The 113,780-nt window shown below is 56.6% G+C and overlaps 9 protein-coding genes across 10 annotated transcripts; 5 read left to right on the top strand and 4 right to left on the bottom strand.

Annotated features, from left to right (window-relative positions):
- Positions 1–18,287: 18,287 nt before the first annotated feature.
- MAU2 (MAU2 sister chromatid cohesion factor) lies at positions 18,288–34,330 on the bottom strand. The gene is made up of 19 exons (XM_086627642.1): positions 33,902–34,330; positions 33,672–33,689; positions 33,381–33,446; positions 32,548–32,643; positions 30,836–30,930; positions 30,259–30,286; positions 29,637–29,792; positions 28,977–29,123; positions 28,415–28,505; positions 27,634–27,737; positions 26,555–26,632; positions 25,939–26,004; positions 25,591–25,674; positions 24,593–24,642; positions 24,272–24,349; positions 23,692–23,803; positions 22,990–23,080; positions 21,819–21,946; positions 18,288–20,372 (listed from the first exon to the last, which is right to left on the bottom strand). Exons 1-19 carry the CDS (start codon positions 34,328–34,330, stop codon positions 20,298–20,300), a joined length of 1,992 nt encoding a protein of 663 aa, XP_086483768.1. The 3' UTR covers positions 18,288–20,297.
- Positions 34,331–34,744: 414 nt separating this feature from the next.
- On the top strand, positions 34,745–53,687 carry SUGP1 (SURP and G-patch domain containing 1). Of its 2 annotated transcripts, XM_086627723.1 has the most exons (15): positions 34,745–34,775; positions 34,985–35,156; positions 36,094–36,197; positions 36,619–36,846; positions 38,616–38,739; positions 39,327–39,430; positions 41,087–41,210; positions 42,934–43,147; positions 43,337–43,490; positions 48,229–48,335; positions 48,956–49,133; positions 49,381–49,487; positions 50,298–50,443; positions 51,876–52,005; positions 52,549–53,687. In XM_086627723.1, exons 1-15 carry the CDS (start codon positions 34,751–34,753, stop codon positions 52,573–52,575), a joined length of 1,944 nt encoding a protein of 647 aa, XP_086483849.1. In that variant the 5' UTR covers positions 34,745–34,750; the 3' UTR covers positions 52,576–53,687. The 2 variants fall into 2 exon arrangements, with proteins under 2 accessions (XP_086483849.1, XP_086483848.1); XM_086627722.1 differs by having other exon boundaries at positions 42,934–43,490.
- Positions 53,688–55,443: 1,756 nt separating this feature from the next.
- Positions 55,444–60,677, top strand: TM6SF2 (transmembrane 6 superfamily member 2). The gene is made up of 10 exons (XM_086627937.1): positions 55,444–55,535; positions 58,269–58,375; positions 58,489–58,586; positions 58,777–58,880; positions 59,002–59,084; positions 59,320–59,444; positions 59,581–59,682; positions 59,787–59,879; positions 59,962–60,081; positions 60,471–60,677. Exons 1-10 carry the CDS (start codon positions 55,444–55,446, stop codon positions 60,675–60,677), a joined length of 1,131 nt encoding a protein of 376 aa, XP_086484063.1.
- Positions 60,678–62,906: 2,229 nt separating this feature from the next.
- Positions 62,907–65,842, top strand: HAPLN4 (hyaluronan and proteoglycan link protein 4). The gene is made up of 4 exons (XM_086627938.1): positions 62,907–63,024; positions 63,366–63,728; positions 64,483–64,785; positions 65,505–65,842. The coding sequence occupies exons 1-4, from the start codon at positions 62,907–62,909 to the stop codon at positions 65,840–65,842; spliced, it is 1,122 nt and encodes a 373-aa protein (XP_086484064.1).
- Positions 65,843–68,136: 2,294 nt separating this feature from the next.
- On the bottom strand, positions 68,137–76,090 carry NCAN (neurocan). The gene is made up of 14 exons (XM_086627936.1): positions 76,018–76,090; positions 74,551–74,952; positions 74,164–74,338; positions 73,949–74,076; positions 73,349–73,642; positions 72,139–73,014; positions 70,843–72,054; positions 70,243–70,359; positions 69,905–70,018; positions 69,543–69,701; positions 69,360–69,442; positions 69,140–69,284; positions 68,409–68,591; positions 68,137–68,285 (listed from the first exon to the last, which is right to left on the bottom strand). The coding sequence occupies exons 1-14, from the start codon at positions 76,088–76,090 to the stop codon at positions 68,137–68,139; spliced, it is 4,110 nt and encodes a 1,369-aa protein (XP_086484062.1).
- A 12,474-nt stretch (positions 76,091–88,564) lies between these two features.
- On the top strand, positions 88,565–90,404 carry NR2C2AP (nuclear receptor 2C2 associated protein). Its single transcript, XM_086627798.1, has 6 exons — positions 88,565–88,596; positions 89,141–89,187; positions 89,326–89,416; positions 89,536–89,641; positions 89,954–90,033; positions 90,139–90,404. Exons 2-6 carry the CDS (start codon positions 89,147–89,149, stop codon positions 90,244–90,246), a joined length of 426 nt encoding a protein of 141 aa, XP_086483924.1. The 5' UTR covers positions 88,565–88,596; positions 89,141–89,146; the 3' UTR covers positions 90,247–90,404.
- Positions 90,405–91,113: 709 nt separating this feature from the next.
- RFXANK (regulatory factor X associated ankyrin containing protein) lies at positions 91,114–95,881 on the bottom strand. The gene is made up of 9 exons (XM_086627745.1): positions 95,671–95,881; positions 95,361–95,438; positions 94,582–94,662; positions 94,162–94,227; positions 93,883–93,983; positions 92,621–92,746; positions 92,056–92,122; positions 91,760–91,840; positions 91,114–91,388 (listed from the first exon to the last, which is right to left on the bottom strand). The coding sequence occupies exons 1-9, from the start codon at positions 95,876–95,878 to the stop codon at positions 91,330–91,332; spliced, it is 867 nt and encodes a 288-aa protein (XP_086483871.1). The 5' UTR covers positions 95,879–95,881; the 3' UTR covers positions 91,114–91,329.
- A 954-nt stretch (positions 95,882–96,835) lies between these two features.
- BORCS8 (BLOC-1 related complex subunit 8) lies at positions 96,836–105,121 on the top strand. The gene is made up of 5 exons (XM_086627768.1): positions 96,836–96,903; positions 98,487–98,599; positions 102,928–102,992; positions 103,537–103,644; positions 104,578–105,121. Exons 1-5 carry the CDS (start codon positions 96,867–96,869, stop codon positions 104,618–104,620), a joined length of 366 nt encoding a protein of 121 aa, XP_086483894.1. The 5' UTR covers positions 96,836–96,866; the 3' UTR covers positions 104,621–105,121.
- A 1,506-nt stretch (positions 105,122–106,627) lies between these two features.
- TMEM221 (transmembrane protein 221) lies at positions 106,628–111,242 on the bottom strand. The gene is made up of 3 exons (XM_086627940.1): positions 110,947–111,242; positions 107,427–107,512; positions 106,628–107,145 (listed from the first exon to the last, which is right to left on the bottom strand). The coding sequence occupies exons 1-3, from the start codon at positions 111,240–111,242 to the stop codon at positions 106,628–106,630; spliced, it is 900 nt and encodes a 299-aa protein (XP_086484066.1).
- Between the last annotated feature and the right edge of the window lie 2,538 nt (positions 111,243–113,780).

Here is a 113,780-nt window from a genome sequence, read left to right as displayed (position 1 = left end):
TCTGTGACCCGGGGCGCCATTGGCCGGAGGGGTCGCGGCACATGGCAGGCGGGCGGCGATTGGCTGCGGCGCGGGCGGGGGGCGCCGCCGCCGCGGGGGGCGCGGGCCCAGCGGCGGCGCCCGGGGCCACGTGGAGCGGCGGCGGCGGCGGCAGAAGCGGGAGCGGCGGCAGCGCCGCGGCCTCCGTGCCCCGGGCCGGGCGGGCATTGTTCTCGTGGCGCTGCCGCCTCGCGGAGGGGAGCGGGCGGAGGCGCTGCGGTCCGGTCCGACGGCGGGACCTCCGCGGACACGGCTTGCTCCCGGGGCCGCTTGTCTTTTTCCTTCCCGAGCGTCTGCAGGCGCTAGTGAAGGAAACGGAGGGCGGCGGGCAGCTCCCGCGCTGCCCGGGCTCGGCCGCTCCAGCCTGTTGAGGGGCACCGGGCGCAGAGCAGTAGCACCGCGGCTGCGGGAGCGAGCCCGGGGCGGATCGCGTGTGCCGGGAGGGGCGAGCGATGCTCGGAGGCCTCGGTACCGAGCGCGGGCGGGCGGCGGGGAGCGCGGACACGGCTCGATTCTGAAGTCTGTCTCGAAAGTAAAGTCTGATGGAGACGCTGTGAGCTCCGAGATCCGGGGGAGAGGCACCACATCGCTGCCACACCAGAAATAGCTGGTTCCTTACACCCGAGAGCTCCGGGTGTAAGAGCAGCACACGCTGTCTCCCGGCGGGTCCGCGAGCAGCGGAAAGCGGCCTGGAAATCTTTGGGAAACGCTCAGCTCTTGTCGTGCACGAGGAGCGCGGCTCCCGGGACGCGACCCAACGGCGAGGCCCCGGTACCTCCCGGCACCGGAGGCAGAGCCGCGGCTCCGGCTGCGCGACGGGACGGAAAAGCAGCGTTTGTGGGAGCAGCCCTGCTCTCCTCCTGCCCATCTGCTGGGAAACTCCGTGGAAGGGCTAAAAAGGGCTAAAAACTCCGTAAAAGGGCTTTCTAAGCCGGGTTTACCAGATCCTAAGCCAGCAGATAAATTATTTCAGACCAAACTAATAGCAGAAGAAATTCTGAACTGTTTTTTTTTTTTTTTAAATTACTGATCCCTTTAGCACATTCGCAGGTCTCTGGTGTGCGTTCCCAACTACGCACGGTTATTCTCCTGTCCTTCAGCAGCGGCAGCTCACTGCACGCCGTTTTCCCCGATATTCCTTTGGCCCGTCAGGTGTTCCCACCCGGCTGTCACCTCCGGGCACACCTGCCTAAGGCAGGGGGCAGAACAGGAATAACGTTTGCAAGACACCGAAAGATCCAAATTCTTCCAGCTTTTCAACAAACACTCTTTCCTGCAGCAGACTAATGCCAACGAGCCTTACAATGACCAGTTTTCCAAATTTCTGGAGACAGGTTATTTTTTGGACGTGGTCTGTTGGCTCCTCTGTCCCCAGCAGCCCCCTACACCTCAGAATCAGGTTAATAACTCTCAGGTATTCACCAGTAAGACAGAATGGCTAAAACACGACCAAAGCAGGGCTCTCTCTCATTTAAACCAGCCCTGAAATCTCCACCACCTTTAATCTGAACACGCTCCTTTGTGCAACTCTGCACCTTCTCGCCAAATACTCGAGCACTGTGCACCACCGCGTTCCGCTTTTATGAAAACAGGCAACATAATATTATTGGATTTTAATCTAAAGAATACATTTAAATTAAAATCCAATCGTTGGAAACCAGAGAAGCCGTTTGTGTAGGTAACCAGCCACACTTTTGCACACCAGTTGTGAACTGGCTGACGCGCAACACCAGAGCGGCGTTACCTCGCCGGTTCTCACCTGGGCCGCAATTAAAGCTGCTCAATTAAGCGCAGAGCGCCGCACGCTGCGGTCGGATGGGAGAAGGAAGGCTGGCACAACCCACGCTGGCATGTCTTGGGTGTGTCGCTGAGGTGGCACGGTGCAGAGGAGGGCATCAGCTGCGCAGCGCTGATGGCACTCCCCGGTGCCCGGGCGTGGGCGGCTCCGGTGGCTCCCGAGGGACACCGGTCCGTCAGCCCTTCCAGCCAGGCCAGAGGCGTCATGCACTTAGTTCCTTTCTATCGGTCCTTTCGATTTTTAAAAAGATGCACTACAAAGATCCAACCCAGCGAATCGCTTTGGACGCTTCCTTGCACATGATTTTCGTTTGATAAACGATAATAAAGGTTTCTGGATAAACCCAGAAAACTGCACAAACGCCCGTTCTGGTAACCAAAACTGGTAACCAAAACTGGTATTCCATAGCCTAGAAAAGCTGAATTTAAAGCTGAGTATCTCATCAGAGAAACAAAATTTTGCTGGAGCCACAAAGCCCAACTATCAAGTTGTTCTTCCAAGGGTATTTCCTGCATTCCAAATGCAAAGTCCATAGATAATATGGATCAAATACTTCATCCTTCCTGTGTTATTTTAATACTGCACTATCTACACTCTTCATGAAATGCCACCCAATATAGCACACACTGGGAAGATAATTTTATTGCAACGACAGCAGAATTTGGTATTGGGATGTGAAGAAAAAAAACCAAACCAACAATTCTGGCAAAATTCACTGGTGTCCCTAAAGGAAGATGAGCCTTTCTCAACGCGCATCAGAACGTGGGTCAAAGAAGAACAAGAAGTAAAGCTCAAGCCAGATCTGGTAGACTCGGTCATCTCCCTGCAACCACCAGTAAGAGGCATGGGAAGATGCCAACATTGGCACACTGAACAGGCTGAACGAGTTTTACGCTCAGTAGCCGATGCGTGTTCCAGTGAAGGCAGAGAACACGGCTCTGACGTCGTTCCATGGTGTAGGGGACCAAGATATCAGGAGCATGGATACTTCTGAAAGCTGCTTCAGATCAGCAGCTGTGTCCACCTCAGCTCCACTGTTCGGAAGATAAACTGGGAGCTACTGACAAGTGTTGGCCAGGAGTCTGACAGTGGGACAAGACAGGCTGCAATCCTTGATTTTTAAAAAGAAAACAAACCCAGCACCTTGTAAAACATGGGATTTTTTTCCTCTTTCACATTGCTGGCTAGAAGTTTGAAATTAACAGACTACATCCTTAAATAGTTACAGGAAAAAAAAAGGATAAAACCGTAAGCATGCTGCAGCAGTGCTAGAAATCCCAGGAATACAATTTTAAGATGGCATTCTTATGCTAAGAATGAAAAGAATTCCATAGACTCAAGACCAAGAGATGGTCCTTCACTTATTTTCTGGTGAAACTATTTTCAAGCAAGTGCAAGTTGCAGCTCCCACCAGCTGCTGGAGACGGAATTTCTGGTGAGTTGTTCAGGAACAGGACGAGGCAGTAAATGTGCTTTTTGACAAGGAGAATCTGAGAGGCTCCAGGGTGACTGTCTAATCCGTACGGCCGGGTCTGTCTGCCTGGCTCCCACCCACCGGGAGCAACACTGCAACGTGAAAGGTTTTCTGCAGCAAAGCAGGACTGGAGACTGGGAACGGCCAAAATTCCACCATCTAGGCAGTGAGGTCAATGACCCTGAATAGAAATAAAAATTGATCTTTCTGGAACTGAAAGAAACTAAGTATCAGTAAGTTCTTGAGGAGGTGGGGACAGCAGTGACTTATGCAAATACTGTCCCACCATGGTGCCTTCAGTGGGATATTATCCGACGCTGTCTCCGATCCACTTTTATGGTCGGAGGAGGATGCACGAGGAGCTTTGCTCCAATTTGACCAGCGCTTCATGGACTATCGATTTTGCTCAGAAGTGGGGGAGAACAAAGTTCACCCGGCGTTGCTTTCATTGAAAGATCTGCCAGAGAACATCTCAGCCTGCTGAAGGCTGGCGCACCGCGGGCTCTTAGAGCCCTTCAGTTCGCCTTGTCATCTGCAGCCTCGGACACCCATGTTTTGCTGGCAAACAGTGAGTCAGCCCCACAGAGCCATTACTGAGGGAACGGCTGGAAACCAGCACCTCTGCATGTTTACTGATTGCTGTCACGTGCCTCATCAGTGCTTGACCCTGATTAAAAGAAGAATTGACTAGTTGAGAAGAGTTCCTGTGTAATTGGGACTTTCTGCAAGCCTTAACCGCCACAAACAGGCCGGTGAGAAGCAGGAGCTCCAATCGGTGGGTGCACATCTACAAAGCGATCTCGGCCTCTCTTCCTCCTGACTGTATCAATCACTGAATATTCCCGAGAATCTTTTGCATCGGGACCTGCCCGCCTATTTCTGACTGTCTCATCTGCAGCCTGTAAGCGTGACACACCAAAACCAAACCAGGAGCCCCCACGAGCCTCAGTTTTTATCATTTTGTGCAAGAGAGAAGGCTCTGTCCGTGGGTCTCTTCTCTACCATGGAATCCTTTTCCACAACAGACTACGGGATGCTCGGCACTGGGGGAATCTGCTCACAAGAAGCCTGCCAACCAGCAGCACCTTGGTGTGCATCGGCTGGACTGCCGCTCGCTTAGCACGGTCCTTTTTACATGAGAACTCAGGGTCGTGCCACAGCCCGCACGTGCAATCAGATGATTTTATTATTATCTGCTGATTTCCTCTCCTCTTAAACACACACACTGCATCTCGCCTCCGCTGGCTGGCGCGGGGTGGGGGCACTCGCAGTGCTCCAGGACCGCTGCGCTGTTAAACCCCGCAATTTTAAAAACAAATGGTTTCCAGAGTGCAAAAATGAACACTTCCAGTTGTGTGTCGTTTTTTTTGTTGACTCCTGATTAAAAAATATTTAAATTACTGATTCCCACTAGTATCCGTGTCCATACACTCTGCAACCCTAAGCAGTGAAGGCAGGAGAAAAGAGAGTTGTTGCACTGCTGTTATTAGGAAGTGCTCGTAGAATTAAAACGTAGAATTAAAAACTCCTCCAGTGTGGAGAGCGTTTTGGTCTTTACTGCCCTCCGAATTAGAGGTAATGGGGGAAACAGAAATCTGACCTCAGTAACTGATAGTTTTTACCAAATGTGGAAAGGAACGGACCAAAAGCACTACGTGTAGTTACCCCATTTTCTAGAAAACCGGATTTTATCCTTGAGGGGACCAGTTTGGCTGCCTGGCGTACTTGGTGCTGAAATGGTTAATTTGCCAAGATTAAGCAGGAGATCTGGGAGTCACACAGTAACACAGATGCCAGGATCGGAACTTCGCTCTCTGCCTCGCAGGAGGTGGCCCTGCGCGGGCCGGGTGCTGCTTTTGGGAGCCCTCCCAAGGATTTTGGTTTTGAATGCCGATCGCGCTGCTCAGCCGAGCTGTGAATTTTCGGGGTACCAGAACTGAAAAGGTTCAAAAGTATTTGCAAGTAGGATTTGTGTTTGTCCCCCAAAGTGTTCTGGAAACCACAGGAGGTGGTTGTTCCTGACGCCAGGTTATCATTGCTAATAACACATCGTTATTGGATTTGAACAAACCCTCCAGTCAGTGTTTACCACTGGGCAAACTGGGCACAGAAAAGCCTGACTCAGGAAGGATTTGTCTTTGCAGTTCAGACCCTGCAAACGGAGGGTTTCAGAGCGTGCAGGGAATATCTGTTACAAGGTAAATGGGTTTAAAGTCACAGCCTGAAGAACTCCACCTAAATTCCACAGAGGTATTTGAGCAATTCCCAGTCGTTTGTTCTCTCCATCCAGCATCAGACTAGATTCCTAATGGAGATTAACGCGCGCACAATCAGATATCTGTCTGTATGGATGCCACGACACCGACAGTCCTGTGGTTTAACAGACCAGTACTGGCTTAAGGATGGGGTAACTGAGAAATAAAGAGTGGCTGGAACATAATCTGTATTAATTATTCATTCTGCCTAGGCAAGACCTTCTTTTTCCAGTGATACGGTTTTTATGAAAATAGATGCAAGATCTTCCCAAACGTTGTCAGGTTACTCTTCCTTTAGATTGCTTTAAATATGCAGACAGGCAAATGATTCATGCTCTCCCCATTGCTAAAACCCATACTGGGTATGCACACTGAGGCTGGTTGTGTGGCAAACCATCCTTCAACTGAATTAGCTTTAGTCTTGACTTCTTTGGGTTTACTGAAAGTAAAGCCATTCTGGCCCCAGAGTGGCACTACTGGTCGGCTACAGACACAAGCATCGAGCGAGACAGTCACCACGAGAGGGGAAATTCAGCCTGTGATCAACCTCAGCACGCTGATAACCTCCAGGACCAACAACAAGGCAGCCTTGGAGGGAGCCAGGCAGAGAACCGAAATCAAACCTAGAAATCTTGCAACAGAGATGAAATGAACTTAGCACCATCCTGGTTGAAAAGTGACTGCGATAAAAGGCAGATAAAGAGCAAAAAGTAGGAACTTTGAGCAAAACGTGCAGAATACTGTCCCGTCAATAAAATCAAGCGTTTTCCTTAGAGTTGTGAAAGGCAATGCCAAGTTGTTCCTGGTTTCTCAAGGCATCCACCCAGGGATCAGCACTGCACTGAAACTCGCGCTGCATCCAGAGACAACTGTGCCATTTCCTTACAAAATCATCTCCTTGATTATAACTCAATTTATTAAAATTTCTATCACGCCGAGGCCAAGCAAGGAAGTTATCTGTACCTCTCAAACAACTCTTAAACTTTCATTGGCGAATAAAAGTTTGACAGTTCCCTCGGTTTGCTGTAACTCATGTTATTTTTAAAACATGAATACCCCGAGTCCTTTGTCACCTGTAACGCTCAAGGACTTGGCTGTGAGATGCCAACAGAGCCTTCCCATAAAGTTATGTTACAGGCAATCATGGGCACATTGGTGTAAAGGCAAAGGTCTGAGAACGCACTGCCAGCTTTTACTGGTGTAAATAAAGTTGACTGGACAGATTGTTACTGGAGCATGCCGCATGCTGAAAACCTCTGTATTTTCCCGAGGATTATGAGCCTCATACCATGTTTACTGTAAGCATTTATTAACATTGTTCCTCCTGGTAGTAAGGCGTTTATTGTCAGCACATAAAACCCGCCAGTCTTCTCCCCTAACCACCCCGCTGCCGATTCTGACTCCAGCTCGACGAAGTCTCCTCTCTTTCCCCAGCAGCACCACACCAGGTCAGCTCCGTAACCTGCTTTCTTGCTGGAAAGCAAGGCTTATGAATTAGATCCATTTCTACATTTAGGATTGATGGGATCGGTCATTACCGCTCTTATTTTTTCAGGCAGATTTCAAGGGAAAGGTATTCATAAAGCAACTACGGCTCCTTGCTTGGAGTTTATGGAAGTCCGAAACGGTAAATCTCAGCGCGCTCATTAGCGTGTGCTGCCGAGACCACCCTCACAGAATTAACAGAGAGCTTTCAGTGGAAGACCAAAATTAGGGGTTTTCTTCTCCCCAGATAATCTTGTATTTTAACAGTTCTTCACAAATTGTGTACGGAGTTTCCCCCAGTCTTTAAGTTAGAAAATATACACTGTTCAATAGGAGCAAGAATCAGCTGAAGAAGAAGAGAAGAGCACGTAGTTGTGCCAACAGGCAGACTTCAGTAAGCTCTTTTCCAGCCTGAAATCCATCCCAGGCAACGAATCCAAACACTTGACTGCAAAAAGGCAGCAGGGGAGATCCCTCGCAGCCACCAGATCCTGCTCCTGGTTACGTGCTGCTCCCAGTGCCCGGCCAAGAGATGGCTCTTGGGAAAAAAACTCCCATCTATGTCACCAAGAGCTGAAGCACCCTTTGTTTTCCCGTGGAGAGGAGGCTGGTCCACCATCACAGCTTCCCGAGCCCTGCTCTGGGTCTGCCAGGCACAGGGGCACCAGCGAGCGAGAGGGAGGAGAGTGCCACAGAGCCGCCTGCCAGGGTTCCGCTGCTCGAAGGAATAATCAGAGATTTGTTTAATAACAGCAAAAAAGGACAGCCCAATTCTTATCATCAGGCTCTCTGGAGATTTGACATCCTTGGCATTGTATCCTAGGAGGAAGGAAATTTCTCACTTCCCTAGCTATTTCAGTTCTAGAAATCAATTGTTGCAGAGGGATAGTTTAACTGGTCTGCACACAGGAACCAAGGCAGCGGTGTTTGGGCTCAGATGCTCTTTGGAGATATTTATCTATAAATTAAAACCATGCTTTGTAATCTATCAGCAATTACGTGCATGTACGTTGGAAAAAATGGAGAATCTAATCGCCAGGAAAAAAACCTACTTGATTGTATAGAGGCAGTCACGGTGCCAAGTCTGCTCATTCCTGAATTCCTGACTGTGACGCTGTTTGATCCTTCGGACCCAAAGCCCACATGTTGTCACCATCCTCCTCTCATTTTCTCCAGCCTCCTTGGAACTTCCGAATCTTACCAGCTGGGCAAGGGGGTGCAGTGGCATTAACTTAAAGAACTTGTGAGAGACTACTAGCACGGGCGGTGGAGTAGAAGGTGGAGTTTTCTGGCAAAGAGAAAGCTGCTATGGGCTGCAAAAACGACAATGAAGGTGGAAAAATCCTGAAAATACCTCTGGTAGCTCCGTAAGCGTAAAGCCAGTGGTTTACTACGCCAGGCGACCACAAAGCAAACACTGCTGGTACCGTTCCAGTGTTCAGCCTGTCACTAACACCCTGACTACTCACTTGCAGCAAGGAACAGATTTGTCTGAAGCCACGGAAGCTACAGGGTGCATTGATGTCATGGCTGACATCATGAACCTGTTGTAAAATGGAACTATGATAAAGACACGATAACCCATACATGTCCATGTCCCTGTTTCTAGGGAAATTGTGTTTTCCACAGAGTATCGCTCACAAATACTGTTAATTTGCTTATTTTGCAAATCTAGAAACCAGTCTGATGAAAAGTAACGACTCAAGTGAGCAGGCAGGGAGGACTCAGCCCCACAATAGTAATTCCTGCCCTCCTCTCCTTGCTGACTTTCCAGCTTTTTCCTCTACCTCTGCTGACGACCCAAAGCGTAGTATTTTCTCCTGTGATTGAGATGGGTCAATGGATTTGGTTGATGCAATTTATTTCGCTTGGGTAAAAATATTTATTACCGTATTCTAAAAGTAATTTACGGCATCTCTATCCATAACTAAGCCAACAGGTGAGACCTCTGGAGACACTCTCAGATGCTCCTCAACAGCCAGCCTGCCTCTATGTACACCGCACGGCAGCTCAGATGCCTTCAGTTCACCGTCCTGGGCTGGTAACCGTGCTGGTCAGGACTCCAAAAAGGCACACACGGCCCTGCTCCAAAGACAAGGGAGTCAGTCAGCAAAGGGGTACTTTTACAGTGTGTCTTCTCTCATTGTTCTTTGGCTCCGACATCCATTAGTATTTTTGGTTGCAAACCAAAATTGTGAAACTAGATACTCTGAGTCAGCCCAGAAATGCAGATGAGATGGAACCCCGGCGTTCCGCAAGGAACGAGCGACACGACCAGCAAGGCAGAATACACGAATGCCGTTCACACATCTTCCTGAAGAGGTTTTTTCCTGAGCAAGAGTGCCATAGAGGTATTTCAGAGTATGGCAGCAGCCCGCTGATAATGCTCAGTTCCTCCAGGGGAAACGTGTAGGGATGCAAGTGGTTCCAAAGTTTTAAAAACTGTAATTTGTAATTCACTGTTCCAGTTCATTCTGGCCTTAGCAGTAAAAAAAGCTCCGAGTCCTCATTCCACAGCATCACACTACTACTAGGAGACATTTTAGGGTTGTCTCTCCTGTTCCCTGGGGAGTGCTGCTAAAAATGTAGCTGTGACCCACTGAATACGTCTCCACTATTACTTTTAAATTCCCTACCTGCCTTTGGGAAACTGTGGCAACATGCAAGGCAGCTTCTCCAGAGGCTCAGTGGACTCCCTAAATTCAGGCTGAAGATACCGGGGTGGAAAGCAGTCGATCTCCCTTTGGCCCAAACAGCTGAACCCTTATCGAGGTAAAAGACATTCTGTTAAATCTAGCAATGGCCTTTTATTTCTTGCTGCAGTAAGGAGGTTCACGTCCCATGGTTCTGCCTCTTACATACAATCCTTGAAGCACTCAAGTCTGTCGTGACGGAAACTGGATAATTAACTTTCGATGAAGCTAACTCGCATTCTTCAAGCAGCTTTCAAAAGCAAAGCTAGTGCGTTTGTGTACTTTTTTAAACAAAATTTTGGTATTTGTAATCCCCAACTCGTCGCTTATGGACCAGTTTCTGCCTGCAAGACCCTCTGAAACTGCTCATGGCAACAGGAAATTAAGATGTTTAAAACAAAGCCGACTGGGAGACATGAAATAGCCTGTAGCATTTTGCTTGCTTCAGACAGCAGCCCACCGGACAGCGGGATTCAGGGACCACTGGTTCACAGTGGTAATTTCAGCTGTATTTGTGCGATAACATCATCTGGTTTACTCTCTGGAAGATTTAGTCACTGTTTCAACAGTGTGTGTACTCAGGTTCATGTAAGACGTGTCATTAAACTCTTGAGAAAGTCCGAAAAAAAGTCATCTGTACCATTGAGACTGAGATTAGAAGACCAATCTACAGCTTAAAAGAAGACTGCCCACTAAAAACACGTTTTCTTTCTGAAAACTTTGTGCTTGGTACAGTCATGAAAAATACCAAAGTATTTCACACAATTTTCTTTGCATTTAATAGAGCTTTGTATTCAGCTGGTTCAAATAAATATCTGTACCACTGATTTCTGAGTTGTTTAGGAGTTATATTTAAGGGTCCTTCTCGAGTTAATAGCAAAAAGAAAAGCTTTTTCTTCCACGCACTTATTTGCTGTTCGGAATTTGCTCCTAAAATGCTGCGAAGAGTCAAAATTTGTAAAGTTTTTTACTTCTAAATGCAGAAACCTGACAATACTTTTGCCCATAGCAAGTGCCACCGCGTACACAGCTCGTACACATACTCCCTTATACTCTCTCTAGTTTTTCACCGAACTTATCGCAAAGACGGGAAAAAAGTGGGAGATAGATAGAAAATTAGTAACGAATTAGGTTTTTAAGAAGCCCTCTAGATCCGTTCTGTGAAACATGGCAGATAGCTGGGGGTGAGGAGAAGGTGGTAGACCACAGACAGGATATAACTTTATTTTGAATAGAGCTTGTCTCGCGTACAAACTAAATCCCCCCCCTCGAAGCAGTACAGAGATAAAACACCGCCAGAAAAAAAAAAAAAAAAAAGGCAAGCCATCGAGGCGAACGCAACAGTGGCGTTTTCAAAGTGGTGAAAATGAGCCTGGTTCTCAAATCCTTGCACGCATAACCTCCGCGCATCTACACGTGGGGGGTACGCGGGCTCCTCTTTGGCACCAGCCCCACAAAACACCTCCATCTTAAGTCCTGTCGTGAATTCAACCCATCTGGCACTCTCCAGCAAGCAACCAGTTTTTTTGTTCCTGCTTAGCAGGTCCCCTCCGTGCGTGGCCTCACCCTGCCGCCGCTCACCCTCTCCTCCCGGGGACGCCCCATCCGCGGCAGACCCTCGGGGTGCTTTTTGGTGCCCCGCCACACAACTTGGGCCGTTTCTGGAGTGCCACTTTCCCTCGCAGTGGGCACCGGCTCCCCCCGCGGCGCGCACCCCCGAGGCTTCTCCCGGTACCTCCGCTCCCCAGCAAGCCGCCCCCCGTTCCAGCCGCCCCCTCCCCTCCCCGGCCGTGCCCCCTTCCCCGCCCGCTCCGGAGCTGCCACCCCCCGCCCGGCCCGCTGGCCCCAACTTCTTTCCCGGATGCCCCATCTTTAGCATCGGTAGCTCCCTCCCCTCCCCACTTCCCCTCCCCCGCCTTCCCAAGTCTCCGGGACTAATAATCTGGCTCTGCTGACATGCTCTGGTAGCTGTGCCTATCGGGCAACTCCCAGGATGCACTCTTCGCTCCTCCCTGGCACCCCCTCGGCCGTGCCCACCCTCCGCTGGTACTTCCCCAGCCCTTCCCCCCTTCACCACCCTTCCCTCCCCCTTCGCCCCCCCCCCCCCACCCCCCCGTTTTGTGAGCGCCCCTCCCAGGCCCGCTCTTCCTCAGGCCAATTCCCCGGCGGCCCTCCGGGCCTTCCCCTCCCCCGCCGTGCCCGGGGCCCTACCGCCCCGTCCCCGCCGCCCGCGGGGCGCCCACACCCGTTCCCCCCGGGGGGCGGCAGTGCCTCACGGCCACCCCCCCGTCCCCGCCGGTCTGCGACCCCCCCCCCCCCCCCCACCGCGCAGCGACCCCCGTCCTCCTCCTCCTCCCCCCTCGCCCTCCCCGGCTTCTCCCCTCCCCCCGACCTCCTTCCTCGCCTCCTCACTCGCCCCTTCCCCTCAGCGCCGCTGCCCCCTTCCCCTCGCCCCCTCGGGGTGTGTTCCCCCCCCGTCCCCGAGCGCCCCCCACCCCGGTCCCCAGGGGCTGCGGGGGGTGGCGATGTCACTCACTCTCCTCAGCCCCCTCGGAGCCGCCTCCTCCTCCTCAGCGGGGCCCGGGCCGGACTGGGGCCGTGGGGGGAGGGGAGGCGGCTCCCTCAGGTGGCCACTGACAGGAGGAGGGAGGGCGGGAGGGAGGGCGGGAGGAGGGGGCTGCGCGCGCAGGGAGACCCGCCTCGCGCCGGGCTCCCTCCCTCCCTCCCCGCCCCCCTCCCCCCCCCCCCCCCCCCCCCCCCCGCTCCCGGCTCGCCCGTGCCGCCCCGCGCGCCGCCGGCGGCGCGGGACTCCCGGGGTGGCGCGCGCGCCACCAACCGTCCCCTCCTCGGGACGCCTTTCCCGCCCACCCCGGTTGCTAGGCAGATTTGGGCAAACTCGCGCCTCCGCGCGCCTCGCCCCGCCTCCTGCGCGGGCCTTTGGGGGTGTGTGGGGCGGGGTCCTTCGGTTTGGTGGTTTGTTTTTTGTTTTTTTGTTTTTTTTTTTTCCTCGAACGAAGTACGGACGGCTGCGACGCCCAATAAAAAGCTGGGGTTGCCCGCTCCGCTAGCCAATCGCAACCAGAGCCCGCCTTCGGCCCGCCCACATACTAAGCGGTGAGGAAAAGAGGCGGGGCGGCCTCTTGATTGACGGGCGGCGTGGCCAGTAAGCTCCGCGCGGCGCTCGGTGGGTGGGGGAACGGAAGCCAATGCGCGGCGCACGGGGAGGGGGCGTGGCCCGCGGCCGGGCCGGGCTGTGAGGCGCGGTGCTCGGCCGCCCCCCCGCGACCCGGGCACCGCGGCCCGGCACCGCGCCGAGGCCGGCTGAGGTGATGCGCTGCCCGCGGGGAGGGGCCGGAGCCGCCGGCCGCCCTTATCCGCCCGCGCAGGCCGGCCTGGGGCCTGCGATAGGGGCCGGCGGCGGGGTCGCTCGCTCCGTGAGGCGGGGGGGGAGGCGGGCCGCGCCGGGGGCTCCGAGGCCTCCGCCGGGGAAGGGCCTTGGCGGGCCGTAGCGTCGCGGAGCCGTCCCGGTGGGGCGGGAAGGGGTTGAGCCGGCGGCCCGCGGAGCGGAGCGGCGCGTCCCGGCACGCCGGCCGGGGGCCGGGCAGCCCGCGGCGCCCCGCGGTGGCGGTGACTCACTCCCGCTTCCTCCGCGGATCTGGGTCAGGGGTGCGCAGACGTTTTCGTGCCGCCGGCCGCACCTCTGACGGGGCCGCGATACGATCTTTTCCCCGGGGGGGCCGGCGCGCAGGGCTGTTAACCCTTCAGCTGCCGCCCTCGGCCGGGCCCCGGGGCTCGGATCCTTCGCCGTGTTGCGGCTCTACGCGGGGCTCGGCAGCAGCGCGGGGGGGGATTATCCAAATCCACCTGGTCGAGCCGATGCACGGAAACGGGAACAAAGGAATTAATAAATGAACTTTCCCCAGGAGATGCCCTGAACAGCTGTATTCATACAAAAAATGCCTTCTCAGCGTGCAGCCCACCTCCGCTGTCTCCGAGAAGCCCCAGGACTTCTCATTCTGTGTTTTTAGACCCCTGCAAGTGAGGTGGTTGTTAGAAGGAAAAAACAAATAATCTTGGGTGAGGCAAGTTTATAACAGGGAGTGAAAAAGTGACAGGAACTGCGCTTTATTTATAATGTCAGCACCAATCTTTCATTAATGATTTTCCACATGTAGCTTATTACAGTATTAGATGCAGCTTCCTATCAGGTTATTTAGGTGCTTGTTTCAAAAGAGTGAAAGATAATGGTTATTATTTTAATTTGTAATCTTTAATAAGCATAACTCGGTGTGCTTCCCGTTTTACTAGGCGAGGGAAGGCAGAAGGCACATCATCAAGGCTTTTGCAAGAAAAGAGCAGTGGAACCAGAGCTAGAATCCAGGCCTCATCCCTCCCTCCAGCACGCCTGCTCCTGGAACGTGTTCTATGCTCAGGAAAGTTCCAACATGCTCAACTTTCATAGCTGTTTTCCACCCTAGATTAAAGATTGATCGTTTCTGTTAACAACTTTGTGGTCCGATATCCTTTATGTAAGACTGAACACAATTTTCCTTACACAGTACCTTCCTCCACCATTTGTACAAGACAATTTTGGCTTCAGGCAACTAAGGGTTAACAGGGCAGCTCTCAACCAGTTGTTCTCTGGTTAATGACTTCTCCCAAAGCACTAAAAGCCACTGGCTTTGCCTCAGGCCATTCAAAACTTTATGGTTAACTACCCAGGGCTCGATGCTTTAATCCACACAGGAACACACAAGGATGGTGCATCTTAGAATCCTGGAATGGTTTGGGTTGGAAGGGACCTCAAAGATCACACAGTTCCACCCCCCCTGCCATGGGCAGGGACACCCTCCACTACACCAGGTTGCCCAAAGCCTCATCCAACCTGGCCTTGAACACTGCCAGGGATGGGACAGCCACAGCTTCTCTGGGCAACCAGTTCCATCTTGATTTACTTCACTTGCTGTGTCACCAGGAGAGTTTCAAAACAGGTCGCACCTAGAAGCTAAAGTTATTTCCAGAAACCTCCTCAGTAACATTTTTCTTGTCCTGTTTGGCCAGAATTTTACCGAGGTGATGGCAAGCGTTGCCATCTGCAAAGGCAGTATCCACCAGTCCTAGCAAACGCTGGAAGATCTGTTTTCTCTTTGGTTTCAAACTAAGGGTTTACATGGAATAAGCCAATAACTTGGCAAAAGAAAACTGATGGTGGCTTGTTGTGCAGCAGGCTGGCATCTTAATTTTGCTTTGCCAGCTCACGACAAGCTTCTACGCAGTAAAATACAAAGATCATCTGCTCTGGATGCGTCTCCGGATCTGTTGGGCAAGTACAAAACTTTTTGTACCTCCTGCTCGTGTATTTTAGACGTGTTTCACGTGGAGTTTTGCCACTAGGTACATCCTCTGCGAGGAGCTGCTTCAGAGGAGATGCCAGAGTCAGCCCCACCAAGACACGAACCAGGCAGAGCGGAGAGAAGGTGGCCATAGCTCAGTTTGTGCCAGATGGATCTTTTTTTCTGAGGAAGGGACTGCAGATAACCAGGATAAAGAGACTGGAGTGTCAGCATAACTAAGTCTTGTTTTTGACAGAAAGGAAGCTGCCATTTGGGTTAAAATTTTCATATAGTGAGTAACTTGTTGGAACAGAACCTGTGATGAAATTCAAGGGACTGGCTTAGCAGCTCAGATGACATTTTGGAAAGGTACAGCCTGCAGTTAAGTCTTAAAACGTTTAGTTTCTTCAAAATTTCACTTCCAGACAAATTTATTCAGCAGTTTTTGTCTTCCTTTTAAATTTAAGCTCAAAATGTAAAAATACCTGCCAGAAAGTCCTGGTACAAAAGGCACAAAAAGCAACCTCCATCAAACTAATCCCATTTGCAAAGATCAAATACACTCAGCATCCTTCTCGACTTCACAACTGCCGTGAACAAATACTTCTGCCCTGGACCAAATAAGAAAAATTCCAGGCGTTCGACCAATCCACGAAAGTCTTGTTTCATCCCAGACACCTGCCAGGGTTCCAGCTGTCTCCAGAGCAGCTTCACAGCCGCCCTCAGCCATCTCCAGCGTGCTGAGGTGAGCAGCCAGGTGGACCTTTTCAAGCAGGAAATTCCGGTTCTCCTTGCAGGCAGGAGCCCTCTGTTCCAGGCAGAGCAGCAATCCGGCCCCGCTCCGCAGGCGGAGCAGTGGCTCCCAGCCCTCCCATCCCACAGCCAGGACAGGGCCTTGAACTGGGAGATGGGGTAAGTCACTGGCGCCACGTAAAACACCACCTTTTTTTAGGCAGGTTAACTAAAGGAATTCGTATTCTACAAGCTGCTAGAAGAAGTAAAATTAAACTTTATTTAAAAATTCTTCTAATATAGAAAACGAGAGGAACCAAAGGCAACACAGCAACGCCCCCGGTTCCATCCCATTACAGGAGCTGCTGTATTTACAGCTTGGGAAGGAGCGCTGGCAGAAGGAACACCCCCTGCTACTCAACGGAGAACTACAAACACTTAACAACACGTTTGACAGAACATTTCGAGGTTCACTGCAGGGAACGATTAAACACACTCGCTAAGACAGACAGCAGAGGAGCACAGACAGGTGGGGTCTCATCCCAGTTTCTCCCAGCCTTCCATACAGCCTGAACCGCCGAGGCGATTCCTTCGTGCCCGTTCCTCGCTGCCGTAACGGTACGGAAACGGGTTTACTCGGCGTGATTCAGAGAGGTCAGTAATCCCTACAGTAAAGGGGGACATTACTGAACTCCTCCTATGGTTTCACCTCCTGCAGAACTTGGAAAAGCTGGATGAAATGGAAGCAGTGACATAACATTGTGCTGGACTCCCTGTGCCCACGGGCAGCGCAGCGACTTAAGGCCCCGACGTTTTATCCCTGTCGGTTTTCGCTCATGGTGTCACAGTGAGTGCACGTGTGGGATGACAGGGGATGAAGGAGATGAGTTTGATTTTATTTTTTTTTAACTTCCCCAGATGCCAAATCTAGACTCCCGTGCACATGGGCCGTTCTGATGTTGATACTGTAGGAAATGAAATACAACAGGCAAACACTTCTTCAGACTGCGTTCTCTATACAGACACGTTTTTTACACTATCTACAAAACAGGGATTAGATGCTTCTGTGTAAGTTCTTGCTACTTATTTAAAAATACTAGAGAAAAAAACTGTACAGTTCTCTAAATTACATCTTTAGAAGAATAATTTTTTTAGAAGTTCATAAAAGACTTCGTGTTTGTTGCTCTAGAGAATTAAATGATTGGACAAGAAAGATTAGAAATAATGTTGTTCAAATCAAGTTAGACAGACCAAGCACTTAACAGAACATTATCCGTAAACTGTAAACTCCTAGTTTTCTGTTCAGCTTTACATACACATTCGAAAATTAGGAAGAACTTCAGTTGTGAGGTCCTCATTTTAATCTCTGCTACATACAAAAGATACTGAAAAGCAAAAACTATTAAATAATTTAATATACAAGTGTAGTTAAAAAGCACTGTACATTGTAACAAATGTACATTGGATTTTAGAGATAGAAAAATCAACGAGTTATTTTCAAATTTACACGGTTTTTCAAATTCTGTGATGGGAAAAGGACTCTGGTAACAGAGCAGAGCTCTGGCCTCCGCAGGGCCGTGCCCGAAAAACGCCGCGGCGACGCCGGCGTGTCGCAGACAAGGGGAGTCCCGGGTTGTTCCTCCTGACGTCACGAGTTCAGCCACCACATGGAGCACACGGTTCCTGTTCAAAACCTGAGCGGGCAGCCTTTCCCTCGAGGATTTCCTTCCTGCCCTCCCTCCCCAGGACAGGCTGGCAGAGAGTCTGGCCCACCAAGCACCCGGCGTGCACACCAGTACCGCCAAGAAGCTGGAGCATCGCCATGGCCAGTCGCCCTCCAACAACACAGTCCTCAGCTCCGCGCGTCCCGGAGCTGGGGGGTGAGGTGAGGAGATGCACTGGTGGACACCTCGCTCGCTGCAAAAATGCTTTTCTTAAACTGGGCCCAAACCACAGCTCTCTGGAGTTGGGATTTCTCCATGTTGCCTTCTAGAAGCAGCAGGTTTTGGCCAACATAAAGCGATTTACTGGAGTTGCCGTGGGGGTGTGATCAGTTAAATAACAGCCTCAGATTGGATGGGAAAAAAAAAAAAAGACAAAAAGAGAATGCCTGGATGACCTGACTGGGACTCTAGCAGATTTAAAGCACTTTTCCAGTCACTAAAGCACACCTTTTCCAGTCACTAGGCACTCCCCAGCTCAGAGCGCTGCCACTAAAACGGCCGTTGCAGGTTCCGAGTTCTTGCAACTCGGTGCCGTATGAAGGGAACAGCCAAAGGGACACTGCTTCCCATATCAAAAACAGAAAAAAAAAAAAAAGGGAAAGACTTAAAAGTAGTCCATGGGCTATCAATATTCCTAAAGCAGGATTTACCTGACCAAAATCCAAGCGCGGGAATGCCGCGTTGCAAGGGGACGGGAGCTGTACGTGGGACAGGCTGCGGCACAGAACGTCATCTCAGTGAGCAACTGGTGAGGAACAGGGTCTGTCTGGGTGGATTCTCCCTGTGGTTTGTACCTCCAGACACCCTGTATGCCAACTCACAGATTTCTTTCCTATTTTTTGAGTTCTAAGGCAGACTTTAAGCAGCATTGAATTTTTTTTCTTGCAAACCCAGCAGTAAGACTCTCTCCCTATACCAATATCAAGGGCCTGTTTCCCTGTTGGAGATTTAACAAGGCCTAAAACATACGTGGCTTCTGCAAGAGTAAATGGCTGAGAATAGGATCTAAACCAGCAGAGGAAACACAAAATCCTATTTTGTAACTGGGACAAGCACTGATCCCGTTAATGTCACCCAGGGGCAAAAACGGAGGGGCCTGAATTACAAAAGCAAGAGTCTCTGTGAGCTGTCACTAGACAGGGGACAAGGCTTTGGAAAAAATGACCATCGGAAGATGGACTAGATGATCTTTAAGGTCCCTTCCAACCCAAAGCATCCTATGGTTAAAGGCGGATTTCACAGAATTCCTTCTACAATAAAAGTTGTGAAGGTTTGAGGGAGTCAAACACTGCCTCTAAAATACTCTCCTCCTCCCTCAGAAACAGGAGCAATCACAGAAGGCCCTAGACAAGTAATTTTTCTGGCAGATTCCTTTTCCCTCCCCCTTTTAAGTTGGGAGATAAATATTCAGAGCTACCAAGAGAGAAAAACACCTTTATTCAACCCCATGAACCTCGCCAGCTTTACAGGGCACTACACGGACTGGCACAGCTCCCCGCTATAAAGCTGCTCATGCTTCATGGAATGAACAACTCCCATAGCTCCCTGCAGAACAAACTGGGGCCTCGTCTCTCCTGTTGGGAGACAGCTGCAGAGGCAAACGCAGTGAGAATTCGCAGCTGAAGAGTTCAAAAAACTGAGATAAAACAGGAAAGCTAACGCAGAAGTTTTTGCCAAGGGCAAGACTAGAGTTTAATTTTTATACTAAGCCTCTGGCTTATATCGGATCTGGGTTTTAACCACCTAGTTTAACTCTGACTTCAGTCATTTGTAAAAATCATTAAGGCACAGATGCTGCCTTCCCTTGGTGAGGCTGCAGTAAAGATGCAAAACGTTGTTTCCCAGTTGCTTGGCCGTGGAGAGACCTGGCAGGAGGACAAGGAATCTCCTCCTTCCCTACAAATCACAACAAAGTAGCAGAGATGGAGAGAGCTGTGGTTCTGCCTTACCCTGTCTGGGGCTGCACGTCGGTGCAGGGAGACACAAGACCCTCATAGGGACGAAACGGTGGCACGTTGTCACACGCTGGTGAATCCAGGAGGTGGAACCTGCTCCTCGGACAACAGTGCCAGGCTGCTCCTGGAGCCACCCTCCGAGGACACCGGCACATCCCGGCTGCAGACCTCCTGCCCCTCAGACCTCAGATCTCACCTTCAGTGCAAGGCCACAAACAGCCCTGCCAAGGACTTGCGCACAGTGAGAAGGAAAGAATATTACCTCAGAAACTAAATTTAGAACTTTAGGGCACCCTACAGTCCATCATGATTTAATCCAATTATTCCCAGGAGTGGAAGGGCGCAGGAAACATTAGAACTGGCATGCATCATACTCCAGGGAAGGTTTAAGCATTCAGAATACAATCGGTATTCAAAACTGTGTGAGTCCTCTTCACCTCCTGCGACAATTTTTAAAAAGTAGGTATCTAACAACTTAAGGAACAAGCGTCCTTCGGACTAAACCTTAATTCTCAGCACGAGGAAAGCAGATTAAAACCAGTAGGTATATACACGCTAGCTGTATATTCACACACGTTATGCAAAAAGCAGCTTAAAATGCCCTTCTCACTTTGCAGGTCTATGAAATGTACGTTGTCTTTATGCAATCTGTTTCCTACGAGGCCCTCACTAGAAGAGGAATTTGCTGCCTTTTCTTTGAAGAAAAGATTTTGCATGAATTTTTTCTCCTTTTTTTTTTGGCTTTTTTTTTTTTTCTTTCTTTCTTTCTTTTCTTTTTTAAACACACTGTCCTGGTAGTTATTTCTGTTTCACAGGAGACTGGCCAGGCTGGTGGTGGGTCCGTTCTGTGCCTGGAACTGGACAGGAGGTGGTCCGTCTGTCCACTGAAAGATAACAAACAGCATGAAAATCCTGCAGCCGCTGCCCGGGGAGGGGAGGAGCGGTGGCGAGGCCAGAGGAAGGAGCTCACCACACAGACGTTTGCTACCTTGAGATAATTAAAGATTTCATCACGAGTAGCTGTGTGTCAGGTTTGGCTTTTGTTTTACACGCGTGGAGCTCCTGTCCCTTGAACAGTGTTTCTTCCGGAGCTACTCCGCGTGCCCGTCATTCCAAACCTCCCCGACTCCCGTGCTGGGTCCAGGGCGAATGGCAATCAAGTGAAAGCATTTCCTGCTCTCACAGGTAAACATCTGACCATCCAAGCATGGGAAACCAGGGCTTGCACCCAACCTGAGATGTGTCTGAGCCCATCACACACCGCAGCTATAGCGCTTCCAGACCACGTAAACCCTCTGGTCCTCACCCACTTCATTACTAAAATATTTTCCTCCTACATTAGTCAAAAATCTTCTAAAATGGGCAGATTTATTATTTGTTTCTTAATCCTCTTCCCCCTCCAGGTGTTTAATCCAGCACAGACTACTCAAAGCCAGCAACAACAAGCGAAGAGAGAGAGGCTGGAGCACTGGCTCACGTCTCCGTGCCTGGCCCCATGGACACAGACACGCACGTGGCTGTGGGGGGGGGTCTCAACACGGGCAGCCATCACCAACACTTTCACTCTCACAAGTCTCAGGATCCCTTTGTGAGCAAAACCAGCAAACAGGATCTTCCTTTTGGGCTTTCCCCCCCCACCCTTTCTTCTCCCCAAAAAGAAAAAGATGTCAAGTTCCTCACATCTGACATTCCCATTTGGACATTATTTCAGTCCAGAACAGTAAATTATCTTGTGCCCTTGCTAAATTGCAGCTCGGGAAACCATTCTATGTTTTTAAAACAATGTTAAAAGTGTTTCTGACAGGAAAGGCCTCGGTATCTGAAGTCCAAATAAAGATGCACCTTAGGGCAGTGGCTGTACAGCCATCAAATGGTGTATTGACTGGGACTCCAGATAAGGGGGAGAAAAACCCAAACCTTAGGAATGCTGAAGTACCCATAGAAAGTGTACTTCTAGCATCCCAGAACACGGCAGGCTGGATGACCTAAACATTACAATTAAACATGAGAACATGGTTACATTTCTCTCAAAAGCAACAGTTGTCACCCAAACGAAGTGGTGACCTGGTACCAAAGCCACTTAAAAAAATCTAAACCCTGGTGTACCAGAAACAAAGGCCATACCCACCAAATCAACTTTCTAGAAGTGAATTAATGAATTGATTCCCACTTCCTTTGCCTGTTTTCAGCCCAGTTTACACACTAGGAAGCAGGCTGCATTTGGGCAGCTTGCTGAGAAGCGTGCTCAGCGAAGGAAGGAGCAGTAAGGGACAGCAGAGCACGCCGTTTTGCCCCGAAAGCGCTCCGAACTGCAGGAGGAGGTTGCTTACCGTGATGAGGTTGTGTTCTGGAAGACTGCACGCTTCGATGTGGTCCTGGAGGAGCTGCTGGGAGAAGTTTTGATGCATCTGTGCTGCCTCGTGCGCGTCCATGGCGTTTCCGCAGGCCTTGTTCAGGTCTGAAAGACAAAAGCGTCGAGCGCTCACCAAGGAATTGCCCGCACGTGTTTCCAGCTGACCAGCTCCGCACAGCCCTGTGTTTGGTGACTCCAGTAACTGATTTCAACAACCAGTACATCGAAGTCGTGTCACTTCTGAGTGAAAACCCCTTTCCAGGGCCGTACGGGGAGGCTGACCCTTTTCCAACAGCGTTAGGAGCGCACATTCCAAGATTTGGTGTTGTTTTAGTTTCCGACTATTAAAAATACCATTTACAGTAGCTCTAGAAGGAGGAAGCAAACTGCTCACACCAGTAAAAGCCCCTGTGCAGTTTGCATTTTGTCTTTTCAGTTCCCAGCACCATCTGGTGGGAGCAGGGAAGAGCTGTCGGATTCCCACTGCGGCTCCACGACTCAGCAACACAGGTTTCGGAGGCGAAGCAACGCACTTCCTTTGGTGAATCCTCACTTTTGGGGACAGCAGATGCCCGCTGTTTGGCACACAGTGAGCCAACCCTGAAGCCTTTTTCCTGTGAGGTTTACTCACAGGGAATAGCTCGGTTGGATTTAAGACCAGTAACATATCAAGAACCCCCCAATTTCAGCTAAAAACGACGAGCGGCGCAGCGTGGCAGCGGCTGAGGCGGTCTAACCAAATGTTTACTACAACTGCAACTGCAGGTGAAGCAAAGCAGAGGAATGGGTGCTGCAGGGGTGGGAACTGGAGCCACCACGCTCACCAGTTCAGCTGTTTGTATCAAACTGGTGTCCAGCCACAACGGGAGAACCCCGACGGCTGCCTCGCGCCCGTGGTGCAGGGATGCTGGAGCTCTGCGTAGCAGTCCCACCCCACCTCCCCCAAAAAGAAAACCCCCAACTGGAGTATCTGACAGCTGGGCCAGCGCTGCAGAGCAGGAACTGGAAGAACCACCTCGCACTCTGGACGCCCAGGCAGCCTTTTGCTTCGCCTCTCGGCGAGCGCTGGCGCACGTCCCCACAGCCCACCCCCGTCAGCAGCCACGTGCTCTTTGCTGCAGAAAGCACAAGACCTTTTCCAAACTCACCTCTCAAGAGAGCTGAAGACCACAGCTGCACAGACATGTCTGGTATCTTGCTTGCAAGCTGCATGGCTGGTACTACCATGTTATTACTTTCCTGGTGAAGAGCAGATACCAACATAAAATTGATTTTTTTTTTTTTCCTTTCCCCTTACAAATACACATTACACCGAGGAGAAGTTAGATTTGTGACCAAAAAAAAAAAAGTCTACTTTAACTGCTGCCCTGTTGTGGCTAAGAAGTGGAAGTGCTTAATGGGACAATAGCCCAAACACATCATCTAAAGCTGCCTGGAGTTTTACCCTGTCCTAGGAATTACAGTGTCTCTGCTGGGCAAGATAATAAAAATATTTCATGCACTCTGGCATAATGGTGAGAATTAAGGAGCTTGTACCCACAATTCCTTCCAAAACAATCCAGCTGAATGATGTTATTTGTCCTTTATTCAGCTCCTTTTTTCAAGTGATTTTAGGCATTATAAAAACAAACTCTTCTAGAGCAGACTTCAAACACTACTACTTTGTTAGAGCGTTATTAAACATGCAAATTACAGCTACAGAATTACGTAAGTCAGTAAGCTGCCAGCTTTTAGTGGGATACCAACAAACGAGCGCTCTTAAAATAAGATGAATTTCACAAAGTGGCCTGAGTTTCTTTGGCAAACACGTCCAACATCGACACGGTGACACTGGCCCCGCGAAGCCTTACCCTGTGATTCCCTAACACGTAGAATATGTGACCCAGGAGCACGAGAGAACACGCCGTTAATCGGTTCAAGTCTTCCGCGTTCGACATTTTCAGTGTTTCTCGCAAAAAACGCCTACCGGAACAGAGCGAAAATAAAACGTTTTAACAACTCTGCTTTCCCTTCAGTATATAAGGAGCATCGTTAAGAAGTGAATTAATCCAACTGGCAAAATACGAGCACTTGGGAACGAAGAGGTGCTGCAGGTGACCTCAAACAAAGCTCTGAAGTCCCAAACCTCACCCTTCACTTAGGAAAAATGACTCATATAATACAGGCCCCCCCTTTGAAATGCTTTTGTTTGCGATGTGCTGCTGCGCAACACGGCACCAGTATCACCATCAGCGTTCAGAACTACAGAGATCTAAACCAAACAGCTTCCCGGTGTTTTCCCCCAGGTGAAACAGGAGGTTGACTAAACCCACAGGGAGAAGAGCCAGCGGGTTTGAAAGCAAGGCCTCGGGGTTTTCATTTTGATCCTGAACAGCTCAATGGAGTTTCTCCTTTTCTCCCAACCTTCCCAGTGCACCGATTTGTACTCACTTTGCCTCGTTGTATCTTCCTTGAAAGAAGGAGAAGAGACCTCGGATGTAGAACGCCGCTGCTCGGAGACAGTGAGAGCTACGGACAAAGCAAGGCATTGAAATCCAGGCACTGCGCAGTGACTGAGCGCAGAACAGACAGATTTTTCTGGGAATCTGCCTGATCATCAGATCTCCAAACATAACATTAAATGTGTGGTCAGAACTTCTGCCTTGGGAAGAAGCTGATCATTTTGTTTTCTTTTAAAAAAAGCCTGCTACAAATCCAGCATTACCACCACCAACGCAACATCAGCAGGTAGGTAGTTTCCGGAATTCTCACCTCACAGGAAAATTGTGGTCTGGATTTATCCTTTCCAGTAAGCTGTAAAGCTGCAAAGGGGGAAGAGAAAAGAAATATAATCAGCATTTCTCACATATACAGGCTTACAGCACTGACAGCAAGGGGCTTTACAGGAAGTGCACCTCAAACCAGAACAGTGCAAGTCACCACAAACACACTCAAATTTACTTGTACGGGTCAGATTACAGCACGAACATTCCAACATCAGGAGTTTTTGTGTTCGTTTTGATTCTTAAAATCAAGTTTTACACAAAATGTGCTTTCTCAGACTTTATAGAACTTTCTCTACAATGTCAATACTTCCTCAGAAAACTTTCAGCTGTTGTGTCCAACCGAGCTGTTCGAGGCCCCAATGAACACTGCATCAGATTTACTGTTTCATTAAAACCAGAAATCAACTAAGCAAAAACAAAGGGTCAACTTTTTTAATTACTATTTTTTCTCTCTAAGCTTTTTAACAAAGTACTGTGTGCTTGGAGAAAAGGTTCCTTTCCAGCCTCTTCACAAGAAACCTGCAAGCACCTCTCAGAAAGTTACTACAGAGGGATCAGACACGCCGCTGGAAGAACACACACAGTTTCTGTGTTAACATGGCTGAAGCACAAGGAACACACACACGTGCACGGAGCTGCTTCTGGATGTTTAGTTCCCTCTTTCTAGGTTTAAGGTGATCTAGTAAACCCCCTACACAGCTGGAAACTGAAGCAAACAGGTTGAACGAGTCAAAACGACAGAGTTAACCACACACTCCACGCCAAGCTTCCCCTCCCAGTGCTGGAGAGAATTCCATGTACAATCCAGAATCCTCTCCAGTTGATACCACCGGTTCTTTACTGCCAATTGACACCACCCTAATCAAGGGGTTGCCTGGCTGCCAGACAAGGCCCTGCTTTGCAAAAACGCTCAGGAAAAAAAGACCAATTCAAGCACAGCAGCAGTTTTCTCTCCAAGAACGCTCTGACTTTTAGCAGACTCACCTCCTGATGCCGGTTGCCTTCCCTGATGTACACGCTGGCCAAGTTTGTCACAATAAACGCCCAGAGTTCTTGATGTGTAGTGAGCTAAAATAAACAGCAGCACAGTCAAATCCTTCACCATCTAACCCAGAATCTGCTCACCCCATAAACCCACAGATTCGGAGTCTGATATTTCCCTATTAATAAATCCTCCTCTCCAGGGTTGTGTTCAGGACCAAAAAAAATGAAATAGAGCAACTTATATAAACAATCTCCAGATTCCCCTTCCAACAACCCACATGACAATTGCAAACGAGCCCGTTTCCACACTGAACATCCATAGTAAATAGTTTGGGAAGAAAACCTTACCCTCAGTGCTGTAGTAAATTGTGCTTCTGCATTGTCCATGCAATTAACAGAAATGCAGTAGAGCCCCTGTAGAAGACACGACATTTCTAAGGTCACGTGTAACACAATTACAGCGAAAGGCACGCACAAAACCACGGAATCTCAGGATGTTGGCAGGAAAAAAGGTAACCAACAAGACTTAGTTTTGCCTGGCTTGAGAGAAAATGAGCAATTTCTACACAAAGTCTTTCAAAATAGTTATGTTTCTGTAAAAAACATCCCATTTATCTAAAAAAAAACTCTTAATTTCTTATAATACTCAAATAGTAACGTTACATAAATCCTTCCCCTTACACAGTTCCCACAATATTGTCTCAAACACACACAGTATAAATCTCGTGTATTTACCCTGCACACTACAACTATCACGCTGCATGTCACTTCTTTTGCTTTAAACCTTTGACAGGCTGAAATAGCACTGGGTGTGGGTGCCCACAGCAGGACTGGCACCCCACTATTCAGCAGGAAGTCTTGCTGTCTGCCTCACTACGTTCTCATGAGTTACTGGTGACGAGTACGAGCCCCGGGTACGGTCTTGCAAAGAGCCCAAAGTTTACTGCTAATGGTAGACACTTACTAACAGAGTGTGCAGCTGGGCAGCGTGATTAGAAAACAGTCTGGGAGACTGCTGGCAGAGCTGACAGACTTGTGAAATCTGTTAGGAAAAAAAGAATATTTTAAGATACTTTTTTCTTCATTTCCTATCTACTTGCATCACACATGTCATTCAGGACGTTTCAGTGATTGGTTCACGACTCCTAAGTCACGCTCCCAGGTAAAAGTGGAGGCTGGAACCCCCCCCCAGCCAAGGTACACACGCTGCTCCACACACGCTCCCACGCTCAAACTGGTTTGGAATTATTTGCTTTGCAGCAGCTCCACCGTATGGTGGCACCACCTGCGAGCCGAGTCACAGATCTCTTCTGCCACACTCACAATTTGAGTTGGCAGGCAACAAAAAAAAAAAACCTGGAATCAAAATCTTCCACGGGACTTACGATGAGTTTTATGAGTCAGAACCAATGATTATTCTTTTTGCAGGCAAAACTGCCCCCCACTCCCCAAGCACGTGCACGAGAAGGCTGAGAGCAGAGCTGAGATGATAAAGCAGCATGGCCTATAAATAAGGGATGGATCTAAAAACGACTGTGAGAATAGAAAAGAAAAAAAAAGCACAGCTCTTTCTTGCATTAAATAACACTGTCCCTCTCCTCCTTTCCCCCAAACCAGGTAAGAGGAAGAAGGGACAAAGACAGGGAATCTTAAAAACTGAGAAATGCTTGGACAAGCCAGGAATGCTAGGAGGAAGAGTGAAGAGCCACTCTGTCATGAATCTGAGGGAAAGGGAAAAGAGCCCAGAGTCAGACTGCAGCGTGCAATGAGGAAGGTGTCAGCTGTAGCCAGTCAGTTATTGTTGACCCCACGAGCAACTCCAAAGCGTTCTTAAATAAAACACTGAAGAGGAGGCTAATTCCACAGCTTGAGAGTGGTGGTACCCTGAACACCGGGAGTCCTGACTATATCTGTCAGCAGTTCAGCACTGCTGGAATCCCCAGCTGAGCCCAAGTATCTTCCTCAAAACTGGAGTTCCCACGTTTTAACAGCTATCACCGCACACGTCCAACAAGGAGGGAAATGGTGAAACCCCGTTCTTACCTCCTGCAATGCTGTGGCTTTGTGTCCCGTGACGAGCCGACACATGATAATGTGTTCCAACAAAATAACTTGGAAAGATGACAAGATAGGACTGCAGTCCAACACTGCAAGGGGAAAAGCAATCTAGTGAGCAAAGTTGTGAGGATATTAACATCCTAACCTCACAGCCTCCCCCACCCCTAGCCAGCTTCCTCAATCCAAGGTGGCTCAGCAAGGCTTCAACATAAAGACTCCTTTGCAGAAATCTGGAGAGGGATGTCTTTGGTGGGACCACTTGGTGTCAGAAGAGTCAGCACACCGCCCAGCTCCTCTTCCATATACCACAGGAAGGATGGCAAATGCTTAAAAAAAAAAAAACAAACCCAAAACACCCTAAAACCAAAAAAACCCCACCAAAATCACAATGTCTGAACTGGCAGGACGGGGAGTCTGAGCACCAGTTAAGGAAAAACTCCGTGGGAGCACATGCTCGTTTTAGAGAATCAAAAGCTTAGATAATCAAACACACGGACAATCAGAAAGGCAGCATGAAAATGCATGTATTTACAGCCCAATTTACTGAGTTACAGTAAAACCCCTCAAAACTTGATTTCTGTATTCAAAGTAACTACCTGTTTTTAAAACAGAGCAGAGTTCTTAGATGCAGCAGAAAGACTGACAGCAGGCTGCACCACTGAAATAAATAAGGCTGCTGCGGTTTGGGTTTGGTTTTATTTAATATAAATTAGCAGCAAGTAATGGAATCTGGTGGTATCAGCTAAATTATAATCCTTATCCTTACTTTTTAGCTTCTCTAGCTGCATGAGTGCTTTGTCTGTGTACTTCTGAGCCTTCTCCAGGTACCCTGCTTGCATGGAATGCATCACTGTCACCTGCCGGGAAACACAGGAAAGCTTACGAAAAATTATCTTTGCAAAGAAGAAAAAGTCTGGGAGTTCACCCAACTCCTCACCTACCAGCTTCTTAAACTAACTTTTGACGTAATTTAGGGTTATAATCATATTCAAGAAGCGAGGGGATTCGTTTCAGGAATCTGAAGCCAAGATTGTCACTCTGTTGGTAAAAATAAGCCAACGTAGCTCTACTTGGTACGAGTTAATCTGATTCTGTTTGGCTTGGATACTCATAAAGTTACATTCCAGTTTCCAGACTTCTTGCACAGTCTCTTCCAACGCTGACATCACCGAAAGCAAGAGTCTCACAGATGCTGTGACAGAATTAAACTGTCAGCGGAACGTAAAGCAGCATACGGTCGGCAGAATCCACCACTGCTGGCTCCAGGCGGTTTTTAACCAATTCCTCCTTAATTAGCAGTATATATGAAGGAAAAAAGAGCTTCTCACCAAGTAGACGAGCACACACATGTGCTCCTTGGGCAGCCAGTGAAAGAGATCAGCAGGGTTGCTGGGCAGGATCTCGTCGTCGTGCAGCGTGGAGATGGTCTGGATGCACTGCTGGAGCTGCTTCAGGCACGGCTTCACGCTTTTCACCTGCGGAAGGCGACTCACGTCAGGCACAGCTGCTGCAGCCCAGATGCTCCAACATTTACCGAGCTGGGAAAACTCACCCGGCAACAAATAACCTCCACGTTCAGGAAATTAGTCCGTGTGTAAACCACAACCCCGGCATGGCAGGACAGGGACTGCTTCAGGCCCGTTCCGCGATGAACGGCAATCAGACCCTCATATTTGCTCACAGACCAACAGACACTCAAAATGTTTTCCAAAATCATTAAAGCCTGTTATTTCCGCCAACATCACACACAAGCAAGAGTGGCTGCCAGGGTTCTGAGGGTATCACAGTAAATCTCTCCTCAGGGATGAAGAAATGAATGTTATTTCTTTATTCCTCATTTCGTTTGAGATTAAAATTTATAGAAATTAAGTTCCACGCAGCAAGCACCCCCCCCCAAATCACCTCAGCACAGTAACTCGTCACTTCTGAGGCAGGACTCCTGCCCCAGTTCTCACACGGGACCTGGAAGAGGCACAACTGGCACGTACCTGCCCCGCGTCCAGGTAATGTGTGACCTGCAGGACCAAGAAGAACACACGTAACGACTCTTTCTGGATGGGGTTTCCTTGCCAGTTCTCAACTATCTGCCCGCAAAGAGTAAGGAGAGGGTGCACCTCCTGCAGCTTTCGTTCCATTAGAAGGAGCTACAATTTCAAATAAAAATGCATTATTTCTGTCTCAAACTGTTGGAACACTCAGAAAGCCACAGCAGAGCCCCAGGTACATTTATGTATTTAAAACAAAAAGACCCAAAGACACCTTATTGCAAGAGCACCAGCCTTTTCACACAACCAGATTTTTCATCCCTAATTACAAAAGCTCCAGCGACAATCTGCAGTTATCCTGTTTCCTTCCAGAAAATTATTTGTCATCATTAATAAAGAAAAAAGCCAAACCTATTCACAAGGTTTAAGGTTAAGCAGATTTAAGGCTTATCCCAGTTATATTTTTACACTGCACTTGCTCACATGAACAAACCAGAACATATAAAGCACAGAGAAGCATGCAAGATACCTTAAAACAACTTATGTTCAGGGGAAGGTTGCACTCTATTGCTCTGTAACTTGCACTATACTAGTAAAACAAGAAAAAAAAGTACATCCAACTTACCATCCCCTTGCTTAGTAGAAACAGTGCTCTGAAATGAAACAAAATGACATTGTGCTCAAAAAAAATCAGTTACCCAAACCACAACTGTATATATAAACCCTGAGAAAAAAAAAAAAAGAATCTGCTGTTCTCTTCCTCGAAGATGATGGACAAGAGAGTATTAAGGAACCTGCCACAGAAAGCACATTTAAAAGCTGGATGGACCAGTCCAATCGTAGCCCCAGGAACCAAAATCCCAGCCTCTCAAGTTGTATCCAAGCTTTGGACAGTTCCAGTTACAAGAGTTCCTAAGGCCACAACAGGCTACTGGGAAAACTTGCTGATAATGACAATAAACAATATTGATTTTGAAAAAAGACTCTCCAGATTCTGAATGGACATTATTGGTTTCAACAGAAAAAAGGAAAAGCTGGAGAAACTCTCAGATTGAAGAGAACAATCAGAAATATTGGTCTGCCTGTAAAACCCACGCAGCAATCACAGGCCACATCTCTAAATAAAAGTAGAATCTCTAAATAACAAGCAGAGCAAACCAAAATACTTTCTGTGGGAAGGAAAAAAAGTCCAGGGAACTCACCTGGTATACTCTGATCCGACCACCCGAGCGTATTCCGCGCCAACTCCGAGCAGGTCACATGCTGAAACTAAGTCTTTTTCAAGTGTGTGTAGTTGCTGAAATGAAACAAAGGCCAGAAGAGATCAGCGTTCTCTTTGTGAACCCAGTTAGCAGCTTTTAAAAATGTAATTACCCCTGTGCTTCATAGGTGACAAGGGCTAAACCAGTACTTGTTAAATGCATCATCTGATTTTAGACTCATTTTCCAGGAACACCTGGCATTCTCCAAAAAACAGTCTGTAACATTTCAAAGAAAATGCCTCAGCCCAGTTTCATACCACGCAAGCTGTTATAATTCATTAAAATCCCGTGCAGATCAGATCCCAACAGCTCCAACATAACCATGAACTGTTACACTGGAGTAAACGGAACAATGGAGTGTTTTCCAGCAAACAGAGAAAGTCTGCACAGTATGTCCCAGGTGGTGGGGAGAGGATGAGGCAGCTGCCAGAGCTCCTCTCACACCGTCCTGCTGCCAGTTTTTCCACCTTTGCCAAGCCCAGGTAGAAAGCCACACAGCTGTAGAACAGGCACCGGGACACACAGGCCTCTGTGGGCAAGCAAAAGCCAGAAAAGAAATGCCACACAGAAGAGAAATCAGCAAAGGATGTCAGGATTCAAGGAAGGATCCTCCTCAGAGGGAAGCACTGAGAAAAACGCTCAAGCTGCTTCGGAGCACTCAGGTATTAACTCGCTGAAAAGTGAACGTGTGTCCTTTAATCGGCAGGAAATAGGCTCTGCACAACTCACTGCTCCTGAACTACACAAAGGAGCCTGGCAATTCTTTTCCAAGCTGTTCTGCTTGTTTAAGCTCATTGGGAAGGGGGAAAGGACAAGTCCAGGTGACCAGTAAGACAGTCTTCAAAGCTGAAATTGCTTCCTGACCAGCCCTCTGTCGCAGAGTACGTGTAACGAGCAATTAACTCCCTCCACTCTCACGTTAAACACCTCGAGGCTCCTCAGGAGCAGAGAACAGGCACCACCTGGAAAAACTGGGGGAGTTCTTCAGCAACAATCTGCTCTTCCCACCCATCAGTTCGCTTTCTGGATATGCTCCCTGGCCTAAGGCAGGGGATTCCCAGGAAAATCAGCACTTTAAGAGCAGTTACACAGCTGAAGACTGTAACAAACGTTCAACACCGCCAATTCCAGCACGCACCAGTTTATTCCTGGAAGTGAAGACAGCCTGACCTGTGCAGCTGAAGCCACACTTACAGCACATTACAGAACAGGAAGAGTAACATTGCTTGGAGGCCTTTGCACCAGCTGCTTTTCCCATCCCAGCTTTGCTCCGCGTGCTGATTAGGTTGCAAATAATCACAGGAACACTTCGGGTCGGGAAGCTCCAATTCCAGCAGGTTTTATGAGAACGTTTGCCCTGACTGCTGGCCACGAGGTGGATTTTATTTCGCTCTGCCTCTGAAGCTGTGTGTTACTGGAGCTCACAGAATGATCCTTGCTGCCTTCTTCCCTGGATCCATCCTGTAGTCTACCAACATATCCTTACTTTACAGCATGAATTCCTCTGCTTTTGTCTTTCCATTAGCAGCAATGACTGGGGGGAGGAGTGGTTTTAAAAAAAGGCATCCAAGCTCCTTCTAGGAAGAATACAGGTATTTTCTAGCCATTTTTTTTGCAATCACAGTGTAAAGTTATCAACAGAAATCACTTACTGCAAGCTGAAAAAGCAATCTGCAGTGCCAGTACGGAGTCTGCTGTGAAATCTGAATGGCTTTGCGCAACAGAGGTTTTGCTGTGTCCACGGAATTCTGAAACAGAAACCTGCGTAAGAACGGGCTACGGGAACTCATCGCTGACACAACGACTTTCACACCAGTTGTGTTCTGTACTGATCCCCCAGGAAAGTCTCACTGTACTGATCCCCTCACTGACAGCTCAGGAAAAACATGAAAGGCAACAAAACCAAGTGTTTAACACACAGGCCCACACATCTGCACTTGACTGAAAGTCTGTTCAGAAGTATGAGCTATTTCATGGAATCATGGAATGGTTAGGGTTGGAAGGGACCTCAAAGATCATCTGTTTAACTCCTTCACGGCCACTACTCTAACATGCACTTTTTTCCAGCACGTGAGAGAAATGGCCAACACTGCCTTAGAGAAAATAAAGGCTAGTTAAGGCTTTTCCAGAGAAGAAGAATAAAAGTAGCCTAGGAACACAACAAAAGCCTGAGGAAAGCCATCTACTTCCCTCCCTCCCCCAAATTAGCTTGTCTTTGTCTAAATGAGAGCTAAAAAAATACTCTGGCCAAGCAAACTCCCTTTGCTGGGGAAGACCTGCACGGCCATTCCAGCAGTGACTGGCACAATAAGACAGACCAAAGTCTTTCAGGCTTTACCACTCCATATTCACGTTGCAGCTGACTCCTAAAAGTTCCATAAATCCTACCACGACCAGCGATATCCTACTCCGAGACCAAAGACACCCAAATCAAACGCAGCCCCGGGACAAGGGACAGTTCCTGGAGCATTCTCAGCGCACTCACCTCCTGACAGTACAGCTCAGACAGGAGGCTGGCTGCCTCAAACTTGACATCTTCAAACTGAGGGATCTGGCAGCAGCAGAGTTAAGTAAATACTAAACAGCACCTGGAAAACACCAACAGCCCGACGTCCAACAACCCTCAACAGCACGCAGGTGTCAGGAAAGTGGCCCCAAACACAGAAGGAGATTAAAACCACCAGCCAAACCCCTTCCCCAGCACCAGGCTCTCTCCGCGGAGGCGCGTCGTTACCGGAGCCCCCGCTGCAAGAGCGGGGCGGCAGGAAAAGGATACTTGCTGGGATATCAGCCACTACAAGAGAAGACAGTGGGTTAGTCCGTATCCACCGTGGGCCGCCCCACTGACAGACCCCCCCCAAACTGACAGAGCCCTCCCCACTGACAGACCCCCCCCCCCAACCTGACAGAGCTCTCCCCACTGACAGACCCCCCCCTAAACTGACAGAGCCCTCCCCACTGACAGACCCCCCCACTGACAGACACCCCTCCGCCCCCGGCGCTCACCGCCTTCTCCAGGTGCCCGCGGGCCTGGTCGCCGTTGCGGGTGTGGTGGTAGAGGACGGAGCCGAGCTGGAGGTGGGTGCGGGCCTCCATGCGGGCCGGGGGCTTGCGGGGCAGCACGGCCTGCAGGCAGTGCACGCACAGCCGCACCTTGGGCGGGCTCGACGTGCGGAAGTGCTCGGCCAGGCCCAGCAGCGCCAGGTACCACGACTCCCCTCCGCCCGCGCCTCCGCCCGACCCCGACCCCGGCGCGGGCCCAGCGCCGCCGCCGCCGCCGCCTCCGCCTCCTCCGCCGGCCCCGCCGCCGCCACCCGCCTCCCCGGAGCCCGCCGCGCCCCCCGCCGCCGGCTGCGCCTGCTGCTGAGGCGGCGGCTGCTGCTGAGGGGCCGCGCCGCCCGCCGAGCCCGCCGCGCCCGCCGCCACCGCCGCCATCTCAGGGCCGCCGCGACAACACGGGCGGGGCGGGGGCGAGGAGCGGCGCGCGGGGGCCGACGGGATGTGGAGTCCGCCGCCGCCGCCGCCGCCGCGCGCAGGGGCCGCTGGGAGGGGGCTGCGCCCCTGAAACGCTGATGGGAAATGGCGCGGCGCGCGCGGCCTCATGGGAGTTGTAGTCCGGCCCGCCCCCTTGCCGCCGCGCTGTGCCGAGCGGCTTGCGGAAGGAGAGCAGCGGGGGCAGCCGCCACGCAAAGAAGCGGTTCGCCCCGCTGACCGGCCTCGCCGCCGCGGGGGGGGGCGCGAGGCGGGCGGCGGATGCATCCGCGGGACTACATCTCCCAGAGGCCTTTGCGGCAGAGCCGCCGCGCGCGGCCCGCCTCCGCCGGCCGCGGTGCACGGTGGGACGGGCGCTCCAAAATGGACAACCCCCGGGATGCCCCCGGTACGGCTGGTCCCGCGGAGCCTCCCCCGCGCTCTTCCCCGCCGTGCAGCACCGCGGCGGGGCGGGCACCGCGCTCGGCGGCCTCCCCGGCCCGCCCGCGGGAGCCGGGGGGAGGGCGAGCCCTGGGCTGGGCCGCGGCATCATCCCCCGGTGGCGTGGGGGGGGCCCCGAGCGCCGCAGCGCTCATTTCCCCCCTCCTTGTCCCGCAGGGAAGGCGAGCCGGTGGTTCGGGGTCGCGCAGTCCAAGTCGGCCAAGACGAACGTGAACATCCTTCACCAGGAGGAGCTGATCGCGCAGAAGAAGCGAGAAATCGAGGCGAGGCTGGAGCAGCAGGCGAAGCAGAACTACCTGGGCATCCAGCAGCTGCCTCTGCTCGGGGAGTACGTGCGGGTCGCGGGGCTGTTAGGCGGGAGCTGCGCGGGCGGGAAACGGGCGTGTTTGTGGAATGGAACCCCAGGGAAGAGCTCTGCAAAGCCCTTGTGCTTGGAGGGAAGAATGGAACCCAAAGGAAGAGTCCTGCAGAGCTGTTGTGCTTGGAGGGAAGAATGGAACCCAAAGGCAGAGCTCTTGTGCTTGGAGGGATGAGTAGAACCCAAAGGAAGAGCTCTGCAAAGTCCTTGTGCTTGGAGGGATAAATGGAACCCAAGGGATGAGCTCTGCAGAGCTGTTGTGCTTGGAGGGAAGAATGGAACCCAAAGGAAGAGCTCTGCAGAGTTCTTGTGCTTGGAGGGATGAGTGGAACCCAAGGGATGAGCTCTGCAAAGCCCTTGTGCTTGGAGGGAAGAATGGAACCCAAAGGAAGAGTTCTGCAGAGCTCTTGTGCTTGGAGGGAAACACTGAGAAAGCTGGAATTGGTAACTGAGTAAAGGTTAGAACAGGATGCTCACACTGTAATTGGTGTAGCCAGATTTTTCAGAAGCCAGTGAGAGCAGATACGTGCTGACAGCAATCGTGTTTTTAACAGGGTGTTATTACACTTTAATTCTGCTTCCTCTTTGTTATCCTTCTTATGATCGCGACTCCTAAGAGTTAGCACAGTTCTCCAGTTAAATGCTGGTTCTTGGAAGTAGTGCAACAAAGCAGAAATACTGTTTCAGCAGAGTAGTAAACAAGCCAGGTGGAGAGCGTGGGTCAGCGCTGTGAGCAGCAGGCTGAAAGGTCCTGGTGCTTTGGGAAAGCTAGGTGTGTTTGCAGCATTAGGTGAGAGAGATGACTGGTTTTTGGCATTTGTCTTGTGCTCTGCTCAAAATGCACGAGGGGAGGTGGGGAGGATGATGAGTGCCATCACCGACTTGTTTTTTTTTTTTTCCTGTTCAGAGATGACGGAGCTGACAGTGAAGCCTGCGTTTCCAACAAGTTTGTTAATGATGGCAGTTTCCTCCAGCAGTTTCTCAAGCTGCAGAAGGAAAAGTCAAGCACGGGTAGGTCGACTTCTGAGCAGCAGGAGGCCTTCCTTCTCCTGGTGGTACCCGCTTTGCGTGAGCTGTCTCTGTGTATGCTCGTTTAGAAACCCAGCTATGAGCTGTTACCAGTACGAGTAAGTTCTAAAGCGATGATGACTTTTAAATTTGGGTTAAAAATCTTTCTCCCAGATGCGGTAGGGAGGCTTGCCCTCTTTCTCCCTCTAGGTGCTGTAAAGACAAGCATCTCTCTTCTAGCTTGAACCTCACGCTGTAAAAACCATCACAACTTCCCTTTTGCAGCTTTTACCAGTCAGTGTCTTTAACTTACTCTGAAAATAAGGGCCTGTTGCAGCTGTCTCACTGCCTGAGTTGTTGTTTGTAACTGAGATGAAAACAGTAAGGATGCACAGGAATTATTTTCCCCTCGTTCTTTTCTAAGAACCTCCCCCAGGTTCTACTAATAACTCGGCAAACGCTTCTGCGCCAAATGCTGGGAAGAAGCCTATGCTGTTCGGGAAGCGCCCGGGTCAGGTCCTGAGCAGCATGCTGCACCAAGCGAAGCACTACTCCCATTCCAAACAGACCCCGGTCGTTAACCGCCTCAGTGTGTTTCAGTCGCCAGATGAAGATGAGGAGGAAGACTATGAGCAGTGGTTGGAAATCAAAGGTAAATGGCTCCTTGTACTACGTTGTTTGTTTTGGGGCGCAGGTCTGCTTACCCTAGTGATGAGAGCTGAGTGTGGGAACAGAGTTCTCTCAATACTTTTTCTCAGTGAAGGGTTGGGTTGTTTTTTTTTTCCTTACTCTGTGAATTGGAATTCTTAACACAGTTCTTGTGTGCAGACTTCTGCATCACGAAACATAAATGACACCGGTTAACACTGGTGGACTCCTCCAAAGCCAGCTTCAGCAGAAAAGCTGAAGACTGAATCCTGTTAGATATTACCCAGCCTGATGAGTCACTCACCAGGGTCTGTTTTGTGCCTGGGGAGATCTGTTTTCTCCGAGTTACCAAGCCAAGCACTTGACCAGCCTGTAAATCTCTGTGGAAAATAATCTGCAGAGAAGAAATACATTCCGCTCTTCATGGAGCGTGATTGTTTGCTAATTGTAAGAATTCTGCTTTTGTACAATTGCAGTCTGTTACGGCTGGTGCTGAGTTCTCTAGAATGTATGTAGGTATAACGCTTGTATTTAAAATGGAATTTTAGTTTTTTAAATGATAGAAAATGAAAAGCCCTCGGTTTAGGAGCGGCTGTGTAGGGGGAAAAATTGTGTTAATAAGATGATGTGTAATGCACGGAACTCTGACCAGTTCCTGTCTCTTTGCAAAGTTTCATTAGAGAATCTCCCCTCTAGGTCTGGACTGCTTTAGGTAGGATAGAAAACCAATGAAGAACATTACAGTGCTTAAATAACCAAGTTTCTCTGGATAACCTAGGCTAGGAAGCCAGAAGGCAGATTTGCTTAATAATCTGAATTTCACGCGTGCGTATTAATGGAGTATAAAATGAGATGGGAGTTGCAAAGTAAGTCACGCTGAGCTTTGTGTCATAACTTATTCCATTATGTGTTTACAAAACCATCTCTGGCTGTTTCTGGTGGGATTTATGAAAGCACAATCTTAGCCAGCCTGAGCTGAAGGGCGAAACGCACTGCAGGAATGTGAGAAATACCCACTGGCTGCAGAGGGCAAGGACAGAGTGTGGACCCTTAATTTAAAGGTCGTGGGTTTGAATCTAGATCAGTGTGGACAGCTCTGCTCCTGAGTGCTCTTTGTTCAGCACCATACCCAAAATATTGTGTGTAGACAAATGCCTGGGTTTAGTTCTCATTAAACGTGTCCTGCAGCAGCTCCGTAAGTGCTGTCAGCGGGTTCCTTTCGTGGCGCAGAAACCAAAATACAGTTTCTTGGAGACTGAGCTCTCCTCTTGTCTCTGGTGGGATTCCCTCCAAGCGAGGGCTGAGACATGGGCATATGCCAGTGGGAAGAGGTACATGCTCCGGGAACACAATCTGTCTCTGCTCTCTGGGTACAGAGCGATGTCTTGGGAACTGGAATCTTGAGTGAGCAATGTGGTTGTTAAAACCAAATTCCTGTTCCTCCTCTTCATGTGTTCTGTGTGGAGTAGAATTGTCAGGAGCAAATTATGGTGCAGTTGAAGTTGCACCCTAAACTGTGGTGATCCAAACCTTAGACTTTTCCTTGCAGGAAAAATCTAGACAAAATATTAACTGCCTGCTAGGGGGACGCAGAGGCTGACAGTAACCTGGGGATTGTAATTTGTACAGCTGTGTAAGACTGGATCCCCCATTTCATCCTTTTTCTTCCCATTCCCGTTCTACTTTTGTCTGCCGCCGTGGTTCTTAGAAGTAATGTACCTGTTGCCTGTTTGGTGTGTGAGTTGAACCCCAGTACTGACAGCCTGCTTAAAGTTTTACCCCCAGAGGATGCGGAGACCCGGCAAGTGGTGGAAAAGCTGGCTAGGTTCGTGGCTGAAGGGGGACCAGAATTAGAGAAGGTGGCTATGGAAGACTACAAGGATAACCCAGCGTTTTCGTAAGTGTGGTGATGACTCTTGTCTCTCAAAGCAGGACGCTGTCTCTCTGTGGGAGAAAAACATCAGCCTCGTGTGTATGGTTCTCGTCAAGTTGAGTTTAATTAACCGTTTGGTGGGTTTGAGCTTTGGTACGAGTAATTGTCTTGTAGCTGGGGAAGCTGAGGCAGAAAGCGGTGCTGTGATGGTGCTGAGGAGGCGGATCAGCTGGAGTTAGGGACACAGCCTGGGAGGTCTGGCTGCCTGTGCAGCGTAGGGGGATGCTGGACTCCATCTCAGAGCTGGTTCTGTCTCCTCTGCCATGGACGTGCTGTGCGGCTCTGGACAGAGGATTCCCTCTTATATCAGAAGAGGCTGTTATTTATTTGCCTTCAAGTGACACGAAAAATTTGGATGCAAGTCCTTAGATTGAAGCTATGTGTGTTTATGCATGCCCAAGACTTTGTAATCCACATTTTAAGTGCATTCTGAGTAATTTATCTCTTGTGTTTTTTGGTTTTGAGCTGTTTCTATCCCAGAGTATTAATGTTTGTATAACTGTTGCTGATGTGTATTTTTTGCCCCTTTTTTTCCTCCATCTCCGCCCTAGGTTTTTGCATGATAAGAACAGCAGAGAATTCCTTTACTACAGAAAGAAAGTGGCAGAGATAAGAAAAGAGAATCAAAGTTCTCAGGCATCCTCTTCTCAGAAAGGTAATTATGGCTGGGATCTGGAGAAATGAATTGCATGAGTTCCATTTGACTCGTCTCTCTGTAACTGCTTGTTAGGTCTGTTCTGGAAACAGCTGGAGTAGATATTTGTCAATCTGCTACCTGTAAATAAAATTTCAGAATGGAAGGAGATGGTGATCAAACTGTTTTGCCCAAAATGGTTGCTTCCCGAGCCCACGGCATGCTGTGCCATGCTCTATGCAACGGGCTCTTGAAAGAGTTTTTTCCTTGTATTTCTCCAAAATACTTAACAAAGCGGACTAAAACAATTCTCCAATTTGTGTGTTCTGGAAAGTGTTTCAGCCCTGAAAGAGCATTTAGCAAAAGTGTTTTTTCTCAGGTGTTGTTTGATTTGTTATAAATTAAAATTATTGGCTGGTTTGTTTGTCGAACGTAATCCCCGTTTCTGCTGCCGTTTCCTTATCTGAAGCTGTTATTTTCTGCTTGGAATATAAAACCTTGCAAGTAAGAGACTGTGTTTTCAGGTAGGAGAACAGCAGAAGTGGATGATCTGTCAATAGACAGACCGTGTGGGCAGCAGAATCTGGTTAATTGTGTTGAAACAAATTATTTAGTGGGCGAAGCGTGGTCTGTGGGCCAGGCATTTATTGTTTCTAGTCCAGCCTCTGCTTCAGGCCGCCTGTGTGGCCCTGGAGAATCACCCAGCCTCTCCATGTCAGCTTCCTTTGCCGTGGAAAAGGAGTCTTAGTGCAATTCAGCTGTCACCAGCTCGAACAAATCGTGGTGTAATAGGCTGTAGGCTGAAAGAGCTTGTCACCGATACCAGCTAACTGATCCAGCAGTTTGGAAGCTAAGCAGTATTGTCCGTACTTTACAGGTGTGGAATATTGAAGCATGGAAAGGTTCTGACTTGTCCATGGCTTAGAATCATGTCTTCTGCCTCCTGGTCCTGTGCCAGCACGCTGGAGTACTGGCACTGGTACTGTGCAGGTAGCAAATGTCATATAAGGCTGTCGTGGCTAAATAACCTATTTGCCTGGCTCCTTATAAGCATGGAATATGCTTAAAATATTAATGATCAGAGCCTTCTCCGTGCCCTTGGGCTAAGGCTGTGGTAGCCACCTCTTGCAGGTGAGGATTGGGATTGTTCCACGGAGGATTTCCTCTGTCCTACACCCCGTCCCTAAGACTGGCCAGCAGGTCTCTAGTGGTACAGTGGGATTTACGGTGCAATATTCATTTTCCACTTTTTCTGAGGCCTTCCTGTTGCTCCCGGGGACGTCGGTGGCAAAGTCTTTAACTAAAATAATTGTGAGTGCTGAGGTGTAACGCTATGGAGAAGCGCCTGGCACGGGAGGAAGCAGCCTTCCTCTGCAGTAGAGAGAAACAAGGGTCCGTCCTTGGAGACAAAAGCTGGTTTGTCTGTTAATCTGCTCCCATCTGGCTCCTGGCACAGGGGAAGCTGATGTGTGAATGGGCACTCCTCTGGTTACAGAGTTGTACAACCTCATGCAATACCATGTTTTTGTGATATAAACTCTATGACTGTTTATGTGTAATGTTTCTAAAAATTAAACTCGACCTTTTGCCCTTATTCTGCTCTTGGGGTTCTTAGAACAGATAGGCTTTGACTGTTGCTTGTGTGAGTTGGGCCCAGTACTGACAGCCTGCTTAAAGTTTCACCCCCAGACGACGAAGAGACAAAGAACTCTGCTGAGAAACTGGCCAGGTTCATAGCAGACGGGGGTCCCGAGGTGGAAGCTATTGCCTTGCAGAACAACCGAGAGAACCATGCTTTCAGGTAACAGAAGAAACCTGCTGCTCAGTGTACTGGGAAGGGGGGGATGTGGGGGGGTTTGTTTTTTTAAAGGGGGAATAATAGACAGTGCTGTGGTAAGTCTGAAGCGACAAGGACAGTGCACTTACAGCAACGTACGTTACATTCTCAAGCTCCAGGATTTAAGCAAGGCGCAGAGCAAGGAATTTGCCTCCTCCGAAATTTATTTGACTTCCACCCCTCCTCACCTGCTTCCTGTTGCAACCCACTGGTATAATTCTGACCCTTATGCTTTTCCCCGGAGCCGTGTTTGGGTGGGGGCCCTCCTCCAGCGCTCATACCGCCGCTCTCCAGTTAATTTCCTGGGTTACTCTTTCCGCAGCGTCGTCACTAACGTACGGGTAGCACTGCATTAGGTCCCCCTTTGGAATATCTTTTCCAGCCTCTCAGATGTGAGTTGTCCTCTTCAGTGCTCACTGACAGCTGTTTAAAGCCTCCCTTTGGTCTCATCCGTGTTTCATTTTTGTGCTTTTACAAACGATTTGGTGCGTTCCCTGAAAACGGAGTGGGGCTTGGCGAGATGTATTTTGTTGCTGATGTTTTGGTGGTTTATTGGCTGCCTTCTGGCCCTCTGGGGTGTTCCTCTTGTGTTGTGGATTATATTAGACAGATCTGCTAATATCTGAGCTGTTCATTATTTCCTTTAAAACAACTCTGAACTCACCTGAGCCGCGGTCAAGTTAAACACTGTCTCCTCTGTTAGGATTTCATCAGGTTTGCCACAGAGAGGATCTTGTCCTGCCCTCTGCGACGTCCTGAAGCAATGCTTAATGCTGTTATTTGAGTGGAGAGATGCAAGACAACACTTAGTGAATTTTAAAATATGTTAGAGAGCTGTTTGTGTTTGCCTGTGTGTGTTGTGCAGCGAAGAGAGGTTGTCTCTTAGGTTTTCTTGTGGGACCAGGCACTATCCTGAGGAGAGATTACATCAAGTCTTAAACTAATCCACTAAAAAGGGAAGATTGTAGAGGAGTTAGGAATAGACAGGTCTCTGTGTGGAGTATTTAAACTGGAGCGAGCCCAAAAATGTAATGTGTTTGTAACAAACATGACTGTTGATTTTTTTTTTTTTGGTGTAGCTGCTAGATTGAGGATCGTTCATGTTCTTCCCACAGACACTAAAGAGTTTTATTTTACCCAAAAGGTCAGAGATGCCTATTTCTGGAAGGGGTAGCAAATCAAGCACTGTTTTTTTTGTGGATGAGGGAACAGAAGGTGTAATTAAGCAGCTTGAATAGAGAGCTTGGGAGCAGTTTCTTTAGGCAGTGGTTTGGCATTCCCATTTGTTTTCTTCTGTGAACTGAAACGCGGCATCGTGTGGAGCCCTTGCAGGTTTTCCAGACGTCTTCTGGAAGCCAGGTGAATTCTAGGGGGGAGAAACCTGCGTTTCCACCAATGTAACATGATGCTTTTTAGTACTGTGCATTTATTTGGCACCAAAACCAGCTGTGGTTTGCTCCTGGATGGGAGATTCGCTTCCTGATCCCAAAGGCTTGCAGCCTGCCTTGGCAGAGCCCGCGGAGCCCTGCACTGCGTGCACGTACACACAGGATGGTGCTGGAGAGCAAGGAAGTGTGTGGGAAGTCGTTGCAGGAAGAGAAAAGCCCTCACCAAACTGAGCAATATCCCCTCCCTGCATATGACACATCTGAACTTTCTTTTTTTTTTTTTGTTTTTCCCTGTGTAGGTTTTTATACGAGCCAAACAGCAAAGGCTACAAGTATTACCGGCAGAAACTGGAGGAGTTCCGTAAGGCCAAAACCAGCACTGCGGGTGCCCCCGGGCCTGTCGAGTCCAGTCTGAAAAGGAAGACCAGTCCCGAGGCATCGCCGTCACCTTTGTGCTTACCGTCCTTGCCCCTGCCCTTGCCCTCCCCTTTGCCTTTGCCCCTGCCCTTGCCCGTTCCCTCACCTTTACCTTTGCCTGTTCCCTCGCCTTTGCCCTTGCCCATTCCTTCACCCTCCCCTTTGCCCTTGCCCTTGCCCATTCCCTCACCTTTGCCCTTGCCTGTTCCCTCACCTGTGCCCGTGCCCGTGCCCTCATCCTTGCCCTCACCTTCACCATCATCCTCCACAACTCCACCTGACCAGACAGCTACAACTACTGCTGCAACAGCAACTACAGCCGCTGCTCCGGGCACTACTAAAAAGAAGCGGAAGAGCAGGTGGGGGCCAGAGGAGGACAAGGTTGAGCTGCCTCTCCCACAGCTTGTCCAACAGCTGGATTCTCCCTCCCCTCTTTCAGGTTAGTGGGTCTGTGTTTTGTTTTGAATAACTGTTTTTCCTGGGGAGTGCATTCTACCCCAGCACAGCTGGCTTTGTAAACAGAAAACCCGGCGAGTCTTATCTCTTGTTGTAATCTCCTTGGTTGCCAGTCCCCTATCTTTCAGCTGGGTCTAGCAGCTAACTCTCCCCTGTGTGGAAACCCAGATAAACCACTTTATCTTGCTGACACCAGGGATTGGATCTTATCGTTCTCCAGCTCTCTCTAAAACCCCGCTGTGCTATCGCTCGTTACAGCCTCGGCCTCTGCACTGTTTGGGGCTGTTTCGCTTCAGGAGGAGAGTCTGTCGGAAAACAAATATCAAAGGCTGAACTGTGCTTATTCCCCGTGGTAGGATAAAATCCCTGGGCAGCACTTCCATCTCACTCTAACTGATCAGAAGGCTAAATGGGAATAGCTGTTCCCCAAGTGCTGGCAGGCACAAGTGTAACTTCCAGTTCCAATTTATGCCCTTTTCGGTGCGTTTGATTCCAGGCGCTTGTTCCTCCAGCGTTGAGGCTCGTGCTCCTCTTCCTTCACCTGCCAAGTTCACCCAGGGGGTGCAGCTCTCTTTGAGTGTCAGAAGACAGTTCTTCCAGCTGAGGCACTTCCAGTGAGCGCTCGGAGGCTGGACTCCAGTGGCCCATCTGTGCATGTGCAGAGAGGTGATTAGGCAGGCAGTTAGAGGTGCGTACAGCAATGGAGTCACTCAAGGACAACAGGTGACTGCAGACGTTTAAGGTGGCATCTTTGAATCCTTTGTCCTATTAGTGTGGTGTGGGGAAAGGATGTGAAAAAGAAGAAAGAGAAGACCTAAGATAGAGCAGTTGGTGGTGGCAAACAGAGAATTAATAGTATGAGGCTGCATTCGGGAAAAGTAATAAGTACCTGTCTCAAAAAGGACCTTTTTCAAAAAGCAATAGCAGAACAGATGAAGTGGGACAAGTAGTAGAAAACAAGCTATGATTTTCTGAGCTGCAGGGTGAGACCACAGATAATTCTGAATGCATGGTCATCCTGGACAATTCATTGCTCCAGAAAGTCCATGGGTTTTCTGCTCTGGCTGGGTTTTAGAGCAGATAATTGCTCAGGCATGAATAGCTTTGATTGTTAGGCTGGGCGAGGTGTAGGATTGACTGTACGTGCCGTGCCGTGGTGTCTGTTGACTCTGCAGAGGTCAGGAAGGAAGGACTCTACCTCCTAATCCAGCACTTCAAATGTAGATGAAGAGAGGTTCCAATGTAATCCTGTCCTCTCACAGCCCTGTGCAGAAGTCTTGGCTGCACATCTCTTACGTACAGGAGTTACCAACTTGGATGGCTTATTTGTTCAACCTTGAATTGCTGCTCACAGCAAGGCAGAAATCAGATGCAAAAGTCCTTCCTGATTTTATACCTCTAGAGTAATTTTTTTTTTCTTGCAAACAGTGATGAAGCTGGGCAGGCTCTATCAAAACAAGCATCAGATTCCTTCTTAATTCCTCCTGCTGCAGTGGGGGGGTGGGCTGCAGAGGGGTATCCATGTGCTCATTCCAGCATGCTTCCTGCCTACATCTCCCCTGGCTCTTTTGGCCTCCCCTTAATTAGACAGGGACATGCTCGTTGTGTTCCTGCTCGCTTTCTGCAGGGCTTTGTGTCAAGCAGAAGAAAAGGACAGCAAACACTTTGCCGGGCGTAACAAACCAACCGTTAACGCGCTGTTAATGCTCTGCAGGGGGAAGGATTTTTTGTTTTTATCGAGTTCAGATGGACTAATCCCTTTTTAGAATGAACATCTTCAACCTGACGGGTGAAGAGAATTCCAAATTACACCTCTGGTCCTGTGGAAGGTTAGAGTTTCATGGTATGCTTTGGTACCTAAATATCTACGTCTTAGTCCTTTATCCTTAGCAATTGTTGTGGAATTAGTGGAGGACTGTTCTGGTTCTTTTCCTGTCTACTTTTTGCAATAAATCAGGATTATGGAGAGGAGAAAGTGTAGCCCTTTTGGACAGAAACAAGGCTCCTCTTAAATGTATTGATACCCAGACACTTAACTGCATCCATTCTGCAGGGACTAATACATCTGCAAAGCTGAACAGAACAGCGAGATTGTGATTAGTGAACTCGGGACTAATGGGAAATCACAGGCTGTCATTAGAATTTTCTGAAACTTAATATTGGATTGATTTGGGGCTGATTAGTTTTAATTGAGTAAGGTCTTCAGACTATGAAGCAGAAAACCAGGCACTTCTGTATTGGGATTTCTTCTGCTGTCCTTAAGGGACACTCACTCTTGTTGTAACCAGCTCCTCCTCTTCAGGCATGTGGGAAAGGGATAAACCATCAGGTAGTCTTCTGCCAATGCTGCAGGCACACTGCACCATTAACCCTGTAGGCAATGCTGATGTCATTCAAGGAAAAAAATGTCTTTTTTCCCAGGCCTGCTGAGCATGAGATTGAGAAGCAACTCCTTGTCTTTCGCATAGCATTTGCCTGGTACTAGATCGGTGTAGGGAACTTGGAAATCTTACCTATTTTTGTGCAAATTCATCGACTGATCTTATTTATGAGTAGATTTTTTCAGATGTGGGCTTGGGGTGGAGCTTCGCTTTTACTGTCAACTTTGCCTGTATTGTGATACTTTGGGCCAAGACTACGAAATTATCCCCCCAGCTACGTTTCTGCAGTGATTCCTTCAGCATCTCTCAGCATGAAGTCTGCAGGGCACCAGAGCAGACAGATGAACCAGATGTAGTTGTAGCACGAGGAGGAGCGGTGGCATATGCTTTCTGGGAAGATGCTACAGTCTCACCTTTCTCCTTTAAGGTGGTTAGATATGCTGGCAAGCCACCAGCTCGCGGGGCCTCCAGAGCCATGCCTGGCTCTTAGCCGGAGTGTTTATGCAGTTCAGAACTAAGCCAAAGAGCTGTTGACCTCTGTGAAGGGCACAGAGTCTTCCTCAGTGCATTCAGAGGAAGCTTTCCCATGCCCTGAGACAGGAGGTGAATCTTTGACCGGGGCTGATGCTGAAGTACCCCCAGTCTCACATGACATTTGGGGCCAGATTCTTCTTTACATGGAATGGGCGTCGTGCGTTCATTAAAACTGTTTCTAAATCTCAGTACTCTCTGAGACAGAAATCGAGCTGTTTGTCAAAAATAGATTTTTTTTTTCTATTTGCTCTCATTTCTTGGGAGCTGAAGGTAGCACCAAGCCTGGCTAACACGGCTTCGTGCTTCCATCCTCTTGGAAAACCTCTTGCAGTGTTTTACGTAACTCTTCCTGCAGCGTTGACTCCTGTGCAGAGGCTGTAGCTGTGCGAGGGAGGGTGGATGTGCTGTTTTATCTTCTCCTCGGCAGGCTGGAGTTACGGAAGCGCTTTCCAATCCTGGAGTGCTCAGCCAAAAGTGGATGGAAAAGGAGGGGAGATAAGAGGGCTCAGATCAATTGCCCTGAGTGCCAGTAAGAGGAAGGGAGATGACGACCCCTGGGGCCTAATTAGCACGCTGTGTAGACATTTGGTGTCGTGAACGATGAGCCTATTATTATTGGGCTTCATAATTAATAGATAATGAATAATTAATGAAGCATCATTTAACTGTAGTCTGGACTTACATTCAGATGGAGGGTTTTGCAGTCATTAGGAAGAAATCCTTTTCCTTGTATTGAAAAATGCAATGCGCTTTCAAGTGCGGTTGTGTGTCTTCTTTTAATGCCTTAAATATTTAACTGCTGGGATCTGAGCTCTGAGGTGCCTTGGAGGGGAGCTGCCAGCCCTGCTCAATATAGATGAACCCAGTTTGCAAGGCAATCTCCGTTGTAAATCTCTTTTTTTGCAGCCCCAGCAGCGTTTCTATTACTTTTTCATGGCGCAGCAGTTACGAATGGGCTTCCTTTTCCCCCCCTCTCTCTTTCCTTTAACTTACCCTTTGAACTCAGAGTGCCCCGTGGCCATTTTAAATCAGTAGGTGCCCTGCCCAGGCATTATTAGATGCATATCTAATTTCAGAGCTTATCTGATAAAACAGCAAAAAGCATTCCAAAGGAGGAGCTTCCAAAAGGGGGTGCTGCTGATAAAGGAGGATACATCAATGGGCTTGTCAAGCAGAGACTTAAAATGCCCCCTCTTTGAAAGCAGGGGCCACTTTCAGCAATGCTGCTCGTGAGTCTGTAGATGAGAGACTAAAGTCTCCTTGGGGAATGGCGACTTCCAAAAGCAGCATCATGCTCGTGGCTTTATTCTAACGTGGTCATTTGCTTTTCCTTTTGAATGAAGTTGCTGTTTACATAGTAATCAGCAGACACCGACGTGCACAGATTGGACAATATGCTGACAGGCTCAGGTCTGCTGGGGACTCAGTTGTGAATAATTAAGTGTCGCTCTTTGCGATGGCTGGGGTTCATGAAACCTTAGGAGGAGAATTAATCTTAAGGAGGAAGGAGTTTTAAAGCCTGGTGTAGCGGATCGCCGTGCAGCGTGACCTCCGAGGGCGTGAGACGTGGTTTGCGAGTCTGCCAGCGCGATGTAGGCAGAGCCTTGGGCCACCTCCGAGCTGGCTGGCAAAGGAGGTGTGACCCAGTAGCTTTCCAGCTCCTGTGGTGGTTCTTCAGTTGAGTGTCTCAATGCTGGAACTGGGAAATGAGTGTAAAACTTCACGTGGGGATCTTGAGACAGGGTTTCACTGGTCTTAGCAGCTGTCTCAGATTTTTGAAAGTCTTTTAACCTGTGCTTGTTACAGTTCAGGACCTGAAGGGTCTTGGTTATGAAAAAGGGAAACCGGTTGGTTTGGTGGGTGTGACGGAGCTCTCCGAAGCCCAGAAGAAACAGCTGAAGGAGCAGCAGGAGGTAATGCCCTGAAATTATTTCTGAATTCGTATCGTGTTGCAGCATGGCTGGGTTAGATGGGAAAACGGAGGTGGAGGTAGCAAAGGAACTTTCCCAGTGGCCCAGAAATAAACCTCTAGGATTTGTGCTGAATGCCTGAGAACCATGTGATGCTGCAGTCAGCAGAAATATCCGAGGACTTTGGGGAATATGAATTAAGCCAGCCAATTGCTGTCCTACCAGACTAAAACCCCAAATCTATAAGGTCTGTTGTGTCACATCTGCAGCTGGTTACGTATTGCTGCAGCCACAGGGAGAAGGTGAGTGGCTACTCGGAGGCTTTGGGGAAACGAGAGCAAAATTGGCTTTTGCCAGAAGGTGAGGGTGATGTTTGAACTGCGTGGGGATGCTCAGCTGGCAGCGGTCCTCGGTGTTAATATCAAGGTACTTCTGTTGGAGGAACGAGCACATAATGCTCCTGTTTGAGCCGAGAAACGAGCGGCTCAGATCGAGCAACAGCAGTGCCTGTTGGGATTTGTAGTTGGCACAACCTGGATGCTGTGTGGCACCGGGGTGGGCGCGGGCTCCGCTGCCAGTGAGCGGCTTGTCTTGCTCAGCGCGCTGTTGCATCCCTTCCCTAGATGCAGCAGATGTATGACATGATCATGAAGCACAAGCGAGCCATGCAGGAGATGCAGATGATGTGGGAGAAGGCAATTCAGCAGCACCAGCATGGCTATGACAGCGATGAAGAGGTGGACAGTGAGCTGGGCACGTGGGAGCACCAGCTTCGACGCATGGAGATGGACAAGACGCGAGGTGCGTGGGGAGCGAACGTCCCGCTCCGTGTTTGTGCAAAGGCCTCTGGAGGGAGATGTCTGGGATCACGTCGTGGGCTTGGGAGTTGCAGGGTCACTTTTTCCTGGCCTGTGCTGTGGCTTCTGCCTGTAGAGTGGAGATAATAACCGTCTGTTGCTGTGAGGTTTCACGCTTCGCAAAACCTCTGCATGTCCAAGGCAAAGAGCGCTACGTGATCGCTGTTTTCTCTCGTCTGTGTCTTGGGCAGAGTGGGCTGAGCAGCTGACCCAGATGGGCAGAGGGAAACATTTCATTGGAGACTTTCTGCCACCTGACGAGCTGGAGAAATTCATGGAGACGTTCAAGGCATTGAAGGTGAAAATAGCAGAGACATCCCAGGGCTCTGGCAATGCTTCAGACTTGTCCCGTAGCAGCGAGGGAAAGATCTCGAGCGTGCTCAGCCCTCTGTCGCAGCAGTTAGCTACCTTGCAGCCTCAAGGTGCTCCTGTAGGGAACATGGGGTTAGTTTCTTGCTCTTTGTAGAGGGAATGGCTGTAGCAAATTAGAGAACAGACTGTTGGGACAGTTTGGGGTTAGCTGACGTTACAGACGAGCCTCTCAGACTCCCCACCATTTGTCTGCTATCCCTGTTTAGGATAAGTGGTTGCTGATGCCAAGCAAGGAAAATTTGAATTTTTATCCAGACGACTGCAGTAAAGTGAAAATATAAACCCTACAAAAAGCTTATGCAAAGCACTTCAATACCTGCCAATTCTTCCTAAACTGTAGAACTTCTTGATGCTGGCGCATCCCTCGTAGTGTTTTCATGTAACCAGCATGGGGTCTGATGTTCCCTGGAGATCCTGGCTTAAATAAGAACTGTATCTGAAGCTTGATTCAGTGAGCAACTTTAAATTCAGGAGCTAAATATTTCTTAGCTTAATCTCACAGTAGCATTCCCTGCTTCTTGCAGATTATGTTACAGGGCTGTGCAGTGCTTTATCATTTACCCATTTTCTTCTCTGTGGTGGTGCAGAACTGGAATCCCAAGAAATCGGGCTAGTTATTAATTGTTTGCAAGAACCATCCTCACTTTGAGTAGCTGAAGCTGCCTTTCCCCTCCTCTGACCCACAAAGATAGGTGCATATGAAAAATAACCAACGCCACCTTTTGTGTCTCTGCAGGAAGGACGTGAGCCGGATTATTCCGAATACAAAGAGTTCAAACTGACTGTGGAAAACATAGGTTATCAAATGCTAATGAAGATGGGCTGGAAGGAAGGCGAGGGACTTGGCTCAGATGGACAGGGGATTAAAAACCCAGTCAGCAAGTAAGCAGAGTTCTTCTTCTATTGATTTAGTCCTTTCCTCTTGGGCTGATAATTGATGCTCCTACCCCAGCCTGCTGGAAGCAGCCATGATGAATGTGACTGTAATTCATCACTCCGGCAGAATATGGAATCCTTGCAGCAAAGGAGGAAAATAGTTTCTGGTTTCTTTGGGGTTCCCTCCCCCCAGGGCCTGGGTTTGTTACTTTAGCTCAGGCAGGAGGTGCGATGCGAGCCAAGCGTTTCTACTCTCAATTCCCATAGTGCCTTCTCCTGAGGGGTGCCCCTTCTCCTGAGGGGTGCCCCTTCTCCCCAATTTCCCCATCTATAAAATGAAGATAACCTGTGTGAGGATGAAGTCGTGTCTTTCAGGTCATACTGAAGTATTAAAGATGCCTTTTGCATCCGAAGCACTGTTGGTGCTGGCGAGTCCCTGGCGTACTGTGGCTGAAAGGGGATTACCAGTGTTTGCTGCTGCTGGACCTGGGTTTGAAAGATGTTTCAGTGCAGATCAGAGCGCTTTGTGTGTGATCGTGCAACTGTCTTGATGTCACTCTTTTGCACAGAAGTTTTCTGATTTGATCACACTTTGTAAGATAAAGCTTTATGAGAGTTCTATCCAAAAATAGATGAGCATCTCTTTTTAGGTGGATCATCTGTTGGTAACATATGCTGAAGTTCAAAACCAAATATTGGGGATAGGAAATACTCTGAATTGTTTTTTTAGCGTTAGGTCCTTTTAGAAGTAACAGTTTTTTGTTACTGCACAATAGAAAACATCTCTACAAAGCACTTTCTGCTCGTCTTTCGCGAGAAGATCTCTCTGGCAACGTGCTGGTTGGTCCAAAGAAGTCCTGTGGTAAAAGATCACTGGGATCAGAACAGCAAGGCTTGCCAACAAGAGGGGGAAGGCAGTTGCTGTCCACCACAGGGGTGTGATTTGCTTGGGCTCCACCATCTCTGATGTTCTTAGAATGGATATGAAGGTGCTGCTGCAGATGGAAGGGAATTCCTTCTGCTTTTGGGCTCTTCTGGAGTGAAGGAGCAGGAGACAGGCACGCTGCTGCACCATTCTGTGTGCCTCCAGCCAGTGAGGCACAAACCAAGGCGTTGGGTTTCCAAAGGTTACTCTGCCAGGCAGAGCGGCGTTCAGCAGGGAGGTGTCCGAAGCGTGGATGCTGTTTCTGTTCCAGCGAAGCGAACACACGTTGATGCTCCTGCTTCCACCTAACGATGGATTCGGGAGGGCAGCGTAGGAACGTGGCCAATGCAGGGAGTTGCTCAGTAGTCGCTGTCTGTCTCGATGCAGCACGCGCTGCGTGGTGACACCCGGTGCTCCCTGATGCTCCTTCTTGGAGCAGGGATTTCTGGTGAAGAGGGGGGTGACCTGTCACACCTGCTTACCCCAGAGACTTTGTTCCCTCTTTCCACGCAGGGGCACGACCGCTGTGGATGGAGCCGGTTTTGGCATCGACCGTCCCGCTGAGCTCACCAAGGAGGATGATGAGTACGAGGCATTCCGTAAACGGATGATGCTCGCCTATCGCTTCCGACCAAATCCATTGGTAAGGTGGTCCTGAACCCGGAGCAGACACAGGGACAAACACTTTGAGGCATCTGTGCATATCTTGTAAGGGTGGGAGTGTTCCCAGTGCTCAGCTGAGGGAACAAATCCTGTGAAAGTTTCTCTTCGATCCTGTTCTCATGCCGAATCAAATTCCCGCTACCAAAACATCCCTGGATGCACAGGTTTCCTTGCTATGATTTTTTTTTTTTTAATACAAAAGCCCCTGGTTAAATTTTATGTGCCACATACAAAGTATAAACTCGGTGTGCAAAGGAAGGGGATGGGTTGTCTGCAAATCCAGGGTTTATTTTTAATAATTGTTTTCCTGGTTGCAAAAGGCTTGTAGGTTCGTGTTTGCCTCGGTCACATCCAGCATGCCAGCACACCTAGAAAGCTGCATTTGTAATTTTTGATGGGAAACCTGAGGTTTCCCTGTCAGAAATGTCACGTTTCAGTGGCTTTTTCAGACAATTAAGCTCAGATGCTCATTGTTCTGTGAAGACAGCAATTTTGATCAATTTTCTCTTGTTCTTCCCCACAGAACAATCCACGACGACCTTACTACTGAGGATGTTTTTGGGACAATGTCTTTTTCCAAACAATCGTAATTTTACTGTGAAATGTTACGAAACTGCATTATCATTCTCTTATTTGCTAATATTGTAAAACTTATGGAAGCCACAATACCATCTCTCACCCAGAAGAAAGGCCGTCGTGCCCACTCGAGTGGCATGACGTCCGTGTCGGAACAAGACCTGGGTGGGATTCGGAGAGGAGAGCAGGTGAGAGCGGAGATCTTGGCGCGGTGCCCTGCTGCCAGGGGAAGGGTAGCACCAAAGATACCAGTAGGAATAGTTCAGGGACTCCATCCGTGCTTAGCTCGGTGCCACGTTAGAAAGAATGAATTTTTTGCGTAACGGCAGAGCCTCGGTTGTTCGGATACGCAGCTCGTGCTGCTCTGGGGTTGCTTTTTTTGTTTGTTTGTTTGTTTTAAATTGCAAATACAACAAGAGACTGTCTACCCCTCACCTTTTGGGGCTATTGCTCCCTGAAGAACTGGGTTCCCACGGTGTCACGACGCCAGAAGTAGAGTCTGACCTTGAACTGACATTGCAGAACCCATGCCTGGTTGTTTTCCTCCACCCTGAGGAAGATGAGGCTTGGATCGGTGCGGAGCGTGGCTGCAGGGGCTGAGGGGCCAGGGCGGGTTCGCTCAGCCTCGGAGGTGAGAGCCTCTTGGTTTTTTGAACACTAAGTTCACTCCCGGCATCCCAGCGAAGCAAGAGACTTGCCAACACTCTCTGTGGCTTGGGGCGAGGAAGAACTAAGCCTTCACACGTGTTTGGATTTTGTTGTCATAAGAAACCCCCCTACGGATACAAATTTTCTTCCTTCAGTCTGTAAATAAAATAAAACTCATTTCTTCCTTAGTTTTAATCCCTGAATTTTTGGAAAGAGTGGGTTTTCATAGGCCGAGAGGCTGCTCTGGATCTCTTTCCTTCCACACATCTTAGAGAAAACAAAGTGAGGTTGGTTGGTTTGGTTTCTTTTGTGTTTTGTTTTCCCCCAGTCCGAATACTTGACGTGTTATTCTCTTTTGTTAACTTTTCTTAACAATGTAGAGTCAAGGACTTGGCTTTCAATAAAAACATGTGAAACAATAAATTCAGGAGAGCTTCATTCTGAGAAAAAACAAAATCCCTGAGCACCTGACAAACACACAGCGTTCCTGGGGAGCACGTGGTGTGCCAGCACGTCCTGTCCCTCGCCACAGCTTGTCCACGGGGATGTGACGCTTGGGATGGCGAATCAGCGTGGTGGTAATGGTGGCAGATGGAGAAATAAAGGACGCAGTGCTGCCCGGTCTCGGTTCCTGGCTGGCAGAAGCCAGAGCTGCTGAGCTGGTTGTCCCAAATTGCCAGAGTCCGGAGCCCCATGGGGCTGAGGCTGGGCTGCCCATTTCCCTGCAGGAATAGGGGCTCACGGGGAGAGTGGAGACATTTTCAGTCTCTTTTTCTTCCAGGTGTGTGTAGTTTGACATCTTTGGTCTTCCTGAGCCCCTTCTCTTGGTAACTGTGTCCATCAATAGGTGCTTTTCTCTGCTCTTTTTTTTATTTTTTCTTGTGTCGTTGTAAGTCATGCCCTGTTCCCCGTGCCCTGCGGGCAGGAGTCAGTTCCGCAGGACCGCGGCGTGCCCGGTCCCCCTTCTCGCCAGCGTCGGCTACAAAATGGGGATTTTGTCTTCAGAAACCAAATCAGATGGGTGGCTGCTGTGGCGTTGCCCAGCAGGTCACCGAGAAAGAGAAAATTCCCAGTGCCCGCCGTGCAAAGGCCGTGCCAGCTACCCAGATGATGTAAAAACACCAGTGACTGAGCACGAGTGCCCGTGGTGAGCGTGGCACAGGGAGGCACCCTGGAATCACCCAGCTGGGTTCAGCGTTTGGAAGATCTGAAGGTTACTGCTTCGAGTCACCCCAGGTTTCACCCCCCCGTTTGCTTTTTTAAGGGCGTTTCGCAGCTTTCCGTACGTCTCCCTGGCCGCGTGCGGCTGGTGGGTGGTTTCTCGGTCGCAAAGCCACGTCTCCTTGTTGAGCCCTGGAGACTGAACCCTCCCGTTGCTGTAGGCTGAACCAGCTCCTAACGAGCCTTTCCTCCTAACGAGCCTTTCCACGCTGACGGTGCGTTCAGAGTCCGTCCCGCGCGGAGCGATGACGAACGAGCCCCGGGCAAAGTGCGGGGCGGCCAGTTCGGCCCCCGGACTCTGAAGCAAGAGGGCAAGAGTGACGTGAGACAGTTGGTGAAGGCTTTGGGAGGAAGAGGAGAGGTTGAGCGGCTGCCTTGGGGTCTGCTGAGAGACGTGGAAGTTCGGAAGTGTGTGCCCGGTTCTGGAGCACTGAGCCAGGTCTCTCCCCAGGCTGGTGGGGAGGTAAATGTTGGTGTTTTGAGCCGAGAGGAGGAGGAGGTGGGGGAAACGCTGGGCTCCCAGCTGGGCGCAGAGACCTTGAAACTCCGGCTCTCTGCTCGGTTCAATTCATTATTAAAGGCAGGGATGAAGTGTTGGCTTTCATGTGCTTCGCTCCTTCTCTCTTCCTCTTCCAGATCTGAAGAGGTGCGTCCTCATGGCTCTTTGGAGTACTTAAGGTTTCCAGAATGAATTGGAAAAAAAAAAACCCACAACATTCCCTGAGCTTTCAAAGCCTCTTCTCGAATGGTTTTCTCCTTCCCCCGCAGCCCTTAGCGCTGTTTTCTCAAGGCAGCCCGTGAGCACAGAGACCGGCACGGATCGTCATACGGACACACGCGTGTTCGGCTGCTGCGTGCTCCCCCCCGGCCCCCCGAGCCTTCCTCCCGGGCAGCTCTGGCGCTTTAAGGGCGCTGCCTGTTTGCCGGCAGCGGGGCCAAAGTCCACGGGCTCCGGTGGCTCCGGCAGCCGGGGATGCAGCTCCCCGCCGTGCCGGGCGCCCTCGCCCCTTCCCTGCTCGCCATCCCTGTGGCCCTCGGCATCAATGGCGCGACCGCCCTGGCAGAGTGAGTGGGGGGCCGGGACAAAGCTCTGGGGCCGGGATGCTGTGGTTTAGCTCAGGGCAGGGCGCTGCGTCCTGTTCTCTGCTGGTCCTGGATGCTGGATCCAGTCTGGGACTGGGGGAGAGCATCTGGTCCAGCCCAGGACAAGGATCTGTCCAAGGAGCCATCCCACCTGGGATGGGCCGCTGGGTGCCATCCGGACCTGGAGAGTGGGAAATGGTGCCCAGGGCAGGGTCCTGGGTCCCTCCTGGGGCTGTGAGGGTCAGTGTGGTCCAGCCCAGGGCAGGGGGCTCGATCCAGGGGCTCCTGCCCCAGCCGAAGCCGTGGAAAGGCTGCTGGGGGCTGGGACTTTGCCGACGTGGTTCATGGCTGCCGTCGTGACTTTTAAATCCTGTTATCAGCGAAGGGCTGTGCCGCAGCGCCGCTGGGGCTCATTGCACAGCCCGGGCCGTAACGGGGCTCGCCCACAGCCCACATCCCCAGGCAACAGGGTGCTCAGTGCTTCCCTGATTTATCAGCATCCCCTCCAGCCACCTGGCCCCAGCGCAGGGGGACAGGACCCCCAGGCCAGAGGGACAGGACCCCCGACACTGTGTCCCCCCTCCGGACACGGCCGTGCCTCCTGGGGCACTGGGGACCCCTCCAAGCCCCATCTCCCCCTCCCAGACCGACCCACTTGGCAACTCAGCCGCTGGTGTGTCCCGGCGTGGCCGATGCCACCCTTCCATGCCGCTGTCGTCATCGCCGCCGTCGTGCCACCTGAGAACAGCCCCACTTTCAGTTTTACTCCCCGGCGGTGCCCCCGCCCCAGCCGGCCGTCGCCCTTGCATCGGGGGGGGTTGGTACCAGCCTCAGCTCCCCGGGGAGCCAGCCGGAGCCTCACCACTTCCCGACGTGCGTTATTGCTCTCCAACCCATAACCACAGCTCCGGCTGGCTACTTTTATTCCCAGTCTCATGCCCCGGGACCTGCCAGCTGTGGGATTTCCCCTCATGTCCTCCCATGGCTTCGCTTTCTGTCTGTTTGTCATGCCAGGCCCCTTCACCCTCCTCTTCCCATTCCTTAGATGTTTCTTTTTACAGCTCATTTCTGCTTTGCTCTCGCAGCAGGAAGGGCTTTTCCCAAACTTTTCTTAACGGCAGAGCCGGGGCTCTCCAACCACCTGATAAACTTTCCTTCCAGATCCCTCCATTATCATTCCCACCTTTTCGGTCTCCTCTTTCCCTTCCATCCCGCACGGCCCCGCACCATCACAGCCCAGATCTCCGGGATCCATCACTATGAAATCCGCAGCCCTTCCGCACGACGTGGCACCGGGTGAAACCCATGCCAGCCTCCCCCCAAACTGAAGCCTGCAACAGTATTCCCCTGCCCAGGCATTGCGGGGGGATGTGGAGGGGGTACGTCACCTTGTTTCTTAATTAGCCCCTGCTAATTAGCCCACTGAGGGCCTCAAAGCCCCTCAGCCTGGCAGGGTGAGCTGGGTGCCCTGAGCGTGGCACCCCACGGTGCTGCCACACGTCGGTGCGTCCCGAGGCCGGTCACACACACGGTCGCATCCTGCGGTGAGCGGAGGAGCCCGGCGTTGTGCTGCTCCGCCGCAGCATCCGTATGTGAATTTGGAATCAATCATCGTGTGGAAGTAATTAGTTGTGTAGCAATTAATTATACACTAGTAATAATGCACTTAGGCGGCGACACTTCAATTATTTGATTGTTTTGAGGGTTTTTTCCGGAGTGTCTGTGTTGGGTTTGGATGTTTTAGTGCACGCGGTGGGGACGAGCTCGGCCTCGCTCAGCGCCGCCGTGACGCCCATCGTGTCCCCGGGCGCGGGGTCCAGCCACTGTCCCCATCCCGGTCCCTGTGCCCTGGGAGAGCAATTCCGCCCGCACAAGGCAAACACGAGCCGCTGTCGCAGCCTCCTGGAAGGCGCCGGGAGCTGTTCTCGGCGGGGTGGCCCCGGGGCGGGGGGACAGTTGGCCCCTCGTCCCCAGTCGGTGCGTCGGCTGTGCTGTGCCAGGGAGTGCTCAGGCTGGGAATTGGGTGTTTCTCCAGGAAAAGCTGTTAATGCCGGAGTCTGTGCGGACAGAAAGCCGCGACTTTGCCTTTTCTTTGTAATGGGGTTCGAGGCTGGAGTGACACGTACTGCAACGTTTTCCATGTTTCCTCCAGAAGTATCGGCCAGACCGGAGCTGTAGCTCTTCCAGCTGATGCAGGCGCTTCTTGGTGGGGATGCGACAAGCTCAGGATAGATTTCCCTGCAACTTCTTCGCTTTCTTAGGACACGTTTTCAGTATCTGTCTCCTCGTTACCGATTTGCTTTGTAATCGGTTCCTCCGGTCTCTTGTAACAGTGGCCCATCGCCGTGGCCAGGAGAGGAGAGGGATGGCCACTCTGGGGCTTCCCCCTGGCCTGCCGCAGGAGCCGCGGCGAGGCAGCCCCTGCCCCATCCATGCCTGGATGTCAGATCCAGCCTTCCCGCAGCCTTCCCCTCCCCGGGGTTATTTCTGACCCTGGAGGAGCCGTTTCCCCTTCCCAAAGGATGGGCAGCACCTTGTGCCACCGTGGGACACAGCCTGTGCCGGGGTGCAGGGTCTGATCCTGCCGTTTCCCCTGTTTGGTAGAGACCTGTCAAAATTGGTGGGGGCAAAGGGTGTTTCACCCGGACTGGGGGAAATGGGGCCTCACCCCCCGGCTGTGCCCGGGGTGCCTGAACCCATCCTGCTGTTCCGCAGCAGCCCGCTGGCGCTGATGCTGACAGGGGTGCTGGTGCTCGCCGGCCTCTTCTTCATCATCTTCTTCGTAAGCGGAGTGAGCCACTTCCAGGACCCCCTTTTCTGCGGTGAGTGCCCCCCGGGATGCGGGAACTGATCCCATGCCGGGGGAGGGAGCGGGAAGGGGGGGGATTTGGGGAGAGCCGTGGAACACGCTCCGAGCTGGGACGCTTTCCTGCAGTGTTTGTTGTGTTCTCCTTCACCTCTGCCGTCGACTTGATCATCTCACTGGAGGAGGACGGCTACGTGTCCGGCTTCGCGGAGGTCTACGTCAGAGAGGTACCACCTCACCCCGCCGCGGGCTCTCGCACGCCCCGGCCGTGCAACAAGCAGCCCCGTGCACCCGCGTCGAGCCTGGGTGCTGCTCCTGCTCCCGAAGCTGCTCCTGCCTCAGAGGGACCGTGCACGGAGCAGCCCCGGCTCCCACGGGGTCCCCCGGGATACAATCCGCTCTCTTCCGAACGGGCAGGGCGAGCCCTACCTGCGCACGGCGCATGGCATCATGATCTGTTACTGGGATGGCATCGTCCACTACGGGCTCTACCTCGCCATGATGGCGGCCATCGGCCGGAGGTGAGCGGGGACGGCGGCGGCGAGGAGAGCTCGGAGGGGCTGGTGGGAGTGGGAGGGTCCCGAATGGTGGGGAGGGGAGTTCTGAGCCTGGCAGGGGTCTCTGATCCCGATGTCTCTGCAGAAAGAGCTACAGGAACCTGGGTCTCTTCTGGCTGGGCTCTCTGATGATGAGCATCATCGTCTTCCTCCTTGGGAACCTGATAGGTACGGGGGTGCAGAGGGGGGCTCGGCTCCGCCAGCCGCCGGGGGACAGTGGAGCCATCGAGCCCTTGCTGATCCCTCCAGGCTGCCTCCGCCCCCCTCGTCTGTCCAGTGGCTTTGCTCCCAGGCACTCGCCCCGTGGGCAGAGGAGGAAAGCTTTGACCTGGGGACAAGCAGTGGGTGCCCATCCCGGGCACTGAGCACTCCGCTGTGCCCACCACGTGCTCTCCTTCCCCAGGGAAATACAGCTCTGACCTCAGCCCTGCCTTCCTCCTCAACCTGCCCTACGTCCTCATCCCCATGTGGGCTGGGACGAGGCTCTTCCAGCAGCCCAAGGCCGTGCTGTGCCTCAGCCCCGAGAAGGTGAGCTGGGAGCCGGAGCCAAGACAGGGGCTCAGCGGGAGCTGTGCCGGGAGCCATCAGCCTTATCCCCCTCCCGGGGATGGACCGTGGGGTGCGGAGCCAAAACTATGGAATTTTGGGATTTTCCCTCTCCCAGATTGCAGAGGAGCAACGCAAGCGCCTGTACCAGCGGCCCCAGGACGTGGCACTGGTCCTGCTCCTGCTCCTCACCACTGCGTTCACCTTCTTCAGGGGGATGGTGAGTGCTGGGTCCCCACGAGGGGGTCCCAGAGGGTCTGCCGGGGTCCCAGAGTGGGTGCATCTGCCCCGCACCCACCTCCCCTCCACCCTCTGCATCCCCAGGTGGTTTTGGACTGTCCTGCTGACTCCTGCTTCGAGTACATCTACCAGCACGAGCCGTACCTGCGCGACCCCGTCGCCTACCCCAAAGTGCAGGTGAGTGGGATCAAGGCAGGGCTGGACCCCCCCCACCCCGTGCTGCTGGGGATGGGGTCACCCTCTCCGTGTCCCCCCCCAGATGCTGATCTACATGTTCTACGTCCTCCCCTTCTTCTGCCTCTGCATCTACGGGCTGGTGCTGCCCGGCTGCTCCTGGCTGCCCGACTGGAGCCTGGTGTTTGCCGGAGCCGTGGCACAGGTGAGAGCCGCCCCATCGTCCTTCCCCCGGCTGCGCTGGGGGGGACACGGTGGGACCCCCGGGCTGGGTTTCGGTCCCCAGCCAGGAGACAGCAAGCGGGGAGCCAGGGCTGAGCCTGGGGTGGGGGGGACAGATCCGCACCCGCCACCGCACGTGGAGCGGTTCCCACCGCCGCTGCCGGATAATTACTTTGGCCTCGGTGGATCTTAACGGAGCCGGGGATTCGTTGGACGGAAATAGGCTGGCGCGAGCCCGCAGGTCTATAGATAGGACATGCGGGGTGCACTCCTGCCAAGCACCCTTTGGTGCCGGGTGGGCTGCACCGCGCCAGCGCGTCGCTGCCAGAACCCCCTTCCTCCCCAGTGCCACCCCCTGCCCTGTGTCCCCAGGCTCAGTTCTCCCACCTGGGCTCCTCGCTGCACCCCCGCACGCCCTTCCCCTACCAGACCCCCGAAGATGTCTGGTGGAGCTTCCTCCTCCTCAACATCCTCTACGCGTTGGGCCCCCAACTCCTGGCCTACCGCTGCCTGCGCTGCCCGGCCTTCTTCCTGCCCGCTGCTCCGGCCACCTTCCACATGGGCAAGAAGCACCAGTGACTGTCCTGCCCGCCCCGGGGGGCTGCTGTCCATCTCCCCTCTCCCCAGTGCCAGAGCAGCTGGAGCAGTCCCTGTGGTGGGACGTGGCTGGCAGAGGTGTCCCCAGGGATGCTCCAGTCCCCGCCGTGTCCCCCAGCACTGGAGGGGACCCCAGGGTGCCCTGTTGGGGCATCGCTGCAGCCACAGCCCTGCCCTTGGCTGGGCATGGTGGGGTTGCGCTGGCGGGGGGCTGCGGGAGCCGGGGTCCCCTCCCAGTGGGTCCCTGGGACCTGTGGGGGCCCGGTCCCACCCCAGTGCTCCCTGCCACGCTGGAAGGGCACAGGAGCAAGGACCGTGCCAGGAAAATACTGTTTACAAAATAAAGGAGCAAGAAATCCGGCTTCTGGGCTCATGTCTGTGCTCCGGCCGGGACGTCACTCCCGTGCCAGCGGCGGGGGCACCGCACCGGCCCCCCACGTCATCCACCGGGGCCTCTGCCCGGTGCGGAGCCGGGAGGAGCTGCCAGACTTTGCCCCCTCCTGCGCTTTGGGGTGCGGGGGCTGGGGGGGCTCCTGCTGCCTGCGCTGCCCCCGCTGCGGAGGCTCCGGGTCGGGCTGGGAGGGGGGAGCTGGGGGAAGGGGAGCACGGGTGGGCAGGGGGGTGGGTAGGGGGGCATGAACACGGGGGGGGCGATGCACATGGGTGGGTGCAGGGGTGCACACGGGTTGGGGGGTGCTGGCAGTGGGTCGGGGCTGCCCTCACGGGGCCGGGGAGGGTTTTATCCGGTAAAACTCCTTTTATCCCGCGGGTTCCCCACCCGCAGCCCGGGCCGGGGGTACCGGGCAGTACTGGGGGGTACCGGGGGGCCGGTACCGGTGCCGGGCGGGCCGGTGACCTTGGCGAGCCGGCGGCCCTGCGCAGCGCCGGGAGCCGGGGCAGGGCCGGGCCGAACTCCCGGTGCCGCCCCCTGCGCGGAGCCGCACCGGCAGCACCGGCGGCACCGGAGCGCTCCTGCGGCCGGGCCCCTCCCGCGGGCCGGCACCGGCGCCCCCGGAGACACGGTGAGTGCGGGGGGGGCTGCGGCGGCGGCGGCTCCGCTCGCTGCGGTGCTGCCGCGGGGAGCCGGGACGGGACCCCCGGTACCGGCACCCCGGGCGGGGGCTGCTCCCGGAGAGGGGGGGGAGGCGGTGGCCGGGCCGGTTCCCCCCGCGCTGCGCTGCCCGTTCCCGGGCACCGGCGTCCCGCAGCCCCGGGGCTGCCGCCGCAGTGTCCCGCACTGCAACACCGCACCGGCCCCGGGGCCGCCGGCGGGGGAGGGTCGGGACTGCCGCGCTCCCCCTGCCCCGACCGGGCACCGGGACCCCCGGAGGGGTCTGCCCCGCTCCCCCTGCCCCGACCGGGCACCAGGACCCCCGGAGGGGAGCTGTCCCTCTCCCCCTGCCCCGACCGGGCACCGGGACCCCCGGAGGGGTCTGCCCCGCTCCCCCTGCCCCGACCGGGCACCGGGACCCCCGGGGGGAGCTGTCCCTCTCCCCCTGCCCCACCGCCAAGCCCCGGCTCCCCTTCCCCAGCCCTACGGAGGGGCTGGTCCTCGTAGCGGGGGGGACCCCCCCCAGGCCCCGGCTGGGGTCTGGGGCACCCCCGAGAGCACAGGGCTCAGGCCTCAGCCCCGCAGTGCACAGGGGGATCGCAGCCCCCCGGGGAGCAGGGGCGGCGAGGGGGGAGTCTGGCACACGTATCCCCCAGCTGTCCCCAGGGAAGGGGGGACACGGCTGGGGGGGCTTCGGGGGGCTCCGGCAGCCGCAGCCCACCCCCGCGCCATCAGTTCGGTTTCCAGATGTGCCGGCGCTGACATCAATAACTCACGAGATCCGGCGCGTCTGCCATGAAATATTCATCCCGGCTGTAACCGAGCGGGTGAACCGGAGTTCAGCGCCGGAGCAGGCCGGGGGTCCCCACGGGCGGGGGATGCTCGATGGGGGAGGCGATGAGTGACCCGGCATGGCCGCTCTCCCCCACTCTGCTCGGGGCGGGTGAGGTGGGAGACAGGGTGGGGGGCTTCCCCACGACGGGTGTCGGTGGGTGACGGCATCTCCTTCCCCTGGCCCAGCACCGACAGCGTGTGGTTGGGGTTCAGCATTGCTGCCAGGGGGCTGCTGAAGCTGGGGGGCTGCTCGCAGCCGTCCACTCTGCCGCTCTTCTCCCTTTTGGGGGGGCAGTGGGTGCTAAGGGGCTCTGCTCTCCCCCCAGATGCGTCCCCGAGGCCCCTGGGTTGCCAGCCCGGCAGCTCTGCTGCTCCTTGCCGGCGTCCTCGCCTCCGACACACTGCCTGGCACCCGGGGACGGAAGAAGGTGGTCCATGTCATGGGTGAGTGGGGATGGGGGTCCACAGTGGGGAGCTGGGCTGGACCCCTGGGATGGGACGGGGGGAGCTGTTCTGCACCCATCGGGCTGCTGGGTTTAATATCCATTAAAGCATGATCAGGGTCTCTGGGGCACCCATCATGTCCCCCCTGCCCTGGCCAGCAGCTGCCCAACCCACCTCAGGGTTTGTAAAGCCCCCAAAAAAGGGAAATTCCCCCCAAAGGTGGTCCCCCCACTTGCCCCACACCCCCAGCCTGCCTCGTCCCCTCTGGGGGTCTTGCCTGGGCTGGAGGCAGGGGCAAGGCTTGGGGACAGGGGGTCCCCTGAGCTCTGTGTCCCTTGCAGAGGGTGACAGCGGGGCCGTGGTGGTACAAACAGCCCCGGGGAAGGTGGTGACACACCGGGGCGGCACCATCATCCTGCCCTGCCGGTACCACTACGACGTGTCCGCCCACGACCCGGCCGAGATCCGTCTCAAGTGGACCAAGGTGACGGAGCCGATGGCCTTCGTGGACGTCTTCGTGGCGCTGGGCAAGGCGCGGCGGGCGTTCGGCAGCTACCGCGGCCGCACGGCCCTGCAGGAGGACGGCTTCGGCGACGCCTCGCTCATCATCCGCAACGTCACCCTGCAAGACTACGGCCGCTACGAGTGCGAGGTCACCAACGAGCTCGAGGACGACACCGGCATGGTCAAGCTGGACCTTGAAGGTAGCGGCACGGCTACGGCGGGGAGGAGCCACGGGGATGGGGAGGACCCCGGTGTCCGCGTGTCCCACGCGGGATGGCCGGGATGTGGTTCCTGGGGCCGTGTCCCCACGCTGGGCTCGGTCCTGCTTTACGACTGGTTGTTTTTCCTGGCATGTGCCGTGGTTTATTGCCTCTGTTATTGGCTTTTATTGTTGCTCCAGGTTTACATGCTGACAGCTAATAAACGCCGGAGATAGATAGCGGCGCGGCCTCGTAAAGCACCGGGGGGCACCGGGACGTGGCAGCAGCGTTGGTGCCGTGCGTGGCTCCAAGCCCGCTGGGATGGCTGCTGCAGCTGGGGGTGCCAGGGAAAAAGGGAAAACTTTTTGGGGGGCTCGGGAGGCACAGCTGTGCGGCTCGGGCCGGTACAGGCTTGCTCCCGGGACACCGGGGCTCGGCTGAGACCCCATGCGTGCACCATTGATGTCCCCAGGTCCCAGAGCAGCAGCCCCCTGGAGCCTGGGGGTGCCAGGGGGGTCCCTGCGGTCGCAGGGTTGGGGGGGCTTTGGGGTTACCGAGCAAAGCCTGGAGCATCCAAACCCCCAAGCGGAGCCGATGGCAGCTCGTCTTCGCCGGGCTCTGCAGCTGCCCCTGGCCCCTGCCAGCCCCTGGTGCCTTGTGCTGATGTGATGACCCTGTTCGTTGGGTGCAGCTGCAAAATAAGGGTGGGGACCCCCCCTGCACCGCACCCCAGCCCTCCTCTCCGTCCCCCCAGGTGTGATCTTCCCCTACCACCCCCGCCTGGGCCGCTACACCCTGAACTTCCACGAGGCGCAGCAGGCGTGCCTGGAGCAGGATGGCATCCTGGCCTCGCACGACCAGCTGCACCAGGCCTGGCTGGAGGGCATGGACTGGTGCAACGCCGGCTGGCTGGAGGACGGCTCCGTGCAGTATCCCATCTCCCGGCCGCGGGAGGAGTGCGGCCGCAAGGACACGCCGGTCGGGGTGCGCAACTACGGCTACCGGCACAAGGAGAGCGAGCACTATGACGCCTTCTGCTTCACCTCCAACCTCAACGGTAATGGCAAGGGTGGGGAAACTGAGGCACGGCGCACCCGGCTCCCTGTTTTGGCTGAGCAGGGGCAGAGGGGGGTTCCCATGATGGTCCAGGAAGGTGCTTAGCCCTGGGTGAGAGCAGGAGGCGGCTGCACGTCCCTTCCCCGCGCTCCTTGGTGCATCGAGAGCGGGGTTCGGTGCTGGGGACCCCCAGCAAGGACTGGGATCTGGCCCCATCACCTCCAGGGCTGGAGCACCCGGTTTGAGCAAGACTCGTCTGCCCCAGGGGGGAGCAGGGGACGGAGGTAATTGCAGCAGCGCCGGGCCCTGGTGATGGATGAGGCCGGGGCCAGGCAAGACAGATGGGAGCCGGGAGGGCTCGCGGGCGGCGTAAATCCGTCCTGGCTGGCAGGGCCGCGCGGGGGGGGGCTCTGCCGATGTTTGTTTAATGGTGGCAGGCGGGATAAATAGCGGGTGTAATCGCCACCAGGAGCCATCGCCGGCCGCTGCCGTGCAGCCCCCATAAATCTGCCCGCACCGCCGCGGCGGCTCCCCAGAGCCCACCCGCCCGGTCACCTCCTCCAGCCCCCCCATTCCAAAATAACATGTTGGGGAGTGGGGAGGGGGGTCCACAGGGCATCACTCAACCCCATCCCAGTACCGGATACTGCTGCCAGCCCCCCATCCCCAACAGCCCCCCACTTTATGTGCATGTGTGTGTGTGTCCCCCCCCCCCCCCAGGTAAAGTCTACTTCTTGAAGACGTACCGCAAGCTGAGCTACGCCGAGGCAGTGCAGGCCTGCAAGAACAACGGGGCGGCCGTGGCCAAGGTGGGGCAGCTCTACGCTGCCTGGAAGATCCAGCTGCTGGACCGCTGCGAGGCCGGCTGGCTGGAGGATGGCAGCATCCGCTACCCCATCGTCAACCCCCGCGCCCGCTGCGGCGGCCGGGAGCCCGGCGTGCGCAACCTGGGCTTCCCGGACAAGAAGTACAAGCTTTTTGGGGTTTATTGCTTTAAAAAGGCTGGTGAGGCTGCTCCGGAGAAGGAGCTGGGTGGGGGGCACCCCAATCGTGTGTGAGGTTCGTCCTCACTGGGAGCACCCCCAGACTTAGGCAGGGACCCCCTCCCCTCGCTCCGTGTGCTGGGCTGCCCGGCGTCGCTGCCTCCTGGGACACGGTGGCACTGGGAGCTGCGGGCAGCCCCTGTGCCAGACTGGGAGGGGTGGGTGCCAGTGTGATGCTGGCGCGGCTGCGCCGCAGCGGGCTGCGGACAAAGCCTGGTGATGCTCGGGGAAACTGAGGCAGCGGGAGGGGAGCAACTTCAGTTCAGCCCAGCCAGGAGCTCGCGCTTGGCTCCGGGGCCGGCTCCCCGGCTCGTCGCGGTTCTTGCTTATCCATCAGCGCGTTGCATGTGCTAGAGGCCCATCCGGAGCAAAGCAGGCTTGAGCCCCCCATGTCCTCGTCCTCGTGCCCGGAGTCCCCAGCTCCGTGCCACCCCCAGGGCCATTCAGCACCGAACCCTCCCGGGAGATGCCGCGGGCAACTGGCATCATGGGACAGGCAGGTCTCGGCAGGGAGGGGGTGGCTGACCTACTGTGGGGTCCCCCCCAGTCCCCAAAATCCCCCCGTGGCACTGGGCAGGCTCCGGGTGAGGGCTGGGGGCACTGGGCTTGGCTTCATGCAGCTTGGGGGGGGTGGTGGTAGGGGAGCACCCACAGCCCCTCCGGCACCCGCATGCACCGCGTGCCCGGGGCTGGGGCAGCTCCTTAGCGCTTGGCTTCGTGCAGAAGCGGCCGATGCCGGGAGGTGCTGGGTGGGCACCGTGCCCCCACGCCCACCTGGCCCAGCACCGTCTCGACGGCTTTCCGCGGTCGCGGCGCTCGCAGGCTGGACGTAGATGAAATAATAAAAAAAAAAGCTTCGGCCGCTTTTGAGAGCTGAGCTGGGCTCTCGTGTCTCCTTTGCTGGTGCCACCCTCGAGGGGCATCTCGGGTGTCAGGAGACCCCAGGCTGCTCCCCGCTCCGCAGCTCTTGTATCTTGGGAGCCCTAGTGTTCCCGCGCCATCCCTGGCAGCTGGAGCTGGGCAAGGTCGGAGCATCCCACTGGAGCATCCCGCTGGAGCATCCCTCCAGCATCCCCCTTGCATTCCTCGGGCCCAGAGTCGAGGGAGCAGCACCAGCAGAGCCACCTCAGAGCATCGCAGTGCCAGCAGCAACCAGGAGCCACCGCCAGGACGGCAGAGCTCGGATGGGGACCCCAGGGGTCCCCCGTGCTGGAGGGGGCTCAGGGCTTCCTCCGTGCCCGGCACCGCTGAGCACGGGCCATCCATCACCGTACTGACGTCCGTGCCAATGGCAATAAATAGCTGCTGGGAGCTGGCACCCCCCAGCCGCCGCGACCCCTGGTGACGTGAAAGTGGGGACCGTGGGGGCCGGGGGCCAGCGGAGCCCCAGGTGGTGGCCATCACACACTGATGGATGGCAGCCGGGGTGGGGGCCACAGCCCCTGCACCCATGGCTAACGTGGGCAGCACCCTGATAAATTCATCTGCGTTTTATCGAGGCTGGCAGGGGATGCCACAGCCGCATGGCAAAGGCCACGGGGGGACCCCAGACCCCCCCTGCCCCCAGGAAAGCACAGGGTCGGGGCCACTCAACTGTTAAAAAAATTTATTAAAATGTCCAGCAGTACAGAAAGGCAGAGTCAGAAATGGCACGGGGGGGGCGGGGGGGGGGGCAGGGGACACGGCAGTCACGTCGCAAACAGCGGAGATCAGAAAGCGCCGTACGCACACACACACACACGCCAACTCCAACGGGGACCCGACGACGAACGGAAAGGGAAAATAAAAATCCACCCCCCAAAACCAGGTGGCAGAGCAGGACACCGGCCCCGGCGGCATCATGCCCGCCCCGTCCTGGGCAGGGTCCCCGGGGCGGCCGCAGGGATGCCCGGTGGGCAGGACCGGGGTGCCAGGGTGGGAAGATTGGTGGGGGGGGGGCTGCTAAAAAACTGGAGGCACCCTGGGCCAGCGAGACACGATGGCCGGGGTGGGAGATGGGAGGGGGAGCTGGTAGATCAACTCCCCCCCCCCTTTGGGGAGGGGGCCAGAGCCCAGCCAGGGAACAGCCCCCACGTGGGGCTGGGGGGCTCGACCCCGGCTCGGGGGGGCTGAGCGTGGGGCATGCAGGGAGGGCTGGGGGACGCACACGCAGCCGCCCCCTCCGGATCCTATTCCCTACGGGGCCGGGCATCCTGGGAGCTAAAGCCAAGGGGGGTTATAAAAGGGGGTGGGGGGGGGGGGGGTGGGGGGGGGGTGGGAAACATCACCACATCCCATCGGGGACCCTTGTGCCTCCCGGCCCCCCGGCTCTAGAAGTAGTGGCCCTCCTCCATCCAGTCCAGCCGGAGGTGCCGGCGGTGTTTCCGCCGCTCCTTGCGGGGTTTGTGGTGGTGGTGCTGGTGGTGGGGGTGGCTGTGGCGGTGGCGGTGGTGCCGCCGCGCTCGGTGCGACCGCCTGGCTAACGGGGGCAAGGGAGGGGACGCAGGGAGGGGGTCAGGGACCACGGCTCCCCGGGATGAAGCCGGTGCCATGACCCACCTCCCCCTCCCAAGAACATCCCCCCCGCCCCGTCCCCACTAACGTTTTGTGCAGAGGATTTTGGGCCGGTCCCACTTGCCGGTGCTGTGGCACTTGATGGTGGGCACGTGGCGCTGGGTGAAGCCGTCCTCGCACTGGTAGCGCACGCTGGAGTGGATGCTGTATTTCTCCTTCTTCTTCCCCACGGTGAAGGCGTTGGGCACCTCCGGTGGGGGCCCACACAGCACTGGGGGGGGGACACACACAGACCCCCATCACCACCAGGGGACAAGGGGATGCCGGGGATGCCAGCAGCTCTCAGGCTGGCAGCGAGGCGTTGCTTCCCCAGGATTTACTTTGTTAATTAACGGCCTTATCGGGGCGAGCGCGTCGTTGGCACGCGGCCGGCGGGAGAGGGCAGGGGGGGCCGCTGGCACGCGCGAGCGGTGGGAGGTTCATGTAACTTTCGAGATAAGGAATGAGAACTTAATGGTTTTAATGGTGGCGAATTAAAGAAATTAAAGCAGAGAGGGAAGAATTGACTGGGGGGGGCGAGAGAAAAAGGGAAAAAATGGGAGATTAAGGGGAACTGCTTGAGTTTTCCTGGACGAGGGGCTGGGAGAGGTTTCGTGAGGATGAGGAGGTGCCTGGGGGCTGTGGGATGGGGAGGGGGATGTTGAGATGGGGACACCGAGGTGGGGACGTTGAGATGGGGATGCCAAGGTGGGGATGTTGAGATGGGGATGCCAAGGTGGGGATGTTGAGATGGGGACGCCAAGGTGGGGACGGCGGTACCTGTGCCTTTCTTGCAGATGTAGGGCAGGTTGTAGTTGCAGGGCACGTCGTTCCACTTGCCGATCTCGTGGGACACCAGCACCACGCAGTCCTCGCCCCCCGCAAAGAAGTTGTCGGGCTGGTTCTCCCGCCAGTTCTCATATTGCTGGTAGGACACGAGAGAGGGTGAGATCCCCTGTGCCCCCCTGCACCCACCACCTGGCACCGCCGAGGGTCTCACCAAGCCGGTGTTGTCGGTCCACTGGAAGTCCTGCTCCACGATCCGGTCATTGAGCCCGATCCACGTGTTCTCGTGCCCGAAGCCTACAGAGACAGGCACCCGCGGCTCACGCGGTGAAGAGCACCCAAGGGTGCCGATGCTCACAGAGCCGTGGGACAGGGTGTTTCCCCCCTCAGCCCGCACCGTTGATGAAGCCGTGCTCCTCCCGCGAGTGGATGCTGGTGAGGTGTCCGGCACGGCGGCGGCAATCCCGCTCCGCGTCCTCCCAGGAGCGCCGGCGGGAGAAGTAGCGGTAGCAGTGACCCTGGAACTTGTGCCAGTTGTGGTCGCAGCCCTCCGTGTCTGCGGGGAGATGGGGACGGTGGGGACGGGAAAGCCCCCCAGCACCCCCCGGGAGGGATGGGAGCAGCTCCCCAATGCCGCGGTGGAGGCGGGGAAGGATTCTGCATCCCCTTCCCAGCTCCCCAAAGGGACAGGGGCTGGGCAGTGGTGCCCACCCCATGGCACCACATCCGAGGGGGGCACTGGGGGGCTGCGCTCCCTACCTTTCTCGCAGCGGCTGCCGCCGTAGCTGGGCAGGCAGAGGCAGATGAAGGAGTTGACCTCGTCGATGCAGGTGCCACCGTTCTGGCAGGGGCTGGACAGGCAGTCGTCGATGTCTGCGGGGACACGCCGGGAGCTGCGGGTGCATGGAGACCCCCCCCCACCACCGCCCCCTCCGCCAGCACCGGTGCCAGCGGTGACTGGGGACGGAGGGGCTGAGCAGGATTTAGAGCTGCAGCCCCATTGCCAAGCGTGGCCGCTGCTCCGTGCCACGCCGGGGAGGCACCAGTAGGTAGGGCCCAATCCTGCCCCGGCATGGCAGGATGCTGCGGCCGCTCACCGATCTCGCAGTTCTCCCCGGTGAAGCCCGCGGCGCAGCTGCAGCCGCAGACGGTGCCGTTGGCGCGGCAGGTCCCGCCGTGCAGGCAGGGGTTGTTCTGGCAGGGGTCGGCCGGAGCTGCGGGGTGGGAGTGGGTGCCCTGAGCCAGGGTGGGGGGTGACACCACCGCACGCACCCCCAGCCTCACCGGGACCCAGTGCCCGGACCTGCTCCGGCGCTGCCGCACATTAACTGCGGGGCCTTTTCCGCACGGCCGTGGCTTTACACTTTAAATATATTTGCTGCCTTCGTGCCAGCTGCGGCCGGGCCGCGAGTGCCACACGTCCCCTGCCAGCGGCTGCCCCTCCAGCTATTGTTATTAGCAATTGCAAATATTAAATAATTAAGAGGCCGCTTGCCCAGTGCACATTAATAGCTCGAATCCCTTTGAAAAACCCCAGGAGCTGCTCCCAGCCCAGCACGGTCACCAGAAACTCCGCGGTGAGTAAGTCGGGAGCCCCGTGGGTCGGAACCGCGCTGTGGCTGCCCCATGGGGGTCAACCTCGAGGTCCTCCTGCCACCCAGCCCGTTTCCTCCCGGTGCCCACAGCACTGCGCTCACCGTGCCGGCTGGCATTGCTGGTGCCCGTCCAGGCCAGCAGCTCCCGCTCTTCCAGCCCCGGCTCCTCGCCGCTCCCGCTGTCAGCATCCAGCAGCGCGGATGTCCCTGGCAAAGCCGCCGTGGAGGGCTCGAAGAGCGGCCCCGTGCTCGGGGTCTCGGGCACCTCCAGCACCCATGGGTGGGGGGCAGCAGGTGACGGCCAGGGGCTGCGGGTGGCCGAGCTGGGGGGCGCGGGAGGCTCTTCCCTCTTTGCATCCCCGGAGGCATCCTCCTCGCCGGGGGCTGTTGGGGCATCCTGGTGGCTGGGAGCAGGTGGGGGGCCGGGGCTGCTGGGGGGCTGCTGAGGGGCTGGGGGGGGCAGGAGGAGATGCTCCACTCCCCCCAGCCCTGGTGCATCGTGGCCGGTGGGCGCAGGGGCCACCGAGGCAAAGCCCGTGGACCCCTCCTCGGCCACCGGCTCCAGCGCATCCACCTCCGCCGGCAGCTCGGTGCCAGCCCGCGGGGTCACCTCGCCGGCTGCGGCGGGAGGTGAAGGTGAGGGGACGTCCCATGATGGGGGGGACACGGCTGCTGCGCCCCTCGGCTCGGCTGAGCCCTTCCCGGCATCGCTGAACTCCACCGGCTGCTCGTGGCTGGGCTCAGCCGGCAGCCAGGCTGGCTCATGGGGAGCCGAGGGGCTCAGCCCCCCCCAGGGCCAGGGAGCAGCCACCTCGGTGGGGCTGGGGGTGGCAGGGTGCCCCACGGAGGGGCTGCCCGGCTGGAAGAAGGTCACCGCTTTCCTCTGCCTCTCCAGCGAGCCATAGCCCGGGGCCCCGCTGCCGTCACCGCCGTCACCGCGGGGCTGCGGGGCCACCTCGGAGCCCTCAGCCACCAGAGGGGCTGGGGGCAGCGGGGGCCGTGGTGGGACGGAGCCGCCATCCTCCTGGGAGAGGGCATCCCCAGAGAAGTCCTCGGTGGCATCCGTGGGCGGCTGGGGAGAGTCCCCTCGGGCGCTGGGGATGTGGGGCCGAGCCCCAGCCGTGGCGATGTCCCAGTGGCCGAGAGCATCGTAGGGAATGGTGGAGGTGGGCGCGGATGGGGACGGCGGAGGGGACGTCCGTGTGGGCCCCCCGGGCTTGTGGGGGGCTGTGCGGGGGCTCCACCACGGTGAATCCCTGCGGGAAGGCGCCTGTGCCGAGGGGGACAGCGGGGCGGTGGCCGGTGCCATCAGCTCTGTAAGAGACGGCACAGCCATGGGGTCCCCGAGCCGGCACAGCCCCCCCAGGACCCCCCCAGTCACTTTCGGGCATCACTTACCGGGGCCGATGTCCTCCTCCACCGCGTTGGAGGGTGAGTCGGTGCCGTCCCACCGGAGACTCTCGGTGCTGGAACGGGGGATGCTCCACGTCTCCACCGCGTTGGCTGCAGCCCCCTTCACCTCCAGCGCCAGGATGGGGGCCTTGGTGACCGTCCCCACTGGGTCCCCAGCCACCACCGTGGGGTCCCCAGGCACCGTGGGGTCCCCAGGCACCACCGCGGGGTCCCGGCTCTGCCGCTGCAGCTGGAAGTAGCGCCCGTTCAGCCCGCCATAGCTGCTCCGTCTCGGGGCGCGGGAGCTGGCCGGTGGGGTGCTGGGGATCTCTGTGGCCATGCCGGGGACCGTCCCCAGCCCCGGCGGTGCCGGCGGTGAGCCGGTGATGTGCTCCTGGGCTGGGCTGTGAGCCTGCGGCAAGAGGGCGGCCGGGGGCTCCTCCGGGCCAGGGGCTTCTCGCAGCGGCGGTGCCAGGCTGGTGGTGGCCGGGTCCTGCCAAGAGCTCACCAGCGTCTGGTCCACCACGTTGAGAGCTTCATCCTCACGGGGCCACGCCGGCGAGGAGGCCGTGGAGGGCGGCAGGGACGTACCATCACCCAGCCCCAGCCCACGAGCCGCTGGCGCCCGTGACGTTGCAGCCCCCGGGAGGTCGCCGCGCTGTGCCACCGGGCTGCCGCTCACCGGCTGTAGCTGCTCATCCTCGCCCGGCCCCGCCGGCCCTGGCTGCAGCGGGATGCCATAGCGGTCACGGAGGGTGTCCCGGGTGTCCCCCGATGTGCCCAGGTCCTCGCTGTGCTCCACCAGCACGTTGTCGCTGCCCCGCAGGTCAGGCACAGGCGGCACCGGCGCCTCCGGTTCCCTCTGTTCCGCGGCTGCGTGCGCTGCGGTGAGACCATGAGCATCAGCCGTGCCAGCAGCGGAGCCCGGGACCGAGGGGTGGGATGAGCATTCATGGCACGAGTGGGGACCCACATCTCCCCCCGGGGCTCGGCGCCGGGTGCCACATCCCCCAGCCTTGCACCGTGCCAGGGTGATGCCTGGAGCCGGGCTCCCTCCTGCCGCACCTCCCCTCATTTATCTCATTAATTCCCCAATTAAATATTCATCCGCAGCAATTTTCCTGGCCGTGCCCACCGATTCCCAAGGGAAGAAGGGCCAAGGCTGGCGGGGGGTGGGATGGGACGCGGTGCCGGCACAGTGGCCGGTCCCTCTTACCTTTGTAGCAGTAGGCATCGAATTTGGAGGCGGCAGGGGGGAAGCCAGTGCGGTTGGGGAACTGGTAGAGGGTCCTGACGCCCGAGGCGTCGCCGCCGCATTTCCGGCGCGGGAGCCTGATGGGGTAGCGGACGCTGCCATCGGCCAGCCAGCCCGGGTCGCACTGGTCCAGGCCCTCACGCCATGCCAGGTAGAGCTGCCCCGTGGTGGCCAGCGAAGCCCCTCGGCTCCGGCAGTGCCTCCGGGCCCCCTGCCAGGTGAACCGCCCCGGCACCGTGGCATAAAACACCGTCCCTGCAAGAGAGCAGAGCCCGTTGGGGACGTGGGGACGGAACACCGTGATGCTCAGAGCCGAGCGGTGCTTTTCCCAAGTCTCCATGACTCCAGCACTACGGCCACGCCACACCGCTCGGCACTGGCACTGAGGGTGGCACTGAGTGCTGGCACGGCACCAGCACCCATCCCCGCAGTCGAAGCGCGGCAGGTGAGAGGTGCCCAGAGATGCCCACGCTCCCAGCCACAGCCATGGCTCCGGAGGGACATCGCCAAGGAACCCGCCCGCCCGGCCCAGTGCGCGCCCGACGCCGTGGCACCGCTTGCCTCGCAGCTCCCGGGCGTAGCAGTAGACGTCGTACTCTTCCTCGGGCTCCCTCCGGCCGTAGCTGCGGACGCCAGGGAGGCTGTTGCGGTCTCCGTAGCAGCCGGGCCGGGAGAGCGTGATGGGGTACCTGCCGGAGAGGGGCATGGCGGGCACTCAGCTCCACGGCCACCCGCGGCGCGGGCAGCGTGGCCGGCAGCCGACGTCACACACTCACCGCACGCTCTGGTCGGCCAGCCAGCCCGCGTCGCAGTTGTCGTAGCCGTCCTCGAAGGCGGCCTGGAGGTGCTGGGGCGAGGCGATGACGGCCGAGTTGTCCAGGCAGGCACGGCGGGCAGCGGCGAAGGTCAGCGCGTAGCGCTCGCCCGCGGGGCGGTAGTGGAAGACAACCCCTGGAAGGGCAGTGGATGGCGCAGCTGGCACGGGCTGCACAGCTGGCACAGGGTGCACAGGATGCATGGGGTGCACGAAGCACATGGGGTGCACAGCTCACACCGGGTGCACGTGGCACATGACCCACACAGGCACCCACGCCACCCCACCGCAACACCCGCGATGCCGCCGCAGTTTTCCCAGCAATGCCACCCCGCGGTGCCCGGCTCACCTGTCACCTCCAGAGGCAGCAGGTCCTGCTCATCATCGATGCCAGCCACCACCTCGCAGCGGTAGAGCCCCGCGTCGCTGGCGCGGGCGGCGCGCAGCAGCAGCGTGGCATTGTAGCGGTCGCGGGGGTAGCCGGGCAGGGCTACCCGGCCCTCGTAGGCTTTCACCACCTTCACCGCGTTGTCCTTGGCCACCAGGATGGGGACGTCCTCCCTCTGGCCGGCGGCCGAGCGCACCTTGCTCCATTTGACCCGGGGTGGGTCGGGGGGCTCGTTGGGTCCCAGCGAGGCGGAGGGCTGGAGCAGGAAGAGGCAGGGCAGGGCCACGGGCTCCCCCAGCCCCACGCGCACCGCCCGGTGCTGCACCCTGTTGATGCGGATCACCTTCCCATCGTCCTGGGAACCTGCGGGGAGAGGCGCCCAGATACCATGGGGATGGGAGGCGGGAGCTCTGGTGGGGCTCTTGTTCACAGTGGGGAGTGGTGGGGGTATCACAGGGCGCTGAGGGCTCCGACCTGGGCACCCCCAAGCCTCTCCAAGGAAGAGCATGGCACGGGATGATGCGCAGCCTCTCCGTCTAGCGGCTGGAGGCTGACTTTGCCAGTTAAATCTGCCCCTCCAGGGCTGAACCCCCAACTCGGTCGAGCCCCCGTGTCCCCCCTCAAAGACACTGCCAGGCTGTAGCTGCTGCTCTGCGCCCGTGGGTCTCACCCCACTCCCGTGGGGATATCGGTGCTCCCGGTGCCACCAGTGGGAAAGCCACCCCCACGCCAGGATAAAGCATGGCAGCAATTGTGACCCCCTCCTCCTCCTCCTCCTCCTCCTCCTCCTCCTCCTCCTCCTCCTCCTCCTCCTCCCGCACTAATCCTGCCCCAGCCTCTGCAGGCTCCTGGCTCTGCCGCCACAAATCTCCCAACTCCCGGGACCCCCCGTCGCGCGGCTCTCCCTGCGCACAGCAGGGCTGGGGGGGGCGGGGGGCTGCTTCCCACAGAGCCCAGCCGGCCACGGACTGGGAATAGCCACTAATCCCCCCCTGGCACCTTCCCCCCCGCAGCCCCCCTCCCTCCATCGCACCCCAAAGCCCTTTGCCCACCGGGAGACACACAGGGAGGGTACCAGGTCAGGGAGTCCCAAAGCCCCCCCTGTGCCAAGGATGCAGCAATGCCCGTACCGTGAGGGACGGGGCGGGGGGGACACATGGGGTCTCTCGGTCAGAGACACAACAAATCCCTGGGGGGGTCAGCTCCATGGCGGGGAGGGGGCCGGGGGTGCCTCCAGCAGGATTAAGGATTTAAGGTCTCGCCACGGGGATCCCAGCACGCGGGGGGGGTGCCATGGTCGCCTGGGGGGCTTCTCCCTCGCTAATCCCCCGCAGCCCAGGGCAGGGAGGTGGGGGGGGAGCCGGGGGGCCGCAGTCCGAGCCCTCCCCTGGTTAGTATTCACCCAGCGCCGGAGCGGGCGGCACTTACCCAGGACGGCGATGGGGAGGAGGGAGAGCCCGAGCAGGAGCCAGCGGCCGGCATCCCCCATCACATGGACCATCCTTGACCTGCAACGACAGCGGCGGGGGGGTGGTGGGCCACCGCTTGCCCGCTCCGGCTTGTTCGGTATCACCATTGGGCCATAAATCACCGCGAGGCCACGCTGACACCGACCCCCGGGAGCCATGGGGAGGGCGCAGGACCAGCCCCACTGCGCGAGATGCCAGCAAAGGGTTTGATCTCACTCTTGGCACGAAGCCGCTGTGGGGTCGGGATGGAGGACAGGGTGCCAGCCAGTGTCCCTCTGTGCCCCCTGCCACCAGTGCCACCCACGGTGCCACTCCAGCACCCGCCCGATGCGCCGAAGGTGGGAAACGCATCTCCACAGCGGGTGCAGTGGGCAAGCCCGGGGGTCCCGCAGCCCCCCAGCCCACTGGTGCCATAGCCGGTGGCACCAGAGCCGGCCCTCGCTCTATCCCCAGCATTAACATGCAGAGAGCACCCAAGGCTGCCGGAGCCGGTGTGCGGCGCGTGGAGCACAAAGCCGGCACCGCCGCTCGCCGAAAATCTCCCATCCATCTGTGCAACCGCAGCGACCATCGGTATTTTCCAAATCGTTCGGTCTCCGGGCTCGGAGGGACGTCGGACAGATCGCCCGCCTGGCGCAGGCACAACCATCACCGGGCTCCCACCACCGCCCCGGCCCCGCTCGGGCTTTGTTTGGGATTTGAACCAGGCTCTGGCACCGCGTGCCACCAAACCGGCCAAGCAGAGGCAGCTGGGATGCAACCAGTACCCCGAAGCCCAGATGCCACACGGGGCCACGCCAGAGCTTGGCACCACGTAGCCGCGAGTTCCAACCAGAGCCAGGGTCCCCATGTGCCCGCAGATCTGGTTTGTTGGTCCCTGCGGGGGTCCCCCGGCTCTGGCACCAACCCCTGGCCACGATGGTGAGCTGGGGAGCACCCGGCTTCGGGGGGACACCGGGAGCTCCCCATCCCTCTCCCAGCCGCCCGGAGCCGAGACTTCAGCTCAGCTCCAGTTTCCCCCATCCTTGCTGCTCCATTTTCCAGCCCTTGATTTCTCATTCCGTCCCTTTGGCTTTTATGGGACAAAAAAAGAAAGAAAGAGCAAAATGGTGAGAAAAAAGGAGACCCCCCCCGTGTTCTGTGCTGGAAAAGGGCCTTTGAGGGGGTGTGAACTCGGGGGTTATTTTATCTCTTGAAAGAAGAAAGTGTTGGCAGCCCCTTCCCTCCCGTGGCAGCTCTGCGGGGTTCTCCGGGAAGCAAATCCCCTGGGCTTATGGCACCAGCAGCACCAAACTTTTTTCCCTGCCTCCCTGCTATGGGGGAAAAATAACCGGTTTGGCACAGCTGGGCTCAGGAGGTTCCAGCTCTTCCCCGTTGAAAGGCTGATTTGGACTTTCTGGGGCATCATGAGCTTCCCCAGCACAAACCATCAGTGTCGGGGCGTGGGACGGGACGTGGGATGGGACGTGGGACGGGACGGCCCCTGCCCACACTCCTGGCTCATGTCCTTTGCCATACCATGAGCCCGGGACCCGCTGGGCGAGAGTGGGTGGTGGGTGCGGGATGGGGGTGGTGGGTGCAGGGTGGGGGCATCCAAGACACTCAGCACCGGAGCAAAACAGTGCCCAGGGCTGTGCTCACACATGTCCCAGAGTGTCAAATCACCCACAGTCCCTTTTTTTTGGTCTTTTCACCCATTTTCTTTTTTGCTCCCTCGACACTCCCCTCGCCCCAGCTTCCAGGTGACTTTTCCCGTTGAAGGGTAAAGAAGACAGTTTCCCACGTGGGACAACAGTGACCAAGTCTCACCCCCCCCAACACCTCTCTACAACATCCCTGAGACCTTCCTCTTCTCCATCCTCCTCCTCCCCGGCCCATGGCCACCCCAGCTCCCAGCAGGGCAGCCCCCATTCCCAGCCACAACCTGGGGCCACCAGTCCCAAACCGCAGGGTCCCGGCCCCGTGCCCTGCCCAGGGCCACACTGGGGTGGTGGGATGGAGCAGGAGCCGAAGGGATCCAAGAGACCCCGAAGAGCGGCGTTAACGCGCCAGCGTACAAATACTCCTGGAAGCTCTCGGCTGTTTACCCAGCGCCACGGTTCTGGAGACGGGTCCTCGCTGAGCAAACGCCGGGCAGCGCCGCTGGGTAAACAGCCCGGGGTTTATTTAAATGTTAAACAGGAAAAGTTGCTCTTTGGATTTGTAACCGCTATCCCAGCCGGCTGCGGAGCCGGGCGCGTGCCATGCCGGGGCTGGATGGATGGGACCACAGCCCACGGCCCCACCGAGGGCACCCCAGGCTGGCAGCAGCGGGGACAGCGGGCACTGCCGGCGGTGAGGGGCTGGGGGCCGCAGGGCTGCGCGGTTCCGGCTGCACCATCGCCTGCCCTGACATCAGCATTTCTGCAGGTTTTGCTTTCGCAGCACGGAAGGTGCCACGGTGGGAAGGGCCGGCACCGCCGGCAGCACACGCTGCCTTCTTGGGGGCTCCAGAGGACGGGGGACAGGACACACAGCCCCCATCTGCCACTGTCTCGGGGTCACCCGGCTGGCACCCCTGCCCTCAAAGCACGTGGTGATCACTTCGCTGGTGGCACCGCGGCTCCGCTCCCAACATGGAGACAAAGGAAGGTCCCAGCCATGCTCCGCTCCCCGCAGCCCCTCACCGGACCCCCGGCTGCCGCCTCCGCCAAGCCCGGCCCTGCGCTGAGCCAGCAAAAAGTTTATCCCAAGGTCAGGGCACGCAGCATGGTGGCCACCATCCCTGCCACTGCCGGAGCTGCCACGCGCGGCGTCACCCGCACAAGGACCCCCACGCCGCGCCGGGGGCTGCCGAAGCCGCGGTCGGGCGGCATCCTGCCAGCCTGGGCACCTCCTTAATTATTGAGACCGTCTCCCTCCCACCTCCTCTTGATCCACTGACCCACAATCCAGCTCCGGCGGTGCCAGTAAGGGAGCCCGGCGCTGGCACAGCCCAGTCCCAGCCTCACGACACCAGGCTCAGCCCTGGCCTCATCCTGGCTCCCCGCCACAGGCAGGGGAGCGCTGCCACTGGCACAGCACTGCACTGCCAGCCTCTGTGCCAAGGGGGTGAAGCAGCACCAGCCCCATCCCGCCGGGGCAGGATCCGTCCCCAGGACCCCATGGAGCAGTCTGTGGGCTCAGCCACACTGAGCATCACTGCGCCATCGCCAGCGGTGACAGCAAGGCGAGGGAGGGTGGCACGGAGAGCCAGCGCCAGCCACGCCACCATGAACCCGAGGGGCTGAATTTGACGGCAGGGGGGTGTCTGTCTCTCCCGCTCTCCGCAGTCAGGGCGATGCCACGGGCTCAGGGCACAGTGATGTCCCTGGTGCCACACAGCTGGACCCCCTCGGGGACAAGGAGCGTCCCCGTCTCCCCAGCGCCCAGCCCCAGCCGGGGAACGGCAGACGAGAGAAATTGAAAATCAAACCGGTGCAAAGCCCCCCCCCAAAACCCGGGCGAACATTTTCACATCTGTCACTAGCTGTCACCTCATGAATAATTCATCTGCCTCATGAATATGCAAAGCCGGGGCTGGTGATTAGCTGCAGCTGAAACCGAGCTTAATTCCTCACAGGCCATTGGGCGCCGGGACGACCCGGCCGGTTTTGGGGTCTCCTCTCACCCCGACCTGCCCCCAGCCGGGGGCGGCTGTGGACCCCAGGGTCCCCATGGAGTGGAGGGGACATTTGGGACAGCGGGAAGGACATGGGCTTGGGATGGGTGGGAGGGGAGGGGGGGCACTGCCCACCCAGCCAGGCTGCCTGGATGCAGCGGGACAGGGGTACCCCCACCCTGGGGGTGCCCCAGCCCTGGGGGCGCCCCCAGCTGCCCCCTAGACCCTGTGACCTCTGCCATCCCCACGGGTCACTCAGGTCTCCAGTGCCACCAGCACTCACACAGCCTTTTGGTGCCCACCCACCCACCCAGCATGTCCCCCCCAACCACGGGCACTCCACAGGGCTGATCCCACACCCCCCCTCCGCACAATCCCACCGGAGCCACCAGCCCCCCGCAGCACCCACCTCCCTCCCAGCACCACGATGCCACCTCTGCCACTCCAACGGGGAGGGGGCATCCGCCGAGGGCCCCCCCTGGGGCTGCGTGGCTGCGGCGGGAGCCCGGCAGCGGGGCCAGCTCCACGTCCCCTCCTCTCTGCCCACAACAAAGGAATTCTGCAAACCTCGCTGCCGTCACATCTCACAGGCAACGTGACGCTTCCCGCTCCCCCCCAGCCTGCGAGAATAAATTAGCACCTCGGAAAACTGTGATCCCGTCCAATATGGGCCCTTCGCCGGGTGCGATTTTTATTAGGCAGACAGTCTGCAGCCTTTATTTTAGAATTTGCTCTTCTTTTTATTTTATTTTTCAAAATTCTTTTCCCCCCCTCCCCTCTTTCTGTGTCTCTCCGAGAAGCCAAAAGCACCACGGGAGCCCCAAAGCTGGCGTGGCATCGCGGCAAACCCCCGGCCCCATCCCTGTGGATGGCTCGGCCGCGTGCCGGAAAGCGGCTCCGACAGCAGCACCGGTGCCTGGCACCGAAAGCGGCGAGGAGAACGCCAGGCTGGTGGGCCTGGCACACAGCCGGGTCTCTGGCACTGTCCTCCCTGCCAGCGCGGGGTCTGCCGAGCCCCCGGGCTGGCGCGTGGGAGCGAGGAGCCCCAAGCAGTCACAAACCCCTCACCCATGTCCATCCATCCCGGCAGCCCTCCATTCATCCAGCCTGGCCTCGCCATGCGGTATCCCCATGCCAGGGCACGTGGGCTGGGAATCATCCTGCCTGTGGTGCTGAGCCCCCACTGCACTGCCAGCCCTGCTCCCTGGCACCTGCAGGAACCCTGGGGATGCCATGGCTGGGCTGCGAAACTTCTCGGCCAGGGAACCACTGGTGGCACCAACAGGGAACCGGGCGGCCGAGGCAGGAGAGGGGGCTGAGGTGCACCTGGCTCTGGCACCGTCAGGGGATGGTTTCCCAGCGGGCACCCAGCCACCAGCACCCACTGCTCTCCTGCCATCCCTTGCCCCCGTTCCCCTGCTGCCAGCTCCTCGGCGGGCCGGGCAGGGGGTCAGGGCACTGCATGGTGCTGCCTGCCCTGCCAGTGTCCCCCAGCCCTGTCAGTGTCCCCCAGCCCCTCTCAGCCTCCCTCCCAGTGTCCCCAGGCCCAAGAGTCCTGGTTCCTCCAGTGTCACCTATATCCTGGTATCCCCATAACCTCAGTGGGGTCAGCTCGATTGTCCCCCTGCCCCAGTGCCCCCAACCTCCCGATGCCCCCAGCGCTGTCCCCAGCGCCCCCTCCAGCCCCAATCCCAGTGTCCCCATCCCCGACAGCCCCAGGGCCGCCATCCCCCAGCCCTGGCCACCCCGGTCCCCACAGCGTCCCCTCCCCATCCCAGTGTCCCCCTCTGTCCCCCTCCTATCCCTGACAGCCCCGTTGTCCCCACCGCATCCCCCAGCCCGGATCCGTCCCGCTCCTGCCGTACTGGTGCCACCGCCCCCGTCCCCATCGCCGTGCGCTCCCACCGCCCGGCCCAGCCCCGCCGGCACCGGGCACCGCAGCGGGGGCGCGGCGCGGGTGGAGCCGGTGCCGGTGCCGGTGCCGGTGCCGGTGACGGTGCCGGTGCCGGTGCCGGTGCCGGTGCCGGTGCCGCACGTACCTGAGGCCGTGCTCACGGCGCGCAGGGGGTCATCGCCGCCGGTGGAGCCGAGCACCCCGCCGGCACCGGGGGCTTAAAAGCGGGGCGCGGAGGGGGGCAGCTGGCCGGGCCCCCCCCCCGGAGGGGGCCGAGCCGGGCCGGGCCGGGCCAATCGCGGCTGGCGGCAGGCGCGACCCCCCCGCCGATGCCGCCGGTGCCGCCCGCCCGCTCCGCACCTGCCCGCAGCGGCGGCGAACCCGCGCCCGCTCCGCGCCCCGCCGCGCTGCCCGGCGCAGGGCGAGGGGCAGCCGCGCATGCGCCGCCCCCCCCTAAACCGGGGCCGCCCCCCCCCCAAGCTGCCGGGGGCCGCCCCCTCCCCATCGAGCGGGGCCGCCCGCCGCCGCAGGCACCGCACCCCCCCCCCCAGGCAGGGGCTTAGGGTGGCGGGGGGTGTCCCTGTAATGGGGGGGGTGCCTTCCAGCCCCTCCTCAGCCCCCCCAGATCGGTGGGGTGCCCGGCGTGCCCCTCCTTTGCATGCCCCGCGCCCCCCCGCATCCCTGTGCTGGAAGCTGGCTGCATCCAAGCGAGATTTTAGGGGGTCTCTAAATTGGGGGAGCATCTTCCAGCCCCTCTGCAGCCCCCCCCAAGTCACTATGGGTTCCCCTCTGGCACCCAGCAGGATTTTAGGGGGTGTCCAAAACCAGGGAGTGGCTTCCAGACCCCTCTGCACCCCAAAATCCCTCCCAAACCATATAGGGTGCAACCAGCAGCATCTTCCAGCCCCTCTGAACTCCCATATGGAGCCATACGGGGGTTCGGAGGGGCTGGAAGAGGCTGAGGATGGATGAAGGCTTGAAAAAGCCCAAAGAACCCAAATAAAACCAGAGACAAACCCCAAAATAGGGGGAAAACCATCACTGAGCTCTCAGGGAAGGGGTTTAGGGGGCTGGAGTGGGGGAGTCACCTTCCCACCGGTGACTGGACAATGTCACCCTGTCTCCCACGATGGGTGAAAAAAGATTCCCCCCCCCCCCCCATTTTCTCCATACGATGATTCCGCGGAAACCCGAGAGCAAAGTTCTCATTTCCGACTCCATTGTGCCAGACTTTTTCGCTGGCGTTTCCTGCCTTTTGTGAAACCCCCCCCTTATTCCACCACCACCCCCCTCTCCCCGGCACAACCCCGGCATTGCCGGCGCACAGAGCTCTTCTGTTCCCCTTCTTTATGTGGCTGCAGCTGGTGCCCCCCACCCCCACGTAGGTGCCCGAGTGTGAGGGGCAGTGACAGGGGCTGATGCCCCCACGGTGTTTGCCAAGCAGGATAGGGGTGAGGGTCCCAAGGAATTTGCCGGCACGGTGATGTCCCAGCTACTTCCCTCTCCAAGCGGATCCAGATGGCTGGTGCTGTCACCCTATGGGTCTCCATCCCATTGTCCTTCTTCGGAAAAGGCACCCATGGGTGCTGGTTGGGGTTTGCTGGAAGGAGGGTGCTGCATGTGCACGGAGAGGATGGTCCAGCGCGGGTCCCAGTGGAGGCAGGACCACTGCCCGTGCGTGGTGGGACGGGGCTGGCTCTGAAACGCTCACCCTGCTCGTAGAAGGGCCTGGGCACCCTTTGGGGTCAAGATGCTCCCACTGACACCAACCACAGCCAGGTCCTGCACCTGCATCCCACCCACCCATCCGCTGCCTCTGTGCTGCCCACAGCCCGCTGCCCAAACCCTTCCTCCTGCTCTTCATCCTCCTAAGCTTCATCCAGAAAACCAGTGGCACCAGCATGGTCTGATCCACATGACACATTGTGCACAGGTCGGGGATTAGATGGATTCATCCCGGTGCCCGGCTCCTTCCCACTTCCATCAGCACCCACCTCCCACAGGCCACCCTTTGCCAACGAGCACCGGACGCGGTAAGGAAGCTGCACCCGGCCTTGACCCTGACCCGCCACGCGTCCGTAGAGCGAAGGAGCCGGAGCCGCTCGGCAACACAAACGTGCCGGTGGGCTCGGAGCAGCAAGGGGCACGTGCGGGGAGAGCAGAGGGACCCCGGGCACCCACCCGTCCCCTCCTCAGGGGGAAGCGGGGCCGCGGCTGGGCCCGGCAGCGGCAGCGTGGCGCATCTGCCGCCGGCCACTTGGCTTGCCGAGGAAGGTGCCGGCGGTGAGTTATCGGAGCTCTCCTCTCGAGTGGAGATAAATGTCATAACAGACACCAGCCAGCGCGGCTTATGGATGGGGATTTAATAGACACCTCTCCCCCCGCCCGCCTCCCCGCGCCAGCAGCTGCTCCGCGCTGAGGGACCGCGGCCCGCGGCGGGGCGGCGGTGGGGACCAGCTCCTCCACCAGCACCAGTCTGGATCCCCCAATGTCCCCCCAGCTGGTCCCTCCAGCTGGGAGATGATTCTGTGGGATCCCCCCAGCACAGCCTGGAGCCCCGACATCCTTCCATCGAGGTGGAAGACCCAGCTCTGCCTGGCACGGAGCAATGCCCCCCCCATCTCCCCGTCCTCACCCGGTTTGGGGTCCCTTCTGCACCCCCAGCCCCACGTCCAGCCTGTCCTCACGGTGTCACCCCGGGAACACCAATGGCTCTGCCCCAAGCTGCTCCCACGAGGCAGCACCTGCTGTCACCGAGTCCCCGCTGCACCCAGTGTCTCCAGCCCCACCGGGGCCAGGCCGGGTGCCCGGGACAGCGGTGGCTGGGGGGATTCCATCCTTTGGTCCTGCTCACTCGGCCCCGGCCCCGTTGGGTTTTGCACCGACGTGTGCCAGGGTGAGCAGGGACTCGAATGTCTTTTTGAGCTGGAACGCCGGGTTTCTGGTGAAATCCTGCAGCAGTGTTGCCGTGACGACCCTCCTGCAGTTTCCATCCAGAGATGTTTTCCTTTGTTGTGACAGGGACGCGGGGAGGCGGCCGCCGGCGATTGGGGTGCGCGGTGGCGATGGTGAGGGGCTCCTGCCGTGAAGGGCCGGGACCCGCTGCTGCCCCTGGGGAAACCTGGCTGGGCTCCATCCCCACTGTGGGGCTGAGAGGGTCCCCACGGCTCCAGCGCAGCCCTGGCTTGGCCTCAGCCACCCCGGGGACAGCAGAGGGCTCAGGAGCCACATGTGACATGAGTTCCATAGGTCTCAGCCAGGTCTCGCTCCCATCAAGAGCCACAATAGAGGTGACGTGGCCAACCCACGGTGTGGGGACAGGCGTGGGGACACCGTAGAGTCCCGAAGGGGATGGAGGGGTTGGCTTGGCGAGAGCAGGCAGTGAAGAACCCTTGTCACCCCAATGACAGAGGCAGTTTTGGGGGTAGCGAGGCCGGGAGCTCTGGCAGAGCTCTGGCACTGCCCGATTTGGCAGTCAGGACCGCGGTGCCGTGACCAGGGTGCTGAGCAGCATCACCGCTGCCATCGTGCGGGTGCTGAGCGCCAGGGGGCTGGGGCACCAGGGACTCTCCCTGCAACATGAGGGGTCCCCCAGCTCCCCACGGCCGGAGCGTGGCCACGGGCCCCAGTGCCTGCGTTGCCCGGGGTGCATGGGGGGACCCCGTCCCGCGCCCCGCAGAGCCGCTTGTTATTCCACTCAGGTCCACCGGCGGCTAATGAAGCCAGTTCCAGGAGAGCTGCCACATTCATCGGAGAGCGGCTTATTAATGAGGCCTCTGCCACCGCAGCTGGGGCCAGCGCTCGGGGCACTGGCATGGGCAGTGGGAGGCGGACGGATGGACAGACGGACGGACGGCTCCATGGCAGGATGAGGCGGCAGCTGGTGCCTGTCCTGGTTGAGATGGTGGTCTGAAGCCGGGACCAGAGGATGACCCGGGGTCTGCTCTGGAGGGGACGGGCTGAGACCCGGCACCATGGAGTCTTTTGCAGGCTGCCCCCAACCCCTCGCCCACTGGTCCTCGCCCCGAACATGGCTCATGTCTGCTTTTGGCCAGGGCCAAACCCACCCCATGGCACCACCTTGGCACAGCGGTGGGGGCACGGAGGGGTCCGGGCTGCGGCATCCCCTCGGGGCCACAGGGACCCTGCCCTGGCCAGGCCCAACTTCCCTCCATACCCGCCAGCAGGATGCATTGATTTTATTTTCTGTTTCCATGGCAACTGCCTCCTTCCCTTCCCCCTTCCGGCAGCTGGACCCGCTCCTTCACCCTCCCGCAGCACCCAGCCCCAGCCAGCACCCACCCTCCATTGCGGACATGGGGGGACACACACCGTGACCCAGCACGGTCCCCACCTCCGGGAACTCTCCTGGGTGGCAATGCCACCAGCCCAGCATCTGCGGGCAGCGGGGCCTGATCCTGCACCCCGGTGCCCACTGTGATGCCAGCAGATGATTTTAGGGGAGCAGCCAGCATGGCTGATGCAAGACTGGGAGCGGGTGTGGGGGACACCAACCCCGGCCAGCCCCTCTCTGACACCGGCAATAATTAGCAGCACGGCCGGCGGGACACCGCGCTGGTTCATTAGCCAGGGTGGTAATTACCCCCCCAGCACTTGCCGTGCGGGAACGCCAAGCAGCATCTCCCGCCAGCAGAGCCAAGCTCATTAACGGCACATCCTACCCCCACACCTGCTCACAGCTGACGTGCCGCATCTCCAGCACCTCCTGCACGGTGGCACCGGCAGAGAGGACACCGGCACCGCAGCAGCCCGGCCATGAGCCCGGTGCCCTGATCCCCTCGGGAGGGAATGCCAGGTTGTGGCTTGAAAGCGGGGCTATAGGAAGATAATTATAATTATATCCTTTTACCCATCCTTTTCCAGAGGGACGTGCCCATCGCTGCCCCACACGGCTCTTTCCCAGCGCGGAGATGCCACCACACTGTTCCTTAGCATTAATTACCGGCTGTGCCAAATCCTGCCCTTCTCAGCCCCCCTTCCCAGCTCCTCTGGGACCCCCGGCCCCTTCGTGCAGGCGGAGGGGGAATAAAGGCAGAGAGGAGCCCGGAGAACAGGCAGGGCCCTGTGCCGGGCAGAGAAGCCGCGGCGTTGAATAGCGCCTGTGCCGCATTCACCGGTAATCTCCAGTGTTTACACGGAAGTGGAAATCAATCGCCGCAAGTAATTAACGGCGAAGGGCACAACACCCGCTTCTTCTTCGGAAGCAGCTCCCGGCGCCAGCCGGGGTTGCTCAGCAAAACTCACACGCCGGCACCCGCCGCACAAAAGCCACCGGCACCCGTTTCCTGCATCACCGGCACGAGGTGGCCACGTCGGCACAGGGCCAGCGTCCGGGCGACTCGTGGGTGGGAGCTCACGCCCGGTGGGAGCGGGGGGTCTGGATCCGTGCCGGTGACTGCTCTGGCACCAGCCTTGCTATTAGCTCTTGGATAAAACGGGAAGGCCCCCCCGGCGGGAGGCTGAGTGCCGGCCTGGATGGCAGCCGGGAGCCAACGCCGTCGCCAAGCTGCTCCCGGCACAGCCCCGGCGTGAAACAGCTGCACTTACCGCCCACCTCGTTCCTCGAGAGCGAGGAGGGTGAGGAAGGTGCTGAGGCCGAAGAGCCCCAGGGCCAGAGTGCTGCCCCCCAGTTCCCCCCAGGCAGGCAGGGCTGGAGGGGCTGGGGGCACACTGGGGCGAGGGGAAGACAGTGCCGGCAGGCGTGGGCAGGAGGTGACGTGGGTAACGGTGGCAGAAATGGCAGACCTGTCCCCCGACGCACAATTAGCCAAGAGGCAATTAAGGCTTCTGTGGTTTTTGACCCAATTTCTCAGGCGAAACTCAGTGGAGGGAGAAGAGGAGAAAGGAGGAGGAAGATGGATCCCATCACACTTGTGTGTCACCGCATGTGCGTGCACACACGTGTGTGCTCATCGACACGCGTGGGTGCACCCCCAGCCCAGGGCTGAGCCCCCAGAGCTGTGCTGCGAGGGGGAGGTGATGGTTTTGCAGCGCTCGACTGGTTTTATTTTGGCTGGTGGCCGAGCGCAGGCAGCCGTGGCGCGGCCGCCGTGACTCATGCAGGCACCCAGCACCGGCGAGGTTTGGGGGGGCCGCGGCGCTCCGCTGAGCCGTCATCTCTCCTCGTCACCCCCAGCCAGGCAGCCGTGGGACCTGGCCGGGGACGTGGGACCACCGCGAGGTCAAGGCTTGGCAACCTCGCCGAGCACCGGGGCGTGACCGCAAAGACCCAGGGCTGCGGGCGGCGCAGCGGCACCATACGCCTGCGAAGGAGAATTTGAAGCAGCTGCCATGTTATAAGGGGGTAACGGGGGCGATTTCTCCCTGCGCAGCTGCTGCAGGCTCCCTGCGGCTCCCTCGCAGGCTCGGGGGGCAGCTCAGCCCTGCCTGGCTGGAGGTGCCCGCGGGAGAGCCGGCCTGGCACGGAGGGCTTGGATTTCCCAGTGCTTTGTGCTGGTGACTTGCATCGAGGGGGATGCTGGGGTGTGCAGGGATGCTCCAACGCGAAGGTGCTCGGGCTTCTGGGGATGCTCGAGTGTGCTGGAATGCTGCAATGTAGGGATGCTCCAGTGCAGGGATGCTGGGATGTGCCGGGATGCTCCAACGCAGGGATGCTCCAGTGCAGGGATGTTTGAGAGTGTAGGGATGTTTGAGCATGTAGGGATGCTGGAGCATTCAGGGATGCTGGGGCGTGCAGGGATGCTCCAGTGTGTCGGGATGCTGCAATGTAGGGATGCTCCAGCGCAGGGATGCTGGAGCGTGCAGGGGTGCTGGGCCGCGCAAGGACCGCGCACCTTCCCTCTCGCCTCCCTGCGCTGCTATTTTCAGCCGCGCTCCGCTAGTGCCACCTACAGCGCGGGCCCAGGAGGGCACCCGGCGGCCCCGGGCCGAGGGCGGAGCGCTGTATCGGGGCGGGGGGGGGGCGTTCCCGGACGCCCGGGGCCCGGGGAAGCAGTTCCGCCGCTTCCTGCGCCGGCCAGGCGGTGAGTGCGCGGCGGCCGAAGGGGACGGGGATGGGCGCGGGCGGGACCGGGGGGTGCCTGGTGCTGCCCGGGGGGTCCTGAATGCTGCTCAGGGTATCCCCATCTTCCCGGATGCCCCCAGTGCTGTCCAGGGGTCTCCAATACTGCTCAAGAGTCCCCAGTGTTGCTTGGCGTTCCCCAAAGCTGCCACCCAGTGCTGCTAGGGTGCCCCCAATATTGCTCGGGGATCCCTAGTGCTGTCAGAGGGTCTCCAGTGCTGCTCGGGGGTCCCGAGTGTTGCTCGGATGCCACCAATGCTGCTGGGCGTCCCCAGTGCTGCTCAGGGGCCCCAGTGCTGCTCGGGGTGTCCCCAATACTGCTCAAGGGTCCCCAATGTTGCTTGGGGTTCCCCAATGCTGCCAGGGTGCCTCCAATACTGTTCGGGGGTCCGCAGTGCTCTCCGAGGTTCTTCATTGCTGCTCGGGGGTCCCCAATGCTGTCGGAGCATCCCCAGTGCTGCTGGGTGTCCCCGTTTGTGCCCCTCGCTGACCCTGTCTCCCCGCAGGCAGCGATGCCCGTGGAGCCCCTGATCTGTGCCGACACGGCCACGCGGTGAGTCCCGACCCCCCCAGGGGACAGCAGGTCCCCCCTGGGTGCCACCCCCTGTCCCCTGTCCCTGTGAGGGACTTGGGTCCCATCGCTGACGCCGTCCCCGTCGCGTCCCCGGGCCGGCGGCGCATGTCCCCGCAGGGTGAGCTCTGTGCTTAACCGGGACGTGAAGCAGTTTGGGAAGAAGCACATGTTCGACGCGAGCGAGGAGACGTGCTGGAACTCGGACCAGGTCAGGGAGGGGTGGGATGGGAGCTGTGCGTGGGACAAGAGCCGTGTACGGGGAACGGGAGCTGTGAACACCTCGCTCCCCCCGCCATGACGCAGCCCTGGTGTCATTCCTGCCTTCAGGGCACGTGCCAGTGGGTCACCCTGGATTTCCCCCGCACCGTCAAGGTCTCGCAGCTCCACGTCCAGTTCCAGGGGGGATTCTCCAGCCGGCTGTGCACACTGGAAGGTGAGGAGCTGGTTTGGGGGCCTGGGGGTCCTTCTGCCTCAGTTTACCCGCACCTGGATCTTGCAGCTGTTTGTTATGAGGCTCAGAAGTGTTTCTTAACCGTTCCCAAAACCTGAGAGGGGTTGGAGCAGAGGACCTGGGGTTCTCTGGGATGCTTTGGGTGCAGATGGGAACCTGGTCCGTTAGATGGACCACCGCTCCCAGCTCTGCAGCAGAGCCAGCGCAGGGAGGATTTTTGGGGCAGCTGAGGCCGTGGCAGCTCCCCCAGCACCTGAGCTTCCACGCAGCTGCCTCTACCTTCACCCTCCGCAGGCTGCAGAGCAGGCGAAGAACTGGTGAAAATATCCGAGCTGTACCCCGAGGACATCAACGCCATGCAGATATCCTTTCCCGTGCCGCGGGCTGGGCCGAACGGCTCGTGGGATGGGTTCAGAGCCGCGTGTCGTGGTGTCCCTCTGCCTGTTTTTTGTCCTTTACGGGTCCCACACAGATTCCAGGTGGAGGAAACGGTGCTGGATAAGCTGAAGATCACCTTCGAGAACAGCACTGACTTCTTCGGGAGGATCGTGGTGTACCACCTCGGCGTGCTGGGGGAGAGGCTCTAGGGCAGCGGAGAGGGACAGCATGGGGGCTGCTTCCCCATCCCCTGCGTTCCCCCATGGAGCAGGGTGAGGAACAGGACAGCAAACCCTTCCAGCAGGGATGTGCTGCCCCCAATTGCACCCCAAGGTGCGGAGAGGGGATCCCTGCCCCACGGGGTGGCAGTGACAGAGGGACACCAGCGCAGAGATCCACGTGCTGGACCTTGGAGCCTTTGGTGGGACACAGCCTGTGTAACCAGCCAAATAAATGGTGTCCCTGCTCCTTCCCGGCTGCTCCTTGGGCAAGTGACACCCTGGGACCGAGCCCTCCAGGGTTTGCCATGGCCACACCAGTGTGTGGCTTGAGCAGGAGAGAGAAGTGCCACCTCCATGTGCTGTGGGCTCTGGCTGTCTCTCACCTTTGCTGACCACCCCTGAACTTCTTGGAGCGGCTGTTTGCAGCCTCGCACGGCTCCGGCTCGGGATGGCAACGTGCCAGCTGTCAGCTGGGGCTGTGCCATGTTCCTGGCTGCCAGGGTGAGGCTTCCTGCAGGGTTTTGCTCCTGCCTATAGGTATTTCCCTGGCTGGTTAGAGTGCTGCATGCAGGGAGGGCTTGGCAAGTTTATGGGCATAAGAGGGAGCTTCCCTCTTCCAAGAGACAGCTCTGGAGAGGAATGCTGGGGAGTGCAGGGCTTGAAGGGGTTGGTTGGCACAGATCCCCCCACGGTTCCCCAGTAGCTGGTGCTGGGATCGGAGACTGGCAGCTGTGACAGGCCGAGGCAATGGACAGGGCTCTGCACGGCTGCTTTAGAGTTTACTTCCAAAAACGCAATACCCGAACGCACACGCGCGAAGCCGGACGGAGCAGCTGCCTTCAGGAATGAGTGTCCCGGGGCTCGAGGCACTGCGGCCGTGCCACCCTCCGGCAGAGGCACAGATCCACCGAGGGCAGGCAGTTCCCGGCTTCCTCCGTGTGCTCCTTGCTGGAAGCATCGTGCCACTGCCGTTTCGGGACGGCTGGACGAGGCCGTGCTGGTCCCGGAGGAGAGCCCCGTGCCGGCCGGGAGAAGCGCCGGTGCTGCGGCAGTGCAGCGCGAGCCACCGCGTCACTCCAGCTCCTTGTTCTGAAATAGCCTGAGGATGTGATTTTCAATAACCTGTTGGACTAACAGAGGGAAGAGAAGTGAAACCCAAGGAAGCCAAGCCTGGGAGAAGCCAGTACCGCTGTGGACAGGACCTGGTCACCGTTTTGCTCCTGTTTTCCAGTGGGAGGCTGGAAAACCCTCTTCTCCAGGGGCCTGTCTCCCACCTCCCCTGTCCCAGCCCTATCTCCAGCACAGTTCTGGTTTGGAACAGGAGCAAGGGGAACAGGACCCATCTTGATTTCTCTGGCTTGGTTTCTTTGTGCGGCAGAGCAGGGAGCGGTGGTAGAAGATCAAAAAAAGCCCCGAGCAAGGCTGGAAGCTGGGAATTGCCTGGAGGTTTTTCGGGAAGGGAAAGCAGGCCTCCCTGCCAGGCTCGGAGTGGAACACTTGCCTTTCTTGTGTCCCAGGGCTACGGCCAGATCCATCGGGGTGTAGCCAGAATCTGCCTCCGTCGTCAGGTCGGCACCGCGAGCTGCAAGCAGGCAGCTGAGATCAGGGCACGGCGCTCCCCTGCCAACACGGCATCCCCTCCGCGTCAGGAACAGGGCGAGGGGACCCCCGAAAGGTGCCTGTCCTGGCTGGGCAGCCCCCCGTGACACCCCCAGGCGTATCACGCTCTCTCCCCGAGGCGGTTACCACCGAGCAGCGGTTGGAGGCCAAGGACTAAGCGCAGATCTTCCCCGTTACCTAGCAGAGCCTCGACGCACTTGACATGATTGCCGCGCACGGCGTAGAGCAGAGGAGTGCCGCCGTTCTGCAGGGAAAGGGAAGGGGCTGTGTCACTGCCAGCCCACGCAGCTCCTGCTTCTCCTGGAGCAGTAGGTCCCCCACCCGCCGGCATCCCCTTTCCACCCTCTCCCCGTTCCGGGCTGGGTGTTTTCACGCAGAGCGGCTCTGCGCAAATTTTCTTCTCTCTCTGCAAAACAATAACTTTGAGATTGTGTAATTTTAAAGACAACCTTAAGTCCTGAGCGCTGTTTCCTTGCAGCTGGTAACATCACCAGTGTGAGCAACTGAGGAAACTATTTAAAATTATTATCCAGGTTAATTTCTTGAAACAACTGCATGAGCAGAACGAGTGCTGCGAGCCTGGGGAGCAGCTAAGAGAAAGGCATTGCTGCTCACTCAGCCCAGAACGGCGTGAACTCGCTGCTGCTTTTTAAAATGAGCTTTGCAGAGCCCTGTCCGGGGTTTGGTGTCGCTCCCAGCGCTGGCACAGTCCCCACAGCAGCCTGTGCCCAGCAGCACTCACCCAGTCGTAGATGTTGATGTCCACGTTCCTCTCCAGCAGCATGATGACGATGTCGGTGTAGCCGCCCATGCTGGCCAGGGACAGGGCGCTCTCCCGCTCCTTCGCCAGCGCGTGGGGGTCAGCGCCCTGGGGATGGCACAGCCGTCAGCCCCGACGGGCGAAGGAGCCCTCCTGAGAACCGGGGTGCTCAGCACAGCCTTGCTGGGTACCCCAGGGGGGCGGATTACAGAGCCAGGTCCTGATGGCCGCATGGGGCAGAGATGGCTCACACGTTCTCAGTGACCTCTCCTTACCGAAGTCCTTACCGTGCGTATTTTAATCATCATCAGACATCCCAGGTGAGGACTTAAAAGCCCTTCTCCACTGTCAGTGAACTGAGCCTGATGGTTCCTGTTACTCAGCCCTTTTTCCCCATCACTAGTCACAGTGTTACTGGCCCTGTCTAGAGGTGTGTACAGTACCCACTGTCTCTTTGTTACTGATTTACCTAGAAAACCTCTCTGTCCTCTGAGCCCTGCCAGCCATGGACCTCTCCTGAACTTCATCATAGCCTTGTATCAACGTATCACCTTGTTTATTTTGGGTTCTAGAATCACAGAATGGTTAGAGTTGGAAGGAACCTCAAAGATCATCTAGTTCCAACCCCTGCCACGGGCAGGGACACCCTCCACTACACCAGGTTGCCCAAAACCTGGTTCTGTTTGTCTCTCTGGTAATGCATTGCGATTTTGCTGCTAATAGAGTAACAGAGCCAGAGTTTGGCCAGTGCTCACATGGTGTGAGTGGTCACTGGACACACGTGGATGTGGGACTGAGCTTTGGGGAGCAGCTTAATCAAGAGTGGAGGAGGTTCTGGTTCCTGCTCACCCCCAGACAGTCCTCAACTGCAAGCCCAGCACTCAAGGACAATGCAGCAATGAGTTCATTAACTGCAACGATACCTCGGCGAGCACATTTGCTGGCAGATTACAGGGCCCAAGTGATAAGCCTGATCTCAAATTACCAATAAGCAGATATTTAATTACAAACAGTTATTGCTGGCTGTGAGATAAGGCTCTTCATGCTCCTGACTTAGCTCACAGCCCAATGGGGAGTAGCATCCGACAGCGTCTGAGCCGTTAGCTCTGCAAACGTGTCCTGTTTGGTGCCATGGGAAAGGTTGGCTGAGACAGTACCAGGACAGTGCTGGACAATTTGGGAGCCACTGAGGTTGGAGATGGGAAGTCTCCTCTTAACGAGGTGCTACGTGAGCGTGGCCTTACCCATTCCAGCAGGTGACGGACCGTTTCGATTTCTCCGAAGGCTGCAGCCCAGATCAGCGGTGTGAAACCTCTCTCATCAGGTTTATTTACCAAGTTCTCACCTGCACAAACATGGATGAGACATCTTAAACAGGAAGAGTAAAGCCCCCTCTGCTCCCCGTCCCCTCCAGTAAATCCAGTAAAGGCTGTAAAACTAAGCCAAGGGTTTATCAAAAGGCGTGCTATGATCTGGCAGGACTCTGCATGATCTGGGGTAAGAACAAAGGAAGAGATGTGTACCTCTCCTAAGGTGCTCTTTCAGCTGGCTGAGCTCTCCTTGGGCAGCAAGCTGGTGGATGGACAACGCTGGGGGACAGAGAGAATTAACCCATCAGGACAAACTTTCCCCAGCTCAGCACCCACCGTCTGTAGGCGGGTCCCTGCAAGTCTGGGGAGGTGGTAACTGGCCGGCCCATGTCTGAGCCCCAGAAAGCCACATGGTGACTAACACCCTTGTGCTGTTCAGCTGCAGGGACAGCCAGCCACGGCGAGTGCTGAGAGCAGCAGCACTGCAGGGAGCAGCCCGAGAGACCATCCCAAAGGACACTGCACAGTGTGGCAGCTGGAGACGGAGGGAGGCTCCTGTCCCTCTGCTCCCCCTACACCCCACATCCAGCTGCGCTCTGAGATGCACAGCCCGCTCTGCCTGGAGATACTCACTGTCCAGCGTGGCCGGGAGGGCCGAGACCTCATTGCCTCGCTGCCTGTTCGTCAGCGTGTTCGAGTGCTTCAGGGGGAAGCCTGTTCCAGAGAAAGGGGAGTCAGGGCACGTCTCTTCCGTGCAGAGGGAGGAACGACAGTGACTTGAGCCCAAGAGCTTCATGAAAGCTCAGGTCTCGTGTGACTTATCTGAAGCTGTTCCCTCCTGTCCCTGGCAAAAACGTGAGTCCTGCGAAAAAGGAATTATTCCCTTGCAAGTAAAGAGCCTGGAGGCTGAGTCTTGACCAGTGCACAGGGACCGACAGCTGAGCAGGGAAGATAAAACAGCCCAAACAGCTGCCCAAGGAGGGGCAGGGTCCATCTGGGGCACCAGGGGAGGTGGAGATCTGGCATTAATGGCATAATTGCACATGAAATACAGAGGACAGCCTAGGGTATGCACTCAAGTTCATTCTCATATTTCCTACCCTTGAAGAGCTCCACTTGGTAATCTCAGTCTGTTTTCAACAAGCAATTCGTAGTTTAATTAGGAAAGTATATGGAAAGAGTTTGCCATCTCCAGTTCCACTGCGTGGAGCTGCAGCGACCTCTCACTGCTGGCACAAGCCATCACCAAGGTCTGGATTTGGACTTGGCCTTGCCACATTATGGGAGGGATTGGCAGCCGTAGAAGACTTTTTTCTAGCTGCCTTTGTGGGATGACGGACCCAGATGACCTCTCCCACACCTGTCTCCCACTGGGGCTGCACCTGAGCATCTGTGAGCTCTGCAACACTCACTGTCAAGGGCTGAGAGCTCAGTGCTCCTCTGCCTGTCCATCGAGGCAGTCGAGGGCTTCGGGAGACTGTCTGCTCCACCTACAAAACAAGGGCAGCCGTTAGGGACCTCAGTTCTCCTTGCTGAGGAGCAGGCTGGGCTCCACACGCGCCACAACGAGACCCAACCGGCACGGCAAGCACGCCGCGTGCACCCTGACCCCGGGGCGGAGGGCACGGTGATCCTGGTTTGCAGAGGGACAGACGCTGCAGGATCCCAGGTCTGCGCATGCCACATCTCAGCTCCCACCACCCCGTCATCCCCAGCACTCACCGTCCCCGTGGTCCAAGCATGGCATGTCCTGGTCCAGCTGCACGCACCCCGGGAGAGCATCGTTGTCCCCCGTGTCCCTGGTCCCAGCCAGCTCCTCTGCAGCTGCTGCTCCCCCAGCTCCGTTTTCACCCTCTTTCGGGAGCTCCTGGGTGTCCCCATCGTTCAGAGATGTCTCCACAAGACGAGCGACTGCTTCTTCACCTTCCATGGGGCAGCTGCCACACAAAAACGCGTTAGGAAGGGGGAAAAAGCGGCGACATCCCCTGGGGCGGAGCGGGCAAGCCGGGGGGGAGGCTGCCGAGTCCCCGAGCACCGAGTGCTTGTGGCTACCAAACTCCTCCACGCCGGCAGCGCGGTTCGGGGTCCCGCTTGCCCCCTCCGGCCAGACTCCCCGCCCCGCCGGCGGACAAAAGCTCCCGTCGCGGGAGCGTTGCGACGCCGCACCGGGACCGTCGCCGAGCGGCTCATCCCAGCGCGGCTGCCGTCGCGCTCGCCACGGGGCCGAGCCAGGGCGGTCGGAGGGACCCCCGCCAGCTTCTCCCCGGCCCCCCCGCCCACTTCGCCGTCCCCAGGCTGCTCGGTGGGCCCCGTCCCAGCTTAGGCCGGGCCGCTCCCGGCGAGCAGCGTGGGCTCACCCTCGGCATCCTCCGGCTCAACGGCCGCCCGTTCCCGCGTCCTGCCCCAGCACTTCCCCTTCCTCCGGCCGGGCCGGGCTGGGGGCAGCCCCCGAGGGGCGCGGGGGGCACCGCGGGGGCCCCGTCCAGCTCCACCTGCGCGCTGGCGGCGCGGGGGGCGGGCGAGGCGGAACGCGCGGCGTTAAAGCGACAGTCCCTGTCGGGGGGTGGCGACGGGGTGGCGGCGTCCCCACTGACTTGGGGGTCACCCCCCTCCCCAGAGGGGGCCATCGATGAGGAAAGGGGCGATCGCGGTTTTTTGACACTGCCCCCGCTCCGGGGCTCGGCTGGCTCGGGACAGCGGGCACGCAGTGGCCCGACGCGGAGGGGGCCGCCCCGGGGCACCTCCGACGCCCGCCTGCGCTGTGGACCCGGCCCCGGGGTGGGGGGACAGCCCGGGGGGAGCACTCTGCCGTAGGGGGGGCTGCGGTGGAACGGTGGCGCCGGGGCGGTGTTTCCAGACGGGGCGGTTTTGGCGGCCGCCGGTGGAAGCGGAAGCGGCGGAAGCGGCGGCGGGGCGGGATGGAGGAGCCCGAGATGCAGCTGAAGGTGAAGAAAGGTGGGAGCGGGCCGGGGGCGGCAGCTCGGGGTGGGGGGGGGACGGCAGTTGCGGGGCCGAATTGGCTGATCGCGACGGGATCCTGCGGGTCGGGACAGGGCGCGGGCACGACAGGGCTCTGCAGCCATAGCAGGAGTCACGACAGGGCCCTGCGGGTCGTGAGAAGGAAAGGTACGGTGGGGCAGGGCAAGTCACGACAGGGTGGATGGCGACAGGGCCCCGCAGGTGGTGACAGCGCCCGGGAAGGCACTGCGGGGTCGGTCGCAGTGGGGAAGAGGAGGTCGTGGCGGGGCGAGGAGCGACGTGTCCCGACAGGACCGCAGAGTTCGGGGCGGGCAGAGCTGGCGGGAGCCCCCCCGGCCCCCCGGAGCCTGTCCCTGCCGGGAGCTGCCGGTGTCCCCGTCTGCCACCGCGTCCCCTCTTCACCTGCCCCGCTGCGAGGGTCTGTGGGGTAACTCCTGTCGGGAGAGGAGACAGACAGACAGACGACACCTGTGTCTGTCCCGACTGGGTGTAATTATTCCCGTAAAGTTTTGCATTTGTTCCCATTGGCGTTCGGAAGGCTCGGCGTGGCTGCCGGTGTTACAGAACCGGGTGTCCGAGCAGTTGTCACCGAAACAAAAGCTTTGAAGGGAGGAGCAGGGAATAATTTTCCTGAAAATAGAAAATTATGTAGAAGCTGAAAGGTGTTCGGCTTCAGCCTGGCGAAACCCCTCCCTGATTCCCCCCGCACCCCTGCTCCGAGCGATGAAGCGGTCTCTGATTTTGGCAGCTCTCAGTTCCGAGGAGCTGTCGGCGTTTGCCCCGGGAACCCGCAGGGAAAGAGCCCGGAGCTGCCGTGTAGCTGTGCGAACCGCCGGCTGGAACGGGGTTCCTGTGCGGGAGGTGGGCAGGGAAGCAGCTCCGCTGGCAGCTCGGAGTGGCACCAGAGCTTCTGGAGCAGCCACCGTGTCTCCTCCGTGGACGTTTTTGGGATGTCACCTGGGGAAGGTGGCTGGAGAGGAGCAGCAGAAGGATCCTGCGGCGGGGGGGGGCTGAGATGCAGGAGAGCTCGGAGCTCTGAGCAGAGAGGAACCCAAGCAGCTGGTAACTGGGCAGGGAACCTCCAGACTGGGAGATGCCGATGCTCCCACCCGGATGAGGCGGCTGCAGGCACAGGAGCCAGGGCTCTGCTGGGCTCTGCTCATCTCCTGGGCTCTGCTCATCTCCTGGGCTCCTCCAAATAGGTCAGAAATAGCCCAGTGACAGGAATAACCCAAATGGTCCCTGAAACCAGAACAACCAGAGCTCGTAGGGAACCGTGGAGATGATGACATCCCAGGCTGAGCTGTCTGCGGCTGCAGCCAGGCGAGCTCATCACTGGCTGCATACGTCGTTATGGGGAGAATGGAAACAGAACTGCCTGTTTCGCAAGTTTTTGCTTTCATGCCTGTGTTAACAGACTGTAAAAAGTACCCAAGGTTTTGCCCTGATCTCTCTGTTGTGGTGGGGACAGGACCGGCACTCCAGGGCACCCTTTTCAACCCCACCTTCCCCCCTGTTGCTCCCTGCTTTCCATGACTCTGTTGCTTTTCTTGTTGCAGTTACGGACAAATTCACGGAGAGCATGTATGTCCTGGCCAACGAGCCCTCCGTGGCATTGTACCGGCTCCAGGAGCACGTGCGGAGATCCCTTCCGGAGCTCGCGCAGCACAAGGTGAGTCACGCTTCGCTTTGGGCTCCAGAGCTGCAACAGTCAGGCACAAGCTGTTTTCCTGACTTGGCACATCATCCCTATTTCAGCTCCCTTAGTGGGTGGGAAGGAGGGAGGAAATCGGCCATCAGGGTGCGAGGTGCTGCGGGTCCCCAGTTCGGTCTGAACTGGAGGGGATGAGGTTGCAAATTTACCTGTGGACCTGAGGAGAAAAACTTGAGAGTCCAACCCCGATCCCATGCTCACACAGCTGGAATTGTGCGTGGAGACAAAGAAAAATGAGTAGTCTGTTTTGTACAGGGAGGAGGGAGATGTTAAATCTTATTACCCCTGCCTACACTGGGAGATTTTTTATTTCCTACATAAAATGAGGGGGAAGGTGAGAGGAGGGAAAGGGGGAGTGTGAAGAAACAAGTGAGAAGAGCCCACATGAGGGAAAGCAGGATAATGAATCGCATCTCACAGCTGTGTTCCTACTTTCCTCCAGAGCACGGAGCACAGGCACTTTAATGCCAGCCTTGTTGTCCTTCTCCCTCTTCTGCCAGTCATGATTCATTAGGAGTGATGTCTCATGAATAGATTACTGCTTCATGTCTATGCTAATGCGCTGTCAGGCCCCATTTTTCACCTTTGCTTTACAGCCCTGGTTTCCAAATTAACCTGGATTGTGACACTTTATTATTCAATTATTTATTAACGTTTTATATACGTGTCTGCGTGCAATGGTAGGTATATAGAGATGTATATGCATGTATAGCACATGCTGATGCGATTGCATCGCTGGCGTGCAGGAGACGGGTTTGTAATGTTATTCCTGAGCTGTCACCTGCTTTCATTTGATCAAGATAGTCCCAATTTTCAGGGAATGTGTCCTGAACAAAAGGAAATTGAGCAAATTGTATGACAAGTCATGCAGAGGGAAGAGATCAGTTTCCATCACTGAACGGTGCGTAACGGGGATGAGGGCGAGGGGCAGCACAGAAGCACTAATGGAAGCGACAGCCGAGTGACGGCACCGGACACGGAACGTGTTGTTAGACAGTGGGGTTTATGCTGGCCAAGATCTCTGCAAACCTTGGATTCTCTCATTTTCCCTGCTCAGCGTGCTCATCGCGGTTATCTTCAGCGTTCTGTGACCTCTCTGGCTCATCTGAGTTCATTTCCTAGCTGCGGCCATCCTAGAAAATTCTCTTTTGGAGCCAAAATTGCTGCTGTTTTCTGCTTTCTTCTTGTGAGAAAGGAGGTCATGCTCTCCTGAGGATGGCAGGAGCAAATACAAGGACCCCGCGTCCCCCCTGTGTGACTGCGGCCATCACAAGCGTCAGATACCTTTAGTCTTTGATGCTTTCATCTTCAGCCTTGCAGCCTCCCTCCCGACCCGGCCACTAGCCCCAGCTGGGGCAGTGGTGGTCTTTGTACACGAGGAAGAGCTCGCTGTGCTCCCTGCACGGTGCACGTCAGGACAAAGCTGAACCGACCGCGCAGTGCCCTCTGCCCTGAGGCACGGCAGGACACTGCCCCAGTGCCACTGCAGTACCTCTTTGCTTCTCTGGTGTGAGAAAACTTTCCCTGATGCTTGTTTGGCAGTGCTGCTATTTACATCCATTTCTTTTTGCCCACTGCATGGGCACTTCCAGCTTCTTAACCACTTTCCCGGTTCCTGGCTGTGTTTAATGGTGCACTGATGCAGCAAGAGCTGGGAGAAAATGTAAGGAAAATTATTTGTGGCAGCTGGAACAACAGCAGACTCAGAGCTGCTGCTGTTGACCTCTCCTTCATCCTCGTCAGCTCCTGAGTTCTGTTCTTCAGAGGCTGCAGTTTTGTGTTTGGAAGCCTGCTCTCCTCCCTGCTGGTAACCAGTCACTGGTAGGAACTGGGAGGGTTAAACATAACTCAGTTAGGCCAGGGTCCTGACTGTGCTGCCAGGCTGTTGGTAATGGGCTTGTGGCCAGGTTCTCTCCGTTGTCCTTGATCCCACTCTCATTTTATCCCATTTTAGGCATTGCTGCTTGCAGCAAACAAGCCCTTGAGCCCCGCAGCCAGACCCCAGGAGAGGGGGATGCACTCTCGACACGGCCATCGTCACAGCGGAGCGTTCAGTTAGATGGGGATGGATGTTTTGGGTTGCTCTGCCAGAGCCCATCGGCTTTGTGGCTAGAGACTGGAACAGGATGGTGTCAGCAGGGCTGTGCACCGTGAAGACGTTGTCAGGTTTTATCTAAATCAGAGCAAAGGCATTAAAGTGAGGTGGTTTTAATTCTTCAGAACAGAAAAGAAGAAAGAGAAACGTTCTGTGTGGATCCATCTTCAGGTAGTTTAGTCCCAGGATGTAGGTAATGTGTAGAGGAAGCAGGATTTATTGGTGGTTTCCAGCTTTCCTTCAGCTGTGCAGCAACTCCATCTCTGGCTGGCAGAGTTCTGACATTCCCAAAACTTGGGAACGCAGCCTTTGACATTCCCAGGGGGATTAAACCTAGGAAAAACTGTGAGGGACGGGGCTGGGAGAAAAGTTTCTGCGAGGAGAAGGTCACCTCCGTGCCTTCACAATGAGCAACTTTCTGCAATTTGATAAAACAATAATTTTAATACCTTCCTCACCATCTCAAACTCTCCAAGCAGATTTGCCACCTCCCTGATAAGCGACAGCGCGATGCGGGACCCTCGCTGCCGCTAAGCCCCGCTCCGCACACGGCGGCCTGTCTGGATTTGCCCTGATCTGTTGAGAACTTACATCTCCTCGTTAATTTGCTTCCAGGCAACAGTAATTTATCATTAGTGCTATTGTGTATTAATAGCTGGCTTTAGTTCTTAAACTGCGTCCAAGGGCACGTCCTGGGAATTTAGGAAAGGACATCAAGGAAAGATTAAGAAGTGAGGAGCTCTAGGGAAAGACTCTTGTTCCTAATTAAGGACATGAAAATCCCAGGAAGTGGTGGGAATGCTGGGAACAGACATCACTGGCTCTGATACTGGGAGATGATTAAAATCTACTGGTGCTCAGAAATGGCAGGACCACAGGCAAGCAGCTGTGACGCATGGGACTGAGCCAGTGTGATGTTGGGGTCTTAATGGTTGTTAAAGATCATCTGGCACCTCTTGGAGAGAGCAGGGTGAGGAGCTGCAGGAAAGTTTCTGGGTCTTTTGCAGCTGCCTCCGCACACAAAGCGTGTTCCCAGCAACACACACAGTCACGTACAACGCGACTGGACTCTGGACGAGTGTGGTCTCCGTGGGGTTGTGAGTCCTGGGTCGAAGGGCCCTCTCCTGCAGAGAACTGCCTAGAGCGTGGCGTGTAGAGGCTTGTTTCTTTTGTAGCTTAAAGCTATGTGGTCGAGCGTCCTGATGTAGGACAGGCTTTGAACAGCAGAAGGGATTTTTGGATGCAGTCCAAGCTCCTACCCGACCTCCTTCACTCACAGAAAGGGGCCCTTGGATCTCCTCTGGCTGGTAACTAGACCCAGCAGAATAGACTGGAGCATTAGCTCCCATGAGAACATATTTTAAAGAGTGCCACGACTACTTGAAGACTTTTGAAGTAGTTATTGAGCTACACCTCTGAGTTCAGCTGCCCTTTCGTGGTGATTGGGGTATTTGTTTGGTTTTCCCTTTCCTTGGAGCTACTGCTCCCAGTTAACGTCCTGCACCAGAACTGGCTGCGTGCAGTGCTGCTCGAGTTTCCCCAAAGTTTACAGGGCTCCTTCCACGCTCCTGAAAGGAAGGGCACAACGCTGACCGCTCTTTGGGATCAGTCACCAGAGTTTCAGAGCAGACTGGAGCACAGGGATGCTTGCGGCTGTGGAAACGTCTATGAATGGCAACTTGAACGAAACGAGAACTTTCAGTGCTGTGAGAGAAACTTCTACCTGGTTTTGCATGAAGGATTAAGGTCTGGGCTCCACGGGAGCTGTGTTGGTTCAGATCCTGGCTGCCTGCTGGGCCACACGCACTGGGAGATCTGAGTACTCCGAAACACCCAGCTGGTCCGCTGCGCTCGGCGCGGGTGCTGGGTGCTCGCAGCCTGACTGGCCGTGGCTCTCAGCTGGCTCAGGGGCTGAACCACCTGAAAACAAGACAAATTTTGCCAGAGTACCCAAAGCGTTGGCCCGACACAGTAGCCCTTCCAGAAACGCACACAACAAATGCTTCTTTTAAACGCTAGCGCGTGGCGCCCGGAGCACGTGGCAGGCTGTCCAACGGGAGGCAGAATCCAAATGCAATTCCCAGTGCAAAGCAGCCAGAGCCCTTGTTGGGGCCGGGCTGGCAGAGCGCGTCGCGGCGGGCTGTGCCTCTCGGGCACACACCTAACGATGCCACCTTCTTTTCTCTTTCAGTCCGACATGCAGAGCTGGGAGGAGCAAAGCCAAGGAGCCATCTACACGGTGGAGTATGCCTGCAGGTACAAGAGCCTCCTCCAAGCAGGAGGGTTGTGTTTGCAGGTGGAGCTGTGGTGGTGGTAGAAACAAAGCAGGAGCTGCCTGTGCTTCCCTGATGCCTCCCTGGCATAAGCCGGGGTGACAGCGTGGTCGAGGTGGGGGTGTGAGGGTACGAGGCGGTGCCCTCGGAACCGTTACCGTGAGGCCCTGGGCAACCTGATTTAGTTGGAGATATCCCTGTTCCTTGCAGGAGGGTTGGACTAGATGACCTTTGAAGGTCCCTTCCAGCCCTAACCATTCTATGATTCTATGAGTCTCGGGGGCTTCGCTGTGATGCACGTGCCAGCGTTTTGCCAGTTCTGAGCGTGGCACAGACCTGCTGCTCTCCTGCAGTAAATCCACCCACCAGCTAGCTAAGCGTGCGAGGGTGCAACGTGCCGTGGGAAGTCGAGGTTTCTTATTTACAGTCCTCTCTGTCAGGGGCTGTGCGCTCTCAAACCATGATGCCTCTGGAAATACTAACCAGTCCTCCCATCTCCCTCCACCCCCCCTCTTTTCTTCTTCCAGTGCCATAAAGAACATGACTGACAGCAGCATGTACTTCAAGAGCATCGACAGTCTGCTCAAACATGCCATAGCCATGAAGGACCAGCTGAACGCAGCTCAGGGCCGCAGGTAGCCAGGGGATGTGACACCACTGCCTGTTGATCCGAGGGACCGTTCTGGCTGGCAGAGGCTTTGGTGATGTCATGCAGCCCAGTGCAAATATGCCAAGCAGTTATGTCACTAATATGATTCTAGATTATTGTTTGAAAGAGCACGCTGCTTACCTTCCAGTGATCTGCTGGCTTTGTTTACTGGGAAGCAAATAATCTTGTTTGCAAAAGGGTAACTGGAAAATAATTTATTTCTTGTTTAAAAAGGGATGTTTGGTTGTGTGATACATCAAATCTTTGTTGTGTCAAAGGCATTTGGAGTGAGATGATGCTACCGAGATGGAGTAGGTGAGAGGCTGCGTTTGGTGCCATTCTCTGTCTGTATGTGGCTTTTTTTGGGCAGAGTCCCATAGAGATAAGTGGTGGCAGAACGATGATGTGTTTTTGTATGCTTGCAGTTAACTACAGCTACTAAAATATCTTCCAGTAGATCGTTTGAGTCTAGTGTATTTGTCTCTCCTGAGAACGGTGTTGATATTGGAGTCTGACTGGGTAGGAGTGAGAAAATTCCCAAATGCCCATCCCTGATAAAACCACCACAGCGAGCAGAGAGCCTCTGTCTGTGCAGAATGACTCTGCCTTAGACACTTCTGGTTCAGGTTCTGTATTTTCCCAGTTGCTCTCATGGCACGGTCACGCTCTGTGCAGCCCAGAGCATTTTTTAGTGGTTTTCATGGTGGTGTGGCTGTGGAGATTGCTGTCTCCACACCTACGGGGGCTGGTACATGCTGCTCTCTAGTCTGCACAGCACGCTGAAAGGTGTGCTTGTCTAAGCTGCTCTCCTGCTGCAAGCAGTGAGGTTTTATTTGAGGGAATCCATGATTCTTCACCTTCTCGTGGCTGCTGGTGTCCTGCCTGTCCGCTGGACGTGACTGTCTCTTTCTTTTTGCAGCGCCGTTGCTCCACAAGCCAAGAATCCTCCAGCCAGTTCCTGATTTCAGCCAAGACTGGCCATCCTCTGCCGCCTTCTCCAGCCCAGCTCTATGTTCTCCAACCACGGGCAGGAGTGAGAAACCACCTGCTCAATCTGTGAAGCTGCACAGAGGCCTCTGCCTCCCTCTCTGCTCCCAGTGACGAGGTGCTGCACCTAAGCAGGCAAATCCTGCCACTGGGGTCAGGACTGCCTTTGGGGGGGGTGCTTTGGGGGAGCACTGGTGTCCCTTTCCACAGCACTCTGCAAAAGAGAAATGGGGTGGTGCTGCATTTGTCCTTTCCAGTTCTTTTTGATGGCAGACTGCTACAGGGCGTTTTTCTCTCTACCTCTTGGCCACAGAAATATCTCAGAAAAACTAGGTCTTGCTTTCAGTGTTTTGTAGAAGATGTAATGCAGGCACACTTCAGCTTTGTTCAGGAGGCATTGTGCAAGGAGAGTTTTTCATGTGTGTGCCAGGGAGTTCCTGAATTTGGTTTTAGAGAGAACAATGATAAAAAGAAAAAACAAGAAAGTTCTGTTTAAAACCTTCCCCTGTTGCTCACTCGGGCTGGGGGGTCTTGGAGCCTGCTGGCTCTGCGTGTTTCAAAGGGCAGGGAGAAAAACAAAGACAAGCAGAGTTGGAGCCTTTCAAGTGAAAAAAGAAACTGTCCTGTTCTTAAAAAAAAAAAAACCCACACAACAAAAAAGGGACTTTCTTTATCCTCTGTCAAGCAGAGGGAAGTGGAGCTGCACGCACAGCTTTGGAGGTCACTTTAAAAAGGATGCAACTTCAATGTTAATCTCTCCTGGAAGCAGCAGTTCTGTTCTGCTGAAGAATTTACCAAGGATGCAGGGATCAAAGCAGCACTAGGCTCGGTTTCCAAAGAAATTGTATTATGCTCAGGATAACAGGTGTCTTTCAGGATAATAGCACGGGAGGTGAGAAGGGGATCCCTGAATCAGTGGCCTCCCTTCGCTCCCCGAAATGCTTCACTGGTTGCTGAACGATGAGAGACTGGGGGAAGAGCCAGAGGTGCTGGGCTGGGGCAGGCTGGCAGAGCGTGGGGCTGCGAGCAGGGACGGAGCGAGCTGAACCTGCTCGTGTTTCACGGGAGCAGCTCCTGCCTTTCGTGCTTGTGCTTTCTGCCCTGCACGCAGCAGAGGACTGGCAGTGCCAGTGCAGACCCCTTCTCAGACATCAGCCTTGGCAGTCGGCCCAGGTGATCCCCACAGAGGTCCCTCCACCACTGAGCACAGCCAGGGCACTGGGGCTGCTCCAGCACAACCCCTTCCCTGCTAAGAGCTGTTAAGTGTCCCTGCTTAGCGAGCTGTCTTCTGCTCAGGGGGTGGACGTGCTGGTGACCAAGCAGCAGGCTCTCTGCCACCCCAAACTCACCCTCTGCATCTTGCAGGCTCCTCTGGCTCCATCTCACTTGTTGTTCCTCCTTCACCTCCCTCGTTTTCTTACACCTGCCTGGCTGCACGCTGCGGGAAGCCCTGCTGGGTCGGTCGTATGAACCATCTCGGTGTAGTGCTGGCTCCTGGGGATGGAGGAGGAAGGAAGAAGGCAGGAGAGGGGCAGGGAGGTGCAGGCAGCCAGAGAAGTCAGCTGGGTTCTGCTGGAGAAAGAGGGTAGGTCTGCTCATGGACAAGGTCCACTTGCTGCTTCTCACCTACGAGTTCCACTTCCTTCGCTGCAGTTGGGGCAGCCACGGGGGTCCTACGTGGACCACTGCCAGCTGTGGTCCTCGTTCCTGGGGTGGCAAGTGCCAGCAGCATCGCAGGTAGCAGGAGGGGCTGGGGGCTCAGGGCAGGTGGCCGAGGGCTTTTGGCTTTGAGTGGAGGTGGAGTCTTCTCAGTAAAAGAAGGAAAGAGCATCAGGCAGTGGCTGGTGGGAGGGTGGGAAAGCAGCCACCCCCTGCTCTGGCGAGATGTGACCTATATTAAGCTCTAAACAGAGATGCAAATCGTGGCCCTGGTGCCTGCAGCTCCCCTGGGAGGAGACGGGGCGCAAAGGTCCCGCTTCCACTCACACCAGAGTCGAGTCCTTGCCCGAGGCTCCCGGTTTGCGGGACAGCATGTTCCTCATCTCCTGCGTGACGCCGTTCCAGGGCTTGCCCTGTGCCTGCAGCAGCCCGGACTCTGCCGACAGCGTCCTGTGCGTTCGGGGCAGGTTGTAGCTCTCCTTCTCGGAGCGAAGCCCGGGGCTGCCCGAGGAGGTGAGGTTGCTGCTGGCCGGAGAGCCCAGCTGGGATTTGCGCTCCAGGAAAGGAGGGAAGGAAAATTCCCGGTGGATCTCGGGCCGGGGCCGGGGCGCAGCCGTGTTCTTGTTGTTCAGATCGCTGGTGGAGGATTCGCCGTGCTGGGCAGAGTCGTTCTCGTACAGGGCGTGGGACACCTCGGAGCGGCCGCGGCGCGAAACCTGGGAAGCCCGAACCAGGGCGTGCGTCACCGTGATGAGCAGGACGATGATGCCAGAGGAGAGGATGCAAGCGCTGGCAATGCCAGCCTCCAGTTCAAACAGCAGCAGCATGTAGATGGCGAGAGCTGGAAGGAGAGTGTGGAACATCTTGAGGAACCAGAAGGATTAAAGCGATGCATTCGACCTGCAAAATTCAGGCCGGAGGAGCCCTCGTGAGGGCTGGTCACCGTGAGCAGAAAGTTCACGCTACGGGAATGAGCTGGCAAAGCCATTTGCAAAACAAACCCGATGCTGAAGTAGAAACTCAGCGGCTCACAAGCACTCGGCGAACAGTGCAGGATGTATGGTCTGGGCTGAAAAACGCCCAGTCCCTGCTGGGCTGCGCTGGTGGGAAATGGGCACTTGCCTGTGAGGTAGACTGAGACCCCGCAGCAGAACAAGCCGATGGCAGCGTGGCGAACCGTCCGGCTGTCCAGAAGGAACCAGTCTGCCCTGCAAAACAAGAGAGAAAAACAGAGCTTTGCGTAGTCTCCTGGCACTGATGCTGATGCTCTGGTCTCTGCTGAGAAACTGAAACGCTGGTTTTGCATTAGAGAAGAGATTCAGAGGCAGGTCACAAGCCCAAGGACCTCTCCTGAACTGGGGTTTCCCCCAGGCTGCTGGGTCACACCGCTCTGGGCTACATTCTCCCTGCTCTGGAACAGGAGATTTTGAGATCACTTGAAATGTCCAAACTTTTCCTGCCTGGCTCTGGAGCTTCAGAAACCAGATGGGGTCAGGGGCTCAGGAGAGACAAACGGCTCGAGGCTTTTTGCAGGAACAAACCTGAGGGTGTCAAGCTCATCTCCCCCTTAGAGAAAGAATGACAAGTCAAGTGTGGGCACGTTGAATTAAGCAACGCCGGGTTCTCCCTTCGTCCTTGGGATTGGATTTCTGTGCTCAGCTCCGATTGCAAGCCTTTTGTCTGGAGGGGGCTTGCTACTTGAATTGTGCTTAAAACACGTGAAAAGACCAGCTCCTTTCCAGCAGAGCCTTTGTTTCCCACCCAGCAGCGACCCCAGCGCCTGTTGCCTGTGATTTCCACTGGCAGCTCTCTGCTCTGGCCCCAACAGCTCTGCTTGGGCATCTTCGGAGCCAGACTGACCTGGCAAACCTCGGTCCTTGCTGGGCTTTGGAGGCTGCTCTCGCCAGAGGATGCCTCTGCTAATTGGGAGAGCGGGATGTGGTCATTAGGGGACCCAGCGTAGTGTGGCCGGGTGGAGGTTGGCGGACAGGTGCCAGGAGACTCGATGGGGTTGGAAATACGAGCGCTCACAGAGATGCTGGCAGGACTGTGATGTTGGGAAGTCACAAACAGTCCCTTGAAACAACTGGGGGTGCACGAGGCCTCGCTAGTCCCACCGGCCATCTCCAAAAATCCCAGGGAGCTGTTTGGAAACACGCCCTGGCTTGGAAGGACCAGCTGAAGGGGCAGCAGCACAACTGTCCTCCTGCCAGGACCAGCTCCTTCCACCCCGCGGGGCGGATTCAGTAGCCAAGGATGCCGTGTGCTGGGCTGGTCTCCTCCCAGCATGGCCTGGCCTCCTCCTGGGCTCGTTGTAGCCCCTCGGCCGTTGCCACCCGCACGGGGAGCCCGCAGCCAGGAGCTGCTAATAGACCCTGGACCCGCTCCTCGCTGCCGGCGGGGAAGAGCAGCCGCTTTGTTTTATTAATTACCTGAGTCGGGGCGGGGGGATTAGCGGGGAGGAGAAGGACTTTGTTTGGAGCTGGCTCGGACTATTGAGCGCAGCGCTGAGAAGCGGAGCGGTAATTCAGTGTGACAGGCCCAACGTGGGAAAGGTCCCTGGGACGTGAGCGGGTCCCCTAATGAAACCGGCACCCAGTGGGGCCAGGCCAGCTCGGGCACGAGGAGACGGCGGCTAACGGCGTCCCACGTCGTGGGGGAGAGGGGCTGCGTCCTGCCAGGGTGGACAGCCTACAAACCAGCATCCCTGTGTCCCAAGAACCTGCCCTTTTCCTCCCAAACACAAGCGAGGTTGCAGCTGGGGAAACTGAGGCACGGCCAGCCTAAGTGATCTGCTTGAGATCCCGCGCAGAGGGACCCCAGCCCAGGGCTCCCAACCACACCAGCGCCTCGTGTCACCTGCAGCAGAGCCAAAAGCAGCCTCTCGCTTCGCCGGGGCGCTGGAACAGAGCACCGAAATATTATTTAAAATCAAATCTGGGAACAGCTTCCCCGCTCGGTGAGACGCGCCAGCGGGGTCCGACGCTGTGCGGCGAGGGTCGCTCTGTCCTGTACGTCCTTGGACAAGTTGCTGCTGGTGGATACGGGCTGTCCCACGGCCGGCACGCTCCGACTCTCTACCTGTGACCTTGCCTCAGGCTGCCTGATTAGTGCCGCTCCCGTTGCACGGTCGGGATTTTCAAAGTTGAACCTCACGACTTCGAAGTTGCGTGTTTTACAGCCCGAATCAGTACCAGATCTCAGACAGATTTCCAGCTGACGGGGCATTTTCTGCTGTAAAAGTTTTCCAGCAGAAGCCCAAGCTCCCACAAAAAGCAAAGTTTGCTACGGGAACTTTGCGTTCTGCAGAAATATTTTGCTCTCCTTCGTTAACGAGCGCGCTAAGCGTCAGCTTCGCTTGGAAGATGCTGAGAGGAGACGCTGTCGCTCGCTGGAGTGCCTCCAGCGTCGTGCCTCATGCAGAGCATGAGGCATCGATGGGTTTGTCTAATTAGGGACAACAGTAACTGTTGAAACATTGTCATTTCCTTTAAACAAGTTTTGACTTGCTGAAGTCAGAGCGGTCCCAAAATGGGCCCGTGGGGACCATCGCATGAGCTACATCGGGGGACCTCCACGTACAGACCAGTTTGCACCAAGATGCTTTTAAATCTGATTATTCACAAGTTGTTTTCATCCTTTAACCCAGGAGCAGAGCGCGGGCAGAGGAGCCACCAACCCAGCCGGGCTCTCCGCTGAGGGAGGAGAAGGGAATTGCTTTGGAAACGGTTTCACAAGTGTAAATGTGCTGGTAATGATTAAGTCAACACGTGTCTATGGTTAATGGTCCCAGACCTGTGGGTCATTTTGGTGCTGTGCGAGTGGTCTGTGCCATCACCCCGGCAGCGACCCGGAGAGCCCGGCTCTCCCGCTGCAAAGGGACAAACCTCGGGCACTCCTGGGCATTGTGGCTGGGCCCAGCACGTCTGCCCAGCCTCAGCCCTGGAGCTGGGCTGGGCTGGCAGGTTGCTGTGACCCCGCACGCTCCTACAAGCCTGGAGAGGGACCCTAATGCACGGACTGCGTTTACACAGGGGTGTTATCAGGGAAATTAAGTAGCGTGTATTAGTGCAGCTGCGTGGCCGAGCTGCTATAAACCCGCTCCTACAATACAGTCGCTACGTGCAGCTACACCCCGAATTAAGGGGCACATTTGCGGTGGGATTCATCGGCCAGAGATAACCCCGCGTCCCGCACAGGCACCGCAGAGGTGAATTTTGTGATACCCGAGTGCCAGCAGCATCCTTCGCTCCCCACAACCCCCTTTCGCAGGGGCAGTGACTGGGGGGACCCTGGCAAAGGCCGGATCTTGGGGTGCAGGAGGGGGGTTGCAACTCGGCAGGGTTGTGCATGAGACCACAGCCTGTGACAGGTCCCGGGGCAGCAGTGCTACCCTGCACCCCTCACCCTCCTTGCACCCCTCGTTCCCTCAATCCCTTCTGCACCCCTCCAGCACCCTCCCTCCCTGCGCACCTCCTTCCTCTGCAGTCCCCTGCTGCCCCCCAGCCTCCCGGTACCCGAGACCCCTCTGAGCCTCCCCTGCATCCCGCAGCATCCTCGGGGCTCCAGTGGCCCCCGGTGCACCCCCAAACCCCTGCGCCCCCACCTCCCCCCGCACCCCCAGTGTCCCCGCGGCTCTCACCGGTCGGGCCCGGGCTGCCCCCGGCACAGCTCGGTGCTGAAGTAGCCGTGGAGGAGGCAGAGCAGGAGGCAGCTCACGTTGAGCACCAGGCAGAGCGCGGCCAGCACGGCCGACACCGGCAGCAGCACGGCGGCCGCCGGCTCCGGCAGAGCCCCTCGACCGGCACCGGCACCGGTGCTGGCCCGCCCCGACGGCAGCTGGAAGATGAGGCTGGAGGCGAGCAAGGCCATGGCGGCGGCCAGCGTGCCGAAGAGCAGCAGCACCGTCAGGGCCCGCTGCGGGTAGGCGGCGGGCATGGCGGGGCCGGCACCGGGAACCGGGGAGGGGACGGGGCACCGGGAACCGGAGGGGCACCGGGCCGGCGGACCCGCTCCGCTCCCCAAAGTTGCGTGCGCTCCTCCCTCGGCGCTTCCGTTGCTGGATCTTGAACCGGGAACCGGCACCGGGAGCAGGAATCGGTACTGGGAGCAGGAACCGGCACCGGGCCGGGAGCGCCGGTCGGGGCGGCGGAGCTGCGGCCCCGCCGGGCGTTCACCTCCCTCCGTGCGCCGCTGCCCGGCCGGGGCGGGCCGGTCCTGCCTCCCGGCACGGCCCCTCGCCGCGGGGGGCTGCAGCCGAGCGGCTCCCCCGGGCCGGGACCCCCTCCCCTCCCCGGGCAGCGCAGGGCGGCTCCGCCCAGCATCCTCCCCCCGACCGGTTCCCGGGGGCTTCTTCGGGGCCGGGGGCAGTCTGGGGGGGGGAGGTGGACGGAGTGGGCACGACCGGGGAGCTCAGACGAGCCCGTCTGGGCTGGGGGGGTGGACAGAGGGACGGGCGGACGGAGGGACAGAGGAGCATCCTCCCGCGCCCCCGCTGCTCCCCTCGGTTCTCCCCGTTCCCAGGCCCGGGGCCGGTCCCGGCTTTCCTGCTCCTGGGAAAATCCTGGGATCGGCCCCCGCGGAGCGAGCGGGGATGAGGGTGATGAGGAGGGGACTCCGCGGTGGCCCAGTCCCGCCTCCCCTCAGGGAGAGGGACCTTTGGCCTCTACCTGCTGCGGGAGCATCCTCCCGGGTCAGGGGTGAGCACCCAAAATGTTCTCGGTCCCACAAGGCTGAGAAAGGACCCGCGAGGCGCTGCCCTCCCGTCAGCCCCCGGCCCTTGGGGCCGGCACCAGTTTCCCGTGTCTTATAAATATCCTGGGAAGCAGAAGCGCCTTTTCCCCCCGGGATCCACCCTGCCAGCGGGTCCCTCTTGGGAATCAGGGATGATTCGAGGTGGATTAATTTTGGAAATCCACTCTATGGGTCGTCTGTTACTTTGGAAAAGACTCTGCGCCTTGGGAGCAGTGGGGAAACTGAGGCAGAGTTTTCCCACTCAAACCCACACACCCCCCAGCACAGTAATTCCCCCCACGTATGAGATGTGGGGTCGGGCCTTTCCATGCACGTCCCGGGCATCCCGCCAGCGCCAGGCCAGGGGACCGGGTGCGACGCTGACTCCTCCAGCCCGGTGTCATCAGCGCCTGGGCCCGTGCCCAAGCTGGGCTGTGGGATCTGGATGGGGTGACCTTTCCGTCTGGCGGAGGAACGCTGCCCGCCGTGGCGCTGGGCCTTCCCGTCCCGCGTGGGTGGTTCCTGCTGGCACCCTCCGCTCCAGCCGGAGCCACGCGGGACACGGGCTATTTTGAAAGCTGGTGTGTTGGCCTTGGCAGGCAGAGTGGGTTTGGCTCCCTGCACGTTTCCAGCCCCACTCACATTTTTGACTGCAGGGGGGATATCAGTCCCTGGGCGTGTGTCGCTGGCACTTGGCCCAAAGTCCCCAAACCAGCTCCCGGTGACGGCATCTCTGTCCCCTTCCAGTGGCCGGAAGAGCAATGGGGTCAGCCGCGTCCTATGGGCTGCGTCACTCAGGGTGCAGAGCACTGCGGGGCTCAGCCCGGGGCACCCGGCAGCGTGGACTCCCCAAAACCCCAGGATTTTGGGGCAGGGAGGGCCTCAAGAGGGAGCTCAAAGCTTTCAAGCTGCAGACCTGCAGCTTTCAGGGAGCAGCCAGGCAGATCCCAGCCTGGGCACCCCCTGACCAGGGGGTCCGGGCAGTCCCTGCACCCAAAGAGGGGGTTCAGCTGCCCTGGCTGGAAGCATCTCTTAGCCAGGCCAAGCCCCTGGGCAGCCCCAGGCGAAGGTGGGGGGACGGAGCAGGGAGGTCCCAGGCTCCAGGAAGCAAAGGGCCACCCTGCGTGTCCCCAGACCCTGACCTGGAGCAGGACGGGACATCCGGACACGTCACCTCGGACTCCACGGCTGCCGGGATGCTGCTCTGCCAATGCTCTTGAGCTTCTGCTCTCTCTCCCACCTCCTCTTCAGGATCAATTAAGATTATAAGCAGGGCTAATTAACAGTCTGCTAATTGCACTCTGAAGCCCTCTATAAATCATGAGCTTTAAAAGCAGCTCTAAGAAAGATGTCACGTCCTTCCTGCCAGCGCAGCCCACACCCAAAGCCTTGTCCAGAGAGTCCCCGTCTCTCCAGCCCCTCTTCCTAAAGCCCCTGGGGCCGGGTGTCCTGGCACGGCCGGGGTGGCAGGACATGTCCCAGCCGCAGGGCTGGCGTGGGAGCTGATTTCCAGCAAGCCCATGATAACCCCCTTCCCACCTGCTGCCCGGGCGGCTCTGCTCACGTCACGGGAGCTTGGGAATTGCATCAGTTCCCCCTCGCTGCTGTAAACACGGGTGTCCCCCGGGGGAACCCCACACCGAGCAGCTCCCAGCCAGCCCTTCACCTCTCTGCCGTGTCTGGAGGGAGCAGGACCCTGGCACGACCACCTGCCCCATGGCACACAGCACCCACCCGGGAGAT

The sequence above is a fragment of the Tauraco erythrolophus genome, chromosome 28 (assembly GCF_009769465.1).
Source record: "Tauraco erythrolophus isolate bTauEry1 chromosome 28, bTauEry1.pri, whole genome shotgun sequence".
Taxonomy (NCBI): domain Eukaryota; kingdom Metazoa; phylum Chordata; class Aves; order Musophagiformes; family Musophagidae; genus Tauraco; species Tauraco erythrolophus.
Note: the sequence above shows the minus strand (reverse complement) of the source record. Positions and strands in the feature narration are given on the sequence as shown.

Excerpts from the sequence above, each read along its gene's own strand:
- BORCS8 (XM_086627768.1), top strand. The coding sequence starts at position 96,867 with ATGGAGGAGCCCGAGATGCAGCTGAAGGTGAAGAAAG. Across the intron at positions 96,904-98,486 it reads GCAGCTGAAGGTGAAGAAAG|TTACGGACAAATTCACGGAG; the intron begins GTGGGAGCGGGC and ends TTCTTGTTGCAG. Across the intron at positions 98,600-102,927 it reads CGGAGCTCGCGCAGCACAAG|TCCGACATGCAGAGCTGGGA; the intron begins GTGAGTCACGCT and ends TTTCTCTTTCAG.
- SUGP1 (XM_086627722.1), top strand. The coding sequence starts at position 34,751 with ATGGACAACCCCCGGGATGCCCCCG. Across the intron at positions 34,776-34,984 it reads CAACCCCCGGGATGCCCCCG|GGAAGGCGAGCCGGTGGTTC; the intron begins GTACGGCTGGTC and ends CTTGTCCCGCAG. Across the intron at positions 36,847-38,615 it reads GCAGTGGTTGGAAATCAAAG|TTTTACCCCCAGAGGATGCG; the intron begins GTAAATGGCTCC and ends GCCTGCTTAAAG.
- RFXANK (XM_086627745.1), bottom strand. The coding sequence starts at position 95,878 with ATGGAAGGTGAAGAAGCAGTCGCTCGTCTTGTGGAGACATCTCTGAAC. Across the intron at positions 92,123-92,620 it reads ACATCAACATCTACGACTGG|AACGGCGGCACTCCTCTGCT; the intron begins GTGAGTGCTGCT and ends CTTTCCCTGCAG. Across the intron at positions 91,389-91,759 it reads AGCCCTGGGACACAAGAAAG|TCCAACAGGTTATTGAAAAT; the intron begins GCAAGTGTTCCA and ends TCCCTCTGTTAG.
- TMEM221 (XM_086627940.1), bottom strand. The coding sequence starts at position 111,242 with ATGCCCGCCGCCTACCCGCAGCGGGCCCTGACGGTGCTGCTGCTCTTC. Across the intron at positions 107,513-110,946 it reads GGGCAGCCCGGGCCCGACCG|GGCAGACTGGTTCCTTCTGG; the intron begins GTGAGAGCCGCG and ends CTTGTTTTGCAG. Across the intron at positions 107,146-107,426 it reads GGTCTCAGTCTACCTCACAG|CTCTCGCCATCTACATGCTG; the intron begins GCAAGTGCCCAT and ends CTCTCCTTCCAG.
- HAPLN4 (XM_086627938.1), top strand. The coding sequence starts at position 62,907 with ATGCGTCCCCGAGGCCCCTGGGTTGCCAGCCCGGCAGCTCTGCTGCTC. Across the intron at positions 63,729-64,482 it reads GGTCAAGCTGGACCTTGAAG|GTGTGATCTTCCCCTACCAC; the intron begins GTAGCGGCACGG and ends CCGTCCCCCCAG. Across the intron at positions 64,786-65,504 it reads CTTCACCTCCAACCTCAACG|GTAAAGTCTACTTCTTGAAG; the intron begins GTAATGGCAAGG and ends CCCCCCCCCCAG.
- NR2C2AP (XM_086627798.1), top strand. The coding sequence starts at position 89,147 with ATGCCCGTGGAGCCCCTGATCTGTGCCGACACGGCCACGCG. Across the intron at positions 89,188-89,325 it reads TGTGCCGACACGGCCACGCG|GGTGAGCTCTGTGCTTAACC; the intron begins GTGAGTCCCGAC and ends ATGTCCCCGCAG. Across the intron at positions 89,417-89,535 it reads CGTGCTGGAACTCGGACCAG|GGCACGTGCCAGTGGGTCAC; the intron begins GTCAGGGAGGGG and ends TCCTGCCTTCAG.
- TM6SF2 (XM_086627937.1), top strand. The coding sequence starts at position 55,444 with ATGCAGCTCCCCGCCGTGCCGGGCGCCCTCGCCCCTTCCCTGCTCGCC. Across the intron at positions 55,536-58,268 it reads GGCGCGACCGCCCTGGCAGA|CAGCCCGCTGGCGCTGATGC; the intron begins GTGAGTGGGGGG and ends GCTGTTCCGCAG. Across the intron at positions 59,085-59,319 it reads CCTCCTTGGGAACCTGATAG|GGAAATACAGCTCTGACCTC; the intron begins GTACGGGGGTGC and ends CTCCTTCCCCAG.
- MAU2 (XM_086627642.1), bottom strand. The coding sequence starts at position 34,330 with ATGGCGGCGGTGGCGGCGGGCGCGGCGGGCTCGGCGGGCGGCGCGGCC. Across the intron at positions 30,931-32,547 it reads GATTGCTTTTTCAGCTTGCA|CAACTACACACACTTGAAAA; the intron begins GTAAGTGATTTC and ends GTTTCATTTCAG. Across the intron at positions 27,738-28,414 it reads GCAGCTAGAGAAGCTAAAAA|TGTTGGACTGCAGTCCTATC; the intron begins GTAAGGATAAGG and ends TTCCCCTTGCAG.
- NCAN (XM_086627936.1), bottom strand. The coding sequence starts at position 76,090 with ATGGTCCATGTGATGGGGGATGCCGGCCGCTGGCTCCTGCTCGGGCTC. Across the intron at positions 69,443-69,542 it reads GGAGCACGGCTTCATCAACG|GCTTCGGGCACGAGAACACG; the intron begins GTGCGGGCTGAG and ends CTGTCTCTGTAG. Across the intron at positions 69,285-69,359 it reads GGACCGACAACACCGGCTTG|CAATATGAGAACTGGCGGGA; the intron begins GTGAGACCCTCG and ends GTGTCCTACCAG.